This window comes from Electrophorus electricus, chromosome 10 (assembly GCF_041902795.1).
Source record: "Electrophorus electricus isolate QZ-2024a chromosome 10, ASM4190279v1, whole genome shotgun sequence".
Classification (NCBI taxonomy): Eukaryota; Metazoa; Chordata; class Actinopteri; order Gymnotiformes; family Gymnotidae; genus Electrophorus; species Electrophorus electricus.
The window spans coordinates 21663049-21806125 of NC_137506.1; the positions used below are offsets into that span (position 1 = coordinate 21663049).

The 143077-nt window shown below is 39.9% G+C and overlaps 5 protein-coding genes, 1 long non-coding RNA gene and 1 pseudogene across 9 annotated transcripts; 5 read left to right on the forward strand and 2 right to left on the reverse strand.

The window, feature by feature from the left end:
* Positions 1–736: 736 nt before the first annotated feature.
* crls1 (cardiolipin synthase 1) lies at positions 737–3846 on the reverse strand. The gene is made up of 7 exons (XM_027002478.3): positions 3009–3846; positions 2789–2926; positions 2526–2655; positions 1864–1949; positions 1616–1684; positions 1309–1400; positions 737–1033 (listed from the first exon to the last, which is right to left on the reverse strand). The coding sequence occupies exons 1-7, from the start codon at positions 3633–3635 to the stop codon at positions 943–945; spliced, it is 1233 nt and encodes a 410-aa protein (XP_026858279.3). The 5' UTR covers positions 3636–3846; the 3' UTR covers positions 737–942.
* A 116-nt stretch (positions 3847–3962) lies between these two features.
* On the reverse strand, positions 3963–11462 carry mcm8 (minichromosome maintenance 8 homologous recombination repair factor). 2 transcript variants are annotated; one of them, XM_081721794.1, is made up of 19 exons: positions 11226–11462; positions 10666–10864; positions 10415–10438; positions 10185–10267; positions 9945–10094; positions 9701–9804; positions 9088–9286; positions 8354–8439; positions 7985–8133; positions 6770–6968; positions 6622–6652; positions 6384–6524; positions 6118–6259; positions 5824–6019; positions 5489–5708; positions 5143–5352; positions 4932–5008; positions 4508–4697; positions 3963–4432 (listed from the first exon to the last, which is right to left on the reverse strand). In XM_081721794.1, the coding sequence occupies exons 2-19, from the start codon at positions 10835–10837 to the stop codon at positions 4340–4342; spliced, it is 2466 nt and encodes an 821-aa protein (XP_081577920.1). In that variant the 5' UTR covers positions 10838–10864; positions 11226–11462; the 3' UTR covers positions 3963–4339. The 2 variants fall into 2 exon arrangements, with proteins under 2 accessions (XP_081577920.1, XP_035389013.1); XM_035533120.2 differs by having other exon boundaries at positions 10415–10507; positions 11226–11461.
* Positions 11463–11560: 98 nt separating this feature from the next.
* On the forward strand, positions 11561–20120 carry napba (N-ethylmaleimide-sensitive factor attachment protein, beta a). The gene is made up of 11 exons (XM_027002372.3): positions 11561–11761; positions 12130–12209; positions 12298–12414; positions 12811–12857; positions 12975–13052; positions 16529–16584; positions 16971–17055; positions 17131–17235; positions 17449–17517; positions 18689–18739; positions 18871–20120. The coding sequence occupies exons 1-11, from the start codon at positions 11664–11666 to the stop codon at positions 18970–18972; spliced, it is 888 nt and encodes a 295-aa protein (XP_026858173.2). The 5' UTR covers positions 11561–11663; the 3' UTR covers positions 18973–20120.
* A 431-nt stretch (positions 20121–20551) lies between these two features.
* LOC113572651 (tribbles homolog 2 pseudogene) lies at positions 20552–21590 on the forward strand (annotated as a pseudogene).
* A 1067-nt stretch (positions 21591–22657) lies between these two features.
* On the forward strand, positions 22658–88127 carry LOC113572676 (kelch-like protein 29). 3 transcript variants are annotated; one of them, XM_027002441.3, is made up of 14 exons: positions 22658–22729; positions 25431–25497; positions 41530–41863; positions 49411–49558; positions 49758–50279; positions 56289–56427; positions 60929–61125; positions 64991–65250; positions 70763–70961; positions 73313–73495; positions 74272–74452; positions 81209–81402; positions 84879–85023; positions 86602–88127. In XM_027002441.3, the coding sequence occupies exons 3-14, from the start codon at positions 41588–41590 to the stop codon at positions 86783–86785; spliced, it is 2628 nt and encodes an 875-aa protein (XP_026858242.2). In that variant the 5' UTR covers positions 22658–22729; positions 25431–25497; positions 41530–41587; the 3' UTR covers positions 86786–88127. The 3 variants fall into 3 exon arrangements, with proteins under 3 accessions (XP_026858242.2, XP_035388885.1, XP_081577244.1); XM_035532992.2 differs by lacking the exon at positions 22658–22729 and adding an exon at positions 37089–37149 and having other exon boundaries at positions 25440–25497; XM_081721118.1 differs by lacking the exons at positions 22658–22729; positions 25431–25497 and adding an exon at positions 31115–31230.
* A 32779-nt stretch (positions 88128–120906) lies between these two features.
* LOC145659416 (uncharacterized) lies at positions 120907–123010 on the forward strand. The gene is made up of 3 exons (XR_014125624.1): positions 120907–120980; positions 121069–121196; positions 121319–123010. It is a non-coding gene; the product is annotated as an uncharacterized LOC145659416 (long non-coding RNA).
* Positions 123011–129071: 6061 nt separating this feature from the next.
* cdc5l (CDC5 cell division cycle 5-like (S. pombe)) lies at positions 129072–136770 on the forward strand. Its single transcript, XM_027002465.3, has 16 exons — positions 129072–129249; positions 129672–129775; positions 129910–130071; positions 130160–130287; positions 130403–130502; positions 130670–130888; positions 131013–131157; positions 131250–131438; positions 131532–131680; positions 131793–131955; positions 132072–132236; positions 132857–132937; positions 133289–133531; positions 134052–134249; positions 135609–135821; positions 136201–136770. Exons 1-16 carry the CDS (start codon positions 129205–129207, stop codon positions 136306–136308), a joined length of 2412 nt encoding a protein of 803 aa, XP_026858266.2. The 5' UTR covers positions 129072–129204; the 3' UTR covers positions 136309–136770.
* Positions 136771–143077: the final 6307 nt, after the last annotated feature.

Sequence of the window (143077 nt, forward strand, 5' to 3'; positions counted from 1 at the left end):
GCATTTTATGTTTGTACACAAACAGCCTGCGTTCCACCAGTGTGGTGCAGAGTCAGCAGGAGAGCTGAGTGGCTTTGTGTGGAAGTAATCCAAGATGCCACTACCAGAGGTTCTATATGTCCCCAAACTACATTTAAGATTAAATGAGATTTGTACTAGGTGAGAAGGCAATAATTGCAAAAATTACAACTAAGTTAATCTTGAAACCACATTTAGACTCCATAAACTGTTCAGGTCGTCCATCTTCTGTAAAACCTACACTGCTTTTTTTGGTATTGCTTTCAGTGAAGAAATTTTGCTGGTAAGAATGTCCAAGTTATTGGTCTTTTTACCTACAAGGCCATGCTGTTTACGTCTGTATTTACAGTTTACTTCTATAGCTATTAGGTAAAGGTTTGTTACATTTTTCACTAGCCTTTAACTACTCTGACTTCATTTGTAACAAAATTTGTGGATCACAAGAACTTGTGTATATATAATAATCCATCTTGCCATTTCATCATGTAATTCCAGCAAACAAAAATTATTATACAGTTTAGTAAGGATTACAAACATTCATTTACAGTTGGACTTTTTTATATAATGATTATTACTGATCCTTTTTATAAACATCAAACATGTATTTACTTCAGAGATTCTTAATTAAGAACACATACCTCTGGCTCAACTGTCAATTTCAATTCAAGCTACTGTAAATCAGAAAGTGGTGATTGCACAATGAATAATACACATGGTGTGGGTTTGAGGTCAATTTTTATACAGAAAACTATTTTAGACAGTTGTTGTACAACAAAATATCAAAATAATTTGAAGTATTAAAATTACAGTTACAAGGAAAACAATACATCATATGTCTCCAGTATGTACACAAACTTGTTAATCAAACAATATCTAGCCATATTCACCATGAATCAAGGTCTGGTTACATCACTGGCAATACAATTACTTTGTGTTGTTCAAGACTTCAACAGTTTTCCTGCCATAATGATAGTAGCTGTAACCAGATGCTGCAGTTGTAAGTGCAGTGACATACCTGAGAATAAAAATTGACAGTTTGATTCACTGATTCTCCCTCTCTCTCTTTCTCTCTCTCTCACACACACACACACACACACACACACACACACACACACACACACGCAAATACAAATATAATAAAAATAAATGTATTCATTAATATTAACATGATGGGTGGAAGAGCAAAAAAGATTTGACATATAAGCTCTAAGGATTCAGTCTTTCCAATGTAATAATCTATCATATGTTAAGAAACTCAGTACATATGCAATGGGATTACAGCCTACGTACCACAGCAAATGCAAAAGAACACTGTCAGTGTAGTGGAAAATTGGGGAAGCAAGTGATGCAGCCACCAGAAAGAGCTGCATAGCAGTGTTGAACTATAAAAAAGGAGAGATTTATACACTCATCTGTTACACCAGGGATCTCAGTATTAATAAATAAGAGTCACCAGTGTAGACAATAGAAAGTCATGGCTCCAAATGAGCAACCTCAATTACTACCAGGGAAACAAAAGACATATGTGGCAAATAAAAGAGGCACACACAAAAAAAACACATAAAAACCTTTTCTGAAAACCAATTAAATATTATACCTTGCTTATAAGTGTAGGCTTAAGCTGGGCAGTAGTGTAGCAGGGGTTGAAAAACTTGCTCAGAGTTACCTGATGAGACAAAAACTAGGTCAATGGCCAAGCAAGATCTTAAAGTATTGCATTAAAATGCTGAGAATGTTGTACTTCAAATAATTAACAGCATGCAGCATCAATTGTTCATGCAAATATATATAAAAACAACTATTATGTATTGTATTATTACACTTAATATAATAAATCATACTTACTGGAGGAGGAACTGTTTTGTACCGGACATAAAAAACTGCAGCAATTAAGGCCACATCCCTGGATAACACTAGTGCAGTGAGTGGAACTTTAAAAAACAACCAAAAGACAGAGAGAAAATGCAGTGTTTAGAGCAAATAATGTTACTTCGTATATGTTAGTTTGTCATGTTTCTGGTCAGACTTCAACACGAGCTACTAAAAGGTCCATTTTAAGCGAGACTAGAGTTTCTTATCTAGAAATGAAGTCCAGATTGTAGGAGGTTATTTTAAAAACACTACTACCATTTTTTGACCATTACAAAGGTAAAATCAATTAATCAATTCCTTTGTGGATTTGTTTATTCTGTAAAATGAATGTTATTAACTGTTATACATGAAATTTACTCCATTAATTCACCAAAAGAGGTTATAGTTAAAGAAAAATCAAAGGTAATTTTCAAACCACACCACCTGCCAACTGTTTCTTTAGGTTTGTGTTTCTTGAATGGCCCAAAGAGTTGTATATTAGAATGCAGGTTCCTACTAGAACAGAATCCTACATCATTTAATATTGCCATTATTTTGTCTAGTGTTCTCTGTGAGCTAAAGGTTAGTCAATGACTTTTAAGGACACTTTATGATATGTCTCAGTTTGAAGGACAAAAGTATAATTTCCTTCTAACCTGGGATGAGCTGTGCATATGTCAGACTGATGTACAACACACTAATAAGGATCTTATCAGCCAGTGGATCCAGAGCACTTCCCAAAACGGACTTCTGATTAGGCCAGTTTCGAGCAATGTAGCCATCCAGCTGTATTGTGGAAAGACTTTCATATCAGGAGCAGTATCAAACAAAACCAATAATTTAACTTAAAATTTCCAATCACAAACCATTACATTTGTTCACACAGTACACGTGTGACATCAAAGCCACTTCAACTCACTAAGTCAGTTGCTCCTGCCAAAACAAAGAGTCCAAGAGATGCATGGAAGTAGTCCTCCATGATCAAGTAACCCAGAACAGGGGACAGCAAAATCCTAGCCAAGCAGAGGATATTGGGAATCGTCCATGGATTTTCATACTATAAGAAACAAGACAACCTGCATGAATGCATCGCAATAATGGAATATAGCTAACAGAACGAAGATAAAAGAAAAGCTTACCAGCTCTTTAAATTGTCCCCCGTTTGATAGAGGAAAAGGAGAGGCACGTTGGGCCGTTTCAGTGTCCCTTGCATCTTTATTCAAATATTTGTGTCCCTCTGGCTTTCTGGGTGTTGTACAGTATCCTTTTGATCCGGAGAATGTTCCTGCATTAATCCCGTCACTTAAAATACGGGCCAAGGCTTGTATCTCAAAACTGTAAATGCAGCTATGGAGCTTTGGTTTATGCATTTCAAAGTATTTCCTTGTCACAGCTGTTTTAAAATATCCTAGACTTGCTGGAAGATCTGGCTCTACAACTCTCTCGTAATTGTCCCTAACAAATGCATCATGTCCTGTTACAAGAGTTGAAGTGAGGTCGCTGAGGATTTGCATACATCTGGGCCGATATCCAGGACAACAAAACTTAGTTTTCAATCTTCGGAGCGATTTTGTCTCCGTTGTAGCATGCGTCGATTGTATTTTACAGCACGACAGTAAAGACGATCCTTTACAACCCCAGACATGTTGGGATCTTGTTGCTGTAATGAAACTAACCCGTGGTACGTGCCCTTTCGCACAACTTACCAAGTTATTTTTGCAAACTCTTAAGAACATGCCTAATACCGAATTAAGCCAACTTCTCATAAATCATGACGTCGAAATCTTATTTTGCTCCATCTGTCATTGTGCAAGAACACGCTCGTCGATCTCCGATTTGTAAAATCCAACACATTTCGCATGGGGCAATTACTGTCCAAATCCAATGTGTTTCATTTTGCCGTATTCCAGGAACTAATTTTACGACAGTCGTAAGTAACGCGGACGAAGAGATTTAAGTGTCTTGATTTATAATGTAGTTCTTGTAAAAACATTTTAAAGAATATAAGCTTTTGACAGGACATGTAATACTTTGACACTACGGCTTAATATTTTTATGGAATTGTAGTAAGACAACTCGTTTGAAATGAAAAATAAAAGTTTGCGCATGCGCACTTTTATTGCAGACTTTCGGTATCTCGGCATTGTGATGACCAATTTAAAGATACAAAGTACCCTTTTCTGTATACTTTATGAATTTATTGGCTGAGACACGTCCAAATAACTTGGGCATTTTCTTCTTTATTGCATACTAAAGAAAGTAAATGTCAATTATTATAAAGAATATTTTTTAACCAACAAATGTATATAATTTTGGCCTTCTGGATATGCATACATGTATACAATAAATAATTTAATTAGCATATTTTCAATTAAATAAGCACATTACAGAAAATCAATTTCATTAAAATCACAAGTTACAGATAAATCAGGAATATATAAAATGATATTCAAAGTACTGAAAGTTCAATTCAAATGGTTTGGAGTTGATATGTTCTCTGTCCTTTCTTTAGCAGGTAGCCTTGTTCATTGAGTGCGCTGATAAAGCCTTCAAAATCAACAACCTAAAAGGCATTGTGAAAAAAAAATAAAGCCACTTGTTAAGAACTGGACACTGCGCAAAGTGAAAGTTTTTTCACCTGAATCTGGAGTTCTTTGGCCAGTTGTCGCAGCTCCTGAGACTCAAACAAGGTTTTGTGGGTGCGCTCAGCGATTTGGTTCAACGCAGCAACAAGCTTCTTGACTTTTGATCTGTTGCTCATCCCTGACCCAAGCTGAGATCGGTCAAAGTCCAGCCGGCCAAACTCATCAGAGTAGGTATCTGTCAAACTAGCCAAAACACCACAAAACTGGAAAAAACCCCACATTTAACACAACAGAACTATTGTATGACCATACATCAAGGGGTACAAATATCGTTTGGACCAGACATCAAGGGGTACAAAAACTTTGGTGTAGGCCTCAAAAAAAATCTAATTCCATATACAAATTTTATGGTTATTGTAATAAAAAAGAAGTATGATTATATTGTACTCTTGCTTTATGGTGGAGACTGGCTGTTACCTATGTTTCATAATCTCCACCACATCCTCTGCATCACTTTGCGTAGCTTTCTCTCGAAGCTCTAGACGTGCCCTTGCCTTGAAAGTGAAAAGGCACATGAGCAGAACAATGGACGGAAGTGTTCTGAAACTACCCACAAGGATCAGCCAGACACTATGAATGGGCGCATGGACCATGACTTTCAGAAATGGTCTGGATGACAGGTTGTTACCTCAGTGAGGCGGATGAGGGACTCCAGCTGCCGGGTGGTGATGGGTGTGCTGCCAGCTGACTGGTTCTGTTTGCGCAGCTCCAAGTAGAAGTCCTGCAGGACCTTCGCAGCTTCAGGGGAGAGACTAGGCTGCACATAGTGTCGGGCATAGCCCACATACTTACGTAGGAGCTGGTGGGGAATTGGGTCAAAATTCTCCCCAGGATACAGCTAAGATTAAACAGACACAAGATGAATTACATTAACAGCATTTTGGATTTTTTAAACCATTATTTACAGAACACCTGAGTCATAATTTGCAGATACCTACACATGCAAAACAAGTAGTTAGTTACTATATTATTACCTTCAGTCTATCTGCAAGAGGCTTGTCTGATGGAATCTCCAGAATGGATATGTTGGACTCCTGTGTGCAGTTCCTGGTGACTGTAGCACTGCTAACCATACCTTTTTTCCCTGCACGTATAGCCATGACGTGCTCAGATAGCATGTGGTCATGATCCTCGTTGGGAGTATCCAGAAGGATGAAGACCAGATCAAATCTGGATAACAGAGCACTTCCCATTCTGCAAAGGAAGAGGGAAACCTTCAGTGTGCACTTTCAAGTGATAATTTCAGCCTATAGCAATAAGGTGTATAATTTATTGATCATGGGTAACACAAATATATCCAAGTGCTTACTTAAGGTTCTCAGACACAGTCTTTGCCTTATTGTAATGGCCTCCCACTGGGTTGGCCGCTGCGATGATGGAAGTGCGTGCTGGAAGAGTACACACAATGCCAGCCTTGGCCAAGCTGATGCTCTGCTGCTCCATAGCCTCTAGCAAGGCCTGGTGCTGACTCCCCATCTTATCAAACTCATCAATACAACAAATGCCTAGACAGAGACAAAGCACAAAATCTCACAGGAGATGAACGCTGCATTGCAGGCTGTTATGCAACTGTATCCTAGATGTTTGTTGTAAACAGAGAGACCTTGATCTCCTAACACCAAAGCTCCAGCCTCCAGCACGTAGTCTCCAGAGCCACTGTCTCTGGACAGAGACACAGTCAGTCCTGAGGTGGTGGTGGTGTTCCCGCATACATAGATTCCACGTGGGGCAACATTACATACTGCCTATAGACACATGCAAGGAGAAAACATTACTATACCATCCAAATAAAATAGTGACTCCTTAGACACACCCTAGTTTTAAAATATATAGATGCCATAGAGCCATAGAGGCATAGGAAATGTATACCTGTAACATTTGACTTTTGCCAAGTCCAGGATCTCCCACAACAAGCACATGTGGGTCTCCTCTTATGGGGATTCGGTTCTTATCATCCACATACTTCTGACAGCCTCCAAATAAAGTAAGAGCTAATCCTGCCTTAACAAGCTAAAAGTACAATGCAAAATAGTATTGAATGAGCACAGAGAGGCTTCTACTTCTATGAGTAACTATATGAACATTTAGTAACTACAGGAACACTTACCAAGTGCCCATAGATGGCAGGACAAAGAGAACTGCAAAGAATGTTTAAACAGTTTGTATGGATATCACTTTAAACAGGGGCCTATTTTTGATACTGCAGTTTTGCCCAATATGGCTACAGTGATAGTGGAAATGTAATTGTTCCTTACTTGACAATTAACTTGAAAAGGTCTTCTTGGGCTTGGATCTCCTGAATAGCATAGAGCTCTTTGAGGGAAAACTCCACAGATGCCCCTTGACCTTCTGGTTCAGAGGCAGACTTGCTTTTTTGCCCTTTTGAGTTACTGACAGAGTTCGCCTCAATGTACAGCAGGAACATACATTTGTCCTTCTTATTTCTTCTACTCCCTATGAGACGTGGCAAATAAACAGTTTATTTCAGTCAAAAATGTCATATAAATTATTTACCTAAGAACATACAATGCAACACCAACAAAAAACATTTGTTTAGCAAGTGTATTAGTGACAAGCTGAAAATAGCTCATTAATAAATAAAAAAAACAATAGGAAAACACCAAATAAAATGTCTGACAATGACTAATGACTACAACTGAGAGTAGATTTAGATATATTATTATGCCATTAAAAATATTTTAACAGAGTCTGAGTTAACCATGTACCAGTGAAATTGAGTGTTCAGTAATGCTTTAAATACTCACAACACAATTGTACTGGTGAATTCAGGGTTCAACAATGACTGCCTGAATGCCCGGGGCAAGTAAAACTTGATGTCAGGAGCACAGTATGAAAAATCACTTGCCTGGTTGGGCCAGTTCATGTTGGGATGGGGTGTGTAATATGCTAACAATGTAACTAATGTAATGTAAAGCCATGATATTTTGGCTCCTCTGTCCATGAATTGTTCTGCAAAGGTTTTAGGGAATATACTAACAAGTCAGATAAAGTGGCACTTTTTTGTCAGAACTACACATTTTTTAAATCTCTTTGATACAATGTGTATAGCAGTAACTGGACATGTGCATAAGTCAGAAGATCAATGAAGCCAATTCCAAAATGACCAAGGTAGTCACAACTGTATATCACAGAGTTAAAAGTGAGATATGTTTGCAATGAAACCTTTGCTTATTTACAACAAAAAAGAAAATAGGTTAAGTGAAAGTGTATTGAGATTGTACCCTTATTTTAAGAATAAATAATCTAAACTAAATATATATCTTATGCGTGCCTAATTTATATGTGAATAACACTTTAAAATACAAAGATTTGCTCAGGACAATAGAAATTTGGTTCAGGACAATGAACTTTCTACTCTCTTGCCTGACTGGGCAAGTTAGAAAAAAGTTAATGCCGAACCCTGGTATTGTTCAGCATTTCTAAATTTGCAAACAAAAGCACTAAGGCACCTTCCTCATTGGATACTTTGATGACTCCTGTTATGGTGACCATGTCTCCCGGGACACAGCTGTCCACCAGGTCCTGGGTCAGCTCACACTCGATAGTACGGGGTATACGTCCTGATTCACGATGATCATCTGCTATTAGCTCCTGAACCCTGAGAAGTGCATATAGACGATACTGTATCAAAAAAACATTAGAAGATTTCTGCGATTAATAACATATTACAGAACGATCCTAGACATAGCATCCTATATACCACTCTGCAACCCAAAAATAGGTACATAAAGGAGAACAGTGACCAAAAGAAGGCACTTTTTCCTGCATCATTAAAAACAGGAACAGGTGTGTTATTTATAAAAACATCAATATCTTACTTTATAGTCTGCCAGTCAACAGTGAGAGTTAATGGTGAACTTCTGTCAGGGGTGAAAGATCGACCACGGCATTCTCTTTGCAGACACTGCTCAACATAAAAAAAAATCAAAATTACCCTCTCTAAAGATAGGAGCTACAGCAGCAAATGATGTTTATTAAATGTTTGCAGCAGACTGGAGAGCAAGCTATTCAAATGTAATGTATAATAATTTAGAATTAGCTCTATTCATCTTATGTGCATATTAATAAAGGAGCAGAGAAACAAATGCAACAATGTCCAAAGCAGAGGAAGAACTCCTCAGACTCCTGCTCACCCCTACAGCAGAACTGGGTAAAGAGTGAAATGATGACAAAGGACTTTTCCTTTCCAAGCAATTATATTTCAATCATTCACATGTCAATGATTTTGTGGCCAAGTTAGTTGATTTGAACTGCATGTAAATGCTTTAGTGCTTTCTTTCTAGTGCTTTAAGAAAGCTTGCCATTACAGTATTGCTTTTTTCCTTTTTGGGCCATAAATAAAAAGTGTCTTATATTTGGGACACAATCATTTACATACAATACGGCAGAATGCTTGTGTTGATATCACAATAGGTTTAAATCATTGTACAGTTCAAATTGATATATTAGGACCAAGTTCAAGCATCAAAATGACAGCCTTCAGTCTTTGGCTTCATGCATTTTAAGCCAGTGAGAACTCTGTAGAGAGAGGCAACACATGAACTTATTTTACCTTAGTGGGTATAGTGTATTTCCCATCAGGCATAATCAGACTTTGAGTGTCTCCACAATTGTTACAGATGAAAGCCATCTTGCTGCAGAGAGGTTTGATGTTGCTTACTCTCACCACAGTCCCTCTAACGGCTACATATTTGCCATATAAATTGGCTCTGAGCATCTTCAATGGGGTCACTGGCTCGTAATTATAAATCCTAAATGGACAAAAACAAATGAAATTTTATGAAAAATAACAATCATTGTTAATATGGTAATATAATAAACTCTCATTTGAAAAAATAAAAAACAAATTCAGACATTATATAACAATACTGGTCTCTGCAATATGTACTGTGCTTAATTTTAGCATACCCTTGGCATATAGAACTCTCACAAAACCTGAAAATGTCTTGTTTCACACAGCTCTGACAAAACTTCCTCTTGAGGAAAAAAGGTCACCCAGCTGTAATTACAAAGCTCTATTTGTCCATAACATAAATAGCTTAGAAGTCTAGTGGTTGGTGTAGTGTAGGACTGGGACCAAGTAAGAGTCCTTGGGCAGGACTCCTAACACTACAGAGCATATGCCAAATGCAAAAAAGTCAAAAGAAAAAGCATGCATGTTCTACCTAGCACTTATGTGTGTTATGTTGATAATAGGAGTACTGCCTGTAGGTAGCCCCTCCTGGACTTGTAATTCATCAGCATGTCTTTCCAGATCCTTTGTCAACACCTGTAATAAAGTAAAGCACACAGGCCTGAGATTATTTTAAGACCTTTTGGAAGAGATTCTCATGCTTTACATTTAATTCCATAAACTTCATACTTATGTACTTATGCAGTTGATTCAAGTGATGACGTCCAAAGGCTCACCTGATGAATGGCTAAGCCCAAGCAGTCAAGCATCTTTTCTGGCATGTCTCTAAGATCACGAGCCAAGTCAGGTACAGCTACAGAAATCTGTTTGTTCAAAAGCAGGTCTTTGTAGTCCACCAAGATGCTACCTTTCCTTTCAATTTCATCCTGTTTGAGAACAAGAAAAATGCTTTTCTATGAAAAATGATTTATGTATGTTAGGAGAACTTATGTGAGGAGATTATATTGGATGTATACCTTATCATACAGATCAATTTGTGATGTGAAGTACCGTTCAAACACCTTTATTTTCTCAACACAAGGCAAAGATTCAACAAAACCTTTAAAAAGACAAAAATAAATCACTTAAAATGGTACAAAAAAAGCATAGGGACCTTTTTGTATGCATAAAATAATTAAACTAATATTAGTCATGCAATAAGCACAATATTTTTAAACAACTAAATGTAACAGTATAACATACAAACCTTCAGAAAAGTAAAGCCTCCATCCTTTGTAAGGACATGCAATATCAAGTGTTACTTGGGTTACACTGGAAACAGGTGAAGCAAACTCTACACCTGTGCAGGTAATACAAGTAATTAACTATAATAACACATTTCACAATACATGACGTTTTTAGTTTGTCTAATTATGTCCTGTCCACAAATTACTAAACCTACTAAATCCAAGCCCATTATTAACAACAAACATTAGTTATCCAATTCTAAAACTTCACCGTGCTGCGTGCTGTTGTCTGAATTCCTGGCCCTTCCTCTTCCCCAAGGGCGACCTCTCCAGCCTTGGTTTCGTCCTCCGTTCCAGCCTCCTCTCCAACTACCCCTTGCGACAGACCTCCATGAACCAGAACTGCCACCTCCCCTCCACGAACTTTTCCCTGCTCCGTTCATATTCCACCCTGTGCTTCCCTTCTCCGACTAAAGAAAAAAAATAGAAAATGACAGCAAAAAGGTCTATTTATTCATATATAGCTAGCTAGTGTTCAAAACGATCAGTATAACCTAGCTAGCGATCTAGCTACCTGGGTTAGCTAGTAAGATAGATAGCTGTCATTTTTGCACTGGTCTTGCATAACGAGCTAACGTTAGCTAGCGCTAGCCATTTTACATTAGGTGACCGCTAGCCAGCAAGCTATCCAGCTAGTTAACGAATTAAAATAAGCAATTTCCTACGGTCGCCTGCTTGACAATTGATGGTTCATATAATGCTAATCGGTTTTTTGCAATTAAACAAGCACAAGCGTTATTTATAGCTAGGCTTAAATGATCATTCCTCTACCTTTCGGATACTGACTGGACAATTATGTTTACATTCCGAAGTACAGTTCTTCAAGTTTGGCGGGGCGTTTACGTAATTTCCTGTCAAGTGCTTGCATTGCGACGTTCACATCTCTCCGGTTTATAGTTGGCGTGCCTTTGTTTATTTTCCAGCCTGAGCATTAACTTTACATTAAATATAACTCTTCATATGAACGAAAACGATTCAGAGTTATTTAGCTAGCGATATTAGGCTTAGTTCTACTTCAAGGAAATTGTGTACTCTTTAACCGAAGGGTGGCGCACTTTGCCTGTATAGGCGACAACGCGCTCTCATCAGCACCATCGTAAGAACGGACGGACGTCATCTGTCATTTTAGGTCGTATACATACATCACCAGCAACAGCAGCGCCCCACAGTTTTGTACACCAATATTAATAAGGAAAACATATAAAAAGCATGGATAATTCCGGCAAAGAAAAAGAGGCAATCCAATTAATGGCTGAAGCAGACAAAAAAATAAAGTCATCTGGGTCGTTTCTCGGAGGGATGTTTGGGTGAGTTTAATGTCGTGCGATAGCAGCTAGCAGTGATGCTAAAATGTTAGTGCGATGATGATGGGCATGATTTGACATTCAAGTCACTTAGCCTTTGACAGTACATGAACTGCTTTTAATCCTATTATAAATAAATCGCATTAGAAAGATAATCACCTGTCCTGCTTTAAAAATGATATTCCAGCCCATTCATACTTTCCCCCGTGCGCACTCATTTGCCAATGTCATATAGCCATCTTAGCCATATAGATATCTGACACCTATCAAAAATGTAGGTTGTGGAATCCTGTGATTAGCCAAAATAATTTAGACCATAATACTCACATTAATGTCTTCAAACCACACAGTTTTTGAATTCTGTTTTGCAGGGGAAATCACAAGATAGAGGATGCCTGTGAAATGTATGCAAGAGCTGCCAACATGTTCAAAATGGCAAAGAACTGGAGTGGTATACCTAACATTCAATCTATATATGCATATACAAATGACCTCATCATGATATTTATCCTGATGATGTCAATGTTTTTATCATCTAGCTGCAGGCAATGCTTTCTGCCAGGCTGCAAGACTTCATATGCAAATGCAGAATAAACTGGATGCTGCTACCAGCTTTGTGGATGCCGGCAATGCTTACAAGAAAGCTGATCCCCAAGGTGAATTTAAATATTTTAGTATTAAACTAGTTAGTATTAAGCAACTAAATGTTTTACTATCAAATATAGTAAAGAAAATGACCATAGAATGATGACAATACAGTTACATATTTATTTAGGCTTGGTATGGAATGATTGAGTTCCACCATTTTCAAATGGTGTACAGGCAATTTTATCTGGAAATTTAAACTGCTCAAACCCTACCTCTCTCCCAGTGCATACTTCAGTAGTGAAATAATATGTTAGTATGATCAAACATGAGGCAGCAACCTAGAAACAATAACTCTATTTTGTTGTGAATTGTTACTTTATTGTACCCTGCTGTTATTACATGCCTTTTTGTGGTTTTATTCACCACTATTAATTGAAACTATTTTTTCTTAATGCATCAAATAGAGGCTATCAACTGCTTAAATGCAGCCATCGACATATATACAGACATGGTAAGATTAAAGCAAGTTTAAGCAGCAAGGACACAGCTGTTTTGTTCAGACATTGCACAGAGCTTCATCCTTACTGCCCTGGCTATTCTTTTTGCCATTGCCATCCTTCTTTTACAGGGCCGATTCACAATTGCTGCCAAACACCACATGACTATTGCAGAAGTGTATGAGTCTGAGCTTGTGGATATTGAAAAGGTGGGCCATGCTTGCAAATTTTGTTTAGTGCTACCAGTGGGTATTGTGACAACCTAAAACATAGCTGGCAACTATAATATAAGCATTTTGTAGTATCTTTGTAGTATCAGAGCACTTTGTTCTCTCTCAGGGTCCTATTTTCATGATACAAAACACGTCTTATATCTATGGATTCTAAGTGGTATAAAATAAAGGGTGCCTTTCAATAGGTAGCCAGAGATCTAACTGAATTAGAATTTAGAATGCACAAGATTTACATAATGAAATATATTTTACAACATGATGTGGACTATAGACAGAATTATTGCTGGTCATCTCAAGCTTATGGCCAAGAAGTGAAGGCCTACCAGAGAAATGACAAAAATGTATGGGATCTCAAAGAGTCATGTTTGTGATGCAAAAAAGACACAACATTATAAAAATATAGATGTTAGTGTGGATTGTAAATCAGCTTTTCAGTACATCCTAAATTAGTTCTATTTTAAATGTAACAGTTAAGGAATGCTAGCCTATATAAAAATGCTGTGATATAATAATGCAATGAATCATTTAAGTGATTTTTGCAAAAGTAAACATTTTGTATTTATTTAGTATGCTGGACAATGGTAAATGAATACAATAGCAATTTCTGTAAACATTATGACATTGACCACTTTAAGGTGTCTGGGAGGCCAAATCAAATTTCCTTGTACCCCACACTAGTGCTGGACTAAAAGAAATATACAACTGAAAAACTGCTCAGTGAAATTTTTGTTCAAAACTGAGGTAAGCTAGAGAAAAAACAACTTGAATAATCACAACTTGAACTCAAGAAAGAAAGTCTGTATAAGTCATGCTGATAATTTTATATTATATGACAATTTGTGTCAGTTTAAGTTTAGCATTCCTACAGGGATGTAAAATAGTATGCAAAAGTATGAAATTTGTTTTGGATAACTTGCAGACACCATATGTATGGCAAAAATGAAAGATTAGTAGAGGGTCTGTAAATATTTATTTCCAGACTTATATTTTTATTTACAGTATTTCTAATTCACGAATTATGTCAAGGTCAAGTTAACACAAGATTTCACAAAACAGCTTTAAAAATGCATGGGTCCAAGTCCCTAATGAGCAAGTCAAGGGCGATGGAGGCAAGGAAATACTCCCTAGGTGGGGAAAAAACCTTGGTAGGACCAACACTCAAGAGAGAACCCATCCTCCAGTGAGCAGCCCAGCTAGTACCAGTCCATACTTTAATAATATTTTTAGTTTGAGTAGCCACTTCAATGTAGATGCAGAGCCTCAGTTACTCCATTGGGTGTAGGGTGGGTGGGATGTTTACTTCAGTGGTTCTAGGATGGGTGGGCAGTTTACTCCAAGTGGGTCTATGGTGGCTGGGCTGTCCCTGAGATGGCAAGGGTGCGTTGGCTGCCAAAAGTCAAACATTTTCTAGATGTTTTGTCACCAATAAGCATCATCTATGCAGTAACATGCAAATAAAACAAAAAGATGTAGATTAGATTTGTCAAGGTATAAATTTCATGAACAGTCCATATACGGTGCATGAGCCAACAATTAGCATGTGGCTCCGGCAGATTTATCTGTAGCACCACAACTAAATGGAAGGGCCTGAAGGTGATCACAGTTCTGAGGACTCTCTAAGATATTGCATTCCATCCAGAGCATCGTCATATACTTGAATGAATGCATGGATGACAGTATCAACATCTCTGATTACCAGAAAACTCTATGACCTGAGGCTCCAGGTTTTGCACCTTTATATGCAGAAGGCTAACTGAAAGCTTGAGAAAATGAAAAGGTGTTAAGACTAGATTTAAAAATTAAGTGTGTGTCTGATTCTCAGATTGAAGCTGGAAGGTGGTTCCATAACTGATGGCGTTATAGGAGAAGGCTCAAGCTCAGTCTGTAGTCTTGCTAATTTTATAGACTACAAGAAACCCTGCATTTTGAGAGAGCAGTGGGTGAGATAGGTTATAGTATGTAATGAATTCACTCAGATATTGTGGGGCTAAACAGTTATCTCTTTATATGTCAACAGGAGAATATAAAAATTGATCCGAAATTCAACTAGGAGCCAATGCAGAGCTGAAAGAACTGGACTAATGTGGGCAAATTTTATAGGCCTTGTTAGGTCTTTGGTTGCTGCATTCTGTAGGAGTCGGAGTTTATTTACTGACTTTTTAGAGAATACAATTAGAAGACTATTAGAATAGTCCAAATCATGTGTATGAGTTTCTCATAATGTCATTGCTGTGGTATAACTGTCTCTGGATTGTTAGTTTTTTAGATTGCTACTTTTACTGTGGCCTACTTTCAGTCTGTTCTAAGAGAAAAAGAGCAACAATTAAGCAAAATGTGTAAGCTGCTAGCTAGCCACAAAAGAGACAACTTCCGGATTTCAGGAGTATTGGCATATCAACTCGAAGTATAAAGGGGGACATAAAGTCATAATGGAAGCAAGGCTTTCAAGCTACATGAGAGGAGAAAACACTGTTCTTATATGGCACTGTGCTCTGCCCTTCAGTTCATGGTGGTTTTTGCCCCATATGCCAACATGGTTTTTAGAAGCCAAGCACCCACTGCTCTAATTAATAAAATAGTTTTGTCATATCAATTCATGGTGGCTGAAAAGTACATATAGCATGTTTAGAAAACTATAGCTCTTTGAAGTCACAATTATCACCACATGTAGCAATAGATTGTCTCACTTGTAGCTCCTCCCTCGCTGTCTCTTTGAAAAGCACTTAAATTAAACCTTACATTTGCACTTGTTCTGGCCTGTTTAGTAATTGCTATAGAATTGTATTGTATTCTATAGCATTGTATTGTTTTATCTCTCATTCTAGGGTTCAGCACATGTTTCTGGCAGGTCTCGGTTAAGAGTATTTTTGTATTACCCTATTTGTTGTGGTTATACTTTTTTAAGTAACTGCATAAGAGCATCTGCTAAATGCAATAAATTTAAATGTAAATGTACATCAGAAAAACAAAAAGGAAGATTCAAAACTTTGATTTCAAAAGTTGTTATGTCTTGTTTTATCAGAAAAGTGACCATGAGCACACTTTTAATGTTTTTTTCCACTTTTTTCTATGAACTGTAAGTGAGGACTAATTCTGATACTACAACACAGCAGTAAACATGAGAATCTCAGAAGGGTATATATACAACTGTTAAAAGTAATTAACTATCCATAATTTTATTATGGATATTAGTATGATTTTATTATTTTATGTCTTAGATGAAATTATATAAACCAGTGAATTCAGAGAAAATCTGGGAAAAGCAAATGTGTAGGAACTCTGGAAGCTCATTGTACTTTAAGATGACTTGTGTGCTTCAGCTATAAAAATGTTGTAAATGTAGTTTTACCACTGTTAAACTAGAGGTTGAACTACGCTAAAACTTCCAACGCATGCAACACATGAATACCGAAAACTTTGGCATGCCAACTCTCTTTGGCATTTGTTTTCAGGCAATTGCTCATTATGAGCAGGCAGCTGACTATTACAAAGGAGAAGAATCAAACAGGTAATTATTTTTCTTATTTTACAGAATATATCAAGATCTATAAGAGTGTTTTGTAATTTCAAGACCATTAAGTAGCATTGTCATATACTCTTCTGATCCCATTGCTGGAGGAACTGCTTCTTCTGATTTAGAAGTAGAAGTAATGTTCATTTAAAAAAAGAAAATTCTAAAACTGCTATCATCTTTTTAATTTTTACTCAGAATGAAAAATTCTACACCAATTTCTTATTTAATACTTTTTGATATAGATGTTTTTTTTCTTAAATTAAAGCAGATTCTCTCCATTTAATTCCAGTTTGTAACTTTATCAAACTAACTGTGTGTGGGTAAATTCCTAGTGGCTATGGCATTTTTGGTAACTTTATGTTCCTTTTCTCTTATTTCAGCTCTGCCAACAAATGCCTTCTGAAAGTTGGTTTTTACTGTGCACAGTTGGAACAGTATCCCAAAGCAATTGAAATCTTTGAGCAGGTTTGTGTTTTACATAGATTGTAACCTTTTAGTTGAAAATAAATATAACTCCATGCACTCATATCCTCTCAACAGGTTGCAACTAGTACAATGGATAACCCACTTCTGAAATACAATGCAAAAGAGTACTTCTGGAAAGCTTCATTGTGCCATTTCATTGTGGATGAATTAAATGCAAAGGTTAGTGCCTTTTCACCTTGGTTTTCCTCTTTATTAAAAAAAAGAGCTTGGCGATACACGAATACTTTTAAACACATATACACAGGACTGTACAATACGTATAAACCTGTAGTGGTCATGTTATATTCACATTCAATTATTTTCACATTTATTTGATAAAGACCATATTTTTAAACATACATTAATAAATTAATTTCATTTACTTTTTTATAGCTGGCTATAGAGAAGTATGAGAGTATGTTTCCGGCTTTTTCAGACTCAAGAGAATGTAAGCTTTTGAAAGTAAGTAAAGGGGTGCATTTGGTAGTATATACAAATATAATAGATGCCTTTGATATTTTATTTATTTTAGAAGTCTGACCCTCAGAATTAATAATTTAATTTAAGAAAATATTCTGTGACAAATGACCAACTAAAAATACTGCTTGCATAATTACTTAACCCTTGTGCTGTGGGTAGTCTGAGAACTAGAAGATGTTGCCCTAATGAATATAAAATTGGCTTACAATTAACCTCGTCATGTGAACAATTAACAAAGTTGACCTTTTCTGAATTAAAAAAAAAACTGAATTGGAGCACTATTGTTCAGACTGTGAATATGAACGTAGGCAGTAAAAAATAAGGCCATGAACATTTTAAGCTCATTAGAAATAAAGTTATAGACATACATCACATCAGGAAGTGTTTGGATGAGGAACATGAAGGGGAGAGAAGTCACAGAGATGCCAACCACTTTGAAGGAGATACAGCATTCAGTGGCTGGAACATGAGTGAAGGTCTACCAATCAATGATATCAAAAGCTTGACCTGTGTGGAAGAATGGCTAGAAAGTTATTACTGAAGAAAAAACATATCAAAGCATGTTTGGAGTTTGCCAGAAAGCAAAACAGCTAAAATGTGGGATATGGTTTTCTGGTCAGATGAGGCCAAATTGAGGTTTCTGGCAAACAATTCCAAACGACATGTCGTGTAAATTTAAGATTACCCATTCTTAACAAACAACATTGGGACAAATTTCTCCTTTCAGATGGACAATGATCCTAAAAGCCAAAGTAACACAGGAGTGACTGAACAACATAAACATTAAAGTTCTACAAAGGTCAACTCAAAGTAGAGATCTAAGTCCCATCTGAGAATCTGTGGTTGACAAATTTATGGAAAATTGTGGTTCACAAAGTGTCATTCAACCAACCTGAACAACATGGAGCAGGAAGAATGGGTGAAAATTACTCACAAACAATATGCAAATCTGGTAGAAATGTTCCCCAAGAGATTTAAAGCTGTTGCAAATTGCAACAAAGGGTGCTTTTACTTATGCAGGCAGCATATTTCAGTTAAAGATCTGCTGACAAAAATAATTTTGACTTTGAAAATTTATTTTTAATTATACCATATACATTTTAAACTACTAAGCCACACTGTACTATGCATGCACAAAATTCTCTTTGTACAGAAACTATTGGAAGCACATGAGGAGCAAAACAGTGAGGCCTTCACTGAAGCTGTAAGTGGTTTTTTTTTGAGTGTAGATGTTTGTGACTATGATTCTGTATCATTGTAAAAACATTTCAAACATTTGGCTTGGATCTGCTCATGCTGAGGGATGAGTGCTCATATACTGTGCTGCTACTACAGGTGAAGGAGTTTGATTCGATCTCTCGTCTGGACCAGTGGCAGACCACTATGTTGTTGCGAATCAAGAAGACTATTCAGGGTGATGCTGGAGACCTGAAGTGAGCTACCAGTAACACTGTGGCAACCTAGCCTGCTCATTTCTGTTGTTCTTGTGTGACAATCTGGTTGAACACTTCTTTAATGATACTAGCTCAGATATGTGCCCCAATGCCAGTCTTTCAGATATCTGTCAGCTCAGAGGTAAATATTCTATAATAGGACTGGTATTTAGGATACCAGAGTTACATACTGTGTCAATATTGTCAATATTGCAGAAATTATCCCTGAGAGCTCTGTTTAGTGGCTAGTGTTGTCCTCTATCCTTTATCCCAACACATGATACATCACAGTTGTTTGAACTTGTGTGTAGCATGAAAAATCCAATTGAACATAGGTCTGTCTACTATTCACTGTAATATTGTCACTGGCATTGTCTTGCATGGTAATTGTTAGTATTTCAATATGTGGCCTCATTATTCAAAAAAAAAAAATTTTTTTAGTTTTAGTTGAAAATTTACATTGCCTTTACTTCTGTTTACTATTATAGTGCCATTTTGTGTCATTACTTGCCTCTTTATGGTACAATGTATCTAAAAATATGTTATCTGGATTTGTAGATGATCCAATATTACACAATCACTGGAGCAGAGCCTCTGGCTCATAAATAGATGGTACATGGTATATTAAGTATTTGAACTGATGCAAAGATTCAAAGTTTTGGGCAAAATTATTGTGGCATTACTTATTATTACTCAGATAATTATATATATTTTGTTATTTTGTTTGTTAATTTGTGTATAATAACTGCTTATGTTTAGCTATACTTCACTATTTAATAAGGAAGGAAAATAACCTAATCTGAAGATAATATGATCAATCTGATCAGATGTCAGTAAAACCTATTATTTTTGTTCTTATTCCAGTATTGGTTGCCCTTTCAGGTTTTATGTTACGTTGATATTTTGATCTTCAGGGTCTGAGTTGCATTTATTTACTGTAGTTTACATCTCCTAATGTAATTTTAGTACACCTGAAGCATCCTGAAGCATGTGGCGTTCACTATATTGCGAAACCTTTAAAAAGAAACGTCAGGGAATACATAAACGGAAAAGAAATACATGGTGATTTCTTACTGAGACACTGTAACTTATCATAAATGTGCTATATTTATTGTGTGGTACTCAATAAATATTAATGAAATGTATGATCGACTCCATTGTGTCTAGACACTTAATTCGAATCGTATTCAGCCAACCCTCCACCTATTTAACAAACGTACTGCTTCCAAACTATTACGGTTGAACTGTTGTTTTTAGAAAAACGTTCGATGGACAACTTACTCCAAATAGCACTGACCAGTTTTCAAGTTTAGGGTACTTCCGTCTTGTTTTGAAGCCAGATATGCTTTCCCTTTCCTCTACAGATTCGTCCAATTGTTCACATTTTACCTACATTGGAAAACAACTTTTACTTAAAGCTGAAAACCTACAAAGTGGCAAGGAACGTCTATGCAAGGTAAGATAGCAGTCTGCCAAAAGTTTAAAAGAATAAGTTTAAGACCACTAAATTTAGGCATCTGTCTACAAAGCCCCACCCCCACCCCCTGCCGTTCTATGGAAGTCCTTTTTCCATCTCAAAATATATGCAATTAGTGGCTATCTACTGTCATTTCACTGTCCATGCCAACCTAAGACAGATAACAGACTGTTTTAGGAGACACAAGGGCTTATGTGTTCTTTAACCAAAATTATGCTGATATGAACACATATTCAAACCTCAAGAAACTTAAGTAAAGCTTCACAGCTCTTTCATCAAATGATGTCTGTTGTGGCACATTGTCACAATAATGATGTGGTTCTGCATGACCTGAAACTGGGGGAAAAAAAAGTATTTTAAAATAAAAAGGTGAGTCATTTTTAGTTTCTTTAAAATACTGCTGAATACCTGTGTTTTTGAAAGTATATGTTGGGCCAAGTAAAACTAAAATATATTCAAATTCAATTTTACAGTTAGAACACTTATCATGATGAGCTATTTGTTAATTTATTAACAAATTTGGGAAATCTTGATAGCAACACAAAATAATAAAGAGAACAATTATTTTACAAATAATAATTATGTGGCATTTATGTTTTCAATTTTTAGTTTTATGATCCATTGTTTTACAGTGTAATTGTTAATTAGATTTTAATTGAATTAATAAATAGTGCAATGCATCTATATTGCTTATTTATGCATTTGCTTGTTCACTGATTCATTCATTTTCATATTCATTGATTTTGTTTTTAGGACCAAACTGACACTGTATAGCCTTGAGGATGCATTTATGATGAGAAAAGGAGATGATTCCGTATTTGGAAAGCATGCCTGCCCTCCTTATGTCTGCCCAGAGAGCCTACAGGAAGAAGCAAATTACTCAGGAAAAGCAGCTGATGTATGGATTCTTGGACACCATGTTGTATGCCATGTTAGTTGGACATTATCCTGTCTGTGGCTCTGACCAGAACATTCTTAATAGCAAAATCCAGAGGTGTAAATTTAGGCTCCCTGATACTCTCGCCTCTAGAGCCAGGTGTCTGATACAGAACATCCTTCAACTGGATCCTTCAAAATGCCTTACAGCTCAGGAAATCTTGGACAATCCTTGGTTTTCTTGCTCTAAATACTCTCAGAATGTGTGAAGGAGCATGCTCTACAAAGATGATGATCAAATAGTTCCAGATCTTTCCTACATAACTGACAGCAAAACTTAATGTAATGAAATCTTAATGAAAGTAGGCAAATGTATGACACTGCAGTAATTTGGAGTGGGAACATCTAAGACTGCCTCACCTGAGAAGACAACCTCTTGGCAAATCACTGCTAAACTATTTCAAAACTTAGCATCTACTTGAAATCATTCAAAACGTAAAGAGGGTTATTTCTAACTTTTATGACGGGCAGAAATGCTTTAAAACGCCTTACCTAAACGTGCTTTGGCCACTAGGTGGCAATCATGCTATTGGAATAATGAAATCTAAAACCTTTCGAAAAGAAAATATTCATAATTGATCACTGGCCTACTGTCAACGACACATACGTTAGTGGCTTATTGTGCTCCTGCAGAAGAACTTTGCGTGCACAGCTGATGAAGGACTTCTATATGAAACTTGTAATTGAAATTTTGACGGGCTCTCTCTCCCTCTCTCTCTCTCATAGAGAGCGAGAGAGAGAGAGAGAGAGAGAGAGAGAGAGAGAGAGAGAGAGAGAGAGAGAGAGAGAGATCGTCGCTAGAGAGATTCAAAATGGTAGTGTAGTGCATAAAGTCTCCAGAGAAACAGGGCGTTTCAGACAAAGGTCCTTCAGAGGAAGCAAAGTGCTTCTGAATTAGAACCAATTTATATTACATTACATGTATATATTATATACACTGTCTATTTGTAAATGGTCTTACTTGTAAGTGCTGTTCTGTGTGGTTCCATGGATTTGCGCTGGGGAGTGCTATGTTACTTGGCTGGTATTGGGTAAGTGGGCGGGGCGGAGCGGTGCGGAGCAGCAGACGCGCAGCGCACGGTGCATGTGACCAGGCCGTCGCCCGTTCGAAGCAGTGAAAACAGTAGGCAGAGAGGAGTGCTGTAGCATCAGCTTACACTCAGTGTTTGGGCATTTCATAACACACGTAAATTACTTATGAGCCTTTAAATTCTACTGGAAGCGGACCGAAGGCTGTCGGCAGTAGTGCATTTGTTTGCATAGCCTACAATGAAACAAAGCGATCAGTGTGTCAGCGGGAGCGTTAGATCCGTACATAAACAAGGACACTGGAGCGACAATTAACAAGGTAAGAGGACAGTAGTTTTGATTGTGTAGTTTCCTTGCTATAGGTTTTACCACGACAGTAATTATGCTGCATTATTCTCAAGAGAGCAGAGATATTTAACGGCATCCTGTTTTTACTGCACTGAACACTGTGCGTGAGCTCTGATTATAAGAAGCGAAGCTTAAATCGCACTGGCGTATTGTACGACAGTGCCCCACTGATTCAGTGACCGACTTTACTAGCTTTAAAGAGTTTAATGGAAACTGCACGCTACGTAAAAAACCCCAACAAACAAACAAACAAAAAAACTTTGCACATACTTTTGCCCGCAGCAGCCAAAAAGTGAATTATACGTTCTTCTATACTTTCACACTTAAAAATGACACCAGCATTTGTGGTTACAGATTCGGTTAAAATATCGTGCTGTCATTGCACTTGCACGTGGTAACCTTTTGCTTCCTGTTTTCTTAATTTATTGGCCCAGTTGAAACATTTTCTAGCACGAAACAAGATTGGGAATTTTTGTAAATTTTTCAGTGAATTTGACTTCAAACGGCAATCTGTTTTGTAGTGAAAAAGCCAGCTATTATTTTTATGTAGTATCTGACTGATCATGCGATAAATAGATTTTTTTTTTTGTGATGTAATTTTACTTTACTTTAATGAATGTGCTTGCAACTTGGTGATTAATGGTTGATAACAGGTTTACGTAGGAGTTTAGTGCAGTTAGCTCTGACATGAAGAAGCACAGCCCTTAGAGGGTTTAATATTATATAGGGCTTTTTGTTTCCTTTTAATTTATCTTGTAGGAAAATGCTGTTTAAAGTGCTGGTATGGAACCTTTTAGAGTAGCTGAGAGAAATTAACATGTCAGTTTTCATTTCATTATAGACTACACTGACGTTAACATGCACTGGTATATCAGCAACGATATAGATGCCTCATTTGGAATTGTAGAATAATGCAGGACCATATTCAGCTAAATAGTAAAAGGTTTCAGCATTGGCTTCACACTTGCCTCACAGCTGAAATTTTGTGAAATACTTTCTCAGTAGTGGAAAGTTTAGCCAACTGCTGTATTAGTACTGTATTTTTGACATTTTATAGGTTTTATAAATTGTTTAAATAGCCTACCATAACAAATAATTTGTTAACTTTAAGTGCAAAGTCCTAATGATGATAATTAAAAAAAAAACAAACAAACAAAACAAGCCCATCTGATTTAATATTGTTTTTTAAAACTGAATTACCACCAGTTATTTACAGTTAGTTATTATTTATGTGAAAAGTCTAGATGATATCACTGCACACTGTAGAAACACAGAGCCTATTACTTTGTTATTACAGTTCAAGACATAGTGATGTGTCAGAATAGTAAAGTCATTACTTTCTAATTTTGTTTTTGTGAGATGAGCTGCTGGTTCTGCTTACACAGTGGTCCATTATCTGTTTCATTCCAATTCAATGCATTTTTGCTTTGATTGTATTATTATTATTATTTTGTTATGTTAAGATATAAAGTGGTAGTGGTGTATTAGGTCTTCATAACTTTATTCAGGTTGAGAAAGGGTTCTGCTTTTAATTTTATTCCAAAAATGTACATTTTTTACTTGTGAACATGGTTTTACTTGTTTTGTTATATTGTAAATAATAATTAATAAATATCCATTTGTTTATATTACCACTTAGTTTTGCTGATAACCATGTAAGACAGTCTTTTAGCAAAGGCTTTTACAGAGTATTCACTTCTAGTCCTAGTTTAACAGGGATTTTTTTACACCATCAGAGAGAACAGCAAGGAAAGATTTATACCATATTTGACTGATTTCGGTTTGGGTCCTGTGTTTTGGACAGAACGATAGGCTAATTTTAAAAGGAGCTGCTTTTCCATTAGACTGATGATAAAGCTCTATCTGAGATGTCCAATAAAATTCTACGTTTAGATGTAGATGAGTCATTATTTTTTTTCAGTCTGAATTCAAAAGCAACACTTTCTTATGAGCCGTGTCTTCCATTTGGTGAATGAATGCCAGGGGTTAAATTGTTCAAATCTTCCATCAGTTCCATGGTGATCTTACAGGAGAGAAGGAAATGATTAAATGCTTGCTGAAAGTTGTAGAGGACTGGCCAATGCCTATGCTGACATGGTTGTAAAAGTCCTATGAGCTCAGTCATTTTTGTAAATCCAGAGCGATTTACAAAAGTGCGTTGTCATTTACTAATAGAATATATCCTAGTACAGTACAGTAGGTTAGAATCAGGCATACCAATGAACTAGAATACTGTAGAATACAAGGATGAATGCTGACACCTAGAAGTACAGAATACATAAGGTCTATCTTAAACAAAGATAAATTCAATGTTCCAGCTGCAACTATCACCAAGTTTGGTTAATCATTTTGTTGCTATTTCTAATGGTCTGATTCAGATGTTTATGTACATGTTTAATGTCTTTAACTGATTGACTCTTGGGATTTCATTATTTAATTTGGTTTATTTTTAGGTGAAATGTTTTATGAACTATTCAGTGGACCTGCACTGGAAGCTCAGTTTGCTCATTTTAAGTTTCTGAGTTCTTCTCTTTACACTTTATTATAGTTTTCAACTCTCTGGGGGTGGTCTTCTTTTCTCCAGCACACTTCATATACTGTTCATCTGAAGAGTCATACAAATATCTTCTAAAATAACATTTTTTTTTTCTGATCATACTCATTTTTAACAGGATCGCTTTGCTGCAGTGAAGAATACATTATTTTACTGTGATGTGCTTCCATCAAAGACGCAGTGTGGTGAGTAATTTTCAGTTGTGTTTGTAGTTTATTATTGATGAGAAATGTTTCTTTTTCCTCAACCAAATTGTTTCGGGTTCTGTTTGGTAAATCATTTTTTGATAAATGCTGTTTTAGGGAAAAATAACCTTCATAAAGCTCATATCCTACTAAAATACATTCTTTTGATTCCACTTACATTTGAGTCTTTTCACACTGCTAGTAAGCCTTTGTAAGGCAGGAACACAGGCCAGATTGTACAGTGAGATGGCTGGACACTGGTGCCGGCCAGGCTGCTGTGAGCTCTGTTGTTTTACAGCACTGTTGCTGAGTAGCAACGGTGAGATATCATGCTGGGAGCCCTGCTGTGCTGCTCTCTCCGAGGGGGGTTTCTGCTCCTTTGCCTCTTAGCTTCAGACAGCTTAATTGCCATGTGTCAAGATGTATGGGCACAGATTATAGGGGAAATTCAAGTCAAGGGAGAAGTATGTTGCAATAAATATCTGTTTTGTGCAAAATGGAATACACAGCATCTACTCTACATAGCATGCGATGGTATTAGTACATATTAAAGCCATTTTGTTTACACCAACTTTGTTATGCTTGCACTTATTCTGGTCACCAGTTCCTTTTTAATATCTTAGAGTAGCTGTCTTACCCTGACTTAATACAATTTATCAGTGTCCTTTATTTTGGTTTTTACAAAAAACATGTACAAGTGCAAACAAAGTGAACAGAGTCTCAGAATATTTTTCATTATATTAATAACTATTGATCCTAGAATTATGTCTAGGAACATGGAAGGATTAACCATCCAGCTGATCCTAATAGCAAATGTATCGACAGTATCACAGCTTTGTTGTTCCAAAATCCTGATGACCTTGTGAGATTAGACATTACAATACAGGATGTTCAGTAAATACCTGGTTCCTTTGACACACTGGATCTTAAAACTAAATTGGATCTTATTTTTCTATGCAACTAACATTTCAGTCATTTTATCATCTATTGGCATATTACAAGATGTAATATGCATTTTAAAATATGAATTAAGCATGCATAATAGTCTTCATTAGTTAAACAGTCTAATAATTGCCCTATGGAGGTTGCTGTTTCATTAGTAGATAATTTAGTTTCATTCATGATTCCAGCAATTTTAAATTTATGACTGCTCACTGAAAGATGGTGAATAGGACTCACCTCAAAAATCTCAAAATATATGCACTCCCACAATATTTTTCCTTTGTGGTTAGGATATATTATGAAAATCATGAAAGGTATACTTTCTGTAACCTTGCCAACACTAACAGTTTTACTTCCAAAGTCTCACGACCCCAAATTGGGTGTGATTGTATAGGGATATGACCAACATAAGCTGTAATGTCTTCATCAGTATTCATAAGTCATTTCATGTTGGTTCAGTTCTGAAAGTGAACTTGCCAGTTGACTGAAGCCTAGCAAATTACAAAGTAAATTTCCTGAATAACCTCCTACAACCTTGTGCAATTGCTGTGATAGGCAATATTTATTATATATAGGCTATATATAGGCTTTGTGCTATTCCTGTATTTAGCTATAAAAATTATGCTTATATTTATCTGTCTACTTGTCTATCTGTTGGTCTGTCTGTTTTAAGTGTCAATGGTTGGCTATGTATGAAACAATTAGTAAAATACAGTTGTTTAATATATAAATCATTTGAATGGCAATGAGAATCCTCCATGAGTAATTCTTTATAAAAAAAACATTTTAAATATATTTATGGAAAAAAAACAAATTGGTAATGACAATATGCATTTAATCAGAGACTTTTGTGCAAGGCTGACCTTACATGTTCTGGGTTAGTTGGCTCTCTTTGGTTGGTTGCTTCCATAGTAAAGTGTAGATCAATATGAATAGTGATTTTTTTTGTGTGCCTCGCCTATTGTAATGCTGCTGGCTAAAGGTTAATTGCTTTTGCTAATGTTGTTGAGACCCATGTAAAAGTGGGTCACGTGCACAGCCAGAGAAGGTGGCCTTTGTGGGGGAAGCACCTTCTACATGCAATTCATGATGAGATTGATGTGCTACTTTGCCTTTAGTTCATTACATTAATTCACATTACCTCCTTAGAAAGCCATTGCTGAATTACTGTCTGTTTTCAGGTTGACTACAATAGTTCAGGTTGGCTACAATATAAACATGTATATCTGTTTATATAATTAGTATGTGTTAATATGTGCACAGTTTAATATTTTTCTTTAAAATGGCATGTTTGTGAAATGTGTAGGTGTAACTTAATATTCCATCACTTTGCAGTCATGTTACAGATTAATTAAACATTAATTATACTATTATACTATTATACTATATTGGTGATCAAGAATAATACTTTAGCCAAATAACTGTTGGTGGCAAGAAATATAAAAGGGGTCTGGATTCGCAGTTCTTACTAGCATATAGATTTTTTTTCCTCATCATAATAGAATTTGAGATGGGTTTTCTGTCTGTTCCTGATAAGATAATGAACTGGACAATAACCTGACGTTCTGCCGCAGTTGGATTTATCCATATCAAACTTATTTATCCATATGAATATGAAAGGTTTTGGCGGTTTAAGCAGGATGCAGGGACAAGTCACGTCAAACATCAACATGCATTTATTTTACATATAACATTCACATGTAAACACACAGACTACTTGGATCAAACACCGACAACACAAATGCGTAAACGACGCATGTATCATATATGATAACGACACAATGAGGAGCAGGTGTGAGACACAGGGAGGGCATGACCACATTGATGAACACACATGTACGCATGCACACACACACACACACACACACGAGGAGACGTTCGGGGGCAGGGGCCATACTGTGACACAAAAGGTATAGACTATGGTCAAAGTGAGCCAATTTTCAACCCAGGCTAATATGTATTGTCAGGGTGATGAGATTTATATAATCTAAAGCTTCCCTCTGCTAAGACAATATCAGATGCTGATTTGCAGAATAAAATATACAAATATAATGCAAATTCAATAATGCACATATTTTAATCTGATCTTTTTTTTTTCCTTTTTTTTTTGACAGATATGCAGGTCATGCTGTTTGCTTTGCATGCTGTTAGTGTCCATCTCAGTGTTCACTAATGGGTGGCTTATTTTTTGGCTTATTTTGGCTTATTTTTATTCTTATTTTTTATTATCAGTAAGGTTATTGTTATACTACACACACACACACACACACACACACACCCTAACTATATAATATTTCATGGGCTCTCCTGATATTCAGATTCATAGAATTAATGGTATGAATATTATGTGTTTGGCTGAAGTGTTAAATTAAATTGGCCAAATGCTAATGCTAACATTGCCATCCATGGCTAGGATTCCTGAGAAAGCATGGTCATGCTGTGTGGATGGGAAGGTAACTAGCTGTGCTCTCTGGATGGGAAAGATGGCCTAGTTCCTGTATTCCCATCAATAAGAGTGATGCTGGCCAATCACAGGGTCCTGTTAGCTCATGTGTACAGACCCAAGTAGGTAGCGCTCTCTTCCAAGCATGCTTTTGTGGCCTATGACACTACGTGAGTAGAAGCTTGAAAGAGGCAGCGGCTTCATGTGTCTCAAACTAAGCACATATTAGCCCAGACCCTCCCAGTTTGGTAGATGCTGTATGATAATAAAAACACAGTAGTCCGTTGGGAAATAGTAATGATTTAATTGAAAGTTGAAATTTGGTCAGGTGTGTTACACATTGTACCAGTGGCTCCTAATAAATATATTTTTTAAATCTAAACTGGAGCTTCTATCTATCTATCTATCTATCTATCTATCTATCTATCTATCTATCTATCTATCTATCTATCTATCTATCTATCTATCTATCTATCTATCTATCTATCTATCTATCTATCTATCTATCTATCTATGGGTGGGATTACACTGTAGATCTCTCTAAAATCGAACCATTTTCCTCCCATTTTCATTAGCCTTAATTCTCTAAAATGTCTCTAGAAATAAAGTGCTGCTGCCTTACCATGGACTGTATAATATTAGCTAATGTAAACATGCAAGTGCTTTGATCTGTTGCCATTATTCAACAGTGAAATGTAACACATTGACACTATGCATGAGGTTTACTATGTAGGCCTTCTCTGAGCAGAAAATGCAGCCAAGACTTCATTCTTCCACTGAAGCCTTTAAATAAAATATAATCTAAAGGCAACAAGTTAAACTATATCACAACGTATATGCAACAATATTACTGAGATTGTGTCTATTATATGACCCATTAGAGATGTGCTTGGCTAGTCTCCTATAGGGAATTCTTCTTAGACCCACCGTTTAAAACACAGTGGATCTGCATGTCAGATTAATCTTTTTTCCTCCAATTTTATATTCAGCTTTTATGGATATTTGAACCACCTGTCAAGTTTCAGAATTCATTCTACATCTCATCCCAGACTTGAATTGTGTTGACCATTTTGCCCAAGAAGCCATCCATTGCTGGATCTGAAAAATGATAACTCAGCACCTTACATTTTCAAATGTGCTAAGGCATATCCATGCTCCAGTCACATCTTGTGTTTGGAGTGGTTCAGCTCGGCCATCCGGACCACTGCTTCCTGAAGTCAAACTTTACTATTCTAGTCATACATATGTATGTTTGACATTTTAATGTCATCAGGCATAGCCCTGTTTGTGGAGAGAAAAATTCTGGTTATGTACAGTACCAGTCAAAAGTTTAGACACGTGCTCTATTTATGTTTAATATTTTATACATTTTAGAAAAACAGTGAATGTATGAGTGTATCAAAACAGTGTTATGTCACTGTTTTGATTTATGTGATTATGCTATGTTAAGCAAATAGTGACAGTATAGATTTTAAATTCTTCAAAGTAGTCACCCTTTACTTTGATCACAGCTTCAAAGCTCTTGGTGTTCTCTTAACCATCTTCATGAGAGAAATTCTCACATATGCTGAGCACATGTATGGTAAGGAACTAAAGTTCTGAAACAAAACAATATCCCGATAATATTTTTATATTTTTCGGAAATCAGTTCCTATATAGGCTGTTTATATTCACTGTTTGTATTTGTGTGAGAAACAAATTTAAGCATGCACCATTAGGTTAGTATGCGTTTAAGACTATAAAAACATACATTCAGTCAGGTGTGTCCAAGGTTTTGACTGGTATTGTATTTCTCAAAGGTTTTATGCATTGTGAAGGTTCAAATCTAACTGTTAGGTCCAGTAAGCACTATTTCATTGCAGTAGCACACAGGCAAGTAAGTTTCCTAGCCCAGTCCCTTCACTGAGCCTTTTATAGCTACTGAAATAGGTTAAATGTGTGAGAGAGAAGTGCCCTGACTGTGAACTGGCCTAGTAACCTCCCCATTGCCTGCCCTCTGTCTCACCCCACTATGAGTCAAGGCCACTATCCATGCATGAAGTAACATGAATGAAATATTTAAGATGGCTTGGGATTTAAGTGCTTTGAGGTTTTTTCTTTTCATTTTGATGCCACTGAATTTTAAACCTCTATTCTATATATTCTATACCCATATTTGTTTTATTTGGGTATTATATATATATATATATATATATATATATATATATATATATATATATATGTGTGTGTGTGTGTGTGTGTGTGTGTGTGTGTGTGTGTGTGTGTGTGTGTGTGTGTGTGTGTGAGAGAGAGAGACAGAGAGAGGGAGTCAGAATTGCAGTGGAGTATCCAAGTTTTCTAGAGAAATGGTAAGTTTCAGACAGAAGTCCTTCATCAGCTGTGCACGCTAAGTTGATGTAATAATGATTTATGATTTAATATAATTACTAATAAAACAATTAGTAAAACAGAATTAGTAAACCTGCTTATTCATGAGATAACAATCAAAAACAAGAAATGCAAATGAAAGTGATTGAAGTTAACATTGTTGCAAGCAGGTTGGCAGCGCTACAGATCTGGGTCTGCTGCCTCATTTCCCATGATGACTAGCTGTGTGTTTAAGTGTCTGTGGCAGGGGAGCTGGTGGATTGACTCTGGTTCAGAAGTTTCACAATGATTGGGCTTACTAAGTATAAGGTCACTGGTTAGATATACATAGTCACATACAAAGCCCTCAGACAGTGGAGGTGTTTGAACATGGCATAATTCTGGAAATACCTTTTGCCTACAGGTATTAGTTTTCAGTATTAGAAGGTTCATCACTTGGTGTCATTCAGCGTTTAGGCTGTTTGTGTAAATCCCAGCAGCTATGCTTTATCTTATGCCTATAATCTCATCTTCTCGCTTCAGGGTTCAAGTAGAACTGGAAATAAAAAACCCTGCACCGTGAATAAATGGTTTAAAATAGCATTTCCTGTGACCATGGTTTGGTACCTGTGACCACGGTCATTGTACCTGCCCTGGCCGGGGCGAGGGGGGGGGCGGAGAGTTAGAGGCCAACCAATAAATCAACAATGATTGATTTATGTTGCCAAACTTGAAATTTATCTACAGAGTTTAGTTTTTATTTGTTTCTGGGACACAGCCAGTGCCCAGGCAATGTGAGCCTCCCAGGCAGTGCCCAGGCATTGTAAACCTCTCAGGCAGTACCTAGGCACTGTAAGCCTCCCAGGCAATACTCAGGTGCAACAGTGGCCAGCAGAGATGTGCCTTTGTATTCCTGTACCCACAATCAGATTGGAGCTCATGGTTTTATGAGCTCGCTGATCAGTTTGCATTCATCAGCATGCATCCCATGTAAATCATCAGCAGTGACCCTGGCCAAGGATTTATTACACTTGCATGATCTACTGGCAACTCCAATCACTGACAGTGATTGATTCTTCAGCAGTCAATGCATAAGACCTACTACCAACATTCTACCAGTTAAGTGTATTTTTGGACTCTTAATTTGTGCTAGCTAAGGATAGCTAAGACACCTAAAGCACTTTGTATGTCTTTCTGGATAAGAGCATATCTGTTAAATGCTGTAAGTTCTTTAAAAAAAATGACGCATTGCACGATGTGAATGATCATCTTAGTGATTCTATATCTTTGAACTGAACATTTACAACATTCACATTTCATCTTGATGTTTAAAGAACATTGGAATTCATTGTTATGTTAGTTTTTTTAAGTTCATTCTGCTGCTGCTCTAGTAGGTGGCCATAAGCCCGATGAGTGCACTACATTCCTGCATGTAGGCTCTCATTGCTGCAGCCTCGCAGCAGAATCTCTGTGCTGAGTAGGATGTTGATTAAAGCTGACACTGTGATAATAAGGCTTTACTGGGCACCCAGCTAGACAGGTGTTGCTGACTCTATAGCTGCTGTCTGCTGGGGAGCCAAGTTTGCTTTTATTTTCCCCTCTCCACCCCCTCTACGCCCCCAACAGCCCCACCCCCTGACTTTTTCTGTATTTGCTTTCTAGTTTTGTAACAAATGAGTTATTTCTCATGGAATTGTACATTTACCAGAGGTCTACTGTTGGGTATCTGTCTGATGACTTATTGGGGTTGAAGAGTTGAGTATATGAACATTTCCAACCCCCATGATTAATATATGATGAAATAAAAAGCTAAGGGAGAATTTAACATTTTTTTAATATATTGTTGAACATTTCAAATTAATGTTTGTATTTCATCATTTTCAATTTTGCATTCTAAATTGGCCATTGCTTTAATATGTAGATATTGGAAATTATTGTGTTTGTTTTTTAATCTTTGTTCTGGTGCTAACATGTGAATTATGAATTTTTTGTCAAATGTAGAGCCTTAACTTGCTTAATGAGTGTTCCTCTGGGGCATGAGGTTTTGCCAGTTTAGAGAATTAAGAGACTCACAAGCCTGTTCTGCACTACAGTTTGCATGAAGCAAGCAGCCACTGAATTTTCACTGTGATGTAATGTGCTTAAAATAGCTTTAAAAAGAGAAGCCTCTTGGATTTCTCCCTCAGTCTGTAAAATCCTTTGTCATTGTGTCCCAGTATATTTTTTTCATTCATGTTTGATTTTGTGAGAATTGGAAAGAGACGCTTTACATTCAGTTTGCCACTAAAATTAACTATTATATATGTTCATTGTCATTTGGTAGATTCCACATTTTGTCAAGCAGAATTTAAATGATGATTATAATGAAACCTTCTGTGCAAGTGCATATTTAATTTTTTGCACACTTATACTCTGAGCATTCTTCACAGATTCCAATGAAAACTTTCCTCTGAAATATTTAGTAGTGTACATTCATTTAAGTCAAGTCAGGTTTTCACACCAGCACCCAAGGTTTTCAAGTACTACAAAGATTTGTTATATGCATTTGAAACATCATTGAACTATCTATGTGTGTGTATGTGTCTGGGTTTGAAATCATTGGCCTGTCTCTGTGTGGCATCTCCTCAGGTGGAGCAGAGGTGGTTGAAAGAATAAAATATGTTCTGACAAGTCTTACCTCATATTAGTCAAATGTTTATTTTTTGTAATAGAATTTGAGGTTTAATTTTCAGGTGCAAAAAAAAAAAAGACAGAAAACTTTCATCCTTATAATGTGTTTAGGTATGGTGTATAAGCTTGGCAGTCATGACCCCAACTTAGTCATCTCTAAAAATAGATAAGAAAGCTGTATGTTTTCTGTATGTTGTGATGAAGAGCCAGAGCAAGAGGTGAAATTTTCTGGTCAAGGTTTCCAAGGATCCAAAGTTTCCTCAGATGTTGTGACTGAGATATTTTAGCCAGGTATCTGAGTGCAAGAGAGTGCTTATTACCCAGCTCAGGCGTGTTGGTAGTTAGAATAAAGTAGACTGGCTGGAGGTCCCTGAGCTTTGCACTGGATGCTCTGATCTGGCTCAAATGTAAGTTTTTGGATTCCACCATGTAATGTGAAATGGAAAAAACCCATAAAGCTCAGAAGGCCTGCTCTGCAGCCTGTGAAAGCTACGGTTAGTAAGTGCAGCAGGCATGTTTCTTGGGTCTTCAGGGAGCATGCTGATGCTTTCAGCTTTGTGGCATTGTGCATTACTAGTGGAGCATAGCAAAAGATAGAAAGAAGTACAGTATTGATAAAGTTGAGTGTGTTGCTTAAGCAGAATAGTGTTATGCAGTGGGGCTACCATTCAAACTCAGTCTGGTGAGCTGCTTTATACTGAACTAAGAAGCAAGACATGGAGTCCAGGAAAGGCTCTTACCACTGACGACTATATTTTCGGTTTGTTTTCCTTCTTCTGGAGTCAAAAATGCTCACTCATTTTGAACATCATTTCCACCAGGAGTTCAAACTTCCAACCGCATGATCTGTTTGATTTCTGCTCATGCAGATTCTTTTTGTTTTATCTTTTTATATCCTGCATACTGACAGACAAAACTGCCTTCTTTGATGATTACTTTTTTCCCCCCTTCTGCTTGCCGAAACACTGCTGCTGGCTCACTCCAAAGAGCTTTCCTTTGCATTTCTGTTTCCTGGCCGTTTAGAGTGGACCTAGCTCTAGAGACCGACTGCAGTGAACATAACTCTCTCAATACACTTCAAATGAGTGGAAACAGTTTTTGCTTGGTGAGATTGCTTGAGGACGGGCCAACAAAAGTGAGGTGCGGGTAGTTTGTTTGGAGATGGCCTATGGCATCAGATAAGCAAAAATAAAATGGGTAATTCCTGCAGCTCACTTGGTGGATATTGCATGCAGTCTCCTTAATTGTAATGAGATGTTTGAACAGATGCCCTGTTCTTCAGAATTTGTGTGAGATGTTTGAGCATGTCCAAGTGTTTCATTTCTGACAACTGGATTTTAATTCTGCATCAATTTCCTTTTAATTTTAATGAATTCTGGGGTCAGTTATGGGTCAGGTTATTATGGAGCATATAAAACTAATAGCCTTTTTCTTCTTTATTCATTTTTTGGGAAGGGGGAGGGTGTGAATGCATGCCCAAGTGATGTGCTATCAATCACCTACAGTTGGATCTTGTCCTGAGTGTTTGAATAAATTAATTGGCCCATGAGGAGCACTGGAGGCACATAAAATCTTGGTAATAAAGTGAATGTTTGGCAGAGTGTGCTTTGTTTGCTGGTGCAGACAATAAGCCATTATCACCTCCTCTTGGAGAGGAAGCTAAAAGTAGCCTCTGGGATTACTTGCTATGTTTTTTCCACCTTTTTGGCACAAAGATCAAAGTATAATAGACAAATTTCATGTGGTGTGCTGCCTGTTTTAGCTATGAGCCTAGCATCTATAAACTTAGTGTGGCTGATAGAGAGCTGGGCCTATATCCTTGTATCCTTCTGAGTCTGTGTATGCCATACAGTACTATAGCTGCTCCTTTGCAGTTGGCAGCACACTGCTATTGTTGGCTCATAGATTTCTCTGTGCCAGGACACCTGAAGAAAGGAGGTTTTGGTATCTCGGGTCATAAAAAACAGAAAGTACAACATAATCTTCAAAGTAGTATAGGAGCCTTTAGCTTATATATGAATATAATGTGCTATCCACACATATGCCGTTTTTAAGAAAAATGTCTTTACCAACTAAGAATAGTAATTTTGTGTCCTATAACACCTTTTTACATTGGGCCATCCTTAATTTCAATTCAGAATGGAAAATAAACAATACCAGAAATAAAAATTTATTGAAGAACTGTGATAATGTGCAGATGACATGCACCAATGTTTGTGCACTCATGCAAAAACATTACATACTGACACTTGACTTTCTTTTTTTTTTTTTTTTTTTTTGGTCACAAATCTTCAGACAATAACAGACTGGATATTTAGTTGTATGTATAGTAGTCAATGAGCTCAAGTTATCAGCAGCTCTTGTGGGTAGTGTGCTTCCTGTGGCCTACCAGAGGCTAGTATTCACTTGGCCTAGGTAAATATAATCAGTCCAACTGCAGGTGAAGGAATCAATAACCAGCAGACTATTTGGTGTGGAAACAGGAGATCATGTAATTATAGTCATTTGCAAGACCTTTTCTCCTTCTTCATTTACTTGTCTTGCCTTATTAGGGACTTGCCTTATTAGAAAGGAATGCCCCCTCCTCTTCACCATTTCTCTCTGCTGCTGTTTGCCATGTGGCAGGATCAATCTGTGCTGCAGGATCAGTCCATGTCAGATAAATCCTGCACAGCATCACTTAAAGGTAAAACTAGTAGAAAAACCCCATGGACACTGCAGTAAGGAAGAACCCCATAGACACCATGGGAAGGAAGAACCCCATAAACACTATGGTAAGGAAAAATCTCATGGACGCTGCAGTAAGGATGTGCCCCATAAACACCATAGTAAGGAGGAACCCAACTGCCATTGCTGAAAGGAAAAACTCCATGGAGACCGCAGTAAGGAATCCCAGGGGTGGAGGTGGAGGGGTGGTTTGTGTCACCAACAGCTTCTGCCATTAATTTTTACATCTAGGTTTTATCTTTGTGTGTCATGTTATTATTTTCTGGACAATCCATGTACCATCATACAGCTTACAGCATTTACCTACTACTCACAAATTCATAAAATATATCACCACATTTAACTTTGTGTTAACAACAAATAGTGCCACAGTAACATTTCCTCATTCATAAATGTGGATTATTGGTATATTTTACTGTTTGAGTGATATATACTGCTATCTGCTTTTTGTTCTCGTTTGCAGATGTTAATGATTCATAATGGAACACAGCTATGTGCAAAATACCACTTCAACCTGTCCGATGGTAATTTTCTTGTTAAGAAATCGATGTGGACTGGATGATCTTTTCTGTAACAATGCTCGGTCACACATGCAAGTCACTAACAAAGTTCTGCACATGTACCCATTTAGATAATTGACAAATTAATTTAAAAGGCACATTTTGGTATGTTTGGAGTGTACACGATAGCAAACTTTGAAACTGCAGTAGTAGGAGTAGCCTGCACAAAGTGGAAGGTGACTTGCTTGAGAAGGATCTCAGAATGTCACAAATGTTTGCCATAAGAAATGCAACTTTACAGAGGAAGAAATTATAAACAGATATAGACTAAGGAGAGAACCTGCTCTGCCATGAAGTCATCATCTCAATGCAAGCATGCATTTCCAATTTTGGTGAGAGTTAGGCTACATATTTGTTACCTTACAATGCAGCTGGCAGTTTTCAGCTGGTCTCACAACTGGTGTTAGTCAGTCATCTGTCACTTGGTTTGGGTCTTTAATATATATAGCCTAATTTACACCGATCAACCATAACATTAAAATCACTGACAAGCAAAGTGAATAACATTGATTATCTCGTTACAGTGGCACCTGTCAAGGGCTGGGATATGTTAGGCAGCAAGTTCTTGGAAGCAGGAAAAATGGGCAAGAGTAAAGATCTGAAAGAGTTTGACAAGGGCCAGATTACTGGGTTAGAATATAGGTAGTTTGAGAATTATAGAAATGTTCTGGTTTCTGACTTCGAACATACCTCATCTCAGGAGTTTCACTATGAAATTGATGCAGTCACAGCAGTCCCAAAAGGCACCAGCTTTGGAGCAGGCAGGAAGATCTCTACTCTCCTAGAAGATCCACCAAGAGCCGGGTCTTTGCGGTGTAATTCCGAGCCTCCACACTAAACCTTGGGCATAGCCAGCAAGTGCAATCCAGCTTTGGCCCAGTCTAAACATGGACAACAAATTCAAATTTGAGGACTCAACGATCAAAAAAAGGCATAATAACTCCATATGCAAAGTTGATGCCGTTGATTACCTAATTCCCTTGCAATCTGCCTGAGTAATTGGTTCCCATTCATTCGCTATTCTTGTTCCTATAGATTGTTTTTTAAAAATGGTTTGTTTGTTTATCATACACTGCTTTATGATACTCTTTAAAATTTTGTTTTGTTTCCTTATAGCCCATCTCAGGAGATGACCATAAATATTTTCTTTTTTTTTCTCTCTGGTAGTTTTGAGAATTTGATATATATGGTCCTGTTCCTATAATTTAATGCACAATTTACTGTTATTGTTGATTAGTCAATACACATTTCATTAAAATTCCATGTAACGTTTGTGATTCATGGGTGGTATTTCTAATTTTTGGTAGATCAATGATTTGCAGCTTGAAGCTTTTAATTGAGACTGCATTAAAATCTACTCAGTTTTCCCTTAATCAGGGTGGTGCCCCATTAATTGTAACTGACTTTTAATTTGTCAGTTTGTCAGGAAGCATAATACTGCTACATATCATAAAAAATCTGATCCATCGAAGCACCACCTTGCAACATACCGGACTTAAAGAAGGATATGCTGCTAACATTGTGCTGCCAAATACCACCTTCAGAGGTCTGAGTCTAGGCCTCAGTGGGTCAGAGCTGTTTTGGCAGCACAAGAAGAAGAAGAGGTACTTTATTAATTCCCATGGGGAAATTGAGTCTCTACATTTTACCCATCCATGGCAGTGAACACACACACACACACACACACACACACACACACCCACACCCACACCCACACCCACCCCTACCTACCTACCTACCTGAAGCAATGGGATCCCACCAGCCACAGCACCTAGGAAGCAGTTAGGGGTTAGGTTGCCTGCATGAGGGCACTTCAACCATGAATATTGTGGGAGGAGAAAGCACTATTCCCTCATAGTTCACCCCCAATTTTCCTGCAAGTCTATGGGATCAAACCAGAAAACTTGCAGTCACAAGCCCACTTCTCTAACCTTAGGCCATGTCGCAATGCTGTCCTTCAAGCTGGATCTGCAAGGGGAACCTATACAGTATTAGACAGGTGGTTTTAATGTTATGGCTAATTGTTCAACATGTTTTGATTAGCTTTCACCTTGGGCAAAGTTGAGTTTACTGCAGCAGTAAGTTGACATTGGTGCACTAATTATCTCCATTGTGACTTTATGAATAGGAATTAAACAATGTGTTGCACATTTTGTGTGGTGTAGAGAAGTTACTTTCAAGTTTTATTAATCTCTCATCTGTGACTCGCATCTTTGTGTACTTGTAGGATTTATAGTGTCCACCGACATCCTTAGGCACATCCTTAGGTGCTGCTTTGACAGGGATCAGTGAACTACTCTGTAATCCAGTCTGACTCGAATATTAGTTTTGTCTTTTAAATGATTCTTTTAACATTTAGAGCTTTCTGAGAGATGTGCAGACAATGCACTTTGATTTCTATCCTTTTATTTGAATATATCCTTTTATATTGAAACTAATCTGAGGCTAATGTGGCTATCAGATGTTGTCACAGCTTTACTTTGAAAAACTGAGCTGTATAGGAACCTGTTGAGCATTTTGTGATGCATTAATTCATGAATTATACTTGACTATGAAGTGGATCTAAAAATAAAAAAGTCCCATTCCCATTCTTACTGCTTCTTGAAGTGTGTGTGTGTGTGTGTGTGTGTGTGTGTGTGTGTGTGTGTGTGTGTGTGTGTGTGTGTGTGTGTGTGCTTGCGTGTGTGCCTGTGTACAACTGTGTGTCTGTGTGAGAGTGTGAGTGTGAGGGTGTGATTGTGTGAGGAGAAAGTGAGAGATGGAAAATAAGTAACTAAATGACATACTATTCAACTATGCAAGTTTATCTAGATATTTTCACTTTAGAAATATCTGTTTTCTGCACAAATCATATCTCATTAAGATTTATATATTTTATGAGAAATGCCTGGTAAATATCTAGATATGAACATACTCTGTATTCATTTATGTGCTTTCAGACAGGATAATTGATTAAATTAGTACCCATAGGTCTGAAAACAGAGATAATTATATTTCTAAAAGGAGTGGTGAACATCAGTACTGACAGCATTCTAGTTATGGTAAGAATGTATTCTGAGCATACCAATAATATTGTAGCAATGCTCATTTCAGACATTTATTTTTATCTTTTGTTGATGATCACCTGTATTAAATGCTTAAAAGCAAAGTGTTTTTGTGATGTTCCTTTTTTTTTTCTCTTTTCACCTAAAAAGAAGCAATGTATCTGACATGCCCTTGGCAGGATTGCAGAGGTCTTGGGCAATTAGGCCTGGTCCATGGTGCTCCTGCAGGGAGGACAGGCTTGTTATCTGAGTGCTGTTGATTGCACTACACTGCTGCTGGAGCTGCTACTGTTACAACTGATTGTCCATCATCTCAGCTCCACTCAGTCATCGTACTATAGGTCCTGATGGAGGGAGGGGGAAAAAAACAACAAAAACGGCTCAGCTGGTTGGGGATAAACTGGATTTTTTCCCCTTAGCAGCCATAGGTTAAGTGTCACTCACAGGTAAAGATATCATGTGCTAAACATGTTTTCATTTATTCATACGGGGTTAATCTAGAGTTAGCGTATATAATTTCATGCCACTTGCGTCAAATCAGTCAGATCTAGGCAATCACATATTTTTATTTATTTTTTAAATATCATAATAACAAATGAATGCTCTGCACAGAAGTATACATTTCAATCCAAATGCATTAATGTAATACTATATGTTACACATTATCATTTTTGTTCCCCACATGGATGCATAGTTCAACAGAACTAAAAATGAAATTATGCCTGAATGTTTTTCTGAGATATCCTGGAGAGAAACAGTAACTGCCAGTAATTCAGTAAAATTACTGTTTTTGTGTACAATCACAGAGTAATATTTGCAAGAGCAATATTTACAATCTGAATTGTTTATTTCCACTGCAAAAAATGTACAAATGCGTTACTGCTTGCTGCCTGACACTTTTACAAAGCCAAAAATTATTAACATTAAATGCATTTATCATATCTTTATTTGTCAGTCACTTGGCATATGCACTAAATCATTCACTCATAACTGCAAAGCAAATGTTGCATTTTTTATTTTTCTATGTATTCCAGGTTCTATTAAGTCCAAGAGATACCAGTGTATATCGTAACAGTGTGTGTGTGTGTGTGTGTGTGTGTGTGTGTTGTTATTTTAAATCTTTGAACATAACAGCTGGAGGTTCTTTTGATTTATACTATTTTATACTATTCAAGCTTTGTGTATCCAGAAAAATGCATTTATTTCTCATTCTGTCGGTAGCCATGCCACTGGTCAGATATGCTCTGATATAGCATCCTGTGCCTCAGTTCCTGAGTGGTGCTTGTTGTTGTTTTGCCAGGTCTTGCCCAGCTGCCCCTGAGCAGAAGAGGCTGCTGTTGTTGCCTTTGGGGCGGGAGATGTCAAGGCACGGCCACCGCTTTGAACGTGACTTCCGCCCTGCGTGGGAGCGGCGTGAACGCTGTGGCATGTCCAACGGCTGTGGCTCTGTCTCCACCCCCACTGTCTCTGCCCCCTCGGGCCTTGGCAGCAGCAGTAACAATCGTCCCGGCCTCCTGCCGCTGCCCATCATCCCTTCACTCCTGCCCATCCCCGTCACCGGGGCGACCACCGCCTGCAGTACAGAGATGGTCTGCAAGCGCTTAGCCCCCACCTGCACCACTGCCAGCACTAAGGTAGGACTGATTCCACCCACACACTGCAGTCCTGGGGTTTGCCTGGCCTCGTGTCGGGCACCCAGCAGAGATGTGCTGCAAAGCTTCAGGCTACGAAATGAGAAGTGCAGGGTGTTAGTGCTGCCTGGGGCCATCCAGTATCTGAGGTGTTTTCATCAGTTCTAAAAAAAGATGTATGTTAATGCATGTTGTAGGAAGCATTACATTTAAAGTTTTGGTACTCACACAAGAGCCACTCAAAGTCTCAATTAAGTCATTTCTCTGTTTAGTGTATTTTGTCTTTATCGTCCCTATATCTCCTGTAAAAGTGATACTAATGTTGAGGAATATACCCATGTGTTTGTTTGTTGTCTGTACTTGCAAGACAGAGGGGCAAAAATTAGGTTGCAGCAGATATTGGGGTCAATTTCTCTGTTATTCATTATGGAAGGCCTGGAGCTATCACCTTTCCCTAACATATACAACTATATTTTCCTCCACATATCTCCACAAGCAATCCCTGATAACAGATGGCAGTTGTGATTATTGATCAGTGTGAAGAAGAAACATCTCCATGTCGTTTCAAATAGCAAAGGGGTGGGCACACAGATTTCAGCCCTCTGGATGTAGGAGGCTGTGGGCTCTAATGCAATATATTCTCTTCCATTATGCATAGTATGGATTTCCTTGCAGCAGAGCTTTAGCATATTTTTTGCACATTTGATCCAAAGTATGAGATGTTGACTGTTTTGGTGACCATATGCTTGTGGGATTCACTATGAATGACTTTGTGAGAAATGCTATCTCTGGTTTTGAGATTATTAATCTGTTGGAATCTTTCACTACATTAATTTTGAGTTTTATGCAGGTAATGCAGGTTGAACTGTAGTGCATGTATTTTCAGTTGTTAAATGATCAGTGTTGATTTTCTAAACAACTCTATTTCTGTATTTGTCTACTTGTTTCTCCATTCTAATCTGTGCATTTGAGAGTCTGATTTGATTCTCAAATGCACAGATATTGTTCAGTTATCTCTCAGGTTCTAAAACTGTATTTCATTGTGACAGCTGACCTCAAAGCAAAAAGACATAATAATATTTTTAGTTGGTAGGAGATATATGTACTCATAATATTACTGTGAAAGATTATACCTTCCAACGATAAATGAAATTGATGCTTTTTAGTGCTATGATGTTTTGTTAGCACTGTTAGCACTGTTAAGATTGAGGTTAAAATGCTACAGTTCATTTGGCAGAAATTCACTCATAGGTCAGTTGGTAATTTTTCAGAGTTAACAAATTAACCAGATACTCACACCCCAGAAAAAAATAAAGCACACTAAACATCTTGGAAAATAAAATCTTTACTTTTCTTGTGGCAAAAAAGATCCCAAAAAATGCCACCACAATGTGCAACCATTTCAGTCCATGACTATACTCAGTGTAGCTCACTTTTGCTATTTTTTAAATAATTGACTATCCTCTTTAATTATATAATTGACTGTTTCTTTTACAGTAATGGCTTTTATGCAGGATAGGCTATTCAGACACATTAATTAGCATAATCAAAGCTCAAACATGTGCCCCTCATTATTATTTATGCTAATGTGGAAACCAGTTCTTTGACATGGGCTCTGTTGGCAATCAATATCTCTGCCTCACTCCAACTCTTGTGTACAGACTCTTTAAATCATCTCTAGTACTTTTCCATTCACAACTGATTTAGGAAAGATTTAGAAATGCTGCAAGATTTAGATTTAGAAATGCTGCAAGAGCATTATCATTCCTGCTCTATAAGAGAGAGAGAGAGAGAGAGAGAGAGAGAGAGAGAGAGAGAGAGAGAGAGAGAGAGAGAGAGAGAGAGAGAGAGAGAGAGAGAGAGAGAGAGAGAGAGAGAGTGAGAGAGAGAGAGTGAGTGAGAGATGGAGCTACAATTTGATTTTTTCACTTAATCATTGCTGTCTTTTTTTATTTTTAACCCAGTCTCAAGATGCCGGAGAGTTTATCAAGTATTTTAGCCTTTATCTACAGGTTGCCGGCTTCCAGCTGTTGAGCTCTGCAAAGTGTTTCATTTTGTCATAAAAGTGCTCTCCTCTTTCAGTAAAATTGCATTATGCAAAATGAGCAGTCTTGAACTTGGTAATGATTTGCAATATGGAGAGGAGAATCAAGAGACTGGTGAGAAAATCTTTTCACATCATCTTGCAAGTAACTAAAATTGCTTATAATCCCATTTTTGTCTCATAATAGTTCAGAAGAGTTATTGCAATAACAGCAATTTCTAAAATGAGAACATTTACTGCAGCAGCTAAAACTTGGTTAAAGAGAGATAATAGCAACTGACACAAAGTCCAATGAGGACCTATCTGTCTGTTACTCTGTCAGTAACCAATGAATCATCATGAGTCTCTCACATCTCTGCAGAGCTCTTACCCCTAAAAGCCATGTGCCAGATATGTGTAAAATAGAAACAGATTAATTTAATATGGCATGAATCTGAAATTCTTCCAAGAACAATGCCACTGCATCAGGTGCATTTTTACAGTGACCACCTGCCAGCAGAGGAAGCAGAGAACCGGAGGACTGAATGGCCAAACACCCCCACTAAGCCAGGGGGAGGGAGGGGGTTCCCCAGCCCAGCCAGCCCTTCTGGCTGCAGGAGCCCACTTCAAATGGGCCTCGCCATGACAAAAGGATGGATCTGTGTTTGCTTGAAGGCCCTGTGGCCCGGGTTGGGGCTAAGGGGGTGATTTCCATTATGGTAGTGTGGAGATGAGACTAGCAAATAAAAGCATGACAGCGTGGCTTTCTGAGAGGCAGATGGGCCTGGCCAGTGCTGGGCAGATTATGAGGGTGGAGCCAAGCCATGTCCTCAGATGGAGACATCTTATTTAACTGGAGGAGGGAGGGACTCAGTACACAACCAGAGCGGAGATGCAAAGAAATGCAAGCTGTGATTGTTTACATACTGTTCAAGCAGTGGCATATGCATGTTGTGTTGGTGGAAAAGGAAACCAGATCTGGATATACACTGTAGGGCCCAGACCTTCATTATTCACAGTATTGACATAGATAAAATCTGATCATTATCAGAATATTATTAACAAATCAGTTTTTGAGTATAGTTTACTCTAACACCGCAGGAGTTATGCTCCCACTTCCAATCTGTAAAATAAAAATTATGTATATATTTATGTTTGATTGTAAGGTGCGATTTCAATATAGTATCAAAATCTAGAAATAATTGTTTGAAACCGCACAATTTAAACATTTTAAATTCTTCTTGTTTTTTTTTTTCTTCAGAGGGTCTTTTATACTATATAAGGTTTTATCTGAGATAGTTCAGGATTTGTATTGTTTGTATCTTAACTGCACTGCTTTATGAGGTAGTTCAGGATTTGTATTGTTTGTAGCTTAACTGCACTGTTTTATGAGATCAGTCTCTTGCCAGCTTGTTTTCAAGCAAGATGTGTATTTTTCTGAGCCAGACTGATCCATGTGTACAATTAGAATATTGTAGAATCATTCTATTTGTAGTAACAACACATAAAAAATCTTTTTGTCAAACCTGAAAGTGTGAAGCATTACATCCTTGTATATTTGCACATATGTGTTTATTTGTTAGCATTAAGTTTTCCAAATCTCTACTAATATAATCCACATACAAACAAAATAGTTATTTTTAGCAGTCAGGATGAACAACAAAATACAATGCATTCTGTAATTGCCAGATTACAAAATGCTATCAGGGACAGTCCTGCAGGCAAAGGGATACTTGAACTGAAATATAGATTATTCCTTCAACCAACAAGTAGTGAATTTAAAGTCTACTTCTGTTTATTAGTCTGGTTGGTTTCTTATGTTGATCGCTTATTAAAACTACAGGAGGTCATTTTCAATAATATGCCCATTTACATTCTCACAAGTGGAAATGACTTGCATTTGCCTGTTGACAGGCTTGAAAAATCCAGTCCAGTGTTCTACCTAGTAATCTTACATGATTATTTCTTGAGTGCTTGAAATTGCACATCCATGGTGTGTATTTATGGTAGAGTTATTGGAATTAGTTTCACATTGTAATAAGACATCAGGGAAATGCTAATAGAAAAGCAATTGTAACTTTGCTTGTCTTTAGTAATGAATGACAAACATGCTTCACTCAGAGCAGACTCAAGTAGCTGTAACCTATAACCCTAACTTTTAACAGTTTGGTGTCATCAATATTAGTGTTGCTATGAAGTCTTGGCACAATATTTTTGAGAGACAGCATTTGAAACACTAACCAAACCTGGCTACATTAATGGGAAATCTTCATTGCTGTTTCTATAATTTCATGATGAAAAAGTAAACTTGTTTCTCTACAGTATTGTAAGGGGATGTGATAGCAGTCCCTATGCAGAAAATGCATAGTGAGATGAGAGTGTTTTCTTAACCCAGGAAAATTTTAATGGTTCAATAAAGATGTTTCTTTGTTTTTGCTACTACGAGTTTATTTTATTTTTTCATTTTTTTATGCCATTTTTTTTTTATCACAGTTCATTCAGCACTGGTCCTGAATAGGGTACAAGCTCAAAGAAATATTTATCTACTCCTTGTCAACTAGCAACTATGCTATGTAGAATAATCTACAGATTCCCAAACACCAGGATTTATATTGAATAACAATTAACTTTGGAACTCATCAGTTATACATTTTTAATTCAATTAGATATGCAAAGCAGTGTCTTATGGGAAGAGCTTGATTGATAAAATCTACTCATATGCATTTTGATAACTACAAAAATAAATACCCATGAGACATTCTTATCTTGTATGGAAAACCTTCCAAAATTGGTGGCTACTGAATAATTTTTAACACATGCTTGCTGTGTTCCTCAACATGCAAAATTGATAATAATCCAATGATCTGTTTTTAACCTGGTGGTAAGAAGGTGCTCTTTTTTTCTGTCCCTTGAAAGGAACACTCATATTAATGGGTGAGCTTTTTAGCAGTTTAATCTCACTGGTCTATGAATTTACTTTACAACTGCATTTTTGAGCCCTAGAATATTTTAACTAGAAGTAAATGTGAAGATTCACATGTAAAGCTCTTAATATTCAGCATCCAGATCTACCCATTAAGGATGGAAGAGAATGTTTCCCCTTTGTGGTTATAATTTTAGATGATGAATTATATTCATTTAAATGCAAAAACTATTGTTTAGATGCAGCAGATAGGCAGGGATATAAGGACACTAAGTTGCAATACTACTATGCACTACTGTGTAACTTAATTTAGCATGAATAGCCTATAGCACCTTGCAATAGTATACAACACCCTTAAAAGTCAAATTAATCTGGATAATAATATTTTAGCATGTGTCATATGTTATTTTAAAAGTCTGACCCTGAAAATGTATTAGTTTAAAGTGATATTGGTTTCATATTCTGTTACAAATTAATTACTTAAAAATGCTGTTTGCATAAGTTGTCAACCCCTGTGTCATGGAAGATGCTTGTTGTTGACACAATGACGACTTACTTTCTTACTGTCATGCAGAGATAAGGCTGGATCTATGTATGAGGCGAGAACTTTATTAACTAAAAAAGAGTACAAACAAAACCAAAGAAAATAAACCAAACATGAGGCAACACAGAACACTGGAGAGGTAGACTAGAAAACTTACTCAAACTGCTCAAAGAGCAGGGCATACATTTAACAAACAAGAGCAATGAAGAGCATAAACTGCATGCTAAGAACACCAAACCTACAAAATAACCAACAACATGAGTAAAAAAAAAAAAAAAAGTACAGGGCTTAAATACACAAACTAATATGGAAATATCAAAACATAGGTGAAACCAATAACAGGAGGAGAACTAAACAAGGGGGACAGAGAACACCGAAACCAAAACAAGGAAATGCATGGAAAAAAAACAAGAAGAAAACAAAACAGTAGGCATCACCGTGGGAACCGCAACACCAGGGAGGGAGGATTGTGACCCTTACAACTGACCTCTACCTGTGAAATTATTTCAAAACAAAGGACAAAGAATATTTCTAAGGAAATTAGAGATTTGGTAAATAACAGTAATTTATGGCAAATGGACATGCATAAAATAGGAAAAGGCTAAAAAATAATGTAGCCAAGTGTTTGGGTATCTCAGTCAGCACTCTGGGATCAATGGTGAAGAAATAGATTCTGCAGCACACCAGCCAGGCATTGCCTAGACAAGGCCGTCCCTCAAAACTCAGTGTTAGAGCAAAAAGTGGACTTGTGAGGGAAGCCACAGATAGGCTCACATTGAAGACATTAGTGATGCCAGAAAGCATCATGAATGGCCACCCGCCTGGCATCACTGTTTCCTTGATTTCCCTGTCGTGTCTTTGTTTTCCTGTACTTCCTTATTCTGTTCCTTGGTTTTCTTTTCTCCACCCCTTGTCTGTTCCTCAGTTCCAGTCCGTGTTTTGGTTGTCCCTGTTATGTTTACCTGCATCTGATTAATCCCTGATTGTTCTAGTTATTTAAGCCCTGGGTTTTGTCTTCTAGTTTGTCAGTTATTTTGGTAAGTCAGGGTTGCGATTGTGTCTCATTTATGCCCTATACTGTGGCCCTTGCCTTTTCATTTGCTCAGTTTGTGTGTTATTTTACCTCAGTGTTTTCCCCTTGCCTCTGTTTATTTTGCCCTCCGTGTTTTGTTACCCTTGCTTAATAAACCACCTCCTGCTTTTGCATTCTGCCTCTTGCCTGTTCCTGCTGGAACTGTTACACAAAGCCATATTTAAGATAAGGTACTGTGGTCAGATTGGTCAAAAATGTTGTAAATATAAATGCATATCCCATTTGCCTATTGTTTTACTTTTCACGTAACGTAAGTCAACTAAGAAAAAAACAGGAGTTTGACCTACATAAAATTAAAGAGGGCAGCAATGGTGGCTTTGTGGTTAGCACGTTCAGCGGCATCGTCATCATGGTGCTCTGTCCTGATCCTCCTCCCCTTCCCCTGCACAGTGCAGTCCTCCAGGGGGCTGCCTTTTCCAGTAGAGTAGGCTGTGCAAAAATGGGCTGCCACTTCTCACTGGTGTGTGTTTTTTGTTTAAAAAAAAAAAAAAGATTAAAGCTGATATCTGTCAGTAAAGTGTCCTTGAGTCTAAGAAAGGCACTATACAAATGTAACGAATAATAATAATAATAATAATAATAATAAATCAGTGAAATCACATGCTATTTTTCACTGGTGGTTTTGTGGTTAAGTCATAAGATCCTTTTAAACAACTGTGAAACAACTTTTTCCCTCCACACTAGGCCTCTGTTGTGATCAATATGAGGCAGATAAGATTTAATTAGTAAAATGTTCTCCACATAGATCACACTGTCTTTCACTGAGTCAAATTTCTGGAGGCCAACCTTGATTTTTCCTGCATTATTGATAGCACTAACCTAGAACAGTGGTATAATAAAAAAGAGCAGAATAGAAGGGAATATTAATAGAACAAAATGATGTACAAGTGTATGACACATAGAGTGTAAATAGGGATGTGCATGATATTTAAGGCTGCTATGTTTACACTCTGTTTATTTGGTTCAGGTCTCAGTGCATACAGGGGGAGAGAACCACACTGCTGGCCCGGTCCTAGCTCCCAGTGTCAGATGGGGCCAGACACCGATTAACCAGTCCACCCCCTGGGACACAGATGAACCCCCTACCAAACAAATGAGGGAGAAAGATACTACAGGTAAAGAATGGCAATGTATTTTGGGTTGTGGAAAGAAGTGCCTGAAATTTATTTTGGAAATGAGTAATGGTTAATGAGCATGAACCTTTCTGATAGATTCACACAACATAACTTGCTTTATGGACCTTGTTGAACAGAAGGCCTTTGACATAAGATCTATAATTAAGCAAATATTTAGAATATGGCCTCCTCTCCTCAGGTCCTCTGTGGCCTCCTGCAGTGGCTTCGGTCAGCCAGGCAAATGTCCTAGCTCCCACCTACGGCATGCCCCAGGCCCCGGCCTACAGCCAAGGAGTGACTGTCCAGGCCCCCATAATGGGTGTGACACCTACCCTTCAGAACCCCGTGCCCCCTCCTCATCCACTCCTGCACACACACTACCAGCTCCCACAGCCTCCTGCACAGCCACTGGCTAGCATGGTCCTTGGCGTGCAGAACCAGCCCCTGGGGGTCAGCAGCTTGCCCCCCATTGCCATGTCCCCAATGCCTGGTGTATGCCAGGTAACCCACCCCGTCCACACAGTGCTGGGCAATGGGCACCTGGCCCCCCCTGTGGTGTCCACCACACTGGCCAGCAACTTTCCTCTAACTAATGGACAAGCAGCCGTCCAGCCACCCACTAGTGCTGCCACTTCGCCCTCAGAGACCAGCAAGGCCATGCAGATGCTTAGGACTGTCGGCATGGGGAAGTATGAGTTCACAGACCCTGGGCACCCCAAAGGTAAAGCATCTTGAAGTTTTCCCTACTTAAATCAATTTGAGATTTAATTTTTATTATTATTTGAATAAAGTTATGTATTTTTTACTTGTGGCAGTGGCATAAATACCACAGAGAGAGAGAGAGAGAGAGAGAGAGAGAGAGAGAGAGAGAGAGAGAAATCACTATCTCAGCCTTTGCAGCTGATGATCTCGAACACATTTATTACTTTCCTGCCTATCGCCCTCAATAAAGGCTCTCATCCATCTCTTTCTCCAAGTGGATAAATGCACTGTGGATTATTTTTCATTTCCACATCTTCTTTTTTTCACCCAGCCAGTACAGATGTGATGGGTTTATGAAGTCAGAAGATTAGTCTACAGAGCATTTGTTAATAATCTGTCTAACTAACATAGTTTTAAAGGTGGTGAGTGATTTTATTATTATGATTATGATTATTATTATTATTATTATTATTATTATTATTATTATTATTATTATTATTATTATTATTATATTATTATTATATCTCATTCTGTGAAACTGTGACTGCTGTTGCTGCAATGGTATATACATTGAAAAGAAATATATGCATTTATGGGGGGACCCTTTAATAACAATCAGCAGTAGGTCTATATTTTCAATAAATTTAAAATATGGTTCAAGATACTTTATTTATACTTTGTATTATGCAGAAGGCGAAGAAGCTCTGAGAAGGAAATCAAGTTGCATCTTATCTTTCATTCTGCAGTGTTTAGGTATTTCATATACTCAGTCTTAGATTCCAAATGGAAAGCAGTTGGTCTTGTAATCAGTATTGGAAACTGTGGCAGCCCTCGTGAATGGTTTTGCTCTCAGTGAAACCTTTTAGATATTCTGCTGAGCTACAGGCAAAAAATCTGTTCAGCTGCCTCTTCTTTAAATTGCTTGTCATGTTGCATCAGTAGAAATATTAATCTTCTATAGAGGGAGGGAAGTGAAGACAGTCAGAGCAGCTTTGCTCTCATTTTATCTGCCTGTAAGTGAGACTAGAAAGTCCATTCACTAGATCATCTCTAACCCTTTGAAAGTCTGCTCAAGTTCATTCACAAGATCTCTGGGTTGTTCAAGTCCCTTAACTGAAGACAAAATATTTAATTATACACCCTGTACTTAGAGGTTATGCATGTAAAGTTCATTTTGAAATCAGAGAAGGGATATGATTTATATGATGACAGTGTACTACCACTTCTCAAATGTTAGCTTGAAGCGGTAAAGCCATTTGGCCGTTGGGGTTACTCGACCGTGCTTGCTGTGATTAAAACAAAGTGAGCGAATAGCTCATTAATTTGCCTGATTGTCCAGGCTACCCTTCAGTGTAGAGTGCAGCCTTCATTAATAACATTCCGTGTATGCTCATAATAACCCGAATGTTAGCATGAGCGAGTCTTACCTCTGACAGGACCAGTCTGGAGTGAATTAACAGAGCCGTATATTTATAGCGGGTCACTCTAAACAGGGCCTGTCTGCTCCACTCTGGTAGCAGTGGCCATTAGGATTCAGCTCTTCATCCCGGCTCTCTTCAGAGAACAAGAGAGACATCAGTCAGCTAGTGACACTGCCCCTCCCCCACAGGAGAAATGATCAGTGATCAGTGATTAGTCGTCCTGTCAGCTATGCCTCATACACATCTCAGGGGACTAGCAACTTAAAAAACAGGATTCATTGCCATTGTCTTTTAAAATAATTTTTAATAAAATGTCATATATTTTCCCTTTTTTTAGGACCAAAGTTGTAGTAATTAAAAAAAAATCAACTTCAAAGGTTTAGGTTTTTTGGAATTAAGAACAAGACTAGAAGATATTTGGTTTCACTATAAGGCTATAATCAGGATTTTGTTATGATGAGGTAAGGCACGCAGTAGATGGCATGAAACTAGTGTCAGGAGTGAGGCACAAGGCAGGCTATTTGAGGCACTGGTGGTCCAATTAGCATCTAATGGAGAGCACAGAGGGTTTGATTTAGTTTTTTGCAGGAAAAGAAGGGATGGTTTTGTGTCATTTCTTCAGCCTCACTTCAAATAATCAGGCAGCTTTTAATTCAGTGAATTAATTTAAATGACTTCTCTCTCACTCTTAACATTTCCTTTTGGGTCAAAGTCGGTTTTGGGAAGTGTGTAACTGCAAATTACTATGATTTGACATTGGCTTTACCTTGAGGTGCAGCATACATTATACACATGCTCTCATTAATTTAACAGGTCAAGTGCCTGCAGTCTGGAGAAGCTTTTAAAACATTAATGATGTACTTGTTTTAGACTTTCTTAAGCACAATATGAACGTGCTTATATAAGATTGCTTGCTTACCATTTGAACAACTGAAGTTCAGCATTTACCAAGAAAATATTTATATTTTTATAGTGCCATATAATTCAAGCTTCAAATGGAAAAATTATATGAAAAATAAACACAGATTAAATTGTTGAGCCAATAAGCATCAAATCTTTTTGGACAGTTTGTACTGGCCTCGGGCATTTCCCTTGCTATCTATAGACACTACTTTGTGGTTAAGGGGGGGTTGTCTAATTCAGAATACTCGGGGGGGGGGGGGGGGGGGGGGAGTGTTCTTGGCTCTTTGTGGGCAGAGCTCACATGCATTTAATCTGACTTCATCCTCATGTGTGTCCTACCAGTGAGAGCACTGGGGAGTACGTTTCATCTCATGTCTGGGCTTCCATTGTTTCCAGTTCAGAGAGCTTTTGTGCTAGAAGGACACACATCACAAACATCAGTATTCTCTCTGGTTACACTGAGACAACTCGCTGTATGTTCATCTTGTTTGCAGTCAAATGGCCATTTTGCTGTTATATATTTAATTGGACATGCTGTCATGCCCCTGAGACATACAAATCAGTGGGTTCATGTGAGCAAAAAGGGCTTTTTTATTTGTATTGTCTTAAATTACAATTTCACCTCTTTCAACTTGATAACAATTCTATAAAAATAAGTGCTTGCTTGAGGAGTTAGGTTTGGCCATTTTGGATCACTCATAATGTTCTTTCTTCTTGGTCTAGGAAGAATAACCAGAGCTATTTAATGATTGGTCAACCACTAGAGAACACTGACCCACTTAAAGAGAAAATAATTAGCTGACATGCTACTCAAATGCCTAAGTCAAATGAAGAAGGAAAGTCTTATGCAGATCATCACACATCCTTTTTCTTGTTAGACTCCAGAGAAGTGCCTCTAGACATATCATTGATGTGACTAATACAACGCCACATTTTATGTTTAAGATAATTATGTAGATTAGTTCAAAGACAGAAAATGACTTAATACTAACCAACTCCTTTTACCTACCTAGCATAAATTAATTCATATATAGAGTAAAGGAGAGGTGGTCTACTACAGAATGCTCCCCTCTAAAGTTCAATATTTTATGGTTTGCTAACATACTGAAAAGCAATATGTGCTGTGTTTGCAGCACACAACAAATATTGCTAAGACACCACTCAATATTCTCTATGAATCCCCTGCACAAGTCTCATTGGAAAGGCTTTTCAGAGTCCTGTGGAACATGCAGAGGTTATTTTAATTTGAATTTTTGTATTATTATTATTAATTTATTTATTTATTTATTTACTCACAAGGAGTGAACACCCCTAGGAGTTTAACAGTTATCAGTCCATTATCATACAGCCTTTGGAATGCTGTGAGAGGTTCCTCAGATTGTGAGAAGTTGTGCTTTAACCTTGTTTCCCAGGCTCTCTTTGTCAGAATGTTAACAGGGAGCACAGAGGCAGAGCCATAAGGCCATGTCTGGCATTTACACTTTACAGTCAGGATTTACTTGTACATTACATTTACACCCAGGATCATTCTTTTGGAGTCAGTTTCTCAGACGTGGATTGAACCTAGTTTTGGACTAAATTGGAGTGACATTACGGAATTCCCACTTTTTAGTCTAGATTTAGACTTAATCTGGGTATGGGAAACGGGGCCTAGAAATTGACAGAATGGAAATTCTGACACTGGCACTAAAGCTCTGAGAGAGGTAGAGGTAGCAGAGAGAGGGCACTCTGTAAGTAATTGGACAGTGTCATATTATGCAGGAAACATTTCTGTGAGCTTCAGATGCAAAATGGGTGAGCCATATAGAAATCAAAGCCTGTTGTATTGCTACCCTCAAATCTGATCAATATTTCTATCCTGAAATTTGATCAATTTGTCAGTCACTGAGGATAAGAGAGTCTGCCAGATGCTGTAAATGTTATACATTCACCTCATTCGGGGTACTAGTTGTTTCTTGGACAGCTATGTGTCACTGCATCATTCATGCCAAGAGAGCTAGCATAGACCCAGAGGTGATTGTAAATGTGGCTTTTCTATCTTGGGTGTCTTGTTGATGTCACTCAGTGAGGAACAAAAGGGGTGTCAGTGCAAATAAAGCAGGTCCTTATGAAGCTGCAGAATCAGAGTGTTTGATGCTTAAGATACAAGAATATACTTTTAAGTTTAGCAATACCAAAACAACCTAGCTGAACAGAAGATCAGGTAAATGGATGACAGATAAATACTTTCAATCATGAATAAAAACTGATCAACAGGACAAGAACACGTTCCAGGATGTAGACAAAGATTTATCAAAACCTAATTTTCAAGCTCTGAGAGCTTGACATCAGCTTACTATAAGATTCAAACCACTGGTAAGCCTCAAGAACAGAAAGGCCAGAGTTTGCTAAAAAAGTATATAAATTCATTAGCTGAAAGTCTTATGGACAGATGAGATGATGAGTCATTTGTACCTGAGAGATGAAATGAGAAAGACCTGCTTATGATTAAAGACTCTGAGAAAACCTCTGAAACACTGGTATGGACAGGATGAACTCTGAGGTGTATAGAAACATATCAAATGGTCCAACTAGATGCCCCAAAACTCAGTGGATGGTACTTCATCTTGCAAAGAATAATGTTCCAAAACATACTGCTAAACACCTAAGACATTTTTCAGGGCCATAGGGTGTTCTTGAGTGGCTAAGTCACTGAACCATTCCAAGCATGTATTTCACTTGCTGAAGACAAGTACCCGGAACTAGCAGGCTCCATCACGGGCCTATGGATTGGCCCTGGGGCAGATACCTGCCCACTGGTGATATTTATGGCCATCAAACTTGCAAATTAATATTATACATGGAAATTTAATTTAGAATTATGCTAATTTGTTCCAATTACATATGGTCCTCTAAAAGTGGGGGAACAGAGTATAAAAATGTCTGACATTTCTATATGGTTTATCAGAATGCATATGTATGCCCTCAAATTAATGCCAACATTCTGCATTTTACCCTCAAAACTGTGTCACTGTCTAATTTCCTTCACGTTGAACTAGATTACTAAAATGTCACCACAATGTTAACATTTATATCATACACAATGCATATGAAAATTCATGTTAATATTTTAGGCAACACTTTGTTACTTAAATGGGCAAAATCTAACCCCGCAGTGCTTCAATGAAACTGACTCGTTTTGTCTCAGTGTAGATTGAGGAAGTCAAAATTCAGATGTTTCCTGTCAGAATAATCAATGCATTAACTTTCATTTAGAGGGTTCTTTAGTTTTTATGTTTTCTTTATTTCTTTATAGGTTAATGAAATTTTATTGCTTTTGCCACTTACATAATTTGTATGTTTACATGCTTTATCTTGTCTCCATGTCCTAATCGAAAGGGATTGTAGAGGTTTACTGTAGTGGGTGGCACCTTATATTTTGTGCTAAATCACAGCTTTTGTCTTCTGGATTATCTACTTGAAGCAGTCCCATGTGTTTCCTTTGTGGAGATGCTGAATGTACTTGCTAATTAGTTTGTTAAGCTTGTGCTTTTTATACACATACTTGATTATTTTATTCTTTAATTCCTCATCTTTTCCAGCTCTGTAAACACAAATGATTCTCTTTTTCCTCAAACAAATGGCATTGAGTACTATTGACACACTGTATCTGAAATCTTAAAATAAGAGACTGCTATTTTTCTTTTTTTTCTCTTGTTCTACAGAAATGTTGAAAGAATTGAACCAGCAACGACGAGCGAAAGAATTTACAGACCTGAAAATAATTGTTGAAGGCAAAGAGTTTGAAGTCCATCAAAATGTTCTAGTTTCCTGCAGCTTGTATTTCAAGGACCTGGTTAAAAGGTTTGCCTCTCTCCTGTTGTTGATCCACTCCGTTCTTTTTGTAGGGCCCATTTGTGTGGCTTTCTTTACCTTCCCCTTCTCTTGCAGGTATGAAGACAGAGACTCCTATCACAGGGCCAGTAGCCATTCCTTCTGTCCCTCAAATGAATGTTTCATTGTTGAAAAAGGTCAACACTTATCCTGCCCGCTCCATCTCCATGGACTAAATGAGCAAATTTACATTTTAATGCATAAAGGAAAGTTCCATGACTGGGGATTTTCTTTTAAAATGTATTATAAATGTCAGAACAAAATGGATAAATCTTTCCGTAATGCACCAGGCATATCAGATTAGCACTTCACACTGCCTCTCCCTTCAAGTGTTCAGAGTTTGTAGGACTAGCTTTCCCAATTCACCTGCTTTGATTCACTGCGTATTCCTATTAAGACTCACACACTGCTAATTTACAGTTCCACACAGGGCCTTTGGTAAGAATAAACACAACTTCAACACACCATATCTTCTCTTTCATGTTTTGTGGAATGCTCTTTTACTCTGGACCTTATGATTTTTGACTAGCTTTTGGATGGCACTTGGCATCTTTACCTCAGCTGTAAAACAGCATCTTAGCTGCACACTTGTTGGGTGACGCATGAAGCAATAAGATTATATATTTATATTTATTATTCTTCTGCCTAAAACTGAGAGCAAGGTTGCTGTCTATTATTAAACACATATCTGCAAAAGCAGTCTAAGTAGATCATATGATTTCACCAAAGATCCTCTCATGTCCTACCACGGTGCCAGACAGACAAGCCCAGAAAAAAACTGCGCTCCAGGCCTTGACTGATAATAGTATTTTAAGATGAAAGTTTTTAGAGGTAGAAGAAATATCGATTTTGAAAATGTCACTTTGCAGTCTTTAAGAGGCATGATAAATCATATATGTTGTGCTTAAGAAAACACACTGAGATGTGTATGAAAGATGCAGGAACGAATTGCTTCCTGGATTAAGAAAAATATGAATGTGCCCTTAGGGGTGACTTAGAGCCTTATAAGGTCCTCTAAAAGCTTCCTTAACAAAAATTATTGAGATTAAGATAGACAGACTTCTGCCATAGCATTTATAAAGCCTAGCCACTTCAGTGTTGTCTAAATGAATATTATGGACAATTTTTATTATTATACATTATACACAATACATTCATCTAATTTCCTCAAACCAAATTTTATTTGTTATTCTAATGCATGTATCCTTGTCTTTTGGTTGTTTAATGTGGGAGCTAGATGTGAATTCCACAAGGTTAAAAGGAAAGTATCTGAACATTAACTAGTGCAAGTGTAACCACAGAGTAAGCATACAGACTGGTAATACAAATTAAAACATTTACATTTAGTATTGTGAACCCAATTATTACTATTCCCATATTACACATCGTACAAGATGTAGTGAAGCTACAATGGCAAATTTAAAGCGGAACTTTGACCCCTTGGACTGTGAATTTGGTCTGGGCCACACTGTCTTGTGAGCAGCAGCTATGAAAATTGCATTAGGAGCAATAAGAGCGAGTGTAGATTTGACTCTGTTCTCAGTGGAGCACAAAATGTGCTGATACACTTCTCAAACCTATTTGAGTTCCAGTGCCATTGGAAGGTTGAATGGGGCAGGATGCTGTCTTAGAACATGGTTTTCAGCTTGCTTTAATGTCAGCGTCCCAGAATATAGTGAGCATTTAGATGCTAAAGTTTGGTGTAGAGATGGGTTCAGTCATTCTCTTGCTACATAAAGACAATATCTCACAAACTTTCTGTATACAAGAGAGTGTAAACCAACAATTGTCTTCAACCATAGCTTATCTAAATTAATGGCAGTTTCATGTGTCATTTTCAAGAAAATCTGAAACTCTTCCCATTCAGAGAGAAAATGATCTTAACAGTTACCTCAGAGTTGTTTTATATACTATAATCAACCCATCATTGTCCATTGTTCTGTTATTAAATGAGTCTTCTAGACTTATTTGTAATTTGCAGTCTGCCAATTTTGAAGCTGCAATTCTAAGATCATCCAACTGATCATTGAGGACATACACTATAATTTGCCCACTAGAAAACATTTGACAAGGCATTCCATTTTACATTTTGGTACAGTCTTTTATTAAGCAGATGTTATACATTGGATGTTATTTCTCCTTCACTGTAAGCTTGTTCTCAGTCGCATTCCAAACATTTTAAAAACATCTAGATAAGTAAGTATTGTCTTTTTGAGTTTTCATGCCATGCATTTTGAATTTGAGAAAAATTTTGACCTTTCCAATATTGCATGATTTTCTTGTTTTCCTTTGATGTGCACTTCAGACCTCACTGGGAAGAGTGAGCTGATCATTGGCTGCTCATCAATCATTTAAATGACATAAACAGAGCATGTTTGCCCAGTCATCCCTAAAGAGCACCCACTGTGTTCCTTCTGCTTAAAGAAAATCTGTATTAAAAAAGCAAATTACCTCCTTAGCAAGTCATCAGTTTACCACATCTGCATTCAGATACATGTACATCTACTGTGTGATAAGGATATGAGAGCAATTCATGTGTTGAAAATTCAAATCTCTCCAGATGTCCCCTTTGTTTGTTGCTCTTTTGTTTATTTATAAATGAGTATCTCCTCCCTGTCTGTGGCAGTCCATCCATTAGTTCTACCATTATTGTCACTTTAAGGGAATAATGGTAGTATATGAGGACTGTCAAGCCCTCACACCCCACTCCAGCTTAATGTGTTGCCTATCTCTCCTGGCATAAGAACACATAAAGCCAGCACACTATATTCACCCACTATTGTGAGATGTTTCTTCAGGTTTGTCAGTGTACAAACATTAAGCAAAAACAAAATGCATACATACATTGATATATTTCATTAAATGACTAAACATTTTCATTTAAGGAAGCAGTGAATTGTTACACTACAATTAGTTTCTATTTGTGAAAGGTTTATGCCAGTTTAGCCATTCATTGCAAATCTAAATGGCCTGTTTTCAATAACCTCATTCTACCTGATCAATTGATTTATGATAATCGTTTTAGTCAGTACAGAAGTAGAATGCTACGTATATTTTCTCTAGCCCAATATGTGTTCTGCAATTGAGAACAAAATGATTGTTTGCACTGTTAAAAAGCACAATTCTCTTCCAAATATACAGTTATATATAGATACTGTGTTCCTGAGTTTGTCAGTTGAAATTCACATAATTGAATGAATGATCACGCAAAGGAGTCTGCTGACTTGACTAATTTGAATTTTTTTCTTTCTCTCATCCACATCCTTACACCACTTGATCGTCGGTCACGTTTGCCTTTTTCTTTTGTAGTCCTCCTACTCCTGCACTTACAGCTGACAGTAATAAATTGCATTTTTTATTTGGTTTTTCTTTTCAGGAGTAACATTCTTGATTTTCCAGCCACTTCGAGATTTACCCCTCACCTCACACAGTTCCTTCTCCCCCAAGTCAGGCTTATATGATGACTAATACATCAGTTCATGCACAGGCCATGGTGGACTTTGTTCTGACAGCAGCTGAAAGATGCTTTGACTAAAGCCAGGTCCCAGTCATGGAATGGTCCCTCCCCCCACAAAGGTTGGCTGCTGGCTTTCTGTGGCAGGACTGCCTCTCCCCTGCCCCCAACCCGTCCTTGCTCTCATAGCTCTCAGTCTGCCCACCTGCCTGTGATTTCCATCATGTGAGATATGTCTGTCTGCCTTTCTGTCTGTCTGTGTGTCTTCATATTTATATTTATATCCAAAATGAATTCCTTTGTTTATGGTGATTAGAAGAGCATCACCTCAACCCGGGGCAAACAGCACGCCTGTTCAGCTCTGGCATAAAGCCCATGCGAGTGCCTGCGCGAGCTCTATCCTTTGTAAGTTTGCATAGAAACAACACGGGAAGTGAGGCCAGAGGAAAACTCATTACAGTGATTTTTATGTCACTGCCAAGTCTGTCAGCACAGACGTTACTGCCCAGCTGGCATTATGGCTGTTAGTAGCCACATGCCCTTTTATTAGTGTGTCAAAAATTTTATGCATTTTTGTTTCGAGAAGTTCTTTGGAGCAGCTCTGGCTCTCAGCACTCACTCAGATAATGAAAGGTTGTAGTTGTAGCCCTTTACCTGGAGTCCCTGGAGACTATTGCTTATAGTGTACAGAGCCTTCACCTGTCACTCAGCTCTGACGAGGTAAACTTTGCTATGGGCTTTTCCTAAAGGAGCTTGATTAGCTTACCAACCACACTGCATTCCCTGTGTGCCTTTAAGAATGTATTATGCATGAACATGCATAATGACCATTTGAGGTTTCACCTCATGCTCAGTTGCAGTTCTCAGAGTCGAGCTGCAGTGCATTCCGTGGGCACTTGCTTTCCCATAGACGGGTGGTTTTGTATGGGACTGCATGGCGGGAGCTCCTTGGTGATCCCACACAGCAAGCCACCACTCTAATGCTGCCCCTCCCCTACCTCCCTCTGCTGTCTCCAGGTCAGCCAGCGAGAGGCGGAATGGTGAGAAGATGAAGCTGACAATGAAGAACATTGGTGCCGATGTCCTGGAGCTGCTGCTGGAGTTTGTCTACACAGGCTCACTCATCATCGACTCAGCCAATGCCAAGACCCTGTTGGAGGCCGCCAATAAGTTCCAGTTCAACACCTTCTGCCGGGTCTGCGTATCTTTCCTGGGTAAGCGAGTGAGGCCTCACCTCTGTGTCACCCCTAGTCTATGGATGTGTGCGGGAAGTGCTCCTCTTTGGGCTGTGTAATGGTTGTGCTGTAGCCTGGTCAGACCATTTCAGTCATTCCGATACTTTTCCAAATACAATGGGTTGCTGTTCACTGGGAGTCATAATTCCGAGTGCTGTGATCACTGTATTCTATAGGTCTGCCAGGGATCAAGAAGTAAGCAGAGACATATTCAAGAATCATTTCCTGATATATGGATTCCCATAGTACCCAGTGTGGTTGACAGAATAAAGATAATGAAGCATAAACATCCATCTACATTTAACATGTGAAAGGTCTTTGAGGAATATTAATTAATGTTTTTGGTAAATCAGGGAACCATATCTTCAGCTTTTGCTCTGGTTCCACTGACGGCTCGTTTCACTCTCCATGTTGTATGCGTTTGCCTGCCGATTGACAGGTAGGCACCACCCTGGTGTGATTGAAGTTATTAGTACACTGATTGAAGTTATTAGTACACTGATTCATCGTTATAGGCACCATAATGCTTTTACATTAGCTGTCAGCAGACCCTAATATAATCCCACTGGGACTGCACATAGTAAATTTTGCAGAAGTAATCACTAGTAATTTGACTGCTTGTAGATTTGAAATATGCTAGTCAGACATCGCTCTCTGTCACAAAGAGTGAGGATTCAGGGATTTCATGCAAACATATTTTAGTGCGCTTCCTGTCATACAACAGTGGCAGCTGTGGCAAGCATATCAGTAGACTGGACTCTGTCTGCTGCACTTTTTATGCATGACTGCTATACTGAAATATTGAAACTGTTGTCCCCTTTGAATGCATAATGCCTCGCTCACTTGCTGTGTGGATTTTTATTCCTTGCACATAATTTTCATTTTAAGCATTTTAAATGTTGGCTTTGTTTTAAATAATGTGCTTTTTGAGGTAGCAGTTAACAGAGAATGGGGAAGTATTTTTAATCCTTTGCCTGATTTGCCACATGTTGAAAGTAAAGTCATAAAGTCTGGAGGGTGGAGGGTGATTGGAGGTTTGACAGCCCAGGTTTTTCTTTCTTTCATCCTTTCTTTCTACTCCCAATGCCTTTGTCATTGCCTACCACTGGGATAAGTCACTTAATAACCCATGAATACCTCAATTGGTATGAAATGACACTCACTGCTGTAGGCATTCATTGCATGAATATGCCTACCTCAGTATATGCTCACTTTTGTAAAACACCTTGCAGGTATAAGGTTAAAGTCTATATCCCATCTGTTGCTATGGTGATTTGGTGTCGACCATCCTCTTCAACTTCATTGGCTGCCAGTTTCTGACCACAGGACTGCTTTTAGCTAGATATTTTTGGGGTTCTGGACCACTTTCAGCTCAGCAGTGATGTTGAACACCACCAACACTGCTGGGCCAGTAACTTGTAGCAGCTGAGCACCCACAACCATGTCGTAGCAACTAAACAACCAAAGCCATGCCGTAGCAACTGACCAACAACAACTTTGTTGTAGCAGCTGAACATGCACAACAATGCCATAGCAGCTGAATACCCACAATCTTGTTCTAGCAACTGAACACTCGCAACCATGTTGTAGCAGCTGAACATCAACAACCATGTTGCTACTGCACCAGTTGAGTGTTTGGGTACCCACAGTCCCTTTAATATTACTAATTTTTCCACTTAATATTAATTGTGAGCACATCAACTATGAAATAACACATATAATTGTGCAGTTAGCAAAAAGGTGTTAAACAAATAAAAACATATTTTTTCCCCCTCTTGGCTTGATGACAGCTTTGCACATTTGTGATACTCTCTTAACCAGCTTTATGAGGTAGCCACCAGGAGTCCTAAAGAAGCTCCCACAGATGCTGAGCACCTGCAGGCTGAGTGAGGAACTAAAGCTCTACATGAAAATTAATATATATACACTCATCAGCCACTTTATTAGGTCAGCCAATCACATGGCAGCAGGTTAATGCATTTAGGCATGTACAAATGGTCCAGATGACTTGCTAAAATTCAAACCGAGCATCAGAATGGGGATAGCAGGTGATTTAAGTGACTTTGAACATGACATGCTTGTTGGTGCTAGACGGGCTGGTCTGAGTATTTCAGAAACTGCTGATCTATTGGTATTTTTAAACACAACCATCTCCAAGGTTTACAGAGAATAGTCAGAAAAAGAGAAAATATCTATTGAGCGGCAGTACTCTGGGTAAAAAAGCCTTGTTGATGCCAGAGGTCAGAGGAGAATGGCCAGACTGGTTGGAGCTGATAGAAAGGCAACAGTAACTCAAATAACCACTCGATATAAACAAGGTATGCAGAAAAGCGTCTCTGTATATGCATAACACATGGAACCTTGAAGCAGATAAGCTTCAGGAGCAGAAGACCACTTCAGGTGCAACTCTTGTCAACTAAAAAGAGGCAACTGAAACTACAATTCACATTAGACAATAGAAGGTTGGAAAACTGTTGCCTGGTCTGATGAGTCTAGATTTCTGCTACAACATTTGGATGGTAGGGTCAGAATTTGGTGTAAACAACATGAAAGCTTGGATCCAGCCTACCTTATATCAACCTTATATCTGCCTTATATCTGCCTTATATCAGCCTTATATCAACCTGATATATACCTTATATTTGCTGGTGTTGTGGTGGATATTTTCTTGGCAAACTGGGCATCATTTAAATGCCACAGCCATATGAGTATTGTTGCTGACCATGTTCATCCCTTTATGACCAGTGTACCCTTCTTCTGATGGCTACTTCCAGCAAGATAACGTGCCATGTCACAAAGCTCAAATCATCTCAAACTGATTTAATGAACATGGCAATGAGTTCACTGTACTCAAATGGCCTCCACAGTTACCAGATCTCAATCCAATAGAGCACCTTTGGGATGTGGTGGAACAAGAGATTTGTATCATGGATGTGCAGCCGACAAATCTGCAGCAACTGCATGATGCTATCATCCATGGAATGTTTCTAGCACCTTGTTAAGTCCATGCCATGAAGAATTAAGGTAGTTCTGAAGGCACAAGGTGGTCCAACACGGTGCTGTCAAGGTGTACCTAATAAAGTGGTCAGTGAATGCGTATATGTATATAAATTCATAAATTCATGCATCATATATACAGGCATTAAGAATTTCAGTGTTCATGTTTGCATTATAGAAAGAAAGCATATTGGCATGTCAGTGTAAACTGTGACCTGACCAGTGAAGAACAGGCTGGAGAATGTGACAGGGTGATGGCTTACCGTCTGTACAGGGTGATGGCTTAAGAAGAGGTCTTATAGTCTGTAATAGTACAGTTGCTCCTGAAATGCAATGATGATACAGATAAATATAACAAAGTAAGCTGCGATTATTGTGCAAGTTTCTGTTGTTATAGTGACTTTGTTGAGTTTGCTCACAAAGTGCTGGCAGCAAACTCTGTTTGCTCTGCTCGACAGTCTTTGCATATGTGCTGTAGTGATCAGCCTTGGAGCCTGCGTATGTGGCCGCTGGGCTGTGGTCAGGGCTAGCTGCAGAGCTCTTGCTGTGACCTTTTGCATGGTGGGAAAGGTTTGCACCTGTCTGTGCTAATCACAGGCGCGGGTGAGCTGTCTGCTCCAGTGTCAAATCGATTCCACCCTCCATTCTTCCTGCTGCCAGCCGCCCAAGTATTATACTGCTCCACACAGGAATGCATCCACAGGAGTTTAATCTGGTGAACACCATACCCAGAGCCATGTGTCTTAAATGCTTTTTTAAGGTTTTCCTCTATGTCTTATAAGGTTCAAACCCACGTTTGTGTTTGTGTGGGTGGGTGTGTGAATGTCTGCATGATAATCTGCCACAGAGAAACAGTTGACAGCCAGTAACTGCTTGGGCGTACTGGCGATGGCAGAGGCCATGAAATGCACTGAGCTCCACAGCATGGCCAAGGCCTTCGCCCTTCAGAACTTCCCCGAGGTGGCCACACAAGAGGAGATCCTCAACATCTCCAAAGAGGACTTCATCAGCTACCTGTCCAATGACAGCCTAAATGCAAAAGCTGAGGAACTGGTCTATGAGATGGTCATCAAGTGGATCAAGAAAAACCCCTGCAGTCGAGTACAGGTGAGAGTCCCTGGCTCATACCCTCAGCACTGCATTATCCACATCTTAAGACTGATGTTCTAATGCATTTAGGTTGGCCATTTTGTGCCGCATACCAAGAAACTGCTACTTGACCCCACCAGGTTCCTCTGTCCTGAACCCCGGTTTCCATTTGCTCTTCCTCATCTGTGCTCACCTGTTCTCTTTTTTACTCCAAACTCCAAATACCTCTGAACAGAGTTTACATTTTTAGTCATATTACCTTTTTGGGAAGATGATGAAATTTATAATCTCCTGTGTTCAGTAACCTACCTGGCTTTGCAGGGAAGTTTGTTGCAAAACAGCAAAACTGAATGGTGAGGAAAGTTGAAAGCTGAACAGGCTTATTCCCTTGGTCATCTTATTAATGTATTGACAAAAAGTCCTATTTGCAGTGTGTCTATTACAGTATTATGCACCCACTCACTCTACTATATATCAGTGAAAATATGAAATATTAATTGGTGTTAAAATAGAATGAAAAAAGTTTCTGCCCCCATGCCATCTACACTAAGATTAGCAGAAGTTCAAGATTAAATCACTGTTCTGTTGAGCAAGTAATGAGTTTGGGGTAATGTGGCACAGCCTATAAATTATAACTTTCTTCCTCTCCCTAAGATGTTGAAATCTGTGGACATGTTGAGAAAAACTCAAGTAATATGGGCTTTGCATAGATTACTGCAAAGCGATACGTTTACTGTATGTGGGCTGTTTCTGCTGCGTTAACTCTGAGAATGTCTTGTTGATTACATGGTGTAATCTGTTTACGCGCAGGAGCAACTTCTGAGGAGAAGGCCTGAATCAGAGTAAAGCTAGGCATTAACCAGGGAGGGCTGAGCAGTGTCACCGCTGAACCTTCAAGCTGTAGGTGCCAACAGCTGGTACCTACACTTCCTGATAAACCAGTGGAGCTAAGCTCCAGTTTAGCCCAGATTCCAGTTAAAAGAGTAGTATAGTCTTTTTCTAATAGGCTTGCTTCCAGAAGTAGTCTTGGGGTCATCATTTTAAAATTATGCAAAATCTTGCTAATAGAGCTACCTCATATGATCTGTATGTGCATGTAAACTTAGGCAGTTAATGATGACCACCAACAGCTTTTTTACTACACATTCTATATTAGTTCCTTTAATCTCATTTGTACTCCATGAAACTAGTGTGTCTTCTGCTCTGAAATACAGAATATAGTGCTATGCAAGACTATGTCACTATGTCCTTGGATACTTCTAGAAAGTGCAAGTGTATAAATCAGTTGTGTTTGCTTGTGAATAGACATCTGACAGCCAGTTGGCCATACTGTCTGGAGTGGGTAAAACATCATTGTGAAACTGGATCAGCTGGCATGAAAAGGAAGCGATAGAGATTGCTGCAGTGACCTGATGTTTATTTGGCCTCCGCTGAGCAGCAGTCTGGAGGAGGACTCAGTCTGAATTCAGTAGCTATATGCAGTCTTTAGCACCCTGCTCCCGTGGGACTCAGCGCTATGAAAGCACAGATCCAGTGGAATACCAGGGCAGAACTAGAAGAAAAGGCTCTTTATTCACACTTTCCCACCTTCTTCCCAGCTCTTCTTCTCTTCTGAAAAATTTTGATTTTTTCTGCCTCTTTTTTACCCCCCGTATCGAATTGGGTCCCTACGGTTTTGCTGCATTCATTGACTGGCATATCCAAGTTTTACATAACATTTTTTAGGATTTTTGTCCTAGCTGAACTTTGCTTCTGGTTAACTTTCTTCTGTTTATTGTTGTCTTAAACTGCCTATTTGAACTACTTTTGTGATTTATTTTGGTTTTCAGTACTCCTTATGAAACAAAAAGATGTTTTTATTATGTAATCTTGAAAGAACTGTAATATTCACTTATTTTGAATTAGGTTGTTATGTTGCTTCCTGATCCAGTGAGAATAGGTTCAAACCCTTGATTTGATTATAGCAATCACACATGTAATTTGCAATTTCATTAGTTTAACTCTACTGCAATAGCGACTCTTGCATTCTTGCATAATTGAAATATGGAGTTATTTTACATCCAAATTATATCTGAATATGCTGAGTCATGGTTTAAATTGTATAAGGCCATATTGAAAGGTTTTTTTTTTTTTTTTTAACTTCAGTGGTTAGCTGTCTCTGAGATGTTGAATGGAGTTTGAGGCATTTGTTATATGCATTTGGTCGGAATGCAGCTTGATACCGAGTTATAGATGACAGGTCTAACCTGAAACTCCTGGCTGGATATAGATCTTAATAATTGTCTGCTTTACTCTCTGACCGATGGGAGGCCATAGTGGGGAATGAGCCTAGTGCTCCGGTAAAATTGAGAGATGGCTGCCGTTTGAAACCCCAATGGCCTTTCAATCGTGGAACAATGGCAGCCACTTAGCAGCCTGGCCATAGTGCTCCTCTCAGAGCTGTGCTCATGGGTCATGAGCAGCACATCCCACCCCCACCCATCACCATCACCACCACCTTCCCCACACAATCGATTTGGTTCCCTGCGTAACCAGCGTCCACCTCTCCAGAGACGCTCGTGGCTAGTGCTCCTGCCCACTCTGGTTTACAGCAAGATGCAATCAGGCAGCGCTGCAGTCGAGCCTGTTTAGAGCAGCTCATTTTTCACAGCACAGCACTAGCTGCTGTTTCATCTGAACCCCCCATATCTGAGCTCACACATATTATTAGGCAGAAGATGTCAGCAAGTGGGATGGGAAGGGGTTCTCTACTGGGCTCAAATACACATCTCCTTTTATTCCCTAGTAAGGGACGTACCTATTGTATGTGTATAATCTGTCTCTCTTTTTCTTTTTTCCCCAATATACCTTGCTCACCACGAGTCAAGGTCTGTAAGCTCCAGGGTCTGACTCCTCACATCATGCACATTTGTACTGTCTTCTACTTTGTATCTGCACTTGTGTGAGGGTATGAGTCTAATAGTGGAGTCTGTAAGAGTTCATGTGAGTATGCACAAATTGAGTCTCTGTCCATGCATGTGTGTGTGGTATTTGAGTTTAAATTATATTCTCCTTTCTTCCCCACATCTCTGCCCTGTAGCTAAAGAAACAATGTAAGGAGAGCTCACTGAATTTTCACACTGTATTATGATCAGTTCTTAGATTTGCTTAGAGAGTCACATGGCTTCATGATTTATGGCTTAGATAGATACATTTTATATCTACAGGCTATGGAATAAACACCACAAATTTGATTTTGGCTTGTTGTGTTTTGCCCTGGGGATTTCAGTTTGTTATTTGACTTGAAGATAATAATGGAAGCAGAGCGAGCATGTCTGGCCATGAAATAAAATATTAGAGCAGGTTATTGTAACGTCAGTAGTGCATCTGTAAAAGCAGATGTGTGAGCTGCTCATGAAAGGGGTGTTCATGGTTCTACTGAAATAATTGGCCTTTTGCTGCTGTTTCTGAGGCACATACTGATTTTGCTAACACCAAACAGTTAGACACAACCCTTGTTTTGAACAGCCATAACTGAATGATTTCAGTAAATATTCCAAACTATCTTGGAAAAAAGCAAAGGATGTCTGGGCCTTTGCACCATTCAAACATTTTTATTTTAGATATTATTTATCATTATTATTTATTATTATTATTATTATTTATATTTTATATTAATGTGTAAGCATTATTTGCATTATATGAATTATTTGCAGTTATTAAATTTGGTTTTATGTTGTAGCACCTTATGTTAAAAACATCTGTTGACAAATGTATATGGTCATCAGGAACTAGAAAGCAGTTGCCCTTTTCAGAAGTGTACAAAAATATGAAGGAACATAGCTGTTCCAGTTCATATTTGTCTTATCTCTTCAACCTCAAAGATAGAAAAGTATATGAAAAACACAGATCTTGGCAGCTAAACTCACAAGGCGTGACTTATTTTGCTGGATCAAAAACAGTGCAGGATCCGGATGGACTGTACAGTTTGCAGGAGGACATAGCTTTAGACAAGCATAAGCTCTTAGTTACTAACTTCAGCTCCCAACAGAGACTCCGGTACAGCTCCTAGTTCAAAATAGCCATAAAACACTTTTTTTTTACAGATTTTTATTGCCAACATGGTGAACGTATGGGAATTTGTGGTCTTTATTGCTAACAGACTTAAAAGAGCACTCTGCATTCTGTGTGACTCTAAGCTATTTGCATGAGCAAAGGCCCTATACATCTGCTAATTCCTGCACTTCCAGTATGTGTACCTGTCCTAGGAGTGAGCCGCACTTGACCTTGTTGCTTATGCTTCACCTCCTTTAAGAACAGTTCAGGCAGTCTTCACAAATCAAATGCAATTCAATGCAAAGCAATGTTAGCCATCATTCATCCTTTGATAGTGAATAACACTGGATTTTTCTTTCTTTCATTTTTTCTAGACTTGGAGCATTCTTATCTCAGTCACATGTATGCTATAGTCCAACTCCCCCATGTTGGACATTCTTTCAGATAGGCTCAGTCAAAGCAGAGGCAGAACTGCAAATGGGTTATTTGATCATATAGCCGATAAGCCTTGATTGCTTCTGCAGAGTAGAGAATGAGTGTAATCCAGAGGGATTTCAATTCAGGTACAGCTGCCTACAGGTTTTGTTTGTTTGTGTAATATATATATATATATATGGGCTTTATTTTATTCACCATGCTGGTGTTGAACCTCCCTCTCTGAAATGCCAGATAGATAAACTATCTGAATATGATGGTGCAAATCTTCCTAGATAGGCTCTCACCTGGGACTCCATAGAAATGCCACCAGAACACCCACATCTCTGACCTTTATAGTTCCTGATTTAGACCAGTCTCAGACTACCAGTCCCTGCACATCTAAATGAGAATGTGTGTTGAAGGCCAATTTCTGTGTTAGTTATTTTGGTGCTACACTTCTGGTAGTCTTATAATGCGCCTGACGCATTTGCTTTTTGAAATCCGTTGCTGACAAAAGTGGTGGTGGTATGGGGGACATATTGAAAAGCCACACCAGATGGTAGCCATGTTGCTTTGTGTTTACAAGTTTCCCCTGATGAGGACAGAGCCACAGTGGAGACGTGTTGGAACAAGGAGACATTCAGAGATGGTATTGTTCACCATGGCAACCCCCCTCCCTCTACTGAGCTGTAAAAGGGACTTTTGGAAATGTTCACCTGTACTCTGTGCTGTTTCGCCTGCTTATTATCACCCAGCTGCTGCCATAAAAAGCTACTCGGCCATGCTGGCATTTTTGATTACTGGGTAATTGGTGCTGAAGTTTATTATGTGGGTTTAACAGCAAGTCCAGACCTGCTGTGGGCTCTTTAGCCATTGTGCCTTCTCTGTGATAGATTGGCTTTGAAAGCGTAATCTATTTATGTTGATTTAGATGCATAGTTGGCTGTAAACACATCTTCTCTGGCTCTAGTTAGGAAGCATTTACTGGTTTTGCATCTCCTCCACTATAACACTGCGTGCAGACTGAGTATGCTGTCCTGTGTCCTGCACTGTGGCTGAATGGCTCTTTCTTTTGCAGCATGCATCAGAGCTGCTGGCTGTGGTGCGTCTACCCTTCATCCACCCCAGCTATCTGCTCAACATAGTGGACAACGAGGAGCTGATCAAGTCCTCGGAGCCATGCAGAGACCTGGTTAACGAGGCCAAGCGCTACCACATGCTACCCCACGCCCGGCAAGAGATGCAGACACCAAGGACTCGCCCGCGACTCTCTGCAGGTGCGCTCTCGCCTCACGTCACTGTGCAGGAGCCTCACACACCATCACTGTGTGATCTGTAGAATTGCACTGGACACCATCTGTCATGACCTGTTTCCTCACTTCTAGCTGCATCTGGCTGAACTACAGTGTAGGATGGCATGTATAGCTAGCGTGATATTACTCATTTTTTTGTGTAAAACACAATGGGATGATTTCTTTTGAAGCCTCAGCCATGCTGCCCAAGTCTGCTACTGCTGATCTCCTAGGAGCTGCGTAGAGCTGTAAAGCCAGTGGATCCCTGTCATCTCATGTAAGCACATGCTAGTGCAGTTAAATGCAGTGTCTGGGGTTCAGTAGGTCGGTAGTGGGCATCGCACCACCTGCGCTTCTTATTACTGTCGGTAAATTTCACTGATATGTACCCAAGAAAAGATGTGCTGTGTGGAGCCATTAGCTCTGGAATTTCCATCCCAAAGGTCTGAGTCCACAGCTGCTCAGGAAAGTAGGCCTGTAATCTTTTCATTATTTAAAGGTAAATTTACAGTGTTATACCTCTGGACCACATTTCGTTATTATGCTGCCTAATACATTTACTTGAACTTGGTCAAAATGTGTGCGACATCTTGGCATGTGGGTGAATTCAGCTGAAGGATGTGTAAGAGAATTTGCTTCAAAAGTAGCAAAGCTAAACTAATTTGCTCACTTGACCTCAGGCTAAAGGTCTTCCTCCTAAGGGCATTTCCACCCAATTTTTCACACACTCTGCCATGATGTTTTTTGTATTGGATGCTCCATGCACTCCTGTCCAACCTGTGATTATCAGAACATGCTCCAGTGCATTCTGACTCAGCGCTGACTGCATGCTGTCCTTTCAAAGCCAGTTAATCCGCTCTAATCAGCAGAGGCAGTGCGGCAGGCCCCCGACACCTCCTGTAATTCCCCGTCTCGTTGGGTTTTTCAGTGGGAGAGTCCTAGGGGCAGGTGGCCCCCTCCCACAGCAGGGGCACAGGAATGCCATGGATCCCAGATTACCAAACCCGGCCTGAGCATTGGGCAAGATTAATGCTGTGCTCTCTCGCTTATGCAGCAGTGTAGCCAGGGGCAGCAATGAGCAGCTGGACGGCGGGCAGAGCCAACCAGTGGTGGGGAGTGAGCATACCTCCCTGGCACGGCTGTCACAAAGCATTTGATGGATGGAGGTGGCAGTTTCCCACTGGTCCTGAGGTGTGGAGAATGGGCAGCATTTGCAAAGGAGGGACTGCTGTTTCTGTGCCCTATAAAGACAGTGTGACTCAGTAGGCTGGAGGACCTCTACATCAGCCAGGTCACGCCGTAGCTGAGCCTTAGCCTTGTGACTATGCCAGGCATGTGAAGACCATTGCAGTATGCAAGCAGATGGGCATGCTACTTGGCAGTAATGTACAGGCCTGATATTCTCTACCTATGCAGGAATACTTCTTGTGGTACACCTTTTCAAACACAGTGATTCTGAACATGTGATTTTTCTGGAACACTATAGAAAGAATGATGCGACAGAACAGGAATCATTCTTTTACAGAGCTGAGCTACATTCGGATGTTTCTGCTTTCTTCTGTTGTGAATATTGCCATTTCATTTTCTTCTGCTGTAAAGGGCTGATCCCCTGTATCCTGGCCCTCTGGTCTTGGAGGAGGAATGGATGTCATGAATTTTAATCCAAACATTCGGGGATAAAATCTTGTTGGGTAATCAAACTAACTGAGCCCCGGAGCCCACAGACAAGAATCTCCACAAAGTGAATCCTCTGCTTTATCATCGCCTAAATAAATATATTGGTCTGTGTGGGTCACAGCAGTAGTTGTATGCATCCTCAAGTTAGCCAGTGCTGAGTTTTATCTAAGCTTGTGGTTTTTGTGTCCCAGTCCCTGGGGCTTTCTCCTTCCCTGGGCTTTTTGGCTGCCCATGACTGCCGTTTGTTTTATTAGTTTCACTGATTATGTGAAGTTCTCCCTCGGCAGCTGTGGATGATGTCACTGGGTTGCTTGTTTGCCTTCCTTTTGTCACTTGCTCTACACGGCTGACCGAAAATGGCAGCTCTGAGGCCCATGCTGCCGTGTGAAAGAACTAAGTCACGCAGAGATGGTACTCCTTCCTTCTCCAGCGTAACATATGCATAATTAGGAAAAAAGTCCTAGGCTAGATTGTCAGCCTTTTAAACACTGTAAAATGTACTTTTGCTTTTGCTTCAACTGGCTACCAGGCTCTTCCATCCACTCAAAATGTCAAAACTCTGTGAAAAAGCACTGTGTGTGCATTACATTGGTTCTAGGTTTTGTTTTGTTTTTTAATTATTTCTTTTTTGCATTTTTTCACTGTACCTTGTCCTGCAGGGGTTGCTGAGGTGATAGTGCTGGTTGGGGGGCGACAGGTCATTGGCATGAGCCAGCGCTCGCTGACAGCCGTCACTTGCTTCAACCCCCAGAACAACAAGTGGTACCCCCTGGCCAGCTTGCCATTCTACGACCGCGAGTTCTTCTCAGTCATTTCAGCAGGGGATAATATCTACCTGTCAGGTAATCAAACAGTCTACATGTCACTAGTCATTTGGGAAAAATCACACTGGCGCTTGCTTTTATATTTAGCCTAGTGTGCTGCGCTACCGCAGAGACATTCTCTCCACCTTTCCCGACTTTGCTTGCTGTTGTTTTTTGGGTTGTTTTGTTTTTGGGGTTTTTTGTTTTTTTTAACAGACTCAGTCAGTATTATGAAGCTAAACATAGCTCCCAGCTGACTCTCTCAGTGAAAATATCATTCTTGGTTCCCCGCTGGTTGAATTCATGCTGTAGTTTCAGCTGTGCCATGTGCCGCCCACCGGATTGTAATTGACCACAATTTCACTGGTATGGAAGGACAGTATGGTGCATAAGACAATCATATATCTGCTAAGATCACCATGGTGCTGTCTGAGTACACTGAGGAGTGCTGTAATACAGGATAGCAGGTAGTCCATATACCTGCAGAACATTGTAGCTTTCGCCATTTCTAATTGGGGACATATCTCTTACATTTTTAATTAGTTATTACTAACTAATGAGGCCTATCAAAATGCATGAGGTGTTTTAAAAATACTTATTCCATAAATATAGATTATAGCAGGAAAATGCTACCATTATCGCTTTACACTTTACACTGGCGATAAACATTTTTTTTAACAGGATTTTTGGAGGGTGCCCCTCCAGCAGGGTAGTATTAGAGCAGGTATGTGAAGCAGCCTGATCGCCTTTAGAGCAGGGAGGTGTAAATGGAGACTTGAGTAGTCATTTGTGTTTGGGCTTTGCACCTTCTCCAGGTGGAATGGAGTCAGGAGTCATGCTGTCAGATGTGTGGTGTTACATGTCCCTGCTGGATAATTGGAACCTGGTGTCTCGAATGACAGTCCCCCGATGTCGTCACAACAGCGTGGTTTATGATGGCAAGCTGTACACCATTGGAGGTCTTGGGGTAGCTGGGAACCTGGATAATGTAGAAAGGTATGATGACTGGACTCACTCTCACAAACACACACACACACACATACACACACACACACACACAGACAGTGCCTGCACCTAAATTAAACACACTATCAGAAACCGTGGTGCATTCCAGATAAATGCATGGTCAGCTTTTTCTGAGTTGGTGGCTGATCTGATAATTAGATCTCTGCTAGGGTATTGTGGGAAATGTTTCAGGGATAGGTGACTATGGTACAAGTGCATTGCACAGATTAGATCACATTTTGCTTTGAATACCACAGCTTGGACTATTGCTATAACAAACGGTTATGGCTCTGTAGCTCTGTAGCTCTGTAGCATGTTTTTCTCATTAGCATTGTGGTTTTGAAGGTAATTCAAGCAGTACAGGTACATTAAAACTGTACTTTTGAAAAATGGGAAATATGGATAATAGCACACAGTAGAGAAAATATTTCCTGCTCATGATTAACAAAAAGCTATCTTGCTTGTGGCAATGCTACTTCCAAACTTTGATGTGTTTTGTTCCTTGCTTATTGTGGCGCATTTTCCTGTTGAGTGGACAGACATGATAAAAATAGCTACATATTCTCTTAAAAGCAGCGCATTCGTTTGTTATGCTTATGCTCCAAGAGTTGGCATTCCCTCTGCAATCTTGAACTTATTCCCATTTCTCACAAAGAGAAACAGCACATCCCTGAAATTGACTGGCCTTGTGTATAGACCCATCCGGCCTCGTATATTGCCCACTCCAGGTGTCTGGCCTGCAGTGGATTTGCATGAGTCACTAGTTAATTGACAGAGCAGTGGGGGAGTCATTGGTTACAGAGCAGTGCTTGGTTTGCTGTTCGAAGCTGCTCTAGTGGGATCCTGGGCTCTCTCACTGCCTCCTCTTTTGTGGCCTACTATCTATCTTGCCTTCAGTTTCATGCTCCTGACCATGAAATCTCCTCTGCTCAGAATTATGTCTTCAATCTGTCTCTTTCTCAAGGCCACTAACGGGCCATTCTTAGGGGAGGCCATATTTCTAATCAATTGCAGGGTAATGTGTGTAGCTGTGTCTCACTCGTTTGTTCTCTCTCCCTCTTTTTCCCTCTCTCTTTTCCTGTATTTGTCTCTCTTTCTGGCTCTCTCTCTCCCAACCTTTCTCCCTCACTTCATTTCTGTCTTCCTCTAATTATGTGATAATTCAGCTCCTATTTATACAGCAGTATATAGTATACATATTCTGTTCTGTGGTTGTGATGTAAACATCCCCTAGAGTAAAGCGAAATGTGCTCCAGCAGGAGAAAAAGCCTCATTGCAAGGCCTAGTTAGTGTCCCTCCAGTCCTCTGCTCATCAAACTGCCTGAATGTGTGCTGGCTGGGAGACTTCTAACCTTTTGCCATTTTGAAATACCACACCCCTAGAGGGAAGCCTTGGGCTAGCCAGGGAAGAACTGCGATTATGTCAAGGATGTTCCCTACTCTAGTGTTATTACCAGCACTTACAATTTATTTGGTCTTTGATGATGGATTCTGGACACAGTCACAAAGCCACACTGTTGCCCATATCCAGTAGCTGTTCTGCTTCCTGAGCTCAGAAAGAGAATCACTTCTGCTGAGAGAGTTAGTTCTCCCTGCATGAGTTCTTGTCATGACATGGACACCATCTCATTGCTCTGTGCTACTCCATAAGATCAAAAGTCAATTAAAATACCATGTGTGCTTAAAGAACTGGGCATCAAGGCATTTAGGCATATCTATTTTATACTATTGTTACTATTCTCTTATATAAGATAAAGCTTCCAATATCTAATTGAACTCTCCTTGTGAGCCATATAGAAACATACAGTGCATTATTGCACAGTTTCATGCAGACTTTTCCTTGAGAATCATCAAGTTTTCCCACAACTTTGAGATTGTTTTGAATCCAGATACTCCATTGTGCTCTATCCCAGAGAAGCAAAGCGCGGGGCAGAGGGAATGTCAGTCATTCCCAATCTGGTCTACAAAGGAATCATTAAACGTTGTGTTCGGTAGCCGGCATGCTGGGCCATGGGCTCCCAGAGCCAGCCCAAGCCTGCTAGCATTGTGCCCTGCTGAGATAGCGCAGCCCGCCGTGCTAGCTCCCCACACCACGGGATTAAAGGAACTGATAATTCCTCTTCCTCCTGCGCTGTCATCCTGCTCTCTTTCTCTGAGCTCTCCACGCAGCTCCAGACAGCTGCTTTCAGATGGTCGCCAGCGCGTTTGGGCCGCTACACGGAACTGAAGCAGCTAAGGTGGCAGCAACCATTTCTGACAGTTTGCCTAATTGAAAGTCTCTTTTCCCCTCATGCTTGCTGTTGAAACAAGCGCATCTCACTTCCACCACCCGACTCTCCTCTCACTGCACTGTAGCGTGTCGGTCAGAATGCAGCAGCTGTGTAGTAGCTGCTATCGCTGCCTTCTGCTCTGCAGGACCTCATCCAGCTTTAATAAGTCTCTGCCACTAGGTAGAACATAAAGAAACAAAAATAAAATCCACCTCTAAAAACACCCTATTTATTTAAAGAAATGCTTCACTTTTGACGAATGTGTTTTCAAGTGAAATCCCAAGTGGCTGAGATATATGCGCAATCATCCTAGTATAAAGACTCTTGGAACTAGCATATGGGGAGGCTGCTATCACAGTGTGTAAAGACGGTCTGTTTGGAGAAAAGTGACCCAATCTGACAAAAATGGCAAAATAAGACTCAATACTAAAATCCCAGATTCTACACTGCACTATTCTATACATGAAAAACAGAAAAAATGCAGAAAGAATTTTCCTGTCCATTTTGGATAACTTAAATTATGAACCTAATTTACCATAAAAATCAAATCTGAAGACTTTGATCATAATTTAATCTTCTGTACTGTTATTGTAATGCTCTAATGCCATAATACAACTTCACCATGACTATCTTTATGCAGTACCTTCAGCTAAATGTCAGTTGATGATACTCAAGCTTTTCGAGGCCTGACCTTCAGTGCTTGAACTGAATGAAGTGCTTCAAGGCTTTTTTTACTTATGACATCCATAAACAAATTAGTAGATAGTCATCAAGTTTGAGTGAATTTGCAGCCTGTCCAATTATGTTGCTTAGCCCATAATATCTAGCATCAGTTGCAGACCAGGCACAAACAGCTCAAGGTGTTATCTTTACAGAGACTCATGTACATCATGAACTTGAATCTTACTAGACACGTGCAGATCAGTGGGTCTCAGGTGCTTTGGGGCTTGCCCAAGCTCACGGATGGTTGTGTATCAGATAAGAAACATTGAGTACATGACTATCTCGCATGAATTTTGAGGAAATGTATAATGAGGTCAGATTGGAAGCTATTGATCAGGCATTCCCACAGGCCACTGCATGGAATACAGAGAGGATGAGGCAGCAGACCACAGAGGCAGGTGAGCATGCAGAGAACATATTCTTGAGGCAGGAAGTCCATGTGCAGTCTGGGAAGCCATATTTATAGTGTGGACAGAGATTGGCACGCTCCTGGCATGTGTGTGTGACATAGCTCAGTGTTCGCGGCCTGCATGGCTCTCCTATCCACTCTAGCCCTGAGAGGGCTGTGTGCCGATAATGATGTCAGAGGCGCTGCTAGTCAGAAGCTCTCACTGCCCACCAACTCACTGGACTCCAAAACATAATCTTACAATTTTAGAGCATATTATATTATATATATTGTTAGGCCCAAGACATGATGTGTGATATGTGGGCCAACCCTCTTCTTCCTTCATATCGTCTTACTGTTCTCTCATGCCTGTTTGAATCTCAAGGTGCCCTACACAAATACAATCTCCCTCTTTTTCTGTCTGTCTCTTTCTCTTCCTTTCTCCCCCTTTTTTCTCCCTCCCTCTCTCTCTCTCTCTCTCGCTCTCTCTTTGCTCATTTTCCCTTTCTCCCTTTCCACATGAGGAGACTGCTCAGAATTTAGATAGTTTGTTGGTGATTTTGTGTGGCAACCTTGGCCTGGTTTGTGTCTGTGGAACAGACGCCACTGTTCTAAACCTAAGTGTGGTCAGTTTGAGTACATGAGTAATAGCACGAGTGTATCTGCTACAGCTTGGACAAGGTTATTCCAGGAGCCTGACCACTGCCTTCTTTCTGTATGTCTCTTCTCAATGAATGATTTACCTTGTTCTTTTTGACTTTGCTGATGACCACAAGAAAGATATATGCTAATGGATGCAAAGAAATATGCTAACGGATGCATATGCATAGACACGTTTTGTGCAGCATGTGCTTTGTCAGACTGACTGATCCATACACGGTTAACAAGTGATGCCATAATGCAGATGTGTTTCGAGCTGTCCTTTGGACGGCTGACGAGTGCAGTGCGCATCACCTTGGTTGGCTTGGCAGTAGTGCATGCCAAGTCAATGCTCCATGTGGGGCTTGTCCTATAGAACTGGGGCTCATCCTGCTGTTCAGATTGGAGGGCATTGGCAAGCCTAGTTTACTCCAGCGATCTAGTTTACATCTGTTGATTGAAATGGAAACTCTTTGTTTGCTGTTGATGTATATTGAGTCTGTAAGAATGTTTTTATTTTTGTCTCAGAGATTTAATTAATTTAGAGTGCTATTAGGCTGTCCCATTTTGTAATTAAAACTCAATGTTGATTAGAGAGTTTGTTTCGGAATGCATTAGGATTCTCTTTGCGTGATTTCTCCAGGGGGTTGGTATTGAATAGAGGCTTTTATGGTCACTAAGATATTATTAAAACCTCTGGTGTAAAATAGACCATCAGGAAATCTTAGATTAAGATATATCAACATGTGTGTCACAGGTTTGACCAACCTTAACCACAAAGAGTATTGAGGAGAAGGCAGGCCAATGTGCTGTCGAGCCCCTTGGGCAGTTGCCAACTCACCGGATATTTTACGCTGTGTCTGACCAGTCCAAGTTGCCTTGGGCTCTGCATGTCCCACCCCCAGCCCAGCTGTCTGGGCCAGCACTCTTCTGTGCACTTCTTTAAGTGCTTATTTGATGCCCATGATGGGGTAGAAGATGGGGGTGAGGGGGGGGTTGCATTTCCCCTGAGATGGTTATTCCAGTGACCATGCATTGCAGCATGATGAGTGGTAGGCAGTGTGAGGACAGGTGTAGCTCCAAATACTGGGTGAGACACATACTCTTTATAAGTCCTATAGTGTACTCCACTCCATCTGATAGTTAGTTTCTTAAATCAGAGTAGTACTTGTTATTTATGAAAGTATTGCAAAAATGTAATAATTAGATAAGGGATTTTTATCATGGACTTCTGGGGAGGCGATGTGTGATAGTTTTTGAGCTCATCTTGAAACTGTCATAATCGGATTATGAAAAAAATCCTCTTAGCAATTAGAATTTAATTTGGGCAAAGTTATGCATTATTTGGGTTTGTGTACCTCGGGATCCCTGTATATCCCTGTATCTTTTTATGAACTACAGATAAAGTACAACCATAACCATCAGAGCGGGGTAAAAGCTCACTTTTTAGTAACATCATTTGTTATGTCAAGCTGTAACATTTGTTTAAAAAAAAACAACTCGAAGCCATTATTTCACATAATTAGGTCCTTCCTGCACGACACTGTAAAAGTCATTAAAATAAAGCGGCAGAAGTCAGCTGATAACATGCTCCCTCTGTGTAATTAATGGCCTCTGCCATGAGCCGCTGAGCTGACAGCGACGTAGCGCTGTTCTCCACGAGCTCTGAGACGGAGGCAGCAGCTCTCTGTTCACTCACCATCTGCTTGTGCCATTCCAGTGTCGGCCCAGTTTGTCATACGTAGGGGATCCACTGTTTGCAGCTGCCGCTGCCTGATCCAGTGCGTGACTCTTTGTCATTTCAAGATTGCTTAATTCATTTGGACCTCGATACAGCTGAGGGCTGATCTCTGAGTCCAAGATGGAGTCCTTCTCTGGAGGAGCAGAGATCAGCCTCTGACCCCTAAAACCCCTCCATATCTCTTAAATGTGCCATAAATAGAATGGGCTCATCTGCAGACCTTCTGAGCTCCAAACTGGGCTCTCAGTGCTCCTATTAAGACTGATAATGGTCTGACTCAGTGATCCCAACTCAGTCACTCTCCCTGCTCAATTTTCACCCCACTAACAGGCAATCTCCTCAGCCAAGCCCGATACTCCCCACAGGCCTTCCTCCAGGATTGAGTGCAGGATCTCAGTTTGGAATCTGGACTGCACAGGCCCTCAGTCAGAGCCATGACTTGTATCGGATTGCATAGTCCACACATAGCATCTGCTCTGACCAGAGACTGTATGCAGCAGGATTAGATAAGTTGGAACCCAGAGTGAAATTTAATGATGTTACTTTGTGGGCTCAGAGACTAACAGTGTCTGTCCATGTATTTTTGGCATTTAAATGACCTTAAAAATGGATGCAGGTGCATTCATTTTCGCCTACAGCTAGAGAGGGTGTAACTAAATTCCAGGGGGGGAGAGAATTGATTTGAGTCTGTTTGGCACGCTCACACGTTTCTCTTAATGTATTTCCTTAGCTGTTTACATGCAAATAATGACAGTTAATAATGGAAGTGTTGTGCAGTGTAAGGACACTGACCTGTGAATTTGGTGAAGGAAGGAATCTGGGTATGATATGAGGTAAATTTGATCCTATCAGGAAAAAATAATGATAAAATCCACAAAAGAATATCTAAATATTACACAAACATCACCAATCCTAAGACTGCACCAGGGCCATTTGTGGACCATCCAGTTTTTATCTGAACAGTGACCTCTTCTTGGTTCCTCCAGGTACGACACCATCACTAACCAGTGGGAGACGGTGGCACAGCTGCCCCGGCCTGTGCACTCGGCCGCTGCCACTGTGTGCCGGGGGAAGATCTACGTGTTCGGCGGTGTGAATGAGGCTGGCCGCTCTGCTGGCGTGCTACAGTCCTATGTGCCTCAGACCAATGCCTGGAGCTTCATCGAGTCGCCCATGATAGGTACGATGACCTTCAGTCTCCTGGCTGCCACAGGGAGATCCTCCACACTTGGAAAAGGGTGCACTCTTCACTATTCTGTGCTTTCAGAAATTTCAGTTGGGGTTATTTTTTGTCTTTAAACCTGTATGCTTACTATGCACAGTAATAAACAGGCAGACAGGTTGATGTAAGGTGTAAAAAGCACTCTGTGTACAGGGATACAGGGAGCCAGACCAAGTGCTGTGTGTTCAGGAATATAGTGGCCAGACCAAGGCAAGGTTCAGTGGAACCAGTAAATCAGACAGGTTACCAGGTGCAGTCCAGAGGAGGTGGTTCATTACTGAAAGTCCATTAGGGAAAAAATAACTGTTAAATTAAAACATAAGAGCAAGCAAGAGCAAGCAACGTTCAGGACATCCTCAAACCATTCCTATATGCCATGTCTTTTTGATGTGGAACTCACTCAATCTTTTAATTGTTTGGGTGCTTTATACAAGGAACACTTGGTCTGTATATCCATGAATATCCATGACATGAATGCATTAAATCACACATGCAAGAAAATCTCTACTGAACCAGGTGATGGAGGCCAATTAAGGCTAGCCAGTGTTTGACCAGGAGTGCAGATGTGGTGTTGCAGCTCCCATGATACCTCTGTGTCTTGTATTCCTTGAATTTACCACTTCAGGTGTTCATTTATAGCAGGAGCTGAGTGGATATTCAGGCTGAAAAAATACCAAGATTTTTGCACCCAGTAGCACGTTTTCTGCCCCCCTTTTCTATGACTCACACATTGGCATTGCATAATTCAGCTTATGGGAAGGCATCTGCTTCATTCCACTTATGTGAAAATGTTGTTTCTACTCTGAACTGTACCAGATGCATTCACCCCAAGATGCAGCTCTTTTTAAATCCCAGTGTCTTTGTCGTTTTGTGAGAATGGTAAATGATTTTGGCTCCTATGATCTCAGACGTTCACTCTTTCAACCTCAGATGAATAATTCAAATAAAGTAACACTGTTTATTATATTTAATAATGCGGGTGTCAAAACATGAATTAAAGTTTAAACTATATCCCCATAGTTACACAAGGCATGGAGCATGACAGTATGCAGAAGTAGGTCAATAAAACTACTGTAGTACTGGTTTAGGAATTTGGACTGGATTTCAAAAGGGCAGGTTTGTCATGCCAGTGTGTGTACTACAACCAAGTAATGAACTTGATTATGCTCTGACATCATTCTGACAGGTCAAGCAAGATGTTACAGAAGGTTGGCATAAGGGTGGGAGGGGTTGTGCAGTTAGTAGAGTCAAGTTACATTGTAAACAGCTCCCAGCCAGAGAGGTCGAGAGACAGATGATGGTAGGCAACACCACACACCTCTCATTAAGCTGAACTACAACTTTGACTAAGTAGAACTCTAAGTACAACTCTGCAAACTATAAACATTTCTAAAATATGTTATAAAAATTCTGTTTAATTGGTTTTCTGTTATGCTAAAGTGAAGATTACTCAGATCACTTGAAGAAGCAACCTTTAATTAATAAGCTATAAAATATTTTGGAATCCGATCTTATCCTCAGTGTGATGAGGCCATAGCAATCTTATACATCAGACAGAGGCCAGTGTGGAACAGGTGAGCTCAGGGCCAGAGAGCATGTGCTCACATTAACCCTCAGCAAGGACAGCCTCCCACGGAACCGCTCCGTGGAAGAGCAGTCATGCTCTGTTGATTACTGCTAAAGGGGTCGGTGATCCACAAAGGGCCTTAGTGATGTCAAGTGGTGTGGCTGTACTTCAGCAGACACGATGAAGTATGCGAGGCCAGTGGCTTGGTCTATGTCTTTAGAGCTGTGGCTCTAGAATGCCTCACTTAGTTTTATCTTAGTCCAGTTTTGCAGATTTGCTTGTATTGTTATTATAATCGATATAATTTTTTTTTTCTATAAGTAGCTTTCATTGCCATGTCATGTGTGTTTTTGCAATAGATTCAAAGAGGTACACATGCATTGAGATAGATACATGAAGTCTCTCTCCATTCTACTTAGCAATATATTTATGCCATGGAAAAGCTTCTAAGCACAGTGCTAAACACTGTTCTATACACTGCTCTGCCTCCACGGCTGCAGTGAAGGTCTTGTCCCACAGTGGATGGACCCTATTACATCCCCTGGTCTCAGTAAGCTATGTTAGAGTGGGTATGCACATGCTATGCTCCCACCTGTCACCTGAGAGCAGTGGTACCAGAGCCAGCCAGCCTCAACCCTCCACCAACCAGGGCAAGGAACCCTGAAAGGAATTTTAGGAAGAGAGCTTGTATAGTGTAGGCTAATACTGTGCATTTACAATATAAATAAACCCCGCTACAGAGCTGTGTCACCCACAGATAGCACTAACGAGAACAAGGAGATGATACCACTGTGCATCCGACATCACAGAACTCAGCAACTTCATTTAACTGTGGAGACGAGGGAAGATAAGCTTAGTTATTAGTTTTTAAGCTGTGTCTGTGTGTAGGCGCAAAGAGAAGGAGACTGACTTCTTTAGGATCCCCTTTTATCAGTTGCACCCCACTGAGGATAGCAGATTAACACTTCGGTTCTCAACAGGGATATAGTGTTGTGTAGCATAGCCAAACACAAACGAAAACAGACAGATTCCGCACATATGTGTGGACAAGCAAAGAGCTGTGTGCTGAAGGGAGGATAAAGTAGAAGTGACCTTAGCTGAGCTCTGGAGACTGTGTCGCATACAATTGAGCCAGCTCAAAGACTCAGGTTTGGCCCACTCTGACTGCAGCGCCACCCAGAGGGCACACAGGGCACTACATTGGGTGTCTATGCTTGGCTACTCAGTCAAATTCTGCTATTCTGCATGTGGGCTTCCATATCACCCATAATTCAACTCCTCCTCAGGAGCTCCTCCAGAACCGAGAGCGCAGGAAATTTAATTAACCATACACAAGTTTTACTCTGGCAGATGAGGTTGAAATCACAGCTGTTGTAGAGTGCGTGATGGTAATTCAGTTATTTTTCTCGCCTCATCAATTATTCATGTGTTCTTCTCCTGCTTATTTGCTCAAAAGGAGTGAATTGCACTGGGCCTCTCGTCGTTTGGAGGAGTGGTGGTATGGATGATCAATGCAAGGTGCACCTCACCGACCTCCTGCCTTTCACCACGCAAAGTTGCTGGTTTTCCATTCGCATAACAAGTGTGATAAGGAGCTGAGAAGAGATCTGTGATGAGCATGCTGTCCAGGATATATATATATATATATATATATATATATATATATATATATATATATATATATATATATATATAACATTGAACACTGCTCTGTATGGATGAATTCTGTAAAAAGATCTATGTATTTTTCTCTAAAATTCTATGTAATTATGTTACATTCTCCTTTGTGTGTTTGTGTGTGTGTGTGTGTGTGTGTGTGTGTGTGTGTGTGTGTGCATGTGTGTGTGCGTGCACATGCCCTATACAGACAACAAGTACGCTCCTGCTGTAACACTCAATGGCTTCATCTTCATCCTGGGCGGAGCGTATGCGAGAGCCACTACAATCTACGACCCAGAAAAGGGCCACATCAAAGCAGGGCCCAACATGAACCAGTCTCGGCAGTTCTGCAGGTGTGGAGAGCAGGCCCCACCCCCAGCCAGGATGCCCAAGCTGTGGCTTGCTCCTGGCTTTACACGTTAACACCTCTCGTTGGACAGCATCCATTTATTCTGTCAGACCACATTAAATCTGCTGCGACTGTAATACATTACATATATTACATTGAGTAAAGTAACTGTCCACATCGCGGGTTGTTGTGACTTGCTTGAGCAGATCCATCAGTGTGACTGGCCTGCCTCTGCTTGTCTGTTTCTGAGGTAGAGCACCTAAGCAGTGTATTACCAACAGCATTAAAAGCGCCACAACCTCTCATTTGCACTTGACCTGTCACTTTCTCCATCCAACCACTTTTCATATCATTAGGCATATCAAAGCCTTTATCTGCTGATTGTGTGAAAGCCACTCATCTAGGGAACACCCGAGTGTGTTGAAAGGTTCTAGCTCTCAGGCTGTTTGCTCTCAGGTAGATATGAAAGGTACTGTTAATTTGATTAATTTGGTCTTTTAGGTGGGAAAAACATTTAAAACATCTGGAATCCTGTATCACTAACCACATCTTTTTGCCCATATTCTAAGAAATCGTGTCCAAAATTAGTAATGACATCCAGAATGCTGATGTAAGAAAAGCTGGAACAAGCTCACTGATAAGGTGATGTTTCTTCAGATAAATTAAAAAAAGAAAGAGAATAAGAGACAAAAAGAGAAATGGAGGGAGGGAGCTTTCTACACATAAGAATTCACTTCTGGTCCCCTGGGTTAGGCTTTGCACTGTCTCCTTTGTTGATTGGTATTCACAGCACAGAGAGTAATTAGCTCCCTGCCAGATCAAGCGTAGATGAGCCACAGAGCAACTGCATATACAAAACCTCAATACATGTCTGCATGTTTGTCTGTGTTTGCATGTATGTGTATGTATGTATTTGTGTGTGTGTGTGTGTGTGTGTGTGTGTGTGTGTGTGTGTGTGTGTATACGTGTGTGTGCATGTGACTACATTGTATGTATGCCTTACAGTTCATTTGTGTCAATATGTGTATGTGTATACATGCGTGTAGACGTGTGCGCATGTGTGACTGAACGTGTTGGCATATTTGTATATTTTATGCGTGTCTGCATGTGCATCTGTCTGCATGTGTGTTTATGTGTGTAGGCCTGTGCATGTGCATGTACACATGCCTCTACACATCTGCCATGTTTTTCTGAAGCACATGCTCTGTTTCCAAGGCACATCAAATCCAGTCACACCACTAAAAGTTTCTGGCATTTTGAAACTGAGGTTCAAAAATTAACAATGCAAAAAACAGGAGATGGGGAAATAAATTATTTATTCTTCCTTGAGCACATCTGCTCCAAATAATTTTATGGGGCAGCAATCTACCACCCTGCAGAGTCCTGCTCTAACCGCTAACACAGCTGATCCGTTTAATCGAGGCCTACAGCAGGATCTCAGTGTGAGAGGCAGGTGTGTTGGATGCTGTGTGAACACTGCAGGGTGGTCGGGGGCTGTGAGTAGAGCTGGAGCTGGGAACCCCCCCCAAATCCTCCGCTACTGACAGTCTTCTTCTCTCCTCCGCTCTCTCTCCCCACCTAGCGCCGTGGTACTGGATGGGAAGATCTACGCTACAGGAGGCCTTGTGAGCAGTGAGGGGCCTGCTCTGGGGAACATGGAGGCCTTTGACCCCTGCACCAACACCTGGACGCTGCAACAGAGCATGCCCTGCCCCCTCTTCCGGCATGGTTGCGTGGTCATTAAGAAGTACATCCAGAGTGTCTGACACCTGGACCCCTCGCGTGCCAATGTGACGCCAACATCTCTGCCGCACCAGCGCCCTCGTGTGCATTCTTGCTCCCCCTCACTGCCCCCAGATTACCAGGGTGATACTGACACAGTTTATGAAGTCTCTCTTCTGTCTGTCTCTCTCTCACACACACACTCTCTCTCCCTCAACTGTCTCTCATTCTGTTATTTCATCACCTCTTTCTCTCCCACTCTCACCCATAAGGAATGTAGAAGCTAATCCTTGCTGTTTGGCACAAACGGGCTCGGTGCCTTAGTGAGGCGCCTTCGGGTAACATATCTCACCTCATGCTGCTGGCACTGGAGGTCTGGAGTGGCACTAGTCTTAATGCTCCATTGCCACTTTAATTCGAGACAACACCTGCTCTCTCTCCCCTCCTCTCTCTCTCTCCCCTCCTCTCTCTCTCTCCATGCTCTCTTTTTCTATTTCTGATCAAATTTCAGTCATTTGTGTTGGTTCATTGTTGACTGACTTCTTTTTTTTTACTGTTCATAAATGTTCTTTTAGTAGAAATGCAGTCACGTTTTATTCATTAGTGTCACTGTTTATTTCTACTTTTCTGTTGTTGGTGCAGATAAAATCAGCCCAGCTCCAAGTGGAATGATGTGAATGACATATTTTGGTAACAATGGAGGAAAAGTTTAGTTTATTTATTCAGTGCTGAAACTTGGGTTGCATGAGCAATCTGATGTGATAGCTCTTACTTTTACCATAGTGACAGTTAGATATATAAAAGGAGTGTGTTCATGTCCAACGTGAAAAAGCATTCCTTTTCCAGGACCTCAATCTGGAACCATAGTACTGCTGGAGACACCTACTGATTTGACTGTTTCTGTTCATCCTAATGACTTCAGGACAGCCAAAGGCCTCAATTATGGACTGCTGGGCTCCAAACGGGATTGCTCTGGGATGTGAAGTTTTGTCATGGACTGCTGCACTTTTGTCTTGCACTCTGCCAAAGCACAAATGATCTGGAGCTCGGAGGGAAAATAGGATTTTCTTTTGCCTTTGTTCCCTGGGCATCACTGTTTGCCAACCAAGCCCACTGACTGAGGCCTGCAGGACACTTGGCACACTGTTGGAATTGAACAGGATTCTCTGGAATTTAGAGGGAGAAAAATTATATTGTTTATTTTAGGAACTTAAAATGATTACAATTGTTTTTAGACAAATGTATAGTATGTTAATGAAATATTATGTACAAAAAATGAGCAATTGATCATTGCCATATGGCTATTATTGTTTAAATTAATGAGAATACCTCATCATTAATTATAACAATAATAATTATGGAGAATACAATGTTGATTCATAACAATGACTTGTGTTTTCTCTTAACTCTACTGAGTATAATTGTTGTGCTTTTCTGCATTATGAATACAAGTAATGAGTGTGTATAAATGGATATTTGATGGATGGGAAAGTCCAACAAAATCATGGCTGTCCCTTATGCAGGGTTGATGGACAGGAGATATTATAGGCTTTCATGATGTCTATCTAAACTTCAGAAACCAAGAAAAGAAGCAGAGTGTTACTATCATGGAGCCACTGTCATAGTTTTGCTCAGTAATATTTATGAAAGGCAAGGTTATAGATTTTTTTTCAACACAATATGTTGGTTTCATCGTGCTACCATCATGGCTCTGACATGCTTACAAATCTCTTCTTCTATGAGCAGAAAGCAGGATCACAAAGAGACATGCTGCTGGCCTTGTGACAGCACACTCACACTCCTGTTTTCTCAACTTCTCCCAACACCTCAACCCACTTACTCTAGTACCAACACTCAAGCCCCCGGTGCAATATTTTGTGAAATGGAATAGTTAATTTCCTCTCTACTATTTTATCAGCCTCCTCTTGTTTACACCAGGTTGCACTGGCTCTTGCTGTTAGAAAGTCTGGTGCTGGTAAGTGGGTGGTGGGGTCTAGGTCTGGTGAGTTTATAGGGTGGGTGGTGGGGTCTGGTCCTGGTGAGTTTATAGGATGGGTGGTGGGGTCTAGTCCTGGTGAGTTTATAGGGTGGGTGGTGTTGTCTGGTCCTGGTGAGTTACAGGGAGGGTGGTGGTGTCTGGGCCTGGTGAGTTTATAGGACAATTGGTGTGGTCTGAGCTGACTGTGCTTCTCCTAGCTCCTGCACCTGTTCAGCCCTACGCCTGCAGCCTCTCTGCCGACTCGAGTAGCATTCAGCCATCAATCATAGCCAGCCATCAAACCCGTGCTGGTATTTAAATAAACTAGGCCAGTGCTGGGAGAGCTCGTGCCTTACGTATGTGCTCACAGCACTGCTCTGATCTGTGCATTCCTCTGAAAGGCTTGCTGTTGTTTTGCGACATGCACGTCTTGAGTACAGCCTTACTGCCCAAGACTCTGCACATTTGTTGAGGTTCACTGCGTGTGCCGAATATGTCTGGCTGCGAAGAGACACCTGTATTGTGGCATAATTGATTGGTGCTTCTTTTCTTTCTTAGCATTCCCTGCTGAAGATGGGAGCAGTTGTACCAATGCTTTATGCAGATTTGTCTTCTGTAGTGTAGTTTGATAGCTCCCTTTCTTTGAGAAGGGACAAAGCATTGCTTGGTGTTTGTACTACATGTAATAGTGATGCACATAGGGTAGCGAAAATGCTACCGCAACATGAAAAACATTCTGTTTTTTAAAAGGTGATTTTAAATGCCAGAGTTACAGTTAAAGCCAGTGGAAAAATCCATTATTGTGTTTGAATACCAAGGGGCTAGGTTGCCTGGAGGGGGATTCAACCAAAATGCTTCAAGTGAGAAGATAATGATTTTGTTTTTGTTAACAGTGCATTTGGAGACTGTATTAGTCACTGAGGGAAAGTATGCCGAATGTTCATGATTTTTTAAACAATATCTTATAATGAGCTGTGGCTGTACTACAGACCCCAGTACTGGCATTCTGCAGAGTTCGGTTGGAAAATCAGACTCTCGATCCAAGGACATGTATTGTCCCTGAAGCTTGTTCCAGTCATTTCCTTACTGAATTATTTACATTATGTAACTCTTGCACCAATTATGATACAAACCAGTCACATGTTGCATGATTTTTTAAAACTCCTTTCATTTGGTTATTTGACTCCTAAAAGAATTTGTGCATTTCATATTTGTGTGAAACATTTAGTTAAGACTTTGCTTCTGATCCTGGCGAGCCTTTGAACAAATCCATTAACTCATTTGTGTATTCTCACATTAATGTATCTCATTAAAACCATTTTTCCTATCTGAAAAGGGAATGACTGCCTGTACGGACATGAACACCTTTCTCTAAATAAGAGCCACCCTCCTCAAAGTAAAAGGCAGAATCACTACTAGTCCAACTGGAAAATATTTGTCCAGTTAGGAAATTTAGGTGCAGTACATTACACTCACTGGATTTGGTTGTCAGTATGGTTTGAAAAGATGGCTCTTTGGTGTCAGTCATTTCATGTTAGAACGTCACATTTTTCTTTGTGCAGACAACATCCTTTCACTTGATCTCCATTCATGCAGGCAGCTTAGCAGTAATTAAGTGCTAAATAAGAATGTTAGTGTTTGACTGTTTAGAGTGGTGTACGACAAAGATGTCTGAGGAGTTGGTCTGTGACCTTCAGCTGAAAAGCAGAGCTGTTCGATAATGGAAATGTGATGACCGATGAGCCTGGGTAATTATTCCCCTATGCAAGTTTTTTTTAATATTTTTTTTCATAGGTACTGCTGTCACGTTTAGATATGTTTGCTTCATATTCCTTGTAAAATATGTGATATCTGAGTCTATCCTGAATGTTGAATGTAGAATACCCAGTGAATTGTTGTATTCAGTTGACCTGCAGTAATATTAGTTTGCACAATTAATGATTATCCAAAATGTTGAGTAGGAACATTTTGTTCCCTCAGCTATGTAAAGTGCAGGTTGAATATAGTACATCACTGCCTCCGTGTGATTTCAATTAAGCCCTTTCAATTAAGATTTAGCCATCTCTGATTGGCTGAATGTGGCACCGAGTTCCCCACACTTAGTCTGAACTCTGCTCCTTCATAATGCCATTCATTCAGATTTAGCTTGTGTGGCCAGTGTTGTTGAGCACAGATGGAGGATAGTTAGGAAGACCCTGGACCCAAGCATGCACCTGTCTGCTATGGCAGGCCAAGCCACTTTGTCCTTGTACAGGACTGAGGAGGCCCATGTTCTGGGCTCCTATCTGCTGCCTCCTGTCTGACACATTGGGGATTGGTTCAGAGCAACAAGGGATATTGCTGTGGGGCCAGGCACCAGAGTCCAGGTAATGATGCAAGGACAATTTCACCTTGGCCTCAGGCTGCATAGAGTTGGCTGGGCTTGGATGATCAGTAGGAGACACAGCTAGGCCTGGAATGAACACTGTTTTAATACTCTGCACTATAAAACTATTTTATGGCAACAGTAATGATTTTGGATTATAATCCAGTTTGGTATACAGGAGTGCAGTTCAGATAACAAAAATGAACATTTTAAAAAAGATTTTTTAAAAAACTATGACAGAACAAATTAAATCATTAGAGCTTGCTTGAAAATGCAACCATTTTAAAAGCACATTAATGAGCATTGAGTCAGAACAAAGCTTGTTTATTTTAGTCTTCCATTCTTCTCTGCCTGCCAGTGCCTAGACACATGCATAGTGCTTGTAGTGTCTAGTTTGAAACAGACTGAAAGATTCACTGTTTATAATACATATGTTTTCCAGAAAGAAAAAAATGCATGTATGAACTAGTCAGTTGTACATGGTGTAGCAACAAAGGATGTTGTAGCACATGGTCATATGGGAACTCATATGGGAATTTGGCCAGGTCGAATTCTGTTTACAAGAAGGAGCCTTCTAGGATAGAGGATGTAAACTGCAAACCAACCAAACAATGTACCAGTCTATTTCTAATTTACACAGCCTTCTTCCTGCAGCCTTGTGACTTGTGTATCAACAAATTATTTTTTGAAGTATTCACATTGATTACAACACAAGACTGGCCAATCAGCATGATCAGACCATTGCAAATCAATAAGAATTTGGAGACTCTGGAAAGTTTGATTGGTTAGGGTAGACCAGTGTCAGGTCTCACTCTCATACCTTTTCTTACTTCTTATTGTTGGACTTTATTCCTACAAAATCCAATTTCATTTTTCTCACACATAGTAATCCATATAATTTTTTGTGAGCTCAAACTCCATTTAAATTATAAAAAGGCTTTGAAGCTTTTTTCACCTTTACAGACTACATGTTTGTCAGGTGTTACCACATATGCTTACAAATCCAAGTGAAACAAAACTAAAACATCTGAGATAGAACTATGGAGACACTGAGGTGTGAAGGCTTCAGCTTGTCACATTTTGTTTCATTTTATCCTGACTCTCCTCATCATGTTTGCTTTTCAGACAAAATTGCTCTTAGAAAAGAACTCTCTGTCATCTTGTGATATTTAATTATACGTTAGGTATATGAAAAATAATGTGACATTAGTCCTAAGTAAACACTGGTAGTCTTTGACCATGGCTGAAAGCTGGGATGAGGTATATATAATATGAAAGAAGCAGATGTTGGCTCTGCGCAGTGTTCCATACCATGCCACTGAGCCCAAGGGACTGCACTTATTTGCACAAACAACAAAAGCAGAGTAGGAGCATGTAGCAGCATGTGATCATGAGCTGCTGATAGCCTCTCCCTCTGCCTGTTTTTCCAGTTGGATACCATTCCGTACAGAGATCTGGTGGTTTTTCAGGAAACATGGAAGTGCTTAGTGCATCATAAACTTAATATTATTTGTTGAAGGTATGAACATTTCCCAAACCTCTACATAATATGTCTTTATATAGTAGAAGGTATTTATGACAGATTGATCAAATTTCTCATCAGTACTAATATGAAATGTCCAACGTTCTATAGCCTCGGCCACTTTGGTTATTTCAGTTTTTCATCATTTTATTATGAGGATTTAAGACATGCAAATTAAAGGCAACATTACCAATACATGGCAGGGGAAAGAAACACATAGGCTGTCACAGAGAAGAAAAAATAATAATTAATTTTAAAATGCTGTGGCTTAATATTCTCCAACATTTGTGCTTATTTCCATCTTGTAATACCTTGATGTAATACCTCCTAAAAAAAGTACACGTAATCTAATTTATCTTTGACTATTGTACTGTTCCCTGCTCGTTCAAATATAGTGTGTAGTTATGTGTCATCGCCTTCCTCGGTGCTTAAGCATTTGAACAGTATTTAAATAAAGAATAATTATTTCTGGCTAAATAATGATTTCAATAATGATTTTATGTTTCAGTGAATGCATTAAAAAATTCAAGTCAAATCAAAGGTATTTATATAGTGCTTTTTATAGCATGCGTTGACACAAAGCAGCTTTAAAAATGTTTGGGTCAAAATTCCTAATGAGCAGGCCAGTGGAAAAACTCCCTGTGTGGAATTAAGGGAGAAACCTTTGGAGGACCAAGACTAAAGAGGGAACCCATCCTCCTTGAGAGGCCCAGTTAATAAATAGTTCATGCTTTATTACATTATATATAGTCCATGTAGCCACAGCAGTATAGCTGTGGGAGTCTCAGCTACTTCAGTGGGCCTAGGGTGGGCGAGTTGTTTCTGCATTCAGTGGAGTAAATGGAGTGGGTGGATGGACATGACTGTCATCTCAGATGCTTTGTCACCAATGAGCAGGTCTAGTCCAGTGCTGACATCATCTCCGCAGTAACATGCAAATAAAACAGAAAGATGTAGGTTGATGTGTAAAGATGAACAACACATGAACAGTCCATATACAGTAGTCATGTGCTAGTAATCAGCATGCAGCTCTGGCAGGTGTGTCTGTAGCAGCATAATTTAAAGGGAGGCCCAGAGGGTGACCACAGTCCTGAGGGCTCTCTGAGACACTGCATTCCATATTACATTGCATTTTGACTCTTTTTTGAGTGAATGCAGGAAATTACTTCAGATTACCAGAAAATTCTATGACAACGGGCCCCAGGCTGTGCACCTTTATATACAGGAAGCTTACAAAAAGACTGAGTAAATAAGTTAGTCTTTAACATACATTTAAAAATGGGGAGTGAACTCATTCATAATTCACTTCAGAAACACCAACACTGAATTTTCCTTTTAAATGATCCCCTTTCTACCCCTCTGGATCAGCCAAGTGAGTGAGTGTCAGGCTTCATGAGTTTCTTTGTCTTTATTTCCCACTTTTTTCTGCAAGATCATTCTTTCCCTCTTCTACCTCCCTTACTGCATTTTCAGTCTCCAGATCTTATCTGGCTATCACTCAGACGGATGGATCATTCCAGGACTTCCTTTTTCACCATTCCCTCATTCCTTCCATTTCTCTGCAAGCTATCTCACTCACCATCCCTGTCTTGTGCTTTCTTTTCATCTCTCTCTCTCTTTCCCTCCCTCTTTCTCTTCCCCTCTGTAATCACTTTTGATCAGGTTTTGTGCTATTTCTCCTCCTCTTCTCTTATACTTCCTCTAGTAACATCAGTCCTCGTACCACTTTTTGGTACTGCTGTCATCTCTTGACAATCATTTTTCACGCTTCGAAGCTTCTGCTTTTACTTGTTTTTGCTTTGCAGGGTGTTTTTTGGGGTTTTTTTTGGTTTTTTTGGTTGCTTTTTTGTTTTTTTGTTTTTTTAGTGTGGATGTTCCTGTTAACTCCCCAAGCAATAAGACCTTTCTAGATTAGTTTCCAATTCCCCAAAGATGGGAAATGCTGCAAAAGTAAAAGGTGAAAGTAAGCTGTTGTATGTCACAACAAAATTACTGCATAATACTGGTAATTATCACTACTTTATCTCTACTAAAAAAATCCAAAATTTCAGTAGAAGTACGGCGGCTTTTGCAGGCTGTTTATGCTTTCACTTAGAACAAAGCAATTAATAGGCATCGTCAAGCAAATTTATACACATGCTTATAGTGACTGGCAAAGTTTTTTTAGATTCTTTATATTGGAATTCTTATTTGCAAACTCGAAAGTCTGATTACTGTTTATTCATGGAACAACTCACTCTGATCATAAAGTCTGATAACTTGCTTGTATAGCACAACTCTCTCTGACTAAAGTCTCCACTCTGAATCTCGACTGAGACAGGACACTGGAAAATAATTGTATTCTCAATCACTTGTAGACAAAGGGCCATTCAACATCCTCAGTGGAGCGGAATACATTTATAAAGCCTCAAAATTGAGTGCTGGCTTCCCAAACTGAATGAGAGGCTTGATATTGTAACATCTGACTATAAGTAGTAGCTGTGCCCTCTGTTTGATATTAATACTGCTGCAGTTCTCTTTGGAGTGGCTGTTTCCCCTGCACTATGACTGGCATTTGCAAAACTAATTTCCTGTTTTGAGCCTCTGCAAGGGCTGGCAAGCAGAAGGCGTTGGTTGTTCCATTGATGCCTGTGGAAGATAATAGCTGAGGAGAGAAGGCAGCAGTATCAAGAATAACAATAAAACAAGAAGACATACAGAGGCTTGTTACTGTGGAAAGATACAGCTGTTAGCATTATTGTGTTACATCCTCACCCTGTGTGTGTGTGTGAGTGTGTGTGATGCACAGTGAAGCTGTGTTGGTTTTCTCAGTTCAGCATAGGAGCTTTGCGCCTAAGTAGTGCCAAAACCTACTGGGAGCAGAATTCTGCACAGTATACAGATCCAGTCAGCTGGTGGACATGCTAGAGCACAGATGAAGGATGACTCTACCAGGCTGCCTCCAGCATGGTGCCATCCTCACCACTCTATCTACTGCTCAGTCCACTGGCTGCCTCCATGAATAACACTGCCATTGGAATTTACAAGACATTTCTGCTGGAGGATATAGACATGGTAGTGTTATTGTTGGTAGTTGTTGTTTCAGATAGTTAAGAATGACTTTTTCTTTGTTTTGTATAACACTAAGAAGGCTAGCATGAACAAACTCCCTTTTTAGCCACAATGTTAGCAGATGTCTCAGTCCAAGTGGAGCAGCATGCATCTGTCTCTGCCAGGTGATGCAGAGGGAGAGAAGATCACTTCTCTGCTCCTATCAATCATGCACAGCTATCAACAGCACATGACACAGCTGCAATCTGACATGACACACAGTAACAAACCCTCCTTAGCATCAGAATCATGTGCCTGATTTTTTAGTTCATAGCACTTGCTATTGCAATTCATTGATAAAAGAAGCATTTGGTTCAACGGATTATTCACTGACAGTTTCCTATTAGGTGTTCTTAATTCTAATTTCTCCTGTGGCCACACTGATGATAAACAGATGCATACCATTACAGCAGTTCTGGAATGCAAAATATGCCCTAAATCCTCCAGAGTGACCCAAATGACCAGGAGAAAAAAAAAGTCTTGAGAATGGTGGCATACAATGAATAATTCTGAAGCCTGTAAACTGCCTTTTGACAGACAGGGTATGAGTAAGATGTTAATCACACTTAAAATTCAGAAGCAGTACACTGGTACACAAAATAGCACTTGGAATGGGAGCAGCGTGGTGTATACATCCATCCAGATGATCCTCAGCGGAGGTGTCTGAAGGGTTGTCACCATCTGGGTCATGGCTGGTTTTGTTCCAGGGGCCCTGGCAGAGGGTGGAGGGTGGAGCTCATCTGAACATGAGTAGAAACACTTCCATCGGCACATAAATGTTTGCTAAATAACACCCCACCCAGAAAGACCTGTTGCATGGCTTAAAATGCATTTATTAACTCTCTTCCAAATTGTTTTAATCTGAGTGTCTTAGACAATGTGGTCTGCATAAAATCAAGCATTCTTCCTTATTTATTGTGTTTTTATTGTGCATCATTCTTGCTGTGACATTGTAATGGTTATAGTTAATAGTCCACTGATAATTTGTTAATAAAATCTTGATACCGTTCTTAGTAATTGTGCCTGTTTCTCAAAATGTAGCAGATGCCGGCTCTTCGGGACAGGTGTCTCTGTGTCCTCTGCAGGGTGAAACAAATGGCATCTCTCGTGTTGACACACAGACAGCAAATGACACATTGACTCTCGGGTTCCTCACCTGCCACAGCTGGACACTGCTGGAAGTCAAAGTAAGTGGGAGGTAGTCATTTATTCTCCTGGGGCTGTGTGTTCATAGCACCAGCAGTTAAGCGGGAGGATGTCTGGTCAAAGGTCACACAGTAACTGCATGCTTTATCAACTCCACTCAAAGTCTGCTTCTCTCCAAAGAGATGGCACTTGCACACACCCTCAGTAGCTGTAGGATTGACTGGCCTTTCTCCTTCCACCTGTATGGTCCAGTTGGCAATCCATCCTGCTCTCACATCTTTCATCTTACATCCCTCCTTCTATCTCGTCCTCTACTTCACATTTGAACCATTATTGCGCACGCGTGTGTGTGTGTGTATGTCTGTATATATATATATATATATATATATATATATATATATATATATATATATATATATATATATATATATATATATGTGTGTGTGTGTGTGTGTGTGTGTGTGTGTGTGTGTGTAAATAACAACAATAATAACAAAAGAATAATTAGAAAAGAAACAAGAAACATGGCACTTGTTTGTCATATATGTTTGACCAGCTGACTTGATAATGGCAGTTATATCTTATATAAAGGGATTTAGGACAAATACAATCCAGACCCCTCACCCTGAAGAGTAGTAGAGATACAATGAGGCATACCTACTCCTTTACATACTCCTCAATGTAAAGCCTTTACCTACTCCAATTACCTACTAAATATACGCCATTATATACTTTAAATACTCCTTTACCTACTCAATTATCTTTTCCTTTACAGTCCCTTATATATTCCTTTATATAATCCTTTACCTACTTCTTTATCTACTCCTTTATATAATCCTTTATATATTCATTTATCTTCTCCTTTACCTACTCATTTATGTACTTTTATATAATCCTTTACATACTCCTTTACCAACTCCTTTACGTAATCCTTTATCTACTCCTTTATACTCCTTTATGTAATCCTTTTACTCCTTTACGTACTCCTTTATGTGCTCCTTTACGTACTCCTTTATGTACTCCTTTACCCACTTCTTTAGGTACTCCTTTACGTACTCCTTTATGTAATCCTTTATCTACTTCTTTACATACTCCTTTATGTACCACGTGTCCTTTATTATTCTCACCAGTTGATTCCATCTGTATAATATGGGTATTAAGGCAGAGAAAAACCAGATAAGTTTCAACTATCCCATGCAGCTCTGATGAAAAACAGGGTTAGAATCATGACAGTAGTTATACAGCCTTCCTTAAGTACATATTTGACCCTTTTTACATTTCGCTTTTTGTTACACACTAAGACACCGTGACCGTGCTGTGTCTCGTGCTGCGTTTATGAACATACTCGCTGAGCTTCCAGAAAAGCTCGGCGCCTCTGTTTGCCATTGCTTTTTTACAAACGAAGGTGGCAGCAAGTCTGGCTATTGAAGAGGCAGCCTGGGCTGGAGCCCGCCACTGTCTAAAGGCATGCATTTCAGCTTGTTTCTGCTTATTGAAAGGAATAGCAAAAAGTAAATGTCCTTCAGGCTGTAATTACAGGCAGAACACAATGTCCTCTCCAAGAGATGCTGGAAAACCATTAGTGCATATTAGTGCATGCAGCACTCTGAGACACTGCCAGTTTATCCATTGTTCTCAGCTTGTTTGTACCCTGAGTGGCCTGCACTGTGGTTCAAAACTTCAGAAAGATATATTAATGTCATCACACTCTTGGGTATGCTAAATACAACAGAATTAGGTTATGTCTATGGTGATTACCTTAAAGCTTAGCTCACTTTTTCAACAATATGAATTGGATCTATTAAGTGGGTTTCTATAAGAATAGAAAAAAGTTCAATTGATATGTGAACATACAGTAGGCTTGGCATTGAAAAAAAACCTCATTTTTCTCACAAAATTTTTTTTTTCTCACATTGCTAAATCAAATGCAGTATACACAGGTACAATTTATAACAAAGCCACCCTTAACAACTTAAACAGAAAAACCTCTCAACTAAGACAGATGTATCCTATCTCCAGTGCCAGAGCTGGAATTCCCGTGATGCCATATTCCTCCTTGGTTAGGAATGCTTGAGAGCACAGTTCTGTCTGGGCAGGAAGGATGGCTTAGATCGCCTCTCCTGTCCATCTATAGCAGTGTGAGCTAGTCATGTGTGACTGCCAGCTGAAGAAGTATACAGAAGTTGGCACCTTTCCAAAAAAAGAAAGAAAGTTAGCAGTGTCCCCCACACTGAGCATATATCTTCCACTGAATAGATGGCGAGACAGTTCCCACTGCCTCTCTGTGGAAGCTGAAACTATTCAGTTTCTTAGGATAAATAATCTAGCTACTCTTTATTACTCCAGCTTCATCACCTCTGCAGAACCACTGATCTTCAGATTACTGCAGACCACATCAGTCCTGCTCAGTCCATCTGATTAATCCTGTTGCTCTGGTCATGATTACTCAGGCCTGATCACCACTACAGATCTACAGATCTGCAGATTGCTGCAAACCACATCAGTACTGCTCAAACCAGCTGATTAAATCTCCTTAAGTATCAGGGTCATTTACATTTGTGACAGATCCCTTAGTTTGTATCAACACTAACCAGTGTCTAGGCAAGGGTTTTTTGGTTTTTTTTGTTGTTGTTTTTGTTTGTTTTTTAAAAAGGTTCCCTGTATCATGCATGTGTACAGAATGGAAGTTCCGTTTCAGATGTGTGTTATGTGTATGTATTAGGTGTGAATATGGTGGTTAAGTGTGAAGAAATGCATGGTATCAGGTACATGTTTTGTGCCTGTGTGTGTGAAAGAGAGAGAGAGAGAGAGAGAGAGAGAGAGAGAGAGAGAGAGAGAGAGAGAGAGAGAGAGAGAGAGAGGGAGAGAGGCAACAGTTGGTGGACCTTACACAAATGTCCTTTTTTTACTTGCAACTGGTCATTTCTGTCTACTTCAAAACCACCCAGTAGAAATTCATTGGAATAACTCCCACAATTTTCATTTTCATTTTCAAGTCTTTTTGCTGTAAAGGCGTGGGAGAGAAAAATGCACACAAGGCTTTTTCACAGTAATCTTCCTTAAAGTTTGCCAAAACATCCCAAAGATGAGAGAAAGGGTGATGGGGAGGGAGTAAGTGACAGAGAGAGGAAGAGGGAGAGCGAGAAGGACAGTCTGACAGCCTAATAATATTTTAATGTTTTGTGTCAATCAAATCACAAAGGTTCTCTGGCAGTTTCTACTTGTTTTCTGAAACATATATAAACACACGTTTATACGCACACACACACACACACACACACACACACACACACACACACACACACACACACACACACACACATCTGAAATGCATCTTGACAACTAGCTATAGTTTCATCATAGATATGTACACAGCTATACATATTTCCATCACATCCTCCGCTTTTGAAGTAATATGATGCCCAAAATTTAACAAAAGTCCAGCAGCGAGGTTGCTAAACTTTACCGTTCCTCTAATATCTACCTAATAACGGGCAGTGTTACCTACATATTTGGCAGTAAGACTTACAGAGGCTCTTCTGCAGGCATTGAGGTCTGGCCTACAGCGAATCTCTAGGAAAGAGGCAACACAAAATAATCAAGGATATATTTGCAGATGAGGACATTAACGAAAGATAACTAAGGATATCATGAATTAGAGCTGATTGAGATATGCAAAGAAAATTTAAGAAGTCATCTCTAATGGAAGTAAATACAAACCTCCACCTTATATGTACGTCAGCTTGTCAAGTTTTGCTGTTGCAAAGACATAATAATGGCTGGGGTTTACCGCATTTTCTCTAACGCTTTGTCTCCACTTGGGCAGCCCACCCAGGAAGATAAAATCACTCGGTTTCAACTGTAAATCTGATATTTGAACACCTTCATTCTTTTTAAACGAAATAATTTTTGGACACACACACACACACACACACACACACACACACACACACACCTGTCTCAGTTGCTTGCGTTGCACTAGCTAACACGGTGGAGTCTAAAGGCTTCTCCGAGCGCAGCCGCCTTCCTTGTGTCTATCAGTATGTGATGCGTTTAGAGGACATCTGTAAATTGTAGCGTTGGAAAATAACCTGGGTTACATTCTACCCCTCTAAACTGCATGAGTCTCTACATGCACATCGTTCACATGATGCGCCAGCCACCACAACGGGTACATTCTCAACCTGTGGGAAACACTGTCAGTGGAGGGGGCAGTAGATTGCCCTGTAATTTTAGCATGGAACCACCTTGGAAACACGCACGCTGTGAAATTTCTGGTTTTGAAATTTCTGGTCTTTCTCACCCTCTTAAAATCTTACATTTGTATGTGTTGAATTACTTTTACAGAACTTTAAATAAAATATTTAACAGTACATGACTCAGACAGTAAACAGACAATACAACAAATCATGTAATAAACTATACAAACAAGCTATGGAGGACAAACTATAAGATGGAGGAACATTATTTTTAATATGTTAGATGCTCTATGGTGTTTAAAGCAGATTATACTGTACATTGTACATATAATATGTCTTGTGCATGTGAACTACAGTCTACGCAGTAAAGTGAGGGGAGTAGATAAAGATCAAGAGCAGTAGTCTATCCAGAACTAGCCATTAGGCAGATCTGGCAACCTGCAAGAAGTCACAGTTCATGTTTTCTGCAATCTTAATATAATCTTAATGAAAGATTAATAGGAAGGTACTAAAGGATGGATATAAGGAAACAGGATGGATATAAAGAAACTGACTGACAGTGTAGCTTTTCCCTTTATCAATTTACTACACCAGCTTCCACCCCACTTATGGATTGTTTGGGATAAACACCACTGTTTACTAATTTCTTACTGACAGCATTTCTGCACATTATCTTTCAACCCAATTTTGAGTATTTTTTGAAAACAGCAGGCCTCAATTGGGCATAGGCCTTTGCCATGCTCCCTTTAAACTCACCTATTGTGTTTTCTTGTCTTGTACATGGAATTTACATATTTTCACCTTTAATTTTAAATGATGCCATCCAACTCATAAGTTAAAACAGAGGTTAGTTTATGAAGTTAAAATAAAGTGTTAACAAAGAAATATCCAACATTAGTATTGTTCATCCAAACTGTACATTTATGTTCAAGAGTATCAGTGTAGCTTTACCAAGTTAGTATTGTGCAGGTTCACTCAGATTGTGTTCAACTATGAAATGGCTGATTAAAAAGGGCAACCCAAATGGCAGACTTTATAATAGGCATGTTCCACATATAATGCAGAGACAGGGCTCCACATTAAAGAATATTACATTTCCAGATTTAATAAACACAAACAGTAGAAGTTTACTTTTATTTATAGGTTTACATCAGTAACTTTAAAAGTATTCTCTGAAGATATGCCTTTCTAAGGTGCCCTCAGATCTAGCAAATGACACTGCCTGTACCACTTTGCAGTCTCCCAGAAGTGAAGTGATGATAAGATTGATCATTTTTATGCAGTAGTGCAGTCATTGTATGACTTCAAGGCCTCAAGGCGTGCCTGGCCGCTGGGTGAGAGAATCTTTTGGAGAAGCGTGTTTATAACCTTCCATTATTTTTAAATCCTGTGATCTCAAAGGCTATTTTTGGGGAGTGTAAATTGTTTGGTGTAAGGGATCACCATGTTTAAGGCGTTGATGACCTTTAGTCTGTCATAGTAAAGATCCTTTGGGGTTGATCCACTGAGGTGACGATAATGAGTTAATAAATTCTTATATGGCAGACAAAAGGTCATCAACACCTTAAACATGGTGATCCCTCACACCAAACAATTTACACTCCCCAAACCAACTCATTCTGAGGTCCAGTGGCAGGGCTAGGTCAGTGTACCATTACTGGCTAAAAGCAGCTTTTATTCCACTGTCTGGCTAGGTCTATATCTCTATAACAGTACTGATTTTGTTGTTTGGAAACAGGCTAAAGGTCAGTTGATGTAAACAGCATGTGTGGAGTGGGGAGGGATGGGGTGGGAGGAACACCGAGTCTGAGCTAGGTTACTCTGGGTAGCTCGGTACAGGTTGACAAATTACGTTGGGTTCGTTAAGCCCACACACTCCCAGGCCTCACACGCTCAATTCTCAGAATGGTTTCAGGAACCAGCTTCTCTGAATATTAATGCAGACATGGTAAGATACATTACCTCCCTCTTCTTTGAAACACTGGGGATTGCCATGAAGGATTTATCTGCAAGCGAGGAACAGGTGAAAAGGGCGATTCTTCCCTTGCACTGTGGTATAGATGCAGTGTTTGTGCTTATGGTGTTCACCATTCAGATAGCAGCTCAAATGCTTAAGGCCCTGCATATCTGAATCTACCTGATTGTGTCCTGATGTCATTTCGTCCCACCATCAGGTGTGTCTAGACATCCAATTTATCTATAAACCAGACTCCATCAATACGCAGCAAGCCTGAGGGATCATTCTGTGTGTAGCCAAGCTTATTAAAGTACAGATTTAGGATACATCACATCCATGGTAGTGTCCTGTTGTTTGTGGCCTCTGTCTGGGATGGTATCTATATTGAGTAATCGACTGCAGTCATGAGTCTGCTCCTGAGGTCTGCTGAGGGCTCAAGGGGTCAACTTTCCCCATTCCCCATAATATCCTAAATGTGGTCGTTTAAAACCTGCAGAGAAAATGCTCTCAACTATTGTGCAGTTGCCCAGTTGACTTTTATCATGAAAATACATGATGACACTGCTGCAATAAAATTACTCAGGAAAGACCAACATCATTATTAACATTTTCTTGGACAAAATGCCAAAGTTCACATGGTGTAGTTTGATGTTTTTGTTAAATGAATGTCAGTGACATTCGTTTTTTAAAGTGAAGCACTCTGATAAAATGTTTTGTTTGTTGTTAAGTTATATGTTAAAAGAGCTTAGATATTTTTATCATTTTAATGATTTAGTGGTGCCCAAGAGGCTTAGTGTTTTACTGTTTTAAAATAAATAGATATTGGATTAAATTTACCATAATGGTTCAATATCACCAAATACTTTATACAAATAATGATAAAATTAGGCCATGATTGAATGAAGAGACATGCTTGTGACTGAGTAACTGTTGGTGTCCTTTTCACTACAAGGTGAGAGAAGGTGCAGAAAGAATCCCGTTTTCATAATAAAATGTTATCCCTTTATAACCCTAGAAGACACTGCTGATGCAGGATTGTTTTACTGTAGTTTCTGATTTTATATCATTGTCATTCAGTCCTGGTACATGAAGAGTATAGGGATCCTTTTCAGGACCACTTTCACGCTTGTGCCTTGTAGTTTTGGAAAAGTTAATCCAAACCAGGCAGGCTCTCACAGAAGGTCTCCCCATTCCAATTTCTAAGCTTGGAGCCCTGGGCAGTTGTGGCTAATTTTAATGCATTAGCCCACATCTGTTCAACGTCAGAATCAACCGTTATCACCCCATGCATAATGGTACATCAATCATAGGTGGAAATCCTTCAGCGCTGCAGGTTAAAACAAACAGGCAACACCCTTGCCACCGTTACCATAATGTGATTCATGGGGGTGAGCGGAGGGGGGCGTGCACAGTCACTTTACAGTGAACGGCTGCCTGTAATTTAGCAGTGCACTGTAGATTGGAGGAGGGAGATCAGCGATGAATGCTGTGTCTGTGTTCAGCTGGTTGTTTTATGATTTGGGCCTCGCAGTCATAAATCATGCTGGAGTGATGCCTGTGGGCTTGTCACAGATGTTACTGCACTCGCTGCTAAATTAATGGGCTGGTTTCAAAGCAAAAGGCAGCTGAGGAAGAGGAAGAAAAATGGAATAGGCTTAAAGAAAGGAAGCAAAAAAATTGCCAACCTGTTTGCCTGGGCACCTGGATATTCCATTCATCTACCTGAGTCATTAGTTCATTTGATAAAGGACTCAAGCTGTCTGGATGGTAGAATGTAGCATGTTTTATACCTGTGCGGTGATGTAATTGAATTTGTGTCAAAACTGAATTCGAGCATAATTCAATATAAATACCATTATACAATTAAACATTAGGGTTTAATTTAGAATTTAGTTTTAAAAAGATACATGCCTGTTTTTTTGTACCTTCAGATCACGTTGTGATATTCTACCAAATCATTTACCCCCATAGAATACTTACCCCCATAAACAATAACATTGTAACAAAAATACATTTTTTTAGTAAATCACAACACTCAGTTTTTTTTAACTAAATGATGTAAGATAAAAATCCTTATGCAATTCACATTAAAAGTGCCCAAATACAATTATTGCACCACAAAAAGTAAAAAAGATTATTTCATAAATATTCATGTTGTACTTATTAGAAGAAAAAAAAAAATATTTACTTGACACAAATGTCTTTATAAGATGCATATTCTATTATAACCATCTGTTTTAAACCCTGTGTAATCTGCAGTGTGTCACTCTCCTAGATGGTGATGCAGACTATTACTTCTTATGGTGATGCTGTCACAATCAGCTATCAGTCTCAGCCTCTGCAAATATTTTCACTGTCACATTAAACCACCTAATTACATTTACCATTGCCATCGTCTTCTGAATCCTCACTGTATCTCCTATAACAGGAGTAAAAAATGGAAAAATTCATTCATGACAACAGAAAATAAATTGATAGCCATTCTGGAATAAGTCTTTAGAAGAAAAATGCAATGTTTGTTTCCAGCATGGACCACTGGTTATACAGTTAAAAACATGCACAGTAGATATGCACCATGAACCATGAGAAAGATTTTGCATTTATTTATTTATTTCCTTATGTGTGTTTTTAGTTCATATACTTCTACTAGCAAAGTCAGTGCTATTGACTCTTCAATTGTCAGGTGGGCAGTTAATGTCGCTGCTCTGTGGTCTGCCAATCAACATCTCGCGTTGAGTCTTTTGTCCACCGAGGAAATTGATTGTGCAGAACTGAGTGCCCTCCATACATAATCACAAGGCAGGCTGCACAGCTGAGACAGAGGGGCTCCATCCCATTGAGTGCTTTCATAAAAGGCAAAAAAAGAACCACTCCACCACAGAGCACATTCTGCCACAAGTGCAATACATATATACAAAAAACAGTACAAACAAACAGAAAGGCAGTATGGTCAAATGAAATCATTCCTCAAAGGGCGACATTTCAATGAAGCTGATTTGCTGATGCCGCAGCCTGCTCTGGCACCTGTGCGTTTTTCTTTTCTTTTTTTTTTTGTTGATGTTCTTGATGCCTCAAATCTCTCACTTCAAGCGTAGGAAGTTTGAACTCCATCATTGTGTCAAACCTACTCTGCACACTGACTAGAGAAAGAGAGAGAAATAAATAAATAGATAGATAGATAAATAAATAAGTAAATCAGGGCTCCATTCACTGCATGAATTATGCTAAATGATACAACAGTTCAGTGAAGCATACCAAACCTGATGAGATGAATTTAATTAATATGGTATACCTGGAGTATATTTTCAGTATTTACCTTGAGCTTCAGCTTTGAATTCTCATGAATGCAAATGTGAATTTACCACAGTTGACTGAAGGATTTATGCCAGAAGAACTCAAGCGTGACATTTTAAAGTAATTACTCTGGACCTTCCTGCACTCTGAACTGTTATCTGGACTGGTCAATGCATCTGTATGTAGCAGCATGCTTCTCTAGACTACACTGACATATAGATGTTTGAATGAAGGGTTTTAATAGCAAACTGCTCCTTGGCTTCATGCAGTGGTGGTTTAGAAAATCTCTGCTCCTTGCAGACAACTCCCCTTTCCACATTGTCAACATCCCGTACCTTAGCAATATTTCAGTATCGTACATAGCTTTAAAGATATTCAGTCACTTATTCATTTACTTCACTTATTCTGAGCCATAAAAATAGATTTCTGAGCCCACTGTTTTGGAACGAAGAAGAACCATCAGCATTGTCACATTATGCCAGTTGTCGAAGGACAAGGAAGAGGTTTCCTGCTATTCTGTTTCCAAATAGTCTCTTTGTCTCTCACTCTCATTGTCATTCTCCCTTTCTCAAGTGTTCTATCTCTCCCTCTCTTTATCTCTCTCACTTCCTCCCTCTCTCTCCCGCTCTCATTCTCATTATGAAAGACAGGAGAGTTGCTACAGTGTGTCAGGCCAGTTCTCCCTGGCTTTTTAGACTATTGTCTTATGTGAGCATTCTCCCACTGAGATCACGTTTTAATGTCACCTTCAAAAACCTAGTAATTACTCATTACTCTTCCTTGTAAGTGGTGTTCCAATTATTATTTTCTATTGCTTTGAAGATCCTTTATACTACACTCAGCAAAGAGACTGTATGGAAGAAAATTTCATCCTCAGCTGCTGTTGAAATGGGTCATGGCAGAGGGATTAATAATCACTTTGAACTGTTGCACAGTGTGGGAAAAGGACAAGCTTCCATTGATGCAAGCTGTTGGAAAACTGGTAGCATTTTACTTGCTGAATTTCAATGTGGACCTTTGAACGCAACGTACACAAGTTTCTCTTGCTCTGAGACTCATGATGATCAGAAAAGTAAGCTCTCCTGTAAGAATGAATTTCATGTTTTGGCTCATGTATGGGACACCACAAATACAGTGCATGCAGTGCATATTGCTGTACTGCAACCACTTAGACTTGCTTTTTAGTTGTTGTTGTTTTTGTCTGTTGGTCAGATATTTTGTGGTCAGTGCATGGTCAGTTTATACTGAGCTCATTAGGAATAGCTCTAACACTGAAGTGTAATCATGGCGGTAGAGGGTGGACTGGAAAAGAGATGGAGTGTGTGGGGAAATGAGTTGCCATTTCTCTCATTAATAATGCAGCAGACTTAGTGTGGATCAGGGAAGATGTGATGCTCTGGAAATTAACCTCCTTATCATAGACATCCGTGGTATCCTAATGAAATTTGAGTTCAGCCTTATGAAAAAGAAACATCATTATGAAAGACACAACAAAACACAAAGTGGTTAGGACAGTCTCCAGACGGGCAATAGGGAGAACAAAAACAGAGGGCATCATAGCCAATTATGACTCCATCGATCCCCACTGCATGCGCCTGAGTTATTACTCCCCCACAGTACCTGAGTAAATGACTCTGGGCTTTGCTGTGCGTGGCTCTTAAGTGTTGAATTAGGAGCAGCTGTAAGGAGAGGGTGCACTGCACAAAGGTTCCCTAAATGACTGCTTGCTCTGCATTGATCCTCCATAATGCCTCTGTGTCATGTGGGAGATGAAAGAGTAAAGGCAGGGATTAAAGCAGGCCCTCACGAGTCTTGTCACACTGCTGGCCACATCCCCGTTTCTCAGCAAGGCTGGCAATGAAGGAATCCTTTTATCTGCACATGCACACTCGCACACATGCTCACTCAGCCTCCCAAGGCCAGGGCAATGTCAGCCAGACCTTGGTGTCTCCAGCAGAGGCAGCCCCATGGTCTTGCACATACACCTGTCAGCTAATGGAGCCGACAGGAGCACTGGCTGAGCCTTGCACTCTGAGCAGCCCAGATCCGGAGTGCTTTGGGAAAGTCGCCCAGATCATTATGGGGCCGCAGCAGGTTGAAAACTTGTTTCGGACGTGCGAGGAATGTGTGGAGAGGCCTGTGAGCTTCGAGCACATGACAGCAAAAGACAAATTGCAGCTTCAGTAGATCACATTAGCTTGATAAAGAGCGGTGGCCAGCTTCGCTGAAAGCATGGAATTATTTATCGCACGTTCCAGTCCGTTCTCATTCTGGGACACCTTTGTGCAGGTGCACTGAGAAGTCAGTCTGTTGGCAATGCATTACTCAACAGCTTTATCTTTACACAGCAGCAGTCTCCTCCATGATGGGCAATATTTCAATCCCACATCACTCCTGCAAACGCGACAAGGCATCGGAATTGACAAGATTGCTTCCATGCTTGGAGTGGGCGGAGCTTTAATGATGTATTGATTGCCCGGTGCCCTTCATGTGGACACTCAGGACAGGGCCTCGCTGAGGTGCGCCTGTACCAAGGGCTACATAAGGCAGCTTTGTTGATAAGGCTGTGTCGTTATTAGTGTGACAAATGCTCTACGATGTGTGCACTTGTTGACAGATGTGGCATTCCAGGTTGCCTAAATAGTGTTTGTGGTTTAAATCCCTTCAGTAATCTTAGCCTTACGCTTTTTTCTGAGCTCACAGAATGCTACTGGCTACACAGGGGTCAGCACCAGCTGTGGGTAGAGTCCAGGCACTTTGCCAGCAGATGGATACAGCCTAGTCTTAGGAAAATAAAATGACCCTTTAATCACCCTTTTATTACAACTCTACAACAGAAAAACAGGTCTTCATTCATGGAACAAGACCTAGGGTTCCTTAACCATTACAAATTAGTGTGCATTTTTACTGTAACAGTATATAACTTAACAGTGGCACAATACAATTATTTTGCATTCAAGTACTGTATTAATCTTAGACACTGTTAATGGTTAATTGTTAGCAACAGTTAATAGTGCATGACTGTGGAATTGTAGAAAAAAAAAGAATAGTGTAACATTGAAGTATCTATTTAAATTGTACAGCAGAGACACAGTTTTAAACATATCTATATCAGCTTGTTGATCACCTGAAGTCCATGCTAATTTTTATGTGTTTCAAATTTGTACCTTTAGACACAAAGAGAATATCTTAGAATTCCTTGTCTTCTGTGCTGGTGGGAGGATTGTTCCACTGCAGCCATGGACAGGTGTTTCCCTGACAGAGTGAGATTTAACTGTCTGTTTAGAGGAATTACATCCAAAGTGCTGCTTTTGGAAATCATTACTGTTTCTCTCCAAAATGAAGTGGCAAGTGGCACTAGGACAGCTCAATGGAGATCTGGGAATTACACTGGGCTGGCTAGCCCCCAAACAACACTTTGTTACTGGTGAAACATACCTCTGGGTCAGTACCCCGCAGGGAGTCCTGGCTTCACACACTGCATTCCGTTAAAAGAAGCAAAGGGACGAGGTGTGTAGTGGCACTTAATGAATCTTGCAGATCAATAATAGCAACACTCCTTCCGCATCATATCACTGCGCAGCGTAACAAAGTACTGCACTTCACCAGAGAAATATTACACCTCAGCAGAGCAGGCGAGCCCCTGGGTTTGCTTCACACAGGCTGACAGCCCTTAGAACCACTGTGGGGGGTGGAGTGTGTGCACAGGCAGTCAGGGCTATCCCAGTGGCTCTGCTGGGATGAGGTCACTAGAGCAAGAAGCGAGAAATGGACGACAGAATGCTTGCTAGCAAGAGAGAGGGAGTGTGGGAGTGTGAGAGAGTGTGTGTGTGTGTGTGTGTGTGTGTGTGTGTGTGTGTGTGTGTGTGTGTGCGTGTGTGTCACAGAGGGGTCCACTTGGAATGATAACCATAGAGACTGGTGCTGCCAAGTTCCCAGTATGGAAGACCAACAAGAGAGAGCACGCCAAGTCGCTAATCAAAGCAGGCAGACAGGGCGCTGGAGCTCGAAGCCCACAGACCTTTGGCAGTGCAGCCAGATGGCTACGGAAGTCCTCTCTCCACTCCGCCGCACGAGCGGCCTCCACTCAGAAAGCAGCGTAAAAGAGCTTGTGCACAAAATGCACGGATGCGAATGCAGAAATCACACTGCAATTTAAGAACTCTCAGCCCACGTACAATCAGCTGTCCTCAATGAATGGGTTATTTCTGCCTTTTTGCCCAGATGCTGGTAAACAGATGCATGGTTAAGGCAAACATTTGGCTTCCTGATTGGCCTGGAGGGGGATGATGGTCTGTGATGCTGTATGGGGTCTATAAATGGGCAAAATGGTGAAGTTAGGCATGCTTTACATATTTGTTATTTATATTTTTCTATTCAACATCAATTTTCTCATGTATCTCTCTGTGTGTTTGCATATGTGTATGTGCATGTGTGCCTGTGTGTGTCTTTGAGCGTGTGTCTTTATTGACAGTCATCCATCCCATCACAAAACAAACTGACAATGACATGCAATGACATGAACCATTATCTGTTAAAACTAATTATACAAGCAGGAAAAGCTATTAAGGGACATCAAGACACCTTCACTTTTGTTGTCAGAGGCTAGCCAACACCTCTGATTTATTGCTTAGAGGCATTGCTATGGGCAACAAAACACTTAAAATCTCTGTTAGTCTCATGTGGAAGGTCAGTTTTAAAGTGAAGCACATGAACAATTTGCCATATATATCCCTAGTGACTGCTACAACCGCTGTTAGGCATCAGAGCAGAAATTCCACACAGTAATTCCCTCTCATCTCTGCATATGTAGCAGCTGATAAAAGCCCACTGGCCTGAAGAGTAGTATGCTTCCTGCAGTAAATCAAAACAGTGCAGCTAAAACCTCCCAATGAACAAACAGAATAAAAGACCTCATATTTTCTGAGAAAGGCATGCAGAGGAAATCAAGAGGGACCATTTCTTATACCAAGTGTGCATTTGTTATTCATAACCATTCTTATTTGTTTTAACTGATGGCAGTAATTGCCATTCATGGTGTATTGCATATGATAAATATCCTGTCTGAAATCAGAAAGAGAGAATGAAAAAGAAACTTAAAATATAAAAAAATACCATGCCATAAAGGAAACACGTGATTGATTTCACAGTGTCAAATTTTGTTCCATAAATTGGGCAGACATGTTTGCCTTCCTATAAAATCCCCTCACCATGCTGTCTATATCGCTCTGCTGAATCTTGATCATGATTGGATGACCACAGCTTTGTGTCAAAATGTGTCAGTGGAAGCAGAGGATGCATGTCTAGTTCACGATGACAAGGCTCAAATGGTAACTCTGCCTTATTACTCTACATTAGATATCCATATTATTACATTATTACTCTATGTTAATACTCTAGAATGTTTATGGTATTACTGCTTGTATGGAAAACATGTATATGCTATTTTTAAGCCAACAATGCAGTGAAAAATATATAGTACAATAATAATCACTGCAAAGTCACAAGCTGCTTTCAAGAACTTTGGAGGATGTAGATAAGACTGTTTGGATTTAATCTTAGATTAAAAATGCACCTGCTTGAATTCTCAATGCACATTGTGTCAACCAAAAAAGTGTGCAAGTGTTTTCTTTTTCCAAGGAGTAGTTATGGTAATGACGATGCATTCAGAGGAAACTCAAAGGACAGTGCAGACATGGAGCATTCATTCAGCACAAAAAGGTGCCCATGGGCATCCATAACAGGCTATGCCATATTTTATGATGCATGTGTTCCTAAATAAGAGTGAAATAAGAATGAATATTGCATGGAGGGGTTTGTGTGTGTGTGTGTGGGGGGGGGGGGGGGGGGGGGGTTACAAAACCTTACTCTTTGTCCTAGCTCTATGTCCCTGACACCAACTACATTCACAACACAGGTCTAGGTCCTTGACACTAGCTATATTCACATAACAGGTCTAAGTTCCTGACACTAGCTACATTCACATCACAGGTCTCGGTCCCTGGCCCGAGCTACATTTTTATTTCAGGTCTAATCCCTGACAGTAGCTACATTCACATCACAAATGTTTTTATGTGTTTTTAGTGACCCCTTTTAGACACCAATGTGATCTGACCTCTGTCCTGAAAGGACCAATATGCAAAATCTTTAGTTTTGTTTGACATGGATGCAAATTCTACTTATTCCATTGAATGGGGTTCCATTGTAATAGCGACAAGTGCTTCAGACAGTATAGGGACTGTGGGAGGTCTTAAACTGACTACTTAAGATATAAAAATTTGTCTTAAAAAATATTCTCTGCTCAGAAATTTTCTTTGCTAGTAGCCAAAACAAACAAAATCTGTTAATCTCCACATGTGCACGCAAAGATCCGCAGGTCATTTAGCATGATCAAACAAGCTGTGTAATATCATACATTACGTCAGCCTGGGGGAAGGCACAATGCAGAGAAGAAATCTGAGCTCATTGACTGCTAATCAAAGCAGCACACTGAGACGGGCGATCCATGCACACGGAACAGTGAGTGCTGCCCGTCAGCACCTCCAGCCAAACACAGCTGTCCTGCCCACTCCTAGTCAGGTTGTCTATTTTTATCGTATCATCTCCCACTGCATGTCTGAGTCTCGGGCTCCTATTTCCAATTATCGATGTTAAATTGACTGGTGGCGCGGCATTGCCGGTGGGAGAGCTGGGTGTTTCTTGGCGTGAGTGTAGAGTGCGAGGGACATGGCTGCTGTGTATGCCACACATTTAGTGCATGTCACACTCTCTGCGTAAGACAGTGTGAAATGACTCCAAAAAGAATAAACTGCACATTGCAAGATGAATTCCTATTTCTTATGCCAGGGCAGAACATAGGCCTACAACGGGGGGTGGGGTTAACTGATGTTAATGATTTTTACATACTCTGAGGAGAGCTATAGTTGTGTTTTAAAGAACAGTGCAAAGTATCCATTGAGACAGCATTTGGGATTTAGATACACTTCTTGGAAGACCTTGGTCAACTTCGGCCCCGAAGTCTAAGAATAGCCCCAGTCATAGAGAAAGACAAGCTTTCAAATACTCCATAATAAATCACAATTGCAGTGCAGAACTCGTTGACCTTGATTATATCACTGTTTCTTATTACAATGTTTATGGCAGCAGAGCCTCCATTTAGAGCACTTTGCTTAACAGTGTCATGGTTGTTCACAGTGCTGCCCTTATTGTTGTTGTTGGTTTGTTAGATTTGGTGCCTGGTGCTCCACCAGGCAAAAACATGTGCTAATATGTCTGGGTGATAGTTGGCTGCAGGGTGGAACAATCATTTTCTGGTCAGACTTAAAGGGGATTTTATTAGAGGGGCAAGAAAGAAGGGAAGAGGCAGAGTGCAATGGGATTTATGTCCAGTGGAGGGTGTAGGAACCAGACTGCAGGCCACAGCGATTACAGTAAATCTGTCTGCAGTCAGGGGACCAGTGATCCACACACCCCCTCCCCCGTCACAGCTGAACATTTCACTCATACCAGTGAAATAAGAAATATTCAGTCTGAAGCCAATTGCAATGCTCAGCAGTTCATGTAAGCACATCTTCAGAGCTTAATTGATTCACCTGCAATACTTGGATAAAGGTGCATTTGACAGATCAAGTTAATTATATAGCACTTTTTTTTTTGTCAAATACTTATTGACAAAACATTTCTCATTAAAAAAAAAAAAACCCTAGCAGGATGAACAATATCCTTGTGGTCTATTTTCATGCTTGTAATTTACAGAGAAATAACACCATTTGGTAGTTTGAATTGATTATTCCTGTCACATTTTGTGAGTTTTGCACAATCCTACCAAAAATTGCTTTATACTTTAAAACGTTTAAAAGACTCAAACAGCCTAAGTGATCAGTATGATTGGTTATTTACATGTTTTGCATACTTTATTGGTTTCATTTTTACTGACATTGGTATTGCTACTCTGTTTCCCTGAATGATATTGGATTGAGATGGGGAGTTATTGCTACAGTGTGAAATGGGAAAGACTGGAGCAAAGTGAGTGCAAATAAACTTCTTGTTTCTTTTCTATATTGGAGCCCCTTTAAACAATTAATAGCCTAATTTACACTTACAGCATTTAGCTGACGCTTTTATCCAAAGCAACTTACAATTATGACTGAGTACAGCTTGAGCAATTGAGGGTTAAGGGCCTTGCTCAGGGGCCCAATAGTGGCAACTTGGCAGAGGTGAACCAGCAAGTGTCTGATTACAAGTTAAGTACCTTAACCACTGTGCTACCACTGCATTGTTTTTGTTTGCAATCAAATGGGAACACCAAAACTTCACTTTCTGTGATGTTCTAATGCTTTAAAGGAAAACAGCGGATCCCTGGAAGCTTAGATTAATCTGAATCAATGTCTGATCCTGTTTTATTTCAACATCTTAAGTATACCTGACTTTCTCCTTAAGAGCCGAAAGGATAAGTTTAATATCTCCTCCAGGTAACTACTGCTTAAGCCTTTTCACATGGCCAGTGGAGTCTTTCATAAAGCCTAGTCATTCACCTAACAAACAAACACACACACACAGAAAGGAAAACAGAGAGAAATAGCACAATGAAGGTGCACTACTAGAAATAGCTGCACCATGAAGATGATGTGCCACCTTGTGGTAGTGTAAAACGTAGAAATTGTTTTATTACTTTAATTCAACAATTTTAATATTTCTGGAGGCCAAAGTCTTGACAAAGTCTAGATTCCATAATAACATTCCATAATACTTTCAATGGTGATATTGTCTCTTTACTGTTGAAATAACCAATCAGTTATAATATGGGAATTACTTTTTACATGGCATATGCAGGCATATTAACAGAGTTGCATTTATCTCTAACCAAGCTGTTTAACTTATGGTTATTATTGAGGGGAAAGGGCACAGTGCTCTTCTGTCCTGTATAAGTCCAGTTTGGCTGGGTTGACCCTCTCAGAGGGCCCTCTCACTGTGGTTAATGGGCACTGCTGGGCTCAGTGAAACAGAACTAAGACTTTATTTACAGATCCCCCAGGTAACACAGCACCAAGGCCAAAGCACAGGGGAGAGAGATGAGCTAGTACTGTTCAAGGCATTGGCAAAGACTTGCCTGTGCTCTAAATCTTCAGCACAGTACAGCTCATTAACCTCCAGGCTCCCGTATATATTCATATTAAATTGAGTGGTCTACTTTAGGTTGAAAGATGCATGCACCCATTTCAGTGAAAAGCTGAACTTCCCTGTGTAGAGAAGCAGTGAAGGGACTTAACTCTAGGATCTCATTATACTTTGTTGACTCCCACCTGTTAAGAATAAACACTGAAGAGTAATGAGGCTAATACCTTGAGGTTTTTTTTTTGTGTGTGTGTGTGTGTGTGTGTGTGTGTGCATGTGCCCATGTGTGTGGCAACAGACATATGCTTGTTCCCTCACTTCCAATATTTTATTCTCTTAGCTAATCGCTTTTGCCTCACATCCATTCCACAAACATAGCATATCTGTCATTACAGTGATTACGTAAGGCAGCATATGAAAGCTCTTCCAGATGAGTGTCGAACACCCCAGTGGAACTTTCCACACTGACACCTGCTCCTGGAACAGTGTGCCAGCATGCTGTGGCGGAGGTGCCTGCTAGCCTGCCTGAGGAAGATAAGCTCTTCCATTTGCACAGCCATGGGAGTCTGTTTACACGGGCAGACACACACACACACACACACTCCCATGCACACTAATAAACATATACACTAGCAAGGGTGCAGACAAACTTCTAAGCTTCACACACAGATACACACACTGGTAAACGCATTGATCCTCAAACAATAGGTAAGTGGAAAGGCGGGGAGGAATGTGCATGCCTATGGCTTTTCAACAACTCAACAATAATTCCATCAGTTATAAACAGCATGCATCCCAAACATCAGCAATTTTGATATTTTGTTCTTTGGTCCACTGCACAGCACACCAATCTCGGAACAACCTCATAGCTTCATATTTGGGACATTCTCTGGACTTGAATCTCACCAGCAATAGCTACCACTCCAGCTGGTGTGGGTAATGTTGGTGTGTATCTGTGTCCTCCAAGAAATGAGGTTTGCATGCAGACTTAACACACGTAAGCTGGTAGCAAGATGCAGTTGATGCACAGCACATCCAGGCAGGGGAAATAATTTACTTCTGCACCTTAATGTACCTGGCAGTGGGGCACTGAGTTCCACAGAATGGGGAGTTAGTAGAGAGTGGCTTTTTTAAAGCTTAATAGCAAGTCTCTTTCTTCAAAAGACTTCCTACCCTGCCTGACAAATATCCAGCCTTTACTTCAGTAATAAATAGCCATTATTCTGCCATAATGACTGACTAACAGCCATTTAATGGCAATCAGAATGGCTTCTACATCACCATATTTATGTGAAAAGGGATTTAATATTCTACTGGATGTGACAGTTTATCACTTCATTTTTCGATTCATTCAAGCGGGCTAGCAAAGTGATAATAGGCTGAATCCATTAAGAGCACGTTAGCCAGAGATAAGCTCTTAAAAGTTCCTGAGAACAGAACTCATTTGGAGGATGAGTGTATGATCCAGCTGAGAACTCAAGATGCTTCACGCAAGGAAAGCATGATGATCATACACTGTCTTCTCACCACCCTGAAATTAGATGTTTCTCTCCAGGAGATGAGAACATCGTGAAGAAGATTTTGCACCAGGGCTGAAGTGCAGAAGAGAAAACAGCTTTGTCAGGTTGGTAGAGATTGCAATTATGTGGGCATGGAGATGCCGGCCAACCTGACACCACCTAAAAATCCTGAACACATTTTCTTTCCTCCTGCACTGCAAGTGTGAAGCTTCTGATCATCTCTCCAGGATCCCATTAACCTCCTGAGTCACCACATCCTCAAATGAGCATGTGGGTCTCTGGAGATTAGAAAAATATACCACTCCATCACACTTATTATTTATTTAATTATTATGACACCTCTGCCTTATCCAGGGTGATGTAGACTACTGGGTCCATGTGCTCGCCATTGGCCTCAAACTCGCCACCATTCCCAATCATTTCCAGTGTCGCTGTCAATCATGCGATGCTTGGCCTGCCCAGTGGTGGAACTGCCACAATGGGATATGCTCAGTGACAGCTGATGGGCCTGCTGTGTGGGAGGAATAGCTGGAGCATTTTGGAGACTGTTGGCTGTGGTAAGCAGATGCAGGGCTTTTTTTTTTTTTGCTTAAAAAGAGCAATGAAGCAAATGTAGCAAATTAAAACAATGAAGATTTTGCACCTACAATAAGATGGAGAGAGAGGGAGTTGGAGCTGAGAGACAGACATGGGGAGAGAGAGGAGAGCAAGGACACTATGCTGAGAATGTGGTAAGATGAAGAGTCAGTTGCGGTTTCAGCTCTGATGTGTAATAAGACTTCACCAGTTGATGAGTCCCATGAGGTCGGTTTGTGCCAGCGGTGTGATGCTGCCATTCAAAATGAGGGCAGAATGGTGAATGAGTCAGCAACCTGTTTAAAAACATGCCAAATAAAACATGTATATCATGTATTTTAGACAGAGTTTCATAAACAACATATTGGGCATATCCTTTTAGGAATGCTGTGCACAAAACAGATTTAGTCCATTCCATACTGCACATGAGAAGACAGTATGAAACTAGCTCTGGTTTAATTCCAATAACCCCTCCACCAGCTTGCTGTATAGAAATAAAAGGTATTTTAAAAAACTCTTCATCATGTTCACGTTCTTCATGTATCACTCATTTCTATTCTCATCTGGGCTTTCTTGTTCGGCCTGTCCAGCGTGTTGAGTCGTTGCCTTGCCTCAGCTCACGCCGGGTGCTCGCTGCCCCCCACTCACTGCATGCAGTCCATCGTCGTACTTGTAAACAGCCTGGCACCGCACAACGTGATTTTGTCAGGGTGTTATAAATCACACACCACTGCCACCCACACTTGCGCACACTTCCTGTAATGAATCGAATCATACTGGCAATGGTGGCTATCTGGACAGGAACCATGGTAGTTCATGAGGATCTGAGGGAGTCCTAGTCCTGATACAGGAAGATTAGCAAATCAGTGGTTCTCACCAGGTGGTTCAGCAGCATGAGATGGCCGCAAGCTGTTTCTTCAAGTTTCATGAGGTCTTGAAAAAAAAACAGGAAAATTTTGTTCTCGACATGCTTCAGGATATGTTAAGTTTGTGCAGCAGCCCAGCTACTTTGATATGGATCTGACATGACACCGAAGTAGATTATGGGGGTTATTTTCATGACATGACCAGACCATTGGGGAGGAAAGCAGTGGGGGCATTCATTATGTGTCAATTCTATGCCAAGTTCAATACACAAAGCTATATCAAAAGGCAAAGTGTCAGTGTCTTCGCTAGAGTGGAAAGAGTAAATGTATACTCACAAAACTGCCAGATCTTTTAAACAAGCAGGAATCTCATTACTGGAAATGATACAAGTTTTGGAATTTGACCTTACATGCGCATTCAGTTCCCACTGCAGAAAGGGTTTTAAGTTCTGCAGTAGTGTTTAAACAATGAGTGCTGTCATGTTGTTCCTTTATTATCATCCACTGCAATCTAACAATACTTGTCCAAAAGGCTGAAAAAGAATAAACCATTGCTCTATGGCTGTCAGCCTGCAGACAGTCTGTGTTTAACACTGCAAGCATGTTAGTCAAAATGCAACTACTCCACTCCTGCACAAGCGTTGTCTGCTCTGATCCTGGTAAACTCTGGACTGATTCTGGGTGGCCAGCAGCTGCACTCCCTGTTCGATGGGCAAACATCTCTACAGAGGTGTACAGTCTGTGGAGCCATGTTCTCATAGAGCCAAGAAGTTCCGATGGTCACTCTACAAGGGTGCCATGCCGCACAGGTATACACCACCTGCTGTGATCTGATTTTTCAGACAGAACGTGAGCTGTATCCACCAGCCCCGCCCAAAGGGACGAAGTGGGGAGCTGTGAAGAGAAGGCTGGAGGGCCTGTCAAATACTTACTTTTTAAAAATGAGTTTTCTAGTTCAAAGGAACTGTACACGCTTTGTGTAATAAGTGCTGCATTATAATTCCATAAACCGAGACAAAAAGGGAATGCTTTTCAAGAGAGAGGATTATTGGGGCTAGGCCACTGAAATGTAATATGCAAAAATCAATATAGCCCGACAAAACATGACTTCAAATCAAAAGAATTCCAAGGTGCACTTACTTAGAAAGGTGAAAAGCAGTTGGATTGGAATAAAGAAATAAATACTTTTCAAAAGTGAGAGAGAGGGTCTTGGGTTTTTCTGACGGCACTTCATTCCGGGCATTATAATTTTATAAATGTTGTTCTGCCAGAAGACTATTTTGCATGATTTTGCACTGTTCTAAAATGTGTTTTTCCCCACCTGCAAGTCTGGTATTAAACTGCATCCCTGATCACGTTTTGGGCATCACATGTTGATGGATATAAATGCTCAAAAGACATTTAAATCAGATCTGAGGAGTACAGTTTTCTAAAGTAAAGCATGAGCAGTAGTACATTAATTTAAATAAACAAAGTTAAATGTAAATAAAATAGATTTTCAAAACTAAAGTATAACAGTTAAACATTAAAAAGGATGAATGACATTAAGAAGTGCAGAAATGTAAGATGTTTACTTTTTATTTTTGGTGTTTAAATACATTCAAAAGTATTCCGATAGGATGGACGTATATACAGCCAAAGCAATGTGGACATTTTATGTTTGTATGAACTTGTGCTATATTGAGCTATGAAACTATGGAGTCTCTTAAGGAACCCCACCCCCACCCATCACCCCCTACACTGGCAGCAATAAGAGCCTTTCCTCTTCTGGGAAGACCTATCACAAGATTTTGGAGTATCTCTGGGAATTTGTGCCTATTCAGACTAAAGAACATTTGTGAGATCAAGACAGGAAGGACATCAGACCGCTGGGCAGGCCCCAGTAGTTCACTACACCAAACAGAGGTTTCACAAACCAGTGTACGGTTGTATCTTATCACAGTGCCATGTTTAAAATCACTGAGCTCTTCAGCATGACCTATTCTACTTGCAGGGCTTGTCTATGCAGATTGCATGGTTATATGATTGACTTTACATACCTGTTAGAAATGGGTGTAGCCAGACCTCAAAAATAAAAAGGGTGTTCATGAAGGGCATTCAGTAAAAATGTCCATAGTTTTGGCCATGAAGTATAAATGGTGGAACATTTTTTTTTAAACTTCATTCTTTTTAAATGCATTAATATAAAGAATTAAAAAATAAATGAAAATGATCAAGCAATTTGTGTTTTATTATTATTAATGACTATTTGTGCTATTTTAATTTGCCATTCATTTTGTTGCTAATCCTCCTCAACTTTGATTGCAGTTGTGTTCTTACTTCAGCTCCCATGGGCACGTTTGAAAGTGTTCAAGTGGTAAACTGACATAACACAATTTTAAAGCAGAGGTGATTTTTACATGACCTGATAAAAAAAAAAAATCTACACTTTTCCTATAGCTACAGTGTTTGTATGAAATTATTTTAAATTGCTCTTTGACCACGAAAGTGTCAGGGCAGTCTCTCAGATGTTAATAAATCAATCAGCCCAGTAGGAGGTCCAAGTTGAATAAAGGGTTGCCATGACTACGTAACAATCTTTTATGTCGTTCTCTTTCAAGTGCAGTGTTATGGTGAGTATTCATATTCCGAGAAAAGAATGAGAAAATGTATGCACTTGATGAATGGTGGAAGGAGTAAGTTCTGAATGTAAAGTTTCAGTTCAACAGACACCGTCAGAAGGCAGTACTGCGACTGGCTCCTTGGAATAACGTGACTGAGGGCACACCTTTTAGTATTAGCTTTGAGAGGAACAAAGACTTACAGCCGACTGAACAAACAGATATTGAGTGAGAACGTTCCTAAAATGACTGTCTTCCTTTTCTTTACAATACTGCATTGAAAACAAAACCTAGAATGTAAATGTGAGCATTTACTGCAAGGATCAAACCGATATATTCGTTTTACACAGCGCACAAGTCTCCGGTGTGCTGGAACGCCCTCTCGCGCTGGAGTACATCTGCGTGTTAATGGCAGAGAGGGCCCACCCGCACAACAGATGGGCGGCTGCCAGGGACTCAGGTTGTCTCCTCTACAATCGACATGGCCACCTCCAGCGCGCTGACCTCGGCCGAACACGGAAGACACAGCAAGAGCTAAGAAACTATTGATCCCTCTCGTTTCTATAGCCGCACGCTGACAGCTCCGCATGCCTATTGGGCTTCTTTTGTTACGTGCTTTGTTTTATAGGTTTATTTGTTTGTATATTTATCCAGTTTTTAATTACGCCCAGACATGACCTACTGAAGTTACCTATGATGATATAAAGATGGGCTGAATGTACAGCGTGATCAAAAGGAATGTGTCCTTTTGTCATGATTTGTGTCTTCGCCTGTCACTGGTTTCAGCTGTTTCTTATACCCAGTTTTCCCGTGTCGTCGCTGGTCTATTTTTTTGATATCGTGTATCCTGTATATCGGTTAACTTTTTTTTAAGTATTCTAGGTGGGCTGTTTGTAACAGTCAGTTTCAGCAACCACCCAAATACAACGTAGCACAAACTACTAGTGCACTCTGAAATAGCCTGTATGTATTTAATTAGCTTTAAGTGTCGACAGTATGAGAATAAGTGACAATTATCATTAGTTGTAGCTCAAATGTGCTGATAGGAGGGACATTAAGCATCATTAGAAAAAAAACAAACTCTTGAATAGTTTAACTAAAGGAAAACGTTTTTAAACAAATAAAAGGCTTGCATTTTAAGTTATTGCTTTTATCATCTACCTCTAAATTAGTTATCAAAAAGAAACGCCCCTACCCATACATTACAAGTGCCTAAACTTCGCAGTTGTAAAGCGAGCGCATCTTAGACTATTAGACAGAACCACCACTAAAACACAACTAATCTATCTAGCTAACGTTAGCAAGCTACTAGCTAAAAAGTTATCTAGCTAACAGCGGACGCTAGCTAGCTCAGTTCGCTAGAACACCAAAATAGCTACACAAACAAGCTGTTATCTAGAGAAGTGGGATAAATAACAGGGTAGTGGTAGATTAGAGGTTAAGGCACTTGCTATCGGAAGGTTGCTAGTTCATGCCCCACCACTGCCAAGTTGCCACTGTTGGGTCCCTGAGCAAGGCCCTAACCCTCAATTGCTCAAGCTGTACTCAGTAACAATTGTAAGTCGTTTTGGATAAAAGCGTCAGCTAAATGCCGTAAATGTAAACTAACAGTTAACCAACACTACCGCAAACTTAGGTATCACTAACTTAGCTAGTTCACTGGTACTATAAATTTAAAAACTACCACAAAATGAACACCTTGACTAGCTAACCAGCCGTCTTAGCAAGCTACTCAACATAGTTTTCTGACCAAAGTCCTCTCAAATGGATTTTGGAGAAATTCTTATTGAATTTGAGGGCGGCTGAAATGCTCTGTTTGAAGTAACCGCATTGCTCATTGTTAATAACGTCGAATGTCCCTACTCCACTAATTTGGCTTGGAGCGATAAATGAAGCGCCCTTGGAGTATCAGATTCGAGGACGCCGATCGGCTAAATTTATGTTGCTATGTGCATATCTTGTGTCAGCAACGGTTACCAATGGGCTGTGCTGGGTGATATTTCTATCTCGACAGAGGGAATGAACCAGGAAGCTCATTTCTCCCAATATATATATATATATATATATATATATATATATATATATATATATAAATAAATAGATATATATATATATAAATAGATAGATAGATAGATATAGATATTACACTCTATTTTGTATTTTAGCACAATCATACTTAAAAGTAGTTATTCTTTTTTTTTTTTGATGAAAATGACTAGCAATATCCAGCAGGAAGGGCGGCGCCCTAGCGCCCTCTATTGGCCAGCCGCCACTGACCGCAAAGTAGATATGGTAAATGAGATTTGTATTTTTCACTGTATGCTTAATCTCTATACCCTTCATACCTATTCCTGGTGACATATGAAGTTTGTATGTTACGTTGAAATGTCATTTTAACAATTACAACAACGTGTATTCTAAGAAAAAGTCTTATGAGCCAAATAAATGAATCTGAATACTATCAGACGTATGTCATAGAGCTCTTTTGTGATGTTAGTCCATATGTTTTATGTATTATAGAACACCAAACGGCATTTGCAAATGTGGCATAAATAACTTTACTGAGGGTGTCATTAAAGAGAATTTTTACTAATTGAAAAAAGTAGGTTCATATTTCTAGACTTAAAACTGTATTCGGTAATTAACCTGCATCTGGTCGGCTTCCCAGGTACGTGCACACACCCACACATGAAAAAATAACATGGTGTACTTTTAAAGATAGATGGAAGAAAATGTATGATGGAAGTTTGCTTATATTTAGACCATATTTGCCAGATTTCCATTAATCACACATCCTCTGGCAAAAAGCAGATCACATTACCCATTTTGTTTCAAAACTACAAAATAAGCTCTGCAATGCTGCAACAATAAGGACCTGATGAAACTTGCAGGTCCAACAAGTATGAAAGCAGCAATGACTATAAATATTATACTTAGATGCTCCCTAGAACCTTTACTAGATGTATGGAGAGTGTTATAGCTTTTAACTAAACTGCAGGATAGGACACATCTTTAAAATGCAGTATACACCTCTAACAGGTGGTAGCTGCACTGTTGTTCTGACTGAGTGATATATCTATCACCCAAGAAGAAGCAGGGAATGAACCAGAACCAGGAGATTATTATATATATATATATATATATATATATATATATATATATATATATTATTTATTTATTTATTTATTTTTTAATGTTTATTTTAAAAATGAAAATTATTTCTACCAGGTGGGGCTGCACCCTAGTGCCCTCTATTGGCCAGACACCATTGGTTATCATGTCTTGTTTTCTGTTTGTCACTATGCCTTGTGGATATGTTGCTTCTGGTGCTATTAATCGACTGTTTTTTTGACCCCAATCTTGGGTTTGCCCCTGATAAATCTCGCTCTGCAGCATTTGCGCCCACCTCCCTATCGCACCGTGTTAGATTTTCTCTTTCGGTCCCCCCTTCACACAAATGAAGCCACTTGGGACAGCTTACATCATGTATGAATGTCCTTCTAATACATAAAAACTGTGATCTTCAGAGAACCTTCAACAAAATACATCAGTCAATAAATAAACACTTAGTAAATGCCTCAGTCAGTAAACAATAAACAGTCATTTTTCTCATTACATTGGTTACTGGGCATCAAAATAATACCTTTTTGTATTGGCTTGTTGGTACTGCATGACTTGTTGATACTACATACTTGATTCATATTAATTAATAACCTTTACTGATATAATAAATGATTTGTTTCTAATGGATTCTTAGGCTGAAAGAATTCACATAGAGGTCAATTGAATGCTTTTTAATATGACTTTTCTCTTGGTGTGCAAATTGGATGCTGTCACATCCTGTTGATTCATTTGTCCTCAGTGGTCATCCTGCTTAGCTTGTAAAGTTTATTGGTTTTAATGGGTTAGACCTGTTTCAGTCAGGGAAACAAAATGCCACAATGTGACTAAGATGATTGTCCTCCTCTTCTTCCTTTAATGTTCAGTCCCTGCTACCCATGCTGTTTGCTCCCACACATTAAACCCAACAGCTATAACTTAAATCACATCTTTTGTAACCAACTTTGTTATTAAACATTTTGTAAAAAATTTTATTGTTCAAACTATCCTCCTCAAAATATGTGTATACACAGTCTACATGTTGGATCAAAATATAGTTGCAAGTGATTATGTAAGGAAGAAATGCAGCACATTTGGGCACATGGACAACATGCTCACCAGTTTCAGGATAGGTCAGGACCAGGAAGGTAGATGTTTTTGTTGCATTAAACATCCTAACATTGCTTACCCTAATTCTCTGTCTATTTTATTGTATGTCTGCCTTTATAAGTGTGGCAAGAAATGTGCCTTGGTGTTTGTGAACAGTTTGAAGCAGAATGAGACAGGTGACTGTGTGAGGCATACACTCAAGTTCAGTGAAGAACAGCTTGGGAGTTCATGAATTTAGGTTATTTGGCAAGATCATGTTCATGATATTGCCCCTTTTTGTCCAACTGATTAATGTAGACTAATGTTCATATGCTAACTTGGAACAATAAATCTCCCAAAGCTGTACAGCTTGAGGGGCATCATTTTCTTGCTGAAGTGCCCTCTATGGGTCAAAGTACATCAAAACTGGCATGCCAACTCACACCATGTGCCTGTTCCTGCAGCTGAATAGCACATGTACCTGTGTGTCAGGTCTGGTCAGAGCTGACACCTCTTTTTGTGACTGAAGGTTGATGGGCTCTGACGGTCACGTTTCAATAAAATCTCAAGAATGTTCTGGTCATTTTTAAAATTTATACTGTTGTGGGGTTTGTCTAGGTCAGTGTTTGCTTGATTTTAAGTACTTTTTAATAGGTATATGTATAGAGGTATACAGGTTTGTGGAGGATGTAGAGGCCATTGGAAGCAATGAAATATCATAGAAATACCTACAAAAACAATTTAAGGTGCTTTATGCTTGAAAGCCTGTAAGAGTAATAACTACACAATAGAAAATGAAAAGAATGCATATGTAAAAAGAAGATTTAGTAACACTTGTGTAAAGTACCCAGATCTCATGATGTGACATTTCCACCAGAGTGAAGGGTTTGTGAGTTTGTGAGTCATTGCTGAAGCACCGAGCTGCATGGCAGCACAGAGCCTTTCTGCTCATCCTGCAGGGTCTCAGCACACAGCCTTCCTGCTTTCAGGCTCCCTCTGCTCAAGGGACCGACAAGAAAACAGGTAGCCTCATTCCTCCACTTCTACGGTTAATAGTGCTAATCTTGTATTGGATTTATAATACTGTAGTTTTATGGTATTTCCATAATTGAATATATTACATAGAAATTGAAAACCAAATAACATGTTAGCTATGGCCAAATGGCTTTTAAATGTATTAGCAGTCAATTTCTCTTTTCTGTTGAAATTACAGGGTAGTAATGTGATTTGTTATTTAAAATTCAGTATTTCACAGTCTTCACTATTACCTGCTAATGAAAGATCCCTCAGAAAATTAATGATAAATGTGACTTTTGTTCAAATTTCCAAATCCAGTCAGACCCAGCTGGAGAATCCAGAAAATTTACAAAGGGTTCTGGATTCAGTGGAAGCCAGTGGGCTGTCCTTTGCTCCTACACACCCATCCTGTGACATGTGATGGTAACCTCTACACACATACTTCAACACAAGCAACTCTGCAAAGCTGCTGCCCAATACCAGCCACCAGCAGCCATTCTGGTGGTTTATCATAAGATTTTTTTCTGGACAAGGTGTGGCTTCTTCAATGGCTTCTGATGTACACTTAGGGTCTGTGGACTGCTCTGGTGCTGAGGGATGAAGATTGAGATTGAGTTCTTGTGAGAAGTTCTGAAGGAAATAATTTAGGCCACTGGCTGCCTTTCAATGCAGCCATCTGAGCATTCACTATGTGTGTCATAATACTGAGGTGACTCCCCAGCCCAACACCAGCACAGAAGGAACAGAGCAGTAGATGTTTCTGCACCTCTTCTCAGATGCAGGATTGTACCCTCACAGTCAGTGATGCCAACCCTTAGCTGTCTGCTGGAAAGGTGAGGTGTAGCTGACACACCAACACAGTGCTTCTTGCACCAGGGCCACATACAGCATCAGATTTGTCCCACCACATTAGTGTGGCCAAATACTACCCCTCCCTACCATCTGTCCCTGTTAATCCGCACATGATCCATGAACAGAGTGGATGACCTGGAACAGGAGACTCATACCATGCCTTGGGAGCTTTGCCTTGCCCAGATCTTCCAGTGGCCATCAAGACCAGATGGAGTTTCCATGAACACAGGCAGAGTAGCTCTGAAGGACCTCTCAGAGATATGCCAAGCATTAAGGAGATTTATTAGAGCAGAGTAAGTCAAAGCCAATCAGAATAGAGTGACTCAAAGTAAGATTAGAATGAACTTGCTTTTACTTCTGGCTAAGACAGAATCTGTAAAGTCACAAATATTAGAAAATTAAAACTGATTTTAACATGCATGTTTTTAAACCACTGTTAGATCTCAAAATACAAACAAAGGAACAGCCACACCCGCTCACTTTATGGTGAAGTAAGAAACAATGGAAAACATTGAGTCACCTTTTATAAAAATAAATACTCAATACTTATATATATATATATATATATATATATATATATATATTCATATTTATCAACTGGTTTATCTTTATTTAATTGATTTTACACATTTGTGGTTAAAGCATTATTTAAGAAAAAGCACAAGAATTTGCAGACTAAAACAGTTGCTTAAAGTTAATATATGGGATAAATCTTAATGGCTCATAAAATTGTAGTATTGTTTTTAAAGCTAAACCAGCTAAACTTGTAATCCATCCTGTCTGGTTTAACTGTGAGGTAAATGTGGCAATAGTTATCTTTATAATAATACTAAAAAATTAAATTTATTATCCAATAAAGTAAGTTGTGACATTTAGGACAGTTCTAATTGGATAAAATCACTAGATGGCAGTATAAATCTCTGCCACTTGGTATAATCCCAAAGATGCACAAGAGTAGTGTTGCCATATTGGAGTGAAAACACTTATGGGGTTATAAAGCGGACTGTAACAGGCCTTTCATGTTCGTGTTGATCTAACATATAAAGGGGATTGTAACAGACCTGTTATGTTTGCACATTTGATTTCAATTTGCACAGGGGGCAGATGAGGTCATTTGCAGCATTTCGAGTCGTTGGGTGGTCAGACATTAGGTTTTAGGCCGTTATTTCAGCTCCTTGAACGGCAAAATGCTTGGCCGGATATCTATTTGTCATCCTGGAGTGGACTGATTGTTTCTTTCCATTGATCACTATTTTAGCATGTCAATGGGTCAAATACATGTCAAAGCAAATATATTTAATTGGTTTAACAAATCGCCTCGTACCTTACCTGCCAGCTAACCGCAGAAAGTCCATTCTCTAAATGCTTGTCAGTTAGGATGTTTGCAATGGTGTAGAATACTGATGACTTTAGTTCTCAGTACATAATTTCCTTTTGAAGAGTAGGAAAGATGAATTTCGTGTCTTCTGTAGGCTACACTGTGTCAGACTTAGTACTGCAAGTTGGTTGAGTAATTTATATTCCAGATTTATACATTAAAAGTGTCAGTTCTGTTAGCTAGCTAGATGGGTTATGCTTTTAATGTTGTAGTGCTATATCCTCATCACCGTATGTCCTCCTTTTCGGGGGTTATTAAAGTGGATACCTTCCTACTTTGGCCTAAAGCAAAAATAAACAATGAAATCTTAGATCACCACTCCTTGATGACGAGCTTCAAAAATTCTGTTCCATGAGGCAAAGGTGAAACCACACCTCACTCATGTAGCCTACCAATTCATAATAAAACACAATACTTTTCTTTCAAGAACTCTAATACAAACGCTACAACATCTCTTATTTATCTGTTGTATTCATGTATCGAAGCTACCATGTTCGGTCAATAATAGGCTATACCGTTCTATTACGTTTTAGAACGCACCATTTTGCAAAAGGAGGGAACTTTGAAAAGCCACGTAAATATGTTTACATCAGGGGGATTAATGACAACCATCTGGCAACCCTTTAGAAGCCGCCACTGGATATCCCACAGTGCTTTGCTAACAGTGCCATGTTTTTACAAGATTTCTTGGCTGGGCAGCGCTCACATAAAAAGTTGGATGTTAGCTATTGAGCTATAATATTGCTGTTTTATCAAGTTTATTAACTATTTGGGGACTTGTATAAGGACTACACTGTCAAGATGCCGCGAATTATGATTAAGGGTGGCGTTTGGCGCAACACCGAGGTATGCAAATAAACAAATAGCAGCCTGTTCTGACATTAGCTGAACAAATTTGCTAGCGGTAGCTAGCTATTCAGCTAGGTAGCATCTAGCTAATCAACGGTTAGCCTAAATAATATCGTGATCTGTATTGAAAAGGTACATAGGGTACAGAGCTTACATTAGCAGCATAATTTTTTAAAATAAAAGGATATGGCTTTATGATAAATACAAGTTAGCGGTTACCTTCCATACATAGGAAGAAAGCGTTAGCCGTGTAACTATCCTTGCTAGCTAGTCTACCATAATGTAGTTGTGGCTACAGCGCTTGTAGCTAGCTAGCTAGCTAGCATTCGAACCGATGTATTCATTTAGATAATAGTAATTACATTGCTCTGCACAGTCCCCTTACCTGACCTTGTGTTTTTCGCTCCTTGTTTATGCAGGATGAGATCCTTAAGGCAGCGGTAATGAAATATGGCAAGAATCAATGGTCTAGAATTGCCTCGCTGCTCCACAGAAAGTCGGCCAAACAGTGTAAAGCTAGATGGTGAGTACTCATTTACCTAATTACAGGAAAATCTGTCATCCTACAGTATTTACTATTTTGGTCATGTAAACACATTTCAGAGTGTTTATTTTATGTGCCTAAAAATTGCTTTGTGGTGATCAAACCCAACCTAGGTATGAGTGGCTGGATCCTAGCATTAAGAAAACAGAATGGTCTCGTGAAGAAGAGGAGAAGTTACTGCATCTGGCCAAGCTGATGCCAACACAGTGGCGAACCATAGCCCCCATCATTGGCAGAACGGCTGCACAGTGCCTGGAGCACTATGAGTTTCTGCTGTAAGTGTTTGTCCTCACAGTGTATGTTTTTCATAAATTAGGCATGTGAATTTCTGACATAAATTGCTATAATAATTTCTGATCTCAGAGACAAAGCTGCACAGAGGGATAATGAGGAAGATACTGGAGACGACCCTCGCAAACTCAAGCCAGGGGAGATTGACCCTAACCCTGAGACTAAGCCAGCAAGGCCAGACCCTGTGGATATGGATGAAGGTCAGCATATTGACTTCTGAGAGAGTTTGCTTTTAGGGTCGTCACTGACAAGGTACCTGTGACACGTTTATTTGGTGATGCTGAAGAAATTGAGCTAGTACTGTTTCACCTACAGATGAGCTGGAGATGTTGTCAGAGGCGAGGGCCCGTCTAGCAAACACCCAGGGCAAGAAGGCGAAGCGGAAAGCCAGAGAGAAGCAGCTTGAGGAGGCTAGGTGAGAGCAATAGTGTGTTTGTGCAGAAACATGTATAAAAATGCATCATGAGTGATTTGAGGCCTCTCATGTCTACTGCAAAAATGAATCTTCTGAATGTGGCCTTTGGGCCTCTGAAATGTCCCTGTAGTATCTGTACAAGTACCATCCTTTCGTCCTCTTCATAGGCGTTTGGCAGCCTTGCAGAAGCGCAGAGAGCTGCGTGCTGCAGGCATCGACATTCAGAAGAAGCGAAAGAAAAAGAGAGGCGTGGACTACAATGCAGAAATTCCCTTTGAGAAGAAGCCTGCTCAGGGATTCTATGATACATCCATGGAGCAGTATGACCCACTTGAGCCTGACTTTAAACGACTTCGCCAGCAGCATCTTGATGGAGAGCTCAGAAGGTGAGTGACCGAAGCCCACATCAAAACTCCTCACTCAACCACCCCAACTTGTGGACTGGATTTAATCTGTTTCAGTGCTGGTTTGTTAGAGCCATTTTACTGAATGTGTTTTTCATGGATACAGTGAGAAGGACGAGAGGGAACGTAAAAAGGACAGGCAGAAGATCAAGAAAAAGAAAGAGTCAGACCTACCATCGGCCATTCTGCAGACCAGTGGAGTGTCTGAGTTCACTAAGAAGAGGAGCAAACTGGTTCTGCCTTGCCCACAGGTAAACAGATGGAGCTGCTGGTCCATGGTCTATTAAATGAAATGATTCATAGTCATGGTTTTAAGCCTGAGCCCCACTCTGCTCTTTTACAGATTTCTGATGCTGAACTGGAGGAAGTGGTCAAACTGGGCCAGGCCAGTGAGATTGCCCGCCAGACAGCCGAGGAGTCTGGCATCACAAACTCCGCCTCCAGCGCGCTGCTCTCTGAGTACAGTGTCACCAATAATGCCATGGCCCTCCGCACGCCACAGACTCCCGCAGCACAGGACAAAATTCTGCAGGTATACAATCCAACCAGAGTGTTGATACAGTGTAATGAAATGTTTTAATGTCATGTTCAGTGTTTTATGTGAATATTTTATTTCCACTTCCAGGAAGCCCAGAATCTGATGGCACTTACTAACGTGGACACGCCTCTAAAGGGTGGTCTGAACACACCTCTGCATGAGAGTGATTTTTCTGGGGTCACCCCACAGAGGCAGGTGATCCAGACCCCCAACACTGTGCTCTCAACACCTTTCAGGTAGCTGTTGTTTTACACAATATATTAAAATGTAGTATAGTTTGTGCTATAATTTTAGCAATCTGCAAATGGTGATCTTAAAAATGTTTGTTTGGGTTTTTTTTTTTTGCAGAACCCCAAGTCATGGTGCAGAAAGTTTGACCCCTCACACTGGTATGACTCCTAAGCCTTCAGTGGGAGTGACCCCAGGCCGGACACCCCTGCGTGACAAGCTCAACATCAATACAGAGGATGGCGCAGTGGACTACACTGATCCAGCTTACGCCAAGCACCTGGTGAGACCAAGCATACACCTATGAATACAATAAGAATGAATGGGACTGGCCACTCGGCCGTTGTTCCCACCGTGGAGAGCTCATATGTTTGCATGTGTGTGCCATGTGTTTTACAGCAACGGGAGTCACGGGAGCAGCTGAAGGTGGGGCTAATGGCTCTGCCTCTGCCCAAAAACGACTTTGAGATTGTGCTCCCAGAGAACGCTGAGCGAGATCTGGAGGAGGCAGAGGTGGACGAGAGCTTTGTGGAGGACGCTGCTGACATCGAACTCCGGAAACATGTCAGTCCCACTCTCCTCCTCTACCTCCTTACTCATAATTAAAGTCACACTCTTAATGCTGAGAGCTAAATATCCTGAACGGTTGTTGGGTTTTAATTTCAGGTAACTGTGTGCTACTTTTCAGAGATATGTGTAGTCATTCCATATTTTTGGGCGAGGTTAAGTCATGCAAGCATGCCTCCCTTTCACCGAAACCTTTTCAGTGCCATAACCTCAGGTTTATGGTGTGGTGATTGACTCAGATGGGTGGCGCTGTTACAGTTCTGCTTATATGGGGCATTGTATGAAGATAACTAAGAAATTCATAAATGGATGGAAAGATGGCAACAGTAATGACTCGTACAGCTTAATTTCTTGCACTGTTATGTACATCATTTGCATTACATTTTGGTTTAAAACCAAGTGGAATCATTTGCCATCACAAGTTCACATTTGGATTGTGTGCCACGTAATGACAACTCCTGCACTACAGCTCTTGGGCATAGTGAGCCGACATACAAATTTCAGAGCTGCATGAGGTGCACTGGATGAGGAACACGGGGAGAATCAAAAGACTTTTAGAGCTTTTCTCAGTGACTTTGAGACAAATTTCTTAATGGATATGAAATGTGTTTTTGCAGGCAGCCAGAGAAGCTGAGAGAGAGAAGGAGTTGAAGCAGAGACACACAGCTGTACAGAGGAGCTTACCCAGACCCTCCGAAGTGAGTTCCCCACCCAGTGTGTCACTACATGGCCTATCTACTACAGCACGCTCCAGACCAGTCCTCAGGACAGCACAAGGGCTTGAACATCACCTCAGAAATGCTTTCTTGATGTCCATGCTTTCAAGATCTGTGCTTCTAAGCATTGTGAACATCTTCACTATTCTTAAAATGCTTTATATCACTCCTGAAAGCTTTGTGATGGCAGAAACATATGCCACAGTGTCGCATATACAGTAGGTACATGTGCTATGTTCTTTTTTTTAATTTTTGTTCAACTCCTGAGTTTCCTTGGTTGTGTGTGTGTGTGCGCGCGTGTGCTTGCATGTGCGTGTGCCTCCGTGTAACCAGGTCAATGAGACCATACTGAGGCCCCAGAACGTGGAGCCTCCCCTCACAGAGCTTCAGCAAGCTGAGGAGCTCATTAAGAAAGAGATGATCACCATGGTCCACTACGACAGTCTGCATCACCCCTTCACGGAGGCCCTGGCCAAGAAAGGCAAAGGAGCAGGCTCGGGCTCCAGCAGTGCTGAGCACATCACTTACCTTGACAAAACTCCCTACGAGAAACTCTTAGAGGACGATTTAAGAAAGGTTGGTGTTGTGTGTTTTTTACTGAGCATAAAAGAAAAAAATAATTAAGCATCTCAACTAGTTAATTTCACACAGCAGTACTGGCTTCCCTGATTTTTCTCCCCTGTTTATACATGGCCAATTGGCATCCCTCTGGTACTCTCCCCTGTCACACAACAGGTGCCAACTGTGGAGGTCTTCCTCCAAGGTACAGGCAGCCAATCACCACAGCTTCTCAAGCTGCGGCTTATGCAACGTGAGGGGGTGTAGTACCACTAGAAGGATAGTGCAGTCTGCCCCTCGCAGATGTCGGCGATTGGCCATTGTTGCTCGTAATTGACAGGGGAGAGTGACTATGCCATACCTCCCTCCCTGAGAGTATGGCCAATTTTGCTTTCTCGTGCTCCCGGCCATGGTTGGCAGTGGCATCACTGGGGATTTTTATTTGTGTACTTCACACTTTCTTGAATATCTTTTTTTTTTTATGTGCTATGGAATGATTGGAATAGTAAATTGACATTGAACTATGTGTGACTGTCAGGCTAAGGAGCTGCTGCGCCAGGAGATGGAGGTGGTGAAGCATGGCATGGGTCACGGCGAGCTCTCTATCGACGCCTACAACCAAGTGTGGGAAGAGTGCTACAGCCAGGTGCTGTACCTACCAGGACAGAACCGCTACACCAGAGCCAACCTGGCCAGCAAGAAGGACAGGATTGAGTCCCTGGAGAAGAAACTGGAGGTAAAGGGTCATCCAGTTATTGTTTGTTTGCAGTTCCTGAATAGTCCAACAGGTGGCACTGATTGCATTAGCATTTGAATCTGGGCTTCAATGTCGCTCCACAGAATCTCTGAACTGACTGTTAATACCCTTAGCCACACTGTTTGACTGCAGTTGAGTTTTCTTAGAGAGATTTGTCACTGCAGAGAATCATTTTCAGCTTCATGTGTCCAATGTATTAAACTCTGTATTAAAATCAGGAAATTTAATGCAGTAAAGAATATAGTTAATGTTAATACAGATATTGGCTCGTTTAAAAAAAAAAAAAAAAAACATTTAGTGCCTGAAGTTACATAGTTCGTAGCTACAGTGGCCAAGAGAAACACATTAGTCCACCAGCGCTATAATTCGAAGTTTTAAAATATGAATTGAAAGTAACTTCATTTTGTTCCCATGCCAACACTTTTAATGCAGACAAAAATGATCACCATGAAAAGACAGTGAGCTGGCCTTGGTTTCAGAGCCAGCATATGTGCTAAGTTTCAGTTAATCAAGGCAACCACCATCTTACAAAGGGTACATTTGTTTCATATTTCTTGGCTGGGAGTGCAGGGCGGAAACTTGGAGCCCATTCACACAGCAGCCCACTCGGACTGAGCGGGGAAGGGTTTGGGGAGGGGTGCGTTCCTGCGAGGGTGTCGGGGCTGAACACTGCCGCGCTCCTCTCACTCACAGAACTGACGGGATGTATGCTGGTGCAGCTGCACACCACATTTATTAATGGGCTTAAGAAGCAGCTCAGAGCAATGCAGTTTGTGGGGGTGGGGGGTGCCGCCTGTGGCAGGGACCATGAACAGCAGCACACCCTCAGCTTTTACCACTGGTCCCCTGTGTATCACGTCAACCACGCAGAGCAAACTAAGTCAGGGGGTTCAGGAGCTTTAAACACCCCAAACCACACCACTGGAGAGTAATAAGGCCCTCTGAGGTGGGTTCCTTCACCTTCTGTACAGGCCAGCATCTCAGCATAGGCTGCTTGAAACCTGGTTTGTCAGTGTCAGCAAGAGGACTCTACTGGCATCCGGGGGGGGGGGCTTGGATAGATGCTTTTAGGTTATAAAAGGGGTTTTAATTTTCTCAAATATCAGACAACAGGTTCTGATTAAATACTGTAGTTTCTTAATGCCTAGCATCTCTAAAACTAATACAGTGCTGAAGGGTGTTGTCAAAGTAATATAGGTTCTTGCAGTGCGATTATAGTGTATTATATGGTATTAGACTTTAGCTTTAAATGGTTTTACAAGTACTGATGTTAGTTTTGTAAAAGTACATGGTTATTCATACACCAGAAACTGAGCAGTCATGTATCATAATATCCAGATCAACAGGGGTCACATGACTATGGAGGCCAAGCGTGCAGCCAAGTTGGAGAAGAAGATGAAGATCCTGTTGGGTGGCTACCAGTCACGGGCTATGGGTCTGATGAAGCAGCTCAGTGACCTGTGGGACCAGGTGGAGCAGGCTCACATGGAGCTGCACACCTTTCAGGAGCTGAAGAAGCAGGAGGACACGGCCATCCCTCGCAGACAGGAGGTGAGTAATGACAGCTAGCCATCTAGCTTTAGCCAAACCACTCCAACTAGCAAAAAGGCTTCGTGTAGTCTTAGTGAAGTGGCCAAAGTGCAGTCATGGTGAAATTACTCAGTCTAGCTTGGTGAAACAACATGGTCTGTCCTTAAATAAAGAACTCCTTGGTCATCCCCTAATTAGAATACAGCAGTTACCACAATAAGGACTGTAGAATTGTGTTCACATCCTGAGTTGAATTAACCTTTTGAGTATTTTAATCAGTAACGTTTTAGCAAGAAACTGGTGTGGCATGGTATAGATACTGAGTATTTTTAGCATTATAGTCATAAGTCATAAATAACCTTTCATAGAAGTAACACTAAGGTTTTTTGTATGTGACAAGGCCCTGAGAGAGGATGTGCAAAGGCAACAGGACCGAGAGAAGGAGCTCCAGCAGAGGTTTGCCGACATCCTCCTCGATAAAGAAACCTTGCTTTCACACAAGTTCTGAATGTGACTTTCAAAATATATGTTGAACTCTTGCTTCAACCATGGCTGTCTACACTGGTTGTAAATCTAAATGAAACAGTTGACACTTTTATTTGGTTTGGTTTTGTTTATTTTTAATTATTCAGCCTGTACAACAGCACCATGTTACCATAAGACCCCTTTAGTTTCTGCAGCAGTCATTTTGTTCTCAAAGCTTGAGTGTGGACTTGATTCCAAGCAGTATTCAGAGCTCATAGTTTGTTTTTAAAGATCAAACTTTTTTTTTTTTTTCATATTGCTTACAATTTGTAAATAATGAATGGCAGTATGTTTTTTCCCCTCCCCAAAATGTGGCTATTTTGAGGATTACACTCAATATGAGATCTTGTAACCTTTCATTAGTATGTTGATATCAAGGAAATCTGTGTATTCTCACTGGCTTTGACAGTACTAGTTTACACAATAAACCATCAGCTGTAACATCTCCCACTGTTGCTTCTTTTCTATTATAGTAATCAAAACCGATGAAGGACATTCAGTTATTATGGCCTCTTAAGCCCTAAGCAATTTCTTTAGGACCCTCTTTGAGATGTAAACTGCTGGCTATTACTATACTATATATATCAGCTAGTAATGGGATTCTGGATACCTCTTAAAACATAAAATGTCACAATTAAGATGCTTGATGAACAAACATGGCAAATAGTAAACACCTTGGTAGAGGAAGTGTAATGTAATATGTATTACACTACTATTGGCCATCCAAAGCTGCTTTAAAAAGTACAGTGCTGCTATACTCATGATTTGCCGAATCCCATCAGGAGGAAGCCTCTAACTTGTCATCCACTGTCAGTTTCGCGTCATGATAAGTTGGTTATTAGCTGTCTCTTAGCTATTGATGTGAGGGAATCAGTCCCTGAGGGTAATGAGACTGCAGTTTGAAGATTTCTCTGGTTTAATACTAGTTGAGCACTGACTGCACAACTCCTGGCATTTACATGTAGACTCCATGTACATGTAATGTTTATATCACAGTATAGTTGACAGCTGATTTGATGGTAAAATAATTAAGACTGTGCAGCAGGAAACATCCTGTTAACTACCCCACCACTGCACTGAAACGCAGAACCTTTTACATTTAGTGGTAATAGAACTGACATGCATTACTGAATGCGAATGCTTTCTTATTAAATAGCTCATTAGCTTCTTATACTGAGTGAACAGTCAGTATTTGTCGGACTTGTGACTAGAGGCTGACACATGCCTTCAAGGTAAATTACATCTCAAGTCCATAAAGGATAAAACTAAACTACTTTTATTTCCTCAAATGAATATTGCTGTTCAAGCACTTCTAGCCTCCAAGGATTTAGTGGTGTCTCCATTTTCACATTATGGAGGGACTCTGGGACCAGAGCAGTGGGGTTTGGCAAGATGAGGGAAAACTGGCTTGAAACTATTAAAGACTGCCACTATATTTTCAAGTGTAGTCACACTATGTAAGTCTCCCCTTACCAGGGAAGGAATCACGCCTCTGGCTTCAGAGCATATTGGGAAGAGCGGATGTGGTTTTGAAATTCTTATTCTGGAGTTGTCAATGCTGTTCAGTGTTCCCTTTGTAAGTCTCATGAAAGATCATTCAAGGCCTCTCTCATTATTCCACTGGAGTGATGAAGTGAATGTGACTGGGTGGGTGGCATAGCTTGTCTCTCTGCACTAGAGGAAGCAATTATATGTAAATCCATTTATTCAGGATTGATTAAATGTTTAACACTTTGAAGCACATGGGCCAGAGAGAAGCCTCTCTCTAAAATGGGACAATCTGTTAACGTTCATGGCTTCTGAACGAAGTTTTCAAAAATATATTGATTAAATTTAGTAAAGCTAAAAGAATGTTGTGATGCAAATAATGTTCAAAATGATAAGTGTTAAACTGAGATCACAGAATTACTTGACTACATGTGCCCTGCATATGGTTTCAGTGAAGATTTCTTTCACTAGGGTCAAAATAACGACTCTACAGTTTTGATCTCCTCCAGTCTAAAATGAATTGACAGTATGCAAGGTTTGTATCACAATGGAATTCCCATTGCCCTGTACATAGTCCCTTTGGAAATTAAATAGCTGAATTAGTGAGTTGTTTGATTGGCACCAGGTTTCATTGGAAGTAGCACAATGCTATCAGCTTTCGCTGGAGTACCATAGATTGCCTGAATCTTGTAGTTTTGGCTCTAGGTTTGATGCAAAGATATTGTACAACAGAAACCTGGGACATTGTAGGACTATTGTGAAAGCACTGCACTATGTGATTTTTCTATAATGCAATATGAGTGTACATTAGATGCAAAACAGATATGGAGATGGTGAGGGCTTGCAAATGGTATATGAGCTACAGGTGATTCCTTAGGGTTGCCCTGACTATGTAGGGTGAGGTATGTTGTTTGCCACCCACTACTGAGTTAGCACTGTGCTTACTGTAACTTCCAGCTGTCATCTCTACTGTCATTCTGGCTGGCTCTGGTGCCCTTTCCAGCTCTGCAGACTGACCTCTGCCACTTGAGCTCTTCTTGTCTCATTGCCATTGGCATGCTGCTGCCAACACTGTTCCATCTCCTGCCATCTGGACTGGCTGGCCCACTCCCTGCTTGAGTCAGCTCTCACTCTGTTGCTCTCTCACTCTCTTTCTCTTAATTGGTCTTTTGCCACTCTCTCTCTCTCTAATGATTGGTTGCTCACCTATCTCTCGGTTGATCTCTCACTCGCTCTTTTTTCTTTATCTGTGACCTGTTCCTTTTTGTCCTTTCACTGAGGGTCTATAGTGGGGTTTCTGTCATCTAATGCTGCTGCCTGTTGTGCAGGCGGAGGGCACATGTTCACTCCTTGTTTCGCCCGTGTCTGGATGTTCCTCCAAATTAATTCAAATAAAAAGGTGATGGAGCCGACTTTTTTTTTTCCCAGCACATCCCACAGATGCTCAATCAGATTGAGATCTGTGGGATTTAGAGGCCAAGTCAACATCTTAAACTCTTTATGTTCATCAAACCATTCCTGAACAATCTTTGCAGTCTTGCAGGGTGCATTATCCTACTGAAAGAGGCTACTGCCATGAGGGAATACCATTGCCATGAAGGGGTGTACTTGGTCTGCAATGTAGGTGTTACATGTCAAACTAACATCCACATAAATGCCCAGACTCAAGGTTTCCCAACAGAAGACTGTATAGAGCATCGCACTACTCTGGAAGTAACTTTTCTGTGTGATCAGATCAGCTGGGATAGCCTTCACTCCCCATCTGCATCAGTGAGCCTTGAACATTCATGGCCTTGCCACTGGTTCACTGATTGCCTTTCCTTAGACCACTTTTAGTAGATACTAACTACTGCATACCAGGAACACCCCACAAGACCTGTTGTTTTGGAGATACTCTGAATCCTGTCAAGCCATCACAGTTTGGCCCTTGCCAAAATCTTTCAGCTCTTTACACTTGCTGTCTAATATATCCCACTCCTTGACAGGTGCCAGTGTGATAAGATGCTATTCACATTACCTGTAAGGGGTTTTACTGTTACGGCTGATCAGTGTATACTGTAACATCAGTAGAAGATGACAGTGTCAGTTAGCCCGCAAATAACAGCTGTTTATTGCAAAGCAAATTTTTAAAAGACTCATCCACAGCAAACAAGCATAAAAGAAACCGGTAGATTAACCAAAAAGACACACACACATACAAACCAGAAATATACACAATCCAATATACACGAATCAACACAACACACAAAGCAGCCGTTAACAGCATGCAAAGCTTAAATATATATACTAAATAGGCCTACAGAGAGGTGCACAACATTACGGAAGTTCTCACTGTGATTTAACTAGCCTACACCCCATAGTCTGTGGCACATGCCACAATATAAAGTACTTCCTCTTTCATTATTCCAGGTGGTGGTCATATTTTTTTGCTCACACTCAGGCCTTCTACCAGAGGCCTGGAAATTTGGGAGAATGGTACGGTATTTTTGATTGTGCTCTTCTGGACTGAGACTGATCTGCTATTCCTGGGATCTGTGGGAGCCACATCCCTACCACCCTTCCACATTCTCTCTGTTTGCTCTTTCAGTCACATTCCATTAGCTGCATATTGTCCAACCTCATCCACCTACAATTTTTTCCAGTAGTCCACTTACCATTGAATTGTCCTGGTTCGTTGACATTCGATACAGACTTTGTTAATCCTGGTGACGTCCGAGCTGGCATTATGACTCATGCTCTCATGTTTCAAAGTTAGTGAGGTAGAAGTAGAGCATGGGGCACAGGCTTCAGAGAGTAATATGTTTTAAAATATATATACACTTCACAGTTTTATATAACATTGTATTCATCTGTACAATTACCTTTGATCTGAGATAGGAGGGCAATATATAAAGATGTATGTGACTCCTGTTTTGCTGAGGAGTTTAGTTCACATAAGAGCCAGGTCGGTGAAACATAAAGTAGGCAAACTAGGGAAAACATTTCCTACTGCCGTCATTGACTTTATCTCAGCCTGAAACTGTCAACTGTTAACTGAGATGAAAGAACTGCAAAAAACATGCTCATGAACTTACATGAATTTTAACAGTTCTACTGCTATCTAAATATATTACATTCATTCAGTTTTTACATAAGACATGATTTGATAAAGGCAAAAGTATTTCCATGGCAAAACCTCTCAGTAGATTTTGACTTTGTTGTAATTGTGAATTAAGCTGTTACATGTGTTATTCTGGAGGAAGTCTAGAGAGTTAAGTAATTCACAATACACAAATGTTTTCTTGGTGATGACATTTCTTATTGGGACCATGTCAGTCTTAACGCGCTACAGGAAGGAAGCAATCCATTGACAGGCTGTTAAGAATTAGAGTAACTTAATTACCTCAGAACCTCCTACAGCTATTTCATATTCATTCTCAAACAAACTCACACAGTAAACAGGATGCAGACTCACAGAACGCAAGCACACACCCGAGGCTCGGTGAGACACAGCAGGTGGCAAGGTGCCCCAGCAACGACCGTGGCTTGCAATGATAATAAACTGAACAACTCTTTAAAAGCATTTAAACGCATGAACTGCCAAAAAAGAAAACAAAGAAAATGACAATTACGTCCTCTGAGGCTGCCTTTTTTTATACAGAGGTAACAGCACACACATTCTTAGTCTGAGAGAGGGGAAGGCATTTAGGCACAGAGAGAAAACACATCAAAAAGATGCATGAATGGACAAACAAGAACAAAGCAGCCTTCAGTAATGGGTTAATGGGGAGAGACTACGAATTCAATCGCCAGAACACCAACACAGTGTTATTCAGGCTGACACTGAATTAGACATGTTTCCTTTTCGTGTTGGAGACAGAATACAAGCAGAGAACAGAACAAAAAGACAGAATGTTTTTCGTTTGGAAAACTCCTGTTGTCTAGCCAAGTCTGGCTCCACAGGCTGGCCATGCTCTCCCTGGTGGAGCTGACTATAAAGCAAAGGTCAGCATTGTTCTCTGAAATCAAATCCAAAACATTTCCAAACATAATAACAATCTATACCGATATGGTCTGTGGGTAAATCATAAATAGGAGCTGTCCTCAGGGTCTAAATTTAAACAGATTGCACACAGTGACAGCGAGAAGCCATCACACCGACCTTCTGTTTTGACTTTCACATCAAGGGCTTCTGCTGTCTTTCTTCTGGCCAGCAGTGTAGATTGTGTTCTTTACAGCTCCACTCTTGACCTGTTTACATGAGTGTGACGGTCTCGGCAGTGATTATAAAGCAGGAGGGCAAAAGGAGGGCTCGGGCGTGTTAGCCTGTTATTACAGTCAGAATTGGAAACCCCCGAGGGAGAGGGGATTTGGTTACAAATCAAACACGAGTCCTATTTTATATGCAGCTAAACTGCACTGGATGGAAATCTTTTGTCAAATTCAGACCCCGTCTGTTGGAATTGAATCTGAGCATTGGTAATTACAAATGGAGTCATGGTGATTTATGCAAGATGTTTTTAATGATTTTGGTATTGTACTCACCCAGCATGACCTCGACATGACTGAGCTGTGCACTCCCTCCCTTTCTCTAGAATAGAGAAATGTTTTTTATTCTACAATAATAAGATACATAATAGGTGGAAGAATACATCTTTCTTTGAGGAAGTTCAGTAAGGGCTACAGGCCTGTTGGGCCTCAGAAACCCAGCTGTTTTGTTTGTTTGATTATACTAGTTCATTCATGTGAGTCTTTGTTGAAGCACCCTTCTTGATTTAAGCCGTTTGTTTGAACACACCTCTTCATATTGGCAGGCATTGGAGAATTTGTGATCTATGTTATGTCACTAACATGTTAAACCCTTAAAAAGGACAGTTTGCTCACCCACGCCGTTCAGACTGTATGAGTTGTTTGGTTTGGATGTCTGTGAATAAGGTTATATATAGAGAGGAAATTAAAAATGCAGGGTTGTAATTTACAAGAGAGGGAGATAGATTTAAATGCTTTTTTTGCTGCTCCAGTTCCAAACTTCCAAATATGTCACAGCTGAATGAGAACTGAGCTTTTTCTGTGCTGGCAATAACAGGAGAGCTCATGTTGCCAGTTCCCATTTAGTGCCCATAGGAGATGGCCCTCAGACAATGGACTTCATCACATCCAAATGACATATAAGTCTGACATATGAACTGACTCTGTTTTGCATGATTAAACTGTAGTGTAATTTCAAAGTGTTTTATAAAATGAGCACAGGGGTTGCCAGATGGTACATATTTGAAGCATGCTCT

Coding starts and splice junctions, on each gene's coding strand:
- LOC113572676 (XM_035532992.2), top strand. CDS start 37,118: ATGTGCAAAATACCACTTCAACCTGTCCGATG. Junction 37,150..41,529: donor CCACTTCAACCTGTCCGATG/GTAATTTTCTTG, acceptor TTGTTTTGCCAG/GTCTTGCCCAGCTGCCCCTG. Junction 41,864..49,410: donor GCACCACTGCCAGCACTAAG/GTAGGACTGATT, acceptor TATTTGGTTCAG/GTCTCAGTGCATACAGGGGG.
- crls1 (XM_027002478.3), bottom strand. CDS start 3,635: ATGAGAAGTTGGCTTAATTCGGTATTAGGCATGTTCTTAAGAGTTTGC. Junction 2,927..3,008: donor GGGGACAATTTAAAGAGCTG/GTAAGCTTTTCT, acceptor TGTTTCTTATAG/TATGAAAATCCATGGACGAT. Junction 1,950..2,525: donor ATATGCACAGCTCATCCCAG/GTTAGAAGGAAA, acceptor TGTTTTTTAAAG/TTCCACTCACTGCACTAGTG.
- cdc5l (XM_027002465.3), top strand. CDS start 129,205: ATGCCGCGAATTATGATTAAGGGTGGCGTTTGGCGCAACACCGAG. Junction 129,250..129,671: donor GCGTTTGGCGCAACACCGAG/GTATGCAAATAA, acceptor TTGTTTATGCAG/GATGAGATCCTTAAGGCAGC. Junction 130,503..130,669: donor AAGCAGCTTGAGGAGGCTAG/GTGAGAGCAATA, acceptor TCCTCTTCATAG/GCGTTTGGCAGCCTTGCAGA.
- napba (XM_027002372.3), top strand. CDS start 11,664: ATGGATAATTCCGGCAAAGAAAAAGAGGCAATCCAATTAATGGCTGAA. Junction 11,762..12,129: donor TTTCTCGGAGGGATGTTTGG/GTGAGTTTAATG, acceptor TCTGTTTTGCAG/GGGAAATCACAAGATAGAGG. Junction 18,740..18,870: donor GTGAGGCCTTCACTGAAGCT/GTAAGTGGTTTT, acceptor CTGCTACTACAG/GTGAAGGAGTTTGATTCGAT.
- mcm8 (XM_035533120.2), bottom strand. CDS start 10,837: ATGAACGGAGCAGGGAAAAGTTCGTGGAGGGGAGGTGGCAGTTCTGGT. Junction 8,134..8,353: donor GTTGACTGGCAGACTATAAA/GTAAGATATTGA, acceptor TGCACTTCTCAG/GGTTCAGGAGCTAATAGCAG. Junction 6,653..6,769: donor CTTTTCAAGTTAATTGTCAA/GTAAGGAACAAT, acceptor CATTCTTTGCAG/TTCTCTTTGTCCTGCCATCT.